The sequence below is a fragment of the Drosophila erecta genome, unplaced genomic scaffold (genome assembly GCF_003286155.1).
Source record: "Drosophila erecta strain 14021-0224.00,06,07 unplaced genomic scaffold, DereRS2 tig00000055-arrow-pilon, whole genome shotgun sequence".
Lineage (NCBI taxonomy): Eukaryota > Metazoa > Arthropoda > Insecta > Diptera > Drosophilidae > Drosophila > Drosophila erecta.
This window is the reverse complement of record NW_020825200.1, coordinates 6,534,637-6,654,314: the sequence shown is the minus strand read 5'-3', so window position 1 is coordinate 6,654,314 and position 119,678 is coordinate 6,534,637. Positions and strand designations below refer to the sequence as shown.

The window sequence follows — 119,678 nt, the reverse complement described above, 5'->3', positions numbered from 1 at the left end:
GGGTCGCCCTTTCTTCTGCCTCTGTCTCTTGGGCAATTGGGTCAACTATTGGAAAAGCATTTTGCATCGCAAAAAGCATTTCGCAAAAAGTTCATTCTCATGGCCCGCAGAAATGTGTCAAGTCGCTGGCGCCTGGGGGTCTTTTAAAAGTATTTCCATTTTTTTTTCTTATTTTTGTTTTTTTTTTCTTTCATTTTTCATTTTCAGTTCGCCATGCAAATTAAACTTAATACGACGTACTAAGACTCGGCAATGCAACCAGTTTCTTGAGGAAAACCACTTGAGTTTGCTCAGAACGCACTGGTCAGGTGAAAAAGGGGGCAACGACGTCATGTTCCTGGCCCGGAATCATTTACACCTGTTGCCGGTGCGATAGTTTGAGAGTTGGAAGCGTTGGCAAACCTTATCCCAAAGCAGGGATTAGTATTCATTTGAAGTCTTAATCGCAAGTCAGATTTCCATGGCCCCTCCATAAATGGCACATGGTCCATTTTACGGACTTGCCTTTGCCAGTCGGATTTTGACTATCGTGGGAAGTGAAATAATGACCTATATTTTGGCTCTAAAAATATACAATAACTATATATATATTTAAATTTACAGAGATGGAAGGTATAGGAAAACTCTAGTTTATATGTATGAATGAGTCTCTCGACTTTCGTCAAAATGTTTGGAATTTTCCCAAGTGACTCTAAACGACGAAGTTCATTGGTAATTGCAAATCTACTGGCACATAAACAGATTCAAGACAAGTCATCGAAATGGATGTAAATAAATCAATGCGTAAAAAACACTTCTTCGGATTCGGCTTTCAGCCTTTCTCTTGAAACTTCTCCGCGTGGATCCTTTCATGGCTTTTGAATCGCCATTAAGTTAAAATTTATCCCTTCCTTCAGATATCAGATCCCGTGGCCTACGGTGAATGATCTCGGTTGAGGCCTTTTCCCAGCCCCCATACTACACACTTGGATCTGGCTCGGGCCTGTGATTAGACTAGTTTTTAATTTTTATGCTGTGTTTAAATATTTTGTGCCACACCTATGCCAGCGACACGAGCAGAGAAGCACTTGTTTCGAGTCCAGGTAAAAGCAGCTGGAAGCCAAATTTAACGATGACATAAATACTGAAGATAACGAGCAGCAGGTGAGCCCGAGTTTCCCTCAAATGGTCCGGCGAAAAAATCTAAAATGTAAAATCCCGAATGGTCCCCCCCTTTTAAGTTGGGCATGGCTCGGGTGAAGTACGTTTGCGGCAATGTAAATTTAATTAAGTGCTCGAATGTCTACGATTTTGATTGCAGCTGGGTGTGGCGGTGAACTGGGGCACATTTTTAAAATAAGTGCGGATAAACTTCGCAAATCAAGACAAGACATTTAACATTTCAGAGGAACTTTAGTTTCGAATCAACTTGTTAGTAGCTTCAGCTTAAGAGTTGTGAGCCTGCCAGGTTACACATAAAATGTAAATTTATTTCTATCAACTGGATGAACGGTATTACTAATGTATAATACGATGCAAGTATGTTTTAAAATAAATATAATTGCACTCAAACATCAACCTTAAACTAAATAAGTAACGTTTGATCCATATCCAAACAGTTCATACTACTTCACTTTGTACTTAGTTGTAAGCCAGGCTTGCATTACGCATTTCATATTTTTTGCAGTACCTAAGTATTATGATTGTGAATATCTTATGAGTAACTGCTGTGCTTTTTGCATCCTAGAAGCGATCTGCCCAGCTGCACCTTCTTGTTGCTTTTGCACACGCCCAATCCATGGGCCTTACTTGTAGCATGCCGCAGTTTGTTGCACATAAAGTTGCTAGGCCGCCGTCCCAGAAGCCGTTCTTCATGCTCATGCTCATGCTGTTGCCGTTGTTGTCGTTGAGCTGATAACTGGAGCAATAATCATGCAAAGCACAGTTAAATGAAGTCGCGCTTGAAATGCCGCAGCATAGAAAAAATCACAATGAAAGCAAGAAAATATATATATATATAGTGCAAAAAGAAAACAAATTGAACAAGAGAAACGTAGTAATTGGCAGTCAGGCCGGAGGAAAGAAAGAATTTCTTTGCAAATTATATTTAACAATTTCAGTGAAAATGGCCAAGAATTAAGAGTTTGGGGCCTGCCCCGTTTTAATCATCGGTTGCATGCAACACAGCCAGGGAACAAGCTGCTGCTGTTGCTGTTGCACACACGACTGGACGCAGTTGATCGAGATTCGCATATCCCATACCACATTGGTATCCATTGGGTGGTTTTCTGGGTGTTGTCTTGTCATTATCTTGCACCACGGCATTAATCAGCCAGCCAGCCATCCGTCGATTCCATTCGAGTAAACCTATTTAATTAGAATAGATTCCGATTTCGATTCCTTTGCCCACCGACTTTAACCTGAAACAAATTTGAACGTCGCACCGAGTTAACGAGATTTTGATTTATTACATTTCTATAATTTGAAATAGCAAGGGAGAGAACCGCGCGGTTGTAATGAAATTCGTATTTTTTTTATTTCGCACTGTCGCCGGCAGTCAACAATGTTCTATGAAGATTTATGGCAACCAATTGACCCAAGTTTCGCCAAGGTGCTTGGCCCAAGAAGCTGTCAATTGGCCGCGGAGGGAGTTGGCAGCAAATTGAAATTGAGTTTCGAACGGCAGAAGAAAGGCCTCGCCATTCAGCGAATTGCGGCATTGAATGGGCGTTTTTTGATGAATTGTTATTGCTAAAAATTTATTTGGCTATCAGTATCCGTGGGACTTTATATGCGAAGCTGTCTGAATAGTAATTTCACTAATAGCTTTGACTCAGAATAAATAGATAAATATTAATTTAAGTTACTTAGGTAACAAATAGTTTGTTTCCAATTGCTTGATTGCAGCGGCTGTAGACTAGACTAGATTAATTATGCCTAAAATTTCACTTGCTGAACAATCTTGCCCACAATCTAATTACACCCCAGCCAGCAGCACACAAATCGCACCACGTCTCAGCCTAAATTCGAAACAAATTTGATTAATTTCACTTGAATTTCACTTGCTCGCCCAGCGCACCCAGGCGGCATCTTTCAAAAACCTCACAGAAAGGGATCGGAGATGATCAAGAGGCATCGCATCGACGGCCAAGAGATTTGGGGGTAATTAGAGTAGAGCGGCTTAGTGTTGCAGTGTTTTGTAGCCCCAACTGCAGTTGCTGCACATTTTCACCGGGCAATTAAGGCGGCAATGAGTGCATACAGGGGAGGCAGATAGCCACACTGCGAGAAAACTAGAAGCCTCCCAATGGTGTTTGCTTGAGTCATTACATCTGTGCCTCATTGCTAAAAGTTTCCTATAGCTAGATTTCCCCATCAAGGAATCGAAGCCTATTGCATTAGTTCACCTTTAATATAAGGTATACATTTTGCCTCAATTTGAAACATTTCTCGACACTGTTCGGTATACACTTTGCCTCAATTTGAAACATTTCTCGACACTGTTCCGTATACATTTTCCCCCATTTGAAACATTTCTTGACACTTTTAGGCATAACATTTTTACCAAACTGAAACTTTGATTGACTCTTTTCGCTCAGTGCAGCCCAGAGTGAACAGTAGACTTTCGTGCAGCACTGTAGCCGAATTGGCCGAGGCTGCACCCGCCCGCTTCTAACGAGCGAAAGTGTTGTAAAATATTTTGTTCGCTTTTTGCTCCATCTGGCTCGGTTCATGTTTATGCTTTGAGCACATATATATTTCTCTGGTGATTTTATTGTTTTCCCATTTCGATTTTTTAATTGCATTTTAGTTGTTTAGTTGTTTGTTGTGGGCTTGGTCGCGCTCCAATTTGTTGACAAACAATTTTTGTTCACGATGCGTCACAGTTGATTGAGTGACTCGCAGGTGATAGGAAAACGAAAAGGAAAAAATGGTGAGGGGGGTTTGGGGGAAAAGCCGCTTTCGTGTTGCTTATGTATTTAATTAATTTCAATTTCTTTCGTTCACTTTTGAAGTGTGGAAATGTGCAGGCCAATGCAATCTCTCGAAACTTGTTGAAAATCGTTTTGTCCACCGTCTGTGGCAACAGAAATGCAATCACAAGAAAAACTTACCTACAATTACTTTCATTTTCACAATGAGAAACGAGCAAAATCGTTGCACGCGAAAATGCACATTGTCTTTGACGGAGCGTTGAGGTTTCTTTTATAAAAATGACATTACTAGGGCCTTTTTTCGAACAGAAATGATTGCCTTATAATTATGGGTGGTTTGGCAAAAAAAGTTAATTGTTTGAGGACTTTCAACCAGAAGAATTCATCCCAACAATAATGAAACTACATAATTAAAGTGATACATGATGCATGTGCAAATAAAACCATTTGCTTTTACTGTGAATCCTATTTGCATAAAAAAACAAAAGTTTATTTATATTAAATTGTACTGTTTACGAGGAAAAAGAGATAGGAACACTGTTATAGAACACCTCGCCTATCAGATACCCTTTACTCAGGAGATGCAGTTGCATATTTGGTTTTTAACCTTTTTATGGTCCGAACTGCTTGTTGACCTCCTACATATTTTAGCTGGCTGAGATTTAACGTGTAGATAGACGCAAATTAGTTAACGCTTGAGCTAAAATATTCGCGAAACTAATTGAAATCATGAGCACACTCGTGGCATGTTCTATCCCAGTTGATCCATCACGTTTGCAGAGTTCTGTGACATTTGCCACTGTGGCCGGGGCTGAAAACACATCGAATTGCCAATTCACAACACGATCAGGCGCAAAGACCTCGGATAACAACGGCCCCAATGGCAATTTGTTGGCCCATTACAAGAGCATTAAGGCTAAAAAACCAAACAGTGGGGGGAAAATAATGGAATAAAATTGACAACCACCGAGCCCAGCTTGCAGCTCTTTTAATAGACTGAAACTGAGGCGCGGCAAGCTCTTAACGCCCCCCTTTCCTCAGAAAAAACTTCACTACGCACTGGCATGTGGCCAAAACCAAAAGCAAAACCAAAACTCAAACCCAATACCAATTCCAAAACCAAACGCAAGAGCCAACTTCTCGTTCGCTCTCACTCATATACGCATCGAAAATTGGGTGCGTTTATGCAGAAAAGTGACAAGTCGACGTGGTTGCGACCAGCCCCCCGTTTTCCCCGACCAAAAACACCCCTTTGCGCCGCCCCTGCTGAGTACTCATATATATTTATATATCTGTAGGTGAAATCGCTTGGCGCACGCCTCAGGCATATTTTCATGCGTTTATTATAGCTGCGTTCGCTTTTTTGGACGCCGACACCGCCGAATCGTTTCCAGCCATCAGTCCGTCCATCTGTCCCACTGTCCATCTATCCATCCATCCATCTGTCCATCCGTCCATCCGTCCATCCGTACTCCTGTCAGCTTTTCCACCGCCGACTGCATTTGAAACATGCTTAAAATTTATGATTAACACACGTGCATTCAAATCGTTCCCTCATCGGTTTTTAATTCTATGCAGCCACGCCAAAGATTTCTATTTGCCTATGTGAATAATTTTTATGTGCATATTGTGTTTATTTATAGTTCTTAATGGTGTGGGAGAACTGTGCATTAAACATTTGTTAGTGTAAGAAATTTGTAAATCGCAAGACATAATTCATGTATTATAATGACTAACGTATGTTGTTAATAGCCATATAAATATTTCCTGTTGATTGCTTAAAACACAATAAATACGATTCCCAACTCTTGCCTTGATTATAATAGAATAGTAATAGTAATAGAAAGCATCCGATCAAATATTGATTGTGCGACCAAGCTGATTTTTATTATCGCTATCAACTTTTGAAGATCTATAAACATCAAATTAGAATATGCAGCCCGAAAATCCAAGGCCATAAAGTGCTTGATGTAAAACATGAACATTTGGGTAGCGCTTAGAGCTGGGAATATGAATACTTATGAGTGCCTAAGCTCGACTGGGTGTGGCCTTTTTATGACTCCCTGACAAGTGTCGACGGATTGGCTGAATGCGTTGAGCTGGTGGCTAATCTACAAGCTGCGATCAGATTGTAAACCATATGCCGTGCATTTCGAACAGCATTTCACGTTTTCCCATTCAAGTGTTGACAAGCGGGGCTCAAAAGTTTTCCTTTTTCTTTTTTGCCCAGGTGTTTTTGTGTGCAGCTAATTAAGGAGCACACTCACTCCCATCAATGTCCAACTGTGGACGTCATCAACGTCGTCAACGTCGCCACCATCGAAATTTCACCCAACCAATCCGACGAATGTCCATCAAACATAAATTGTAACTTGCTCTTGCTGCAAATTTTTGAAAAATATTTTTTTTTGTTATGACAGGTTGCGGCCGTTACACTGTCAAAAGCGAATCGCCGCATGAAAACGAATGCAAATATCGCGGAGGGGCGGACCACTCTCCCCATCGGAATATTCATGTGGCACAGGCCACATTTCCAATTTTGATTAAATTATAGCAAAATGCGATTTCTGCTTTTGCCGACATTTTTTGGCGTACATCAGCCAGCGAAAATCCAGTGGCAGCAAGAAGCCAAAGGCAACCACAAAGACAGCGGCTACTGCTACTTACACTTCTTCAGTTTACACTACTCCACTTCCACTTGACTCCCACTCGAGCAACTGGCGGAAATACCATGGGTGCGGCTACCTTTTTCGTGGCCAAAAATATTGCCCTAAACAGAGAATTAAAAGCCAGGCAATTTGTACTGCAGTTATCAAGGAAATGTATCAATCAACGGGAATTTAGTTAGTTGTATTGAGAAGTTAAATATAAATTATACAAAAATGTTCAATCATTTAATTTGATTACAAATTGATGGTACTGTTCATAAGTCAAGACAAGAAAGTGCTGTTTGTTTACCCACTGTCCATGCACGGCGTTTATTTTTTGCCACCTCATTCCGTCAACCAGTCATTCATACATTTGGCACGTTGTTATTCGCCACAAAGGGGTTTGACTGTAAGTGGGGGCGAAGTACAGTGGTAAGGCCAGCAGCAGTGCATTCATCATTTAATCGAATATTCATATTCATGTGGTGTTCTAATTTGATTGCCGTTTGCCATTTGCAGTCGTGTGAAATGTCCCCTGACACTTGTATTTTCTTTTCGCTTTAGACAGGTGAAATGGTCTAGCCATCAAGCTTGAATTTTCTCTTTTATTAAATTGTGGCTCGCGCTGACTTTTTGCAGTCTGTATTAGCAGTTGGCCATGATGCTTTTGGCACGCCAACGACAAAAACGTCAAGAACCAATTTCAAAGTCAAAGCTACGTTTCATCAATCAATGCCAAGAGCCTGCCTGAGAAGGAAATGCCTCCGAAAAGCAATTAGAATTATTAAAATCAAATCAAGTAATCAAAGTCGCCTTTCAGCTGCCAACTCCATTACAATTTTAGAGACAAGGTCAAGCTTTTGGATATCCGAACTCAAAAAGGAAGCTCAGCTTTGGAAAAACATTTTAATCAGATAAAATGCACATCTAAAAGTGCCTTTTCGTAATGAAGCTGACAGGCTATGACAATTTAAAAGCTTTAACATTAAGTTTAGGGTTCAGAACTTGAAGACCAGAGAATTCCAATGACCCCTGCCACAAGCCAGGTCTAAAAAGAGTTTTCCTTCAGTTTGTGGTTTCTGTTTGTTACTTTGAACTTCACGGGGTTTCTGCTGACGTCGTTTGTGTTGTTCTGCCTGTAGTTTGCTTGTTTTTGGTCTCTTTGTGGTTGGCACGCGATTAAGTCGTAATTTGTAAATCTTTTTAAAGTGATACTTTCGGACTTGATGAGGTGTTTGGGTCAAGTTGACGACGGACTAATGGATAAAACAATTTTCAAACACTTAAGTGTTTCTGTTTCTGCTTGATGCGGGTTTGTTTGCTGCGCTTGTAAATGCAACATAATTAGTGTTTTCTACAAAAAAAAAAAAAAACGTAACCTAACGAAATAATATAAGTAAATAATTTCAAGAGACAAGCGCCGTTTTGCCAACTTAAGCATGTCTAATGTCTGATGTCTAATGGGGCCGGACCCCTCAGAAAAGTTTCCACATGCTCATGCATCATTTTGATTTTACATTTTCAACCATAACTTTGTTTCCCTGCCCTCCCAATTGTAATTGGTTGCATTTGGTGTTTTTTCCCCCAGCTTTTGTAACACTCCCAAGCAATCAATTGTCCTATTAAGTTGGGTTTTTGTCTACCTCTCTGGATGCCCATGCCTGCCCTTTTGCCACTTGTTTCGCAATCGAAAATGAGTTGTTCGAGTCGAAATTACCATGGCCAGCAAACAGCAACTGCAACAGCAACACACGTGTTGTCCGCTGGCCAATGCACTTTATCGATGGATTTTGAAGGGAGGGGGTTGGGGGGTAGCCTCATGCTGAAAATGATGTAAAAGTGAAAATCATAAACTGCTAATTGTATTCAAAATGCAACTTGCATTCGGCTTATGTAAGATAGAAAACGAGATATATCCAACAGGAGGCTTGGGTTCGGTAAATGGCAAAAGTTGGAGTTATTAGTTGGATTAGTTGGATGGCAGGGGGCTCCAAAGTTCATTGGGATTACAATGGGGCGAAAACGCCTTTACAAACAGCAATTGGTGACGGTAAAATGTTTCAATTAAATACGCACATCAAATGAGTGTTTATGGCCTAGACTTTTACTTTGCCTTTCAGTTTCGGTTTTGAAATCGTCTAGAGCATAATTTAATTTGTTTTATAACTTGAAGTTTATCGATATCTTGTGCAATTTTATGGCGGCTTTCAATTTGTTTTAGCTCCTTCCTCAGCATCCGTGACTCAGCAGCAAAGTAAACACCACATCGCGAATATCTTTGCATGCAAGTGGAAAAAACTCGTCATCGAATCAAATCTTGAAGTCTCTTGCGGCCATCCTACCCAGAGTAGTGATATCCTGCTGTGTTCTGTTTATTATATGATTTATCTGCATACTACTCTGGGCCCCGATGCTGCGCTTGGCCGAGATGCACTTCACTTTGAGTTAAAAAGAGAGTGGGTCAAGTGCAGTCAAAAGTGAAATTAATATTTGCTCGCCCTTGCTGAAGCGAGATACGCTTGGGCACATATCGTTTAAGCTGGGTCCTAATCCATGCAGAAGCCTCTAAAATACTCTAAATCACTGGCGAATTATATGGAGAAATATCTAAATGTTGCTAGCTGAAATCTATATTTAATTCTTAACGAAAGCTTAGAAATAGGTATAAAATGATTTTGTATAACTGATTATATGAATGATATATATATGATGAGTAATTGAAATTGCTGTAGTAATACTCCTTAATTTTTGGCTGTGCCAATCGAACTGAGTCATAATTGATTTCTGTTTTCCTACTTTTACATGCTCATGTGCTTCTGTGCTTTAATACCCATTCCACGCCGAGTAAATGGATGTACTAGGTTCGTAGTACAGTATGTAAGAGGAAGAAAAATCGTTTTCGACCCTGAAACCTATATATATTGCTTTTATATGAGCCATTTCCTTACCAATTTTTCCCACCAGCTGAGTAACGGGTACCTGATAGTCGAGCAAATCGACTACAGCGTTCTCTCTGGTTTTTAATTGTGTTTTTGCTTTATTTATTTGATGTCTGGTCAGCAGGTGCACAAAATTGGTGCTGAAACCCACGTTTGCGGATTCATAGTGTACTGGGCGTCGAAATTGCGTGTTTGGTCTGCATCTGGATGCTTTTGCGATTGCACAGCAAACACAGCAAGAATACTTCAAAAAATAGATAGAAAAAAAAAATAATTGAAAATAAAATTCATTAAAAATGCTGTATTGACAAATAAATCATTGTTCGTTTGGCTGTCATGTCAAATAAATCATAGGACACGACAAAACTGAGCGACCAACTGGAAAAGTTCGGAAAATGGAAAATTCCTCGCACCAGCGTTTCGTTACTTTGCGTGCCGAGTTGATGAAGAGTTAACGATAAATTATGTTGTCGCGGTCACCCGCAAGAAAAGCAACCAACATTATGAAAAGTAAAATAAAAATTATATTTCCTTCTGCTTTTCCAAAAAAGCACACAAACGAAAGGTATCAAAAGGAAAACGAGTAAAAAAACGTACAGAAATAAAACAACTTGACTAGATAAGTTTGGCAGCCGCAACAAGTATACGCAGGGTTGGACGGCGGGCTTGCAACGCTTTTCCTTGCCACTCGACTCACGTCACGGCTGCGTCGCTTTTCCCCCTTCCCCTCCCCATCCCCTTCCCAATTTTCAATTTTCCTTTTTCCATGTTAATGAAACGCGATTTCCTAGCAGCCTGCCACTGACGTCTGTGGTTGCAACAACCGCCGTTGCTGGTAGTTATTATTCACGCGCTTAAAGTCAATTATCAAACCCGACAAAAATGCTGGCTATCGAACCAGGCCTGCACTTGCAGGATATTTATTTGTATGTTTTCAAAATAAAACCCAATCTTTGGCAGTGGGACTGAAAAAAAGTTAGCAGCGAAAACTCAAGGCCAAGGCTGAAGAGTATTCGCTGCAGTCCAAACACATGAAACTCCTTTTGCCCAAAAGAGCAACATATTAAGGAGGGACAGTCAGATCCGTGTTAGAACTAAAATTATTCGCAATAAGAAGTCAGGGCGACCAAATGAGGTATATAACTTCATTAAGGATTGACCAATGGAACCACTTCCAAGGAACCAAAGGCAATCCCTAGCAATATCAGCACCATCTGGTAGTAAAGATATCAGAGAATCCGTCTAGTTATGTAGCTATAGATGATAGATGACAATCCACTAAGTCCTTCTAAGGCTCCAGCAGGCCATAAGTTCCGTCAGCGGAACTCCGCCTTGAATGCAAAATATATTAGTATATTAAAACATTTTAGTTACCTTGATGAAAATTCATTTTCTCCCAAAAGCCGAGTTTTACTGCTTGCGAGGAGTGGGACTAGCAAATTAAAAGTACAGGAAACCCAACTGCCAGTCGGCTGGCAGACACACCGACACTCGCAAAACTCTGCCGCGTATTTTGCGAAAAATTTCACTTTCACAAAAAGGTCTATGGACGTTTGGCGGCGCCCCCTTCCCCCCAATTTTTCCCCAGCCGCGTCTTTCAGCCCCCTTTCCCCGTATCCACACCCTGGAATTGGCGTGAGTCCGCGAATCGCTGCCAAATTGGTACCAGTACCAGCCAAAGACTGTCAGACGTCGATTTGCGGCATTTTTCGTTTGGCTTTTCTTCGTTTGCTGCTGCCGAATGAAAATTGTTCGCAGGTGGTTTCCGTTAGTTGGGGCCTTGGATCGGTTTCGTTATAGGTTTTAGTTTGCTTCGGTCAGTTATGGGGGCTTTTTGACGCCCAAAACCATAGCTGCATGTAAAAACATTTGCGTATTTTCAGCCGCAAACTTGTTGTACTCGTATATAGGAAATGGTTTTTATTTCTTTTAAAGGGAAATGAGTAGCTGGAGAAAAAAGCACAGGCCTTGCCTGGTGGAAAAACTAGAAAATTATATTTCTTCTTGAGAAAAAGAGTTGGATTCTGTGAGAATCATGTCATGATTATACCTATGAAACACAAATCATTCGCCTCCAAAAATAACAACTATAAATACTATGCATGCCATAAATGTCTAGCTCGAATGCCTTCATAAATAGGCCATATATCTAGTTCTATTTCCGACTCATCCCACTTTATCTATCCATAACTTATCTTTGAGTTAAGTCTGGACTTGCAGCTTGATTGGAATTTGGTGGCAAGTTGAACATAAATCATTGTCATTATGGAAAAAATGTATAGTAGTTTTTGGACTTTTTTTTGAAACTACACATAGGTTTTTCCTTGGACACTCGAACTTTTTATAATTAGTGAAACATAGTTCAAGAATTTTCAATAATTTTGTGATTTTTGTACACGAAATACAATGATCCTTTTTCCTATCTTTTCTAAATACATTGTTATCGTTCAATATTTGTTATCGTTCAGCTGAAAAGACTTTTTAAAAATCCCAAAAAGATTTCGTTCAATGTTTTGGGAAAATTAGCATAGGAAAAAGTGAAAGTGTTGCAGCTGCAAAGTACTTAATATGGAGCAGCACCAACAACCCAGCCAGTCTTCATGTGCAGCATTTAAACCTCGCCCTCTTCTCTCCAAATTGCCCATGAATCGAGACTCGCCTGCTGTCAAAAGGGCGCAAAATTGTTCAAATTTTAAAGGCTGTTTTTTATTTTGGGAAAATGCCTCAGACACCGCCGATATGGAAAGTGCCGGCCCACGCGCAGATATCGAAAAAAAACGCTGAAACCAACGGGGGCGCTTAGATTGCCTCAAGTTCAGTGCTTTGATTTTCAATTCGGTTCACGATTTGCATGGCTAGACGAGATACTTATTAAGCCAAGTGCTCCGACAAGAAGCGTGATCCAAGTTTTTGGTCACACACCCCGAAGGCGGGATCGGTTGCACTTGTTGTTGCTCCTGCCCCATGTTGCATGTTGTTACTGGTTGCCAGCCCCATGGGCAAGTCCGTCGCACTAATTGCCGTTGGATCAGTTAATGATACATGAAATTTAATGTTTGGGAAACATTTGCTGGACCAGACTCAACCTTAATGGGCTTGAAATACTTTCAAAAAGCGAAAAACCAATATTGTTTGCCTAGGAGATTTTAGTTTAACTGATTCCAACATTACTTCCAAAAACTGATGAAGTCATTTTGGGTATTTTTGAAAGGCGCAGAATTTTAGCGACGCGACGTGTGCGGCAAGGACTATGGAAATATTTGGGGAAATAGGTTTTTCCTCTTCATTGTTTGTCTGCCGCATTACTTTAAATTCATTTGCAGTTGCAGGGGGAGCACAGAGAGGGGGTGCAGGGGGCGTTAAAAGGGGACAACTCAACTCGTGACTCGATTGACATTTGAATGAGAGTGGAAAATGTGCAAAACGAGTGGCGGTGGCTACCAAAAATAAAACGAACAAAAACAAAAAAATAACACTCGCACACAAAGTGTGTCCCCCATCCAAGTCGAAATCAATATTCGGTAATGCATTTTTCGGCTATGCAGGTATTACCACAACAACAACCATAACAACAATAACAACTGGGAGCACAACAATGGACCCGAAAAAGAAGCCATTATCATGCAACGTTTTGTGGCAAGGCAGCTGCCAATGCAATCGAAGCATTTTCGGCAATTGCACAACAGCCGGCCAAATCGGAATCAAATTTCAAATCAACTAATTACCGTAAATGCCAGACCCAGAAGCGAATTGGTCAATGAACTCCACTGGCTGCCAATAATGATTATCACGTATCAGCCGAGTAAACATTTAGCCCCATAAACAGTTCCTTCTAAATGTTATATTGGACTTAGTATACAAGTAGTTAAACTGCCATAGAAACTTTATCTAATGTTACTTTGTTTCCGAAACAACTTTAAAATCACCTAAGGATTCAATTTAGGCTTATATGAGAGATATATAAGTAGATATATACATACAACATACAAAAATAACCGAACTTTATATTGATTGTATATGCAATCTACCCTTTTTTAGTTTATAGTTATTTTTTGAGTTTAATAATTATTATTTTATTGTATATCTTTGATCACCTAAGTGAATGATGTTGGGACCTGCGTCGCTTCTGCAGTTTACCTTTATTCCCAAGGGCCCCTCCTTAATTCTTTGGGGGCAGCGCCAGACATTAGTCTCCCCGTTCCGAGACCCCGCAGCCAGACTTTTCCCCTCCCCATTACACATAGCCCCATTTGGTTGGTAGGTAGGTGGCAGTCAAAATATTTGATCGAGGGCCGACTCCTTTCTGCCTCATTCCCTGCGGCCTTTGCCCCTCCCCGCCAGCCCCTCGGATGCCAGAACCCTTGACAAGCGCAATTAATCAATTTTTGTTCTACACTGAGAAAAACAGGCTTATAAGAATTATATTATTAGAGTTCTTGTTACTATTGTTAATTCACAAGTAAAGAGTATTTAAACATGAACAATGGGAATCCAAAATTCATGGTGAAAAATTAACAACGGTAATCAAAAATGCATGGTAAATATATTACATTTTTTTAATCAAAGTAAACCCAATTTCCGGTTTATTATCAGAAATTTTAAAAGACAAAAAAAAACAATTTGTCCGAGTGCAAGATTGGACATTGAAAAGGTAAATACTTTTTTGGGCAGTGCAGTTCCTTACTTATATACTTTTTGGTGCTTGAGAAGGGTTTATCTCTATTGTCCTCTCCCTCTGTTCTGCATCGCACTTGAAAATTTGTTGACCGAGGTTGTTAATGAAGTGTGCAGTTAATTGTTATTGTTATTGGTGCCGCTTGCTCTTGTTGTTGCATTGGCCTTTTCTGGGGAGATCTGTAAACAAATTGTCTGTGGCATGAAATGATTGCCGTTGCCGGCTTTGATTTTTCCACCAGCATAATTCATTTTTCCAGTTCGAGAGTCAAAAAACTCATCAATTACAAGACGGAAGTGTGGCAACATTCGGTTGGCATGCTTAGCAGCATGTTGCTAAGGAAAAAGTAAGCTCCCAAAGTATTAAAATATGTATATATTAAATATTTAAACATTAGCACAAAATACTTCATTTTTAAACTTTTTAATGCTCTTGTCGTAGATTCAGTAAACTTTTTACTAGCCGTAATGGAAGTTATTTATTATTTTGTGTCAAAATCGCCAGCAACATTATTGCTCAAGCTTGTGACATGGAGCAACAAGTGCATGAGTCTAGCAACACTATTATAGGAATTTAACTGTGAGCGCAAAACTAACAGTGCTCGCTTAGAGATTCAACCGGTTAACATCAACCGATTCGGATTACATTTGCAGAGAGAAAATTATACCCTTTCAGTAAGGTTACTGAGGTATAAATAGATGTTTGCATATAACTTCTAAGATGCATTAATTATTGTGGACTTCATTTCTGAAGAACAGGTGTGGCAAAGGCAAATACTATAAATAGCCCACCCAAACACGTGAATGCGACATTTCATTAAAAATATAAGTAGCTGATAATTTATTGTAAAAAATATTTTTGTATTATATATATATTATATTAAAATTTTTATATTAACATTAACAATAATAATAATTTATTATTACAATATTACATTATATATATTATTTTTTAATGTAAAGAGTATATAGACATCGACTTGACGCATACGACTTAAAACCGTTTCTTGTTTGCGGTATTTTTCGTTGTTTCTGCATGTTTCGGTATTTCTCTTCGGTATTTTTCGGCTGAATCGGTGCGTTTGCTCATTCCGTTTTGAGCAGCGTGCGCGAACGGTGCTTCAAAAAAGAGCGCGCTTTCTGCGCGAGAATAACACAAATAATACCGGGTCGACGAAAATACAACTAAAGAATAACAACAGCTCCATAGCGAAAAATACGAGTAATACGAAAGAAAAAAAAAAACAAAACAAAAGGCGGCGAAGAAGGCCAAAGAAGATAAAGCCCAAAACTTCTGCCCCGGTTCTCTGCGTGCGCGAGTGTATGTGTATTTGTTGGGCTTACGCGGGCGTCCGTGTGTGTTTTTGTGCGTAATTGTGTGCATGTGTGCCAAAGCCAAGAATCAAAGTGCAAAGCGAAATTGAATAATTTCCCCATCTCTCTATTTGGCTCTCTCTCACTGAGCGTGTAACCAAATACCCGAAAATATCAGAAGTTTATCAAAGCTGAGAAAGGCTGGCCATTAGAGCCAAAACAAAAACAAGCCAATGTTGTGGTTAACGTAACAACGCGTCCTTGCAAAAAGAAAACGAAAAACAAAAGCAAATTGAGTTTCAAATAGTAGCCATGCCATTTCTGCAAAATCTTTAAAAGTACCACCATTTCCGCACTCTCTTTCTCCTCTGCAAGTTTCCCCACTCTTTTTTTTGATTTTTTTGTTCAACCGACGCAGCAGCACTGGCGAAATGTCAACCACGACAATAACAACAACGGTGCCTGCCGCCCCCTCCAAATCGGCACCACCCACTCCAACAGCAACAACAACAGCAGCAGGCGCGGCAGGAGCAACAACAAACACACGCACCGCCGACTGCCGCAAGTTCAGCCCAAACATTTTCAACAAGAGCAAGTGCAGCCACTGCTTTCGCCAGCGGGAGGAGCACTCGGCCGCCGCCTTGGAATGCAATAGGGTGAGTCTCCGATTTTCCACTTTTTGGCCAAGTTTAGATAGGTAAACTTATGGGAAACACATCTATATAACCTTGTCTATAACCGTGGCAAATTCAAAGTGCTGTTATTGTACAGCTTTTCTGTTAGGATTTTTCTGTAACTAAAGTGCATTACGTTTCTTAAGTAGCTGAAAGTCAATGCACAGTATTCACTGTACTTGGAGTTGAGGGAAGTCAGCAACGAAAAACCATAGGATAAATTTAGTTTTGTGTGTGCTGAATAAATCTTTATTTAGTTTCCAATTCTGTGCGGGCTTTTGGTTGTTTTTCTTTTGTTCCGAAAATTATAGTTCCATTTGGTTTTAAATCTCATCTCAGACTTCTTGTGCATCTTGCAGCGATTTTAGAAGACATTCGGGATTTGAAAGAAAATTTATTGCCAATATATATTGTTGGGATTAACTTAATGACATTTTATAGATATCTTTATGGTTTCAGCATTTTGCAGTTTGGCAGCAAGAAAGTTCGAAATGCAGAACATATCAGTTTAGAAATATTAATGAGCTGTGGCTGGAGATATCATCATTAATTTTAATTAAAACATTTTGAAATGAGACAGCATAAACCGATCGGTAAACATGGTCGAAGCTGACACAATTAAGTTGGATTGCAACGACTTTTTCTAAGAAAGGCAAGAAAATAAAGCTTTTGACCAAGATTAATTCATTAATTTGACCTAAGGCGTCGTTCCCCCAGGGCAAAAACAGCTTCTAATCTTGAAACTTTCCGTTCAATCAAGTTACAAAAATCGCCAGAAGACAAACATTCATTTCGTCATTTAAACAACAAACACAATTGCGGCGCGACAAAGGAAAACTCTCGCTTTCTCGTTTCACTGGAGTCGTGTGGTCTTAGAATTCGGGATAGAAAATAACGATACGAAATAAAATGCCACCGAAAACTAATTAAAATAACAAAAACTAATCAAAGCATAGAAAACATAAAAAAAACCCACCTAGACTGAGTGAGAAGCCGAAGGAAAAAGTGAAAATCGTTTATTATGTTTTACCTGCGTTTGGGGCTGGGTTACCAAAAATTTACGACAATACAACGCCCCAAACTAAAACACCATGCCCACCATGCCATATTGAAGTCAGAGCTGAAAGGCCAACCTGCTTTCTTATAAGCCGCATGATAACTTTTGGAATTTGTATTTAATAAACATAAAACGCTGTCGTAAAACATCGAAGAAAACTGAGCCGCCTGTGTGAAAAATAAAACCAGAAGTGTAGTTTACCATTGGGAAAGTTTGGATCTTTCGTTGAACTATGCAAATGAAGGTGGCAGAAGAACAGCGGGAAAGATATGTCAACTGCTTCCAAACACTTGTCGAAAGATTAAATCCAAGATTAAGCATCATTTTGGCCGACAATATCTAATCTCGCTTCTTTTGGAGATTAAGATAATGCTTAGAATGAACGAGTTGAGATAGAGAATAAAAAGAAGCGCTGCTGCACCAAGATTTTATTTAAAATATGCTGACTCGAAATGAGCAAGTTTATAAAAATATGTTAAATAAAATTATAAAAACTTAAATACATTTTATACATAGGTATGTAGGTAGCTAGGTACCGTTCTATTTTCAACCTGCTCTGTTTCATTTCCCCCTTATAAATTGATTTATTAAGTTTTACAATTTTTGTGCTCGTTTCGTAATAATTATGTGAAAATGTATTTTTACACAACTGACCCTAATCAATTCTGATCTGGTTATTCTGTAAATGCTGTTCTCGTTCTCAATTCTCGCGACAGGGAATTTGAGCAGTTTTATAGGTCGCCAAATGTTTTATTATTCTGTTTAGTGTTTTTTCTGCTATATTACATTGACGGCCACAAGTGCCTGGTTTTTCGAGCAGCCTGCGAAAATAAATTATGCGATTGTCAAAAGCAATTTCAAGCTAGCTGCTTGTCTGCTTGCCAAATTGGAATGGCTCTTTTTTTAATTGATCACCCAAAAATGATTCGGATACGCGAGAGATTTCTAGCGCAGCTTGGCCTCAGGCGAAAATTGCTTTTTGTAGGCTAAGAGCAGCGCATAGAAATCAAACTTTTGTTTTCCAAATGTGCTTCAAATGTGTCCGTGAGCCGGGGGACTTCAACTGCGTGACTGATCTTATAAACAGAGTGCCAGAATGACCCCCATGAAATTAGCACAAAACAAAACGCTCACACACCGACACCGACTGTATTGTATTGTTAACCATTTATTGAGGAAGTCTCACATAGCCGAAAGACAACGAGAACCCATAGAGAAATGCCCTCTGAAAAGGCCGGAGGCCAATAGCACTTGACAGCCGTGAAAAATGTCGCCTTTAGGAGAGAATTCATCTAGAATTGTGGAGTGTGGTGTGCAGGGGGTATGCAAATGATCCATAAACTGGAGAACTAGTTGATCGATTTGTTGGCTTAGCTGTTCCTGGCAGCATTTCCTAATTTATAAATAGCTCGAGTTACAATATTGAATTACCCGACCTGAGCGAAGCGTTGCAGTTGAGTGTTCACAAAGATGAAAATAAATAAACTTTACTATTTGAGTGTGAAAGTCATTTGAGTCAATAGAGCCAGTGGGTAGAACAACTGTGTCAACAAGTCGATGGATATGGCGGGGATCGGGAAGTGTTGAAGAGGAAGTGGAGCACAGCCCAGGGGTAAGTTTTCCATAAGTGGGCAGATCTAAGGTTAAACACCCTACTACCAAACCATTCAGCTGCTTCCTATAACACGCTGAGGTGTGGGCTTATTGTAAAATAAGTTTAGGAAACCACGACATAACCAGTTTTCGTAACTTCAATTTTACTAAAAACCTTTGGCATTAATTGAAAACAACGCCTCTACTTTGAATGCAAAGTCATAGAAACTATTTTTAAATCATTGGGGCATCGGTACGATTGTCATTAAAGAAACCCCACCGCCTGCAGATATTTTAAAGTCAAATCTGGGAACCGTGTTCTCCACACTCCTTCGGTTCAGTGTGTTCCACATTTGGCTCCCCCTTCCTGTGGATGCAGTTGCTCCGCAGCTAATATGTATATGTATGTAAAAATAGAACTCAACTCTTGGCTTCCGCTCGTCGAGCGGCAATTAGAAGGCGTCGGCAGCAGTCAGTCCCCCCAAAGACCGCCCCAAGTTGCCCCTCAAGATGCCCCTCCAGCGGCATCCCCTTTTGCGGTTACTCAACCGACAGACCTCACAGGCTTCGTCCCCCGGGTTGGCCCACAGATGTTCTACTTGGCAGTCGTTCTAAATTTAGCAACACTTTTGCTTTTGTTTTGCTTTGCTCCCGAGAAGAGTGTCCATGTTCGCCTGTCTTCTGCTTTTGGTTTTGACTAGTGCATAAATGCTGGGCCATAATTGTTGCATTGTCTGTCGCCGAACTGAAGGCTAATGAAGCCGGCAAAAGCGTCCCTAACACGGCTCTCGGATTACCTGGCCATGGGATCGAATGGGACGAGAGAATGGGCCTGGCATAGGACCACCTATCGTTAGGTGGTTCCCTTTGTAGTTGGCGGTACACAGACTGGAAAATGCGCACAACAGCAAACACAAAGGCCAAGAAAAAGCGACGAGGTGCAAAACGGATGTCAGAATGCATTGTCAAGTCAATGGAGCGGAACGGAACATTGCAGTTATCACTGGGACCATCCACTTCAGAACCCATTATATTTGCGAAGATGAAGCTCGTGTTTTTTAGGGGGCTGTGCCACGTTGACAGGTCAGGTCAAAGGCTTTGCAGCCTTTCAGGTTCTGGTGGCCCACAACGCAAGAAAGCAGCCCATAACCTCCAGAAAATCTCATCTTGCTGGCCTTTTTATTCGTTTTTGGACCGGGCGCGTGACTGGGCACCCCACTACGACTTTGACTAAACCAAAGCTGAGGAACCACCAAGAGGTCTAACCTATTGGCAGTAATTGTGGACTTTTTGCTGCTTTTGGCGGCCGTCTATTTGTCTGGCAAAACAATTGGCATGGGACACCGTGGGTTAAGGAACCTAGAAAAATCTAAACACTGAACAAGTCAATTTAAGGGTAACAAAAATGAATTATAAATAAGAAATATATACACCATTGCCTTACAAATAATAAATGCCTAACAAGTTATTAACAACTTGAAAACAATGCCTTCACTTGAAATAATCAAATATGCAAATATAACTTTGGCCTTATATAGATTTAGATAATAATATTTCACAGTTTTGCCGGTCTAAAAATATCTCTCACCTCCTTGAGCATAATGTTTAATGACAAAAGTGCTTCAAATCAATTGAATCAACCATTTCTACTCACTGTTAGGCCTCGGGTGTCATTTTCGAGCTCTGTGCCCCCGTTGAGTATTTGTGTGTGATTCGCCCTTTTCGCCTGCATCTCACCCTCTCTGCTTCACTGTTTGTCTTAGACGGTTGGCCATCGGTGTCCTAGGTGCCTGGCTATCCCACCAAAAAGATCTCAATTGGTCCCCGGGGTGTTATTGAGCTATTGGCAGCATGCCATGGAAGAGGAGACGAGGCCCGTACTGGGAGTCCCATACCATCCTGTATACCATTCCGTATCCAGGTCTCCAGTGGAGTAGCTGCAGACCTCATTCACTCGGCCTCTCGGTCTCGCGTGTTCCCCTTTGGCCCTTTGAGGATAGTTGCTTCTCAGTTTCTGCCAGTGCCTTCGCCTGGGCCTCGGCCAAGTTCTTGGGTTGTTTGTCAGAGAAGTATACACATAATAAATATTACTTTTGCACACCCATCCTGTACTTGCATCCCCGCACCTATAGCATATACCTACATGTACATACCTTCGTGTATCCTCGTTTCCAGTCTTAACGTGCTCAAGTGGCCAACAACCAACGTTGATTGATTGTTTGGCTTAGAAATTGTTCCCAGCTCTCGGGCCCCCCTTCTATGTACCATAGGTATGTGAAGTGGGTGTGTTGCAGAAATTTGCATTTTTCTAGGTTAATTAGTTGTGTATATGCCACACAGCGAAGTCAAGTGCATTGAACCCATCCACTCGTCAGTCACCTGGCATCATCCACGATAGCTTTTGGGGTCATCTCGTTGCTATCTAAATCTATAGTTGGTTAGTTGCATTGTTAAACATCAAGGTAACACTTTAAAGCGATAAGGCCAATGCACATTGTTGTGCAAGTGTGAAAACAAAAGAACTGGCTAAATACTTGATAAATAAAGGAAACTAACACGTATCTCGAAGATACACTCAGCTGCAGTAGACAGTCTGCAAGATACTGAGAAGTTGGCAGTTGCGCATTCTAGGCACCGTCAACCAGATAAGAGAAGTCAACTCTTTTGCTGTGAAGTCAAAATCCTTGACCACGTTGTCTACTGGAGTTTGTTATTCGAATGGCATTCGTTCTAATCTATTCCATAAGGTGCTCTGCCATGTTCCATGCCATTGTCGTTGTATTATCATCTTGTTATATGATATTGCAACAAAATTTTCTTTCGAAATGTAGTTAAAAAAGTGCAACAAATTATTATCGCATTTGCGTGTACTTGTGTTTGAGAAAACACCTAGAAGATTATTCAAGCTATTCATGTAGCAGAAGAGCATCTAAAGATCACCCTATAAGTTAAGAATTCAGGCAACTCGGCGGTGGAGCTTATCTATCTAACTTTGTTGCTGCTATTTGTACTTTATTGTCTGTCTGGAGTTGCCTGTCTGTGGTTGCAATTAGCAGGGGGCATCGTCTGAATATTCTTCAGCCACTCTGCACTTTGGATCTCGATTCTGCGCTGTCTTTCTTTTTTGCATGGGGCCGTGTCACAATTATCAGCACGAACTTCTCTGTCGCTCAAAAACATGAGCAGAGGTAACCGAAGACAATGCCCAGAAAGTTGACTGCTTCTTCTCCAATCTGTGGCGCTCGTTTTGCCTTTGTTCGGCTATGGGGGCAAACAACAAATGGGCCCACCAACCAACCTTATCGCGATACACAGCCAACAAATCATCAATCATTCCATTCCACCAGCCACATCTACGGCAGCGGCAAAACCAAATCGACTTCTTAACGCCAACAGCTTCATCTCTGCGGCTGCTTTAGATTCAGCTTCATCTCTAGCCCTAGCTATTAGATTTCCTCATAAAAACAAGCTGAAGTCGGCCAAAGTCTAAAACTAAGATGTGGAGAAGAGAGTCCCATCCGCGGATTTGTTTGAGCTCAAGGGTTTAGTTTATAAACTACCGGCGACATCTTCTGCTGCGGCGTCATTTTACTTATTTATTTCTTTTTTTCGTCTACCCATTCTATCTGCGAGCTATGCCTTAATTAAGTCGGCTTTTCAGGTCTTCGAAAACAGTGGGATAAGATAAGGGGAAAACGCTGGTATCGGTTTTCACCGCACTCGAAAATATCGCGTAAATTGCTACCCTTTCATATGCAAATTTTTATCAGTATTTCAACCGTTGATTAAAAGCAAACCTAACTTAATACATTTAATGTCGTATTATTAAATACTTATATTTGTTATTTCAAATACTTGAAGTATGTCTATTTGCAACGCATTAAGTGCTTAATTTTTAAAGAATATTGTTTGTGGATCTGCCACTTGATTAATTTTCGCAAATCTTAGGCTAACCACTGTGGCAAGCCCCAAACGCACAATCTATCACCGTAGCCCTGCTTCCTGCTGCTGCTCAAATTGAAAGCTAATTCTGTTCAGTAGCCGCGGCAGTTCCAAGCCATGCCATCCATCCAGTCATCCATCTACTGCTACTTCCCGCTGTCTCGGCATTTGGCTAAGAAAGAAGTCCAGGTAGATCGCCAACCTGCACACTCACTTGTTGCCTCACTGCAACGATTTTGCCACTTCATACATCAGCCATCATCATCGTCAGCCGGAGGGAGGAGAGATCGAGGAAAAGGGGCAGTGATACACTGATACACTGCCTCCGCTCATTGTTCCCTTCGCCAGCCGTCCCATGTGACATTTTGCTGCATAATTGAATTCTTATTCTCTTTGCCCGGCTCACTCAATCAAGGCACAATACTAACATAGGCTAACCAACTCCAACTCCGGGCTGGAGCCCAAGTTCCAGTTCAAATGGCGCGCTGCGAAATCTTCTGAGTTATGGCATCTTTACACCTGCCCCTGGGCACGGCTCTTTGCTTTGAAAGAGATAGAGTTGGAATAATAAGACCCGGTCGAGGAGAGGGTAACAGGGTAGCAGGGTAACATGGGGCAAACACCATTAGATTGCCGGCGATAAAGTCGGTGGCCGTGGAGATTCAGGGGATCCAGAAGATGGGGTTCAGGGTATGGGGCATCGCGGCTTGGCATTTTCCTGAAATAATGACGTGTTGAGAAGGGCATCTTGATTTCAAATTAGTTTATAATTATGATTTTGCACCACGACTGCAACCTGTATTTTGCCATTCCACTCTTTCTCTTCCTCGGCCATTGAAATTGCTGTTTAATTGGAAAGTAATTTGCACGATATCGGAAGCTTGGCAGAGCTCGGTAGGAATCGTTAGTTTAGGCCAGTCGCGGTCCAAACTGCATGCCATAATTCCACTTTTCCACACCTCCCGTACCCACAATTATTGTAAATTGCCTGGCCAAATATTCATTGTTGCGCATATTTCAGCACCGAAGCGGGCTAACCAAAAAAAAATATATATCTACCGATTTTTACCAAAAATATCTGCCCCTCCGGCGTTTGTAATTAACTATCAAATGCTAATTTCCTGTATAACTAACACAGAGTTTCGTATTAAACCGAAATAAATAAATATTTATGTATGCGTTAGTCAAGTTTTTTGAGGGTTACTGAATGTGAAAAATGCCTGTGCTTCATGAATAAACATAAGACAGCTCGTATAAATCAAAAACTCACCTGTCAAAATGTGTACAAATAGCAATCAGCCATGAGCTAGAAGATTTTTATTGCGTCTAAAGTGTTGATTAATGAGTTATTATTATGGAATGATATTAGGGAAACTCTAAAAGCGAATCTTATATTATTTTATGCATCTTACATATGAAATGAAAAAGTACTTTCAATGATTAAAAGTAATTTGAATAAGCAGATTAGAATTCGAAAGCCTATGAAAGTATTAAGTGCAAGATTCTATACATAGCAAAAAGTTCGTGAATAGAAGGCTAATATAGATTGATTTTCTTATTAATTCCAAGATGCTTATGCATATCAGTAAATCTATTGTTAGTATCGCCCATTTCACCTTTACAACTTTAATGATTATGATTATCTTCGATGCATTCATGGATTTTCTTAGGCTTTTCCAAGCGTAAATTCGCCTTGCCAAATTCTTTTTATTGCCTTGATCGCCGTACTTCTTTGAGCTTAGCTCGTTTTTTAAGATTCTTCGGGTTTTGGGGCCGTGGCAAATGGCGATATGTAAATTTTTTCTCTCTCTCGATCTCTCAGTATCTGTGTTTTTTTTTTGTGTTTTGGTGTGCGGTCAAGGTGATCAAGCCGCTTGGAGTTGAAGTCGAGTCAAGTCGAAATTCAATAGGAATCCACGGGCAGGTGAGGAAGCGAACCGGGTGCGGCCTATAAAGCTCAGCTCTAACACTTCCAGGTAGAAGTTTCAATTTTATGCTCTCCTCAGCTTGTTGTGTTGTGTGGTTGCCTCGCGTCTAGATAAATCATCTAAAATACATTCCATTTATTTGGCAGTTTAGAATTTTGTCTGCTCTCTGGTGATTTTTTGTGCGTAAAATTATTTGGCAGGGGTTTTTTCGTGAGTTTCTTGGAAACGTCGTTTTTGGAAACAATGGAAGTTTGAAGATCTTTTGGTATGATTTCAGATCTGCCCAGACAGTCCCAAAATATAAAAAGAAAAATTGATACGAGCAGTTGCTTCATATAGGGGAGCATGGGCAAAAACAATAAGCCCGAAAAATTGGCAGTAACAGACCCAAAAATAGACAAAATGAACAAGGCTCAGACTCCGTTGCCGACGACAATGGCAAAAGCATTTATTTATAACCAATAATTTTAGCAATTGCAACAACGGCAAACAACACCAACAACACATACTAAATTACGTAGGTGGACATGATAATTTCGCTTAGCTGCAGACACCCTGAGCACACAGCCCCCTATGAAGAAAAAATCCAAACTTCAAGCCGCGCCCTGAAAAAAAAGAAATACAAAATTGCAAACAACGCCGCCATTGCCCTCGGGGGAATTTCATTTAAATAAAATAAATTTGTTATCTTTGCTGCCCAAAAAGAGCGATTTCAGTCTGCAATTACTGGAAATATGTGGCGGCTACAATGCAAATGATGAGTGATCGGAACTCGGTGGAAAAAAGGCTTAAAGTCGGCAAGAAAGGCGTTTAAATAGAGCTGCCAACTGCCAAAGATTCATGCTGTTTTCAATGGGAGAAATTGAAACGTTGGCTGACAATAAGAAGCGAAAGGGGAGGTGCGCTTTATTCAATGTGATCTTAATTAAAAGAGCTGAAAATATTACTGAAATTTCACCATCACTTATTTGTTGAATAATATTTTATATAACTATTCTGTCAGCGACTTTGCCACATGATATCGAGTGACTTAAAACTACACATAAATCAACCATCTCATGTTTACCAATTAGAACTCATATATCAACCAATATGCTCACATCCTATTGTGCACACAGATAATAAATATGCAAAACAGACTGTGATAAATAGATCTTTGTTTTGCGCTTCAAGAAATTGTCAAAACTCGTGTCCAATTTTCGCAGCTCCAGTATTTAACATAGCTGCAGGCAGGGAAATAAAAAGCAGCCAAGACAACTGCATTTTAAACAAAAAGATTTGGATTCCGCATGCTGTGACGATGTCAACGGGTGGGTGTACTGGTATACTTGGTAGTCCCCCAAACCACCGAATCCATTGAACCACCCAATTCCCCGATAAGCCCTGCTCCACCATGGCAGTCACCCACCATGTGCAATGTTTATGTTTTGTCTTCGATTTGTTTCTAGCCTCCCACAGTACGTGGGTCGTAGTGGGATTGTTGATTTGGCTTAAGCTTTCGGTATCTGTATCTTTTGGGCTTTAAATGGGCGAGCTTCGCCTGCAGATATCATGTACAGAACAGACCGCAGATATGTACATATGTATGTACGGAAATGTTTTGTTTGCGGGTGTCTGAGGCTTGTGGCATTTTTCTTTTTGGCTCGGCGATATGCGTGCAATTTATCAACTCATGAAATATTTAGGTGTTTGCCATATTTGAGCACGTCTTGCATAATTCGTACGTTTGTACTTTTAATTAAAGATATTTTAGATATATTTCTTGTTTGGCCATATTTGGACAGCTAGATTGCGAGTGCGATTGTTGTGATGTGGGGCATGCCGCAACCAAAAACTCGGAGAAGCAAAAAAAAAAAAAAAAATAGCAAAATTAACTACCACTCGGCTGCCTAAATGTTGACTTGCAAATTGCGGCCCTAATTTGTCTTTTACCCCTTATCCGAAACCATTTATCATGGTGGCCATTAATAGGCATTTTCGGGGCATAATTAGTTGTTGTTGAAGTTTTAAATAACAATATTTTTCGAAAGCAAATATTTGACCCCAAAAAACGCAAAACAAAAGGAAGCAACACGTTTTGCTTTCTGCACAATTATGAATCATTTAAGATAAGAACCTATGGCTTTGTCTCTACGGGTTTACCTGTAGATGATGCTACTGATGATGCTGATGATGTGTTTAGCGTTATATGGTGATTAGCCAGTTCTTTCCCTCCCGCAGAAATATTTAACCGAGGGGCTTTCAAACACGTTTACTAAGTTTTCACGTCTCCTTACTAAATTATTTTTACGTTTCTCTTCTTGTTCTCGTTTCAGGTATGTACGAAAACGAAGTCATACAATATAATACGCTTATCCGAGAACCCTGTAAAAAATTATGTTGTAAACAAAGGTATTTTTAGCTTTCTGCTAATTGCTTGTTCATAATAAATGAAAGCATTGTTCAGTCAAACATTTTAAAGTTATTTACAATAGTCATCCTCGATGGTATCGAGCTGTTAGATTTAACAGATCGTATAAGGTATAGTTGACATAAAAAGCAAAATTTGCACATCACGTTGATGTTAAATTTTACAACCGTTTTGGATTACTAAGATTTTTCATTTAATGTAAAGCGTTACAATTCAATTTTCAATAAAGCAGTAAAAATGCAATAAAGTGTAAAATTTAGTACAACTATTTTCAGCCAACTAAATTTACATTCTTTTAAATCGAGAATCAAGTGAACAGATTCATTAACTACCAGTCAATCTTTTTAAGAATCTGATTTATTTCATGAAATGAATTCCAAAAAGCTGAGCTCATAGCGTTTTTGGAATTCATTTCATTTAAGGCCATGTTTAGTCTAGGCATCCGTATAAAAATAATTTAATTTGGAGATGCTTCAACATGAAAATACATAAATAATAGGTTCATAAGAAGACGATTTCGAGCAAAATGAAATGAATATGCTTATTCACTCGCCGGAAATTAATTGTCCAATAAAATCAAGTTCTTAACGCGATTTTCTTTTTATTTTACTGTTTCACCATTTTGCCCGCAAAGTTGCACGTTCATTTTTAGCATGTTTACATTTCGCAGCGTTATCAGTTATTAACCCACTTCCGTCAAAAGAAAAGAAGAGAAATTAATTTTTCGCTGCTGCCAAAGCGGTCAAAATGAAGAAATAGAAGCAGCAAAATAATTTACAGAACCTAGAAAAAATCTAATAAATCATCAAAGCGAATTGGGCTAATGTCGTCGCTTCATCAGCTGAGCTGAATTTCGTGTGAAAGTCAGACACTTTCCATATACACTTCGTATATTTCTTCACACAAATTAAGTAATTTTAATTTAATTAATCAAATTATTTTGCATTTAACATGATTATTTCTTGGCTCGACAATGACAGACCTAATTGAGGTTGAGTCTGACACAGAAATTCCAATTCCAACTCACTTTTGAGGCGTTAGGTGGGCTTGGCCTTTGACTTGATGCGGTTGTACATAAAACAAGCCTGCAAATATACAAATATACGAGTATACTCACACACTCGATACATTTCATTGCGTTTCATTCATTTTCATTTAAGTTGACAAATGTGGCAGTGTGCCGTGTGTGTGTGGCCCACTTTATTTCCATTCAATTCGTTTAGATTATGGCCCGAGTGGCTTGTTCGAGCAATAGGAGAAGTAGCAAAAACAACAAAATAAAAATCCACTAACAAGATGAAAAAGTAGCACTTTTGTTAAATGGAAACTTGAGATACACTGAAAAGGTGTACAACTAAATTGAAAGACTAGAATTTGACGCTGACAGTGTAAACGATTTTTCTGATGTATGATGTAGAAATTGAAGAAATTAAAAAATGTCCCAAATCTGAAGTTCCAAACTCCATAACTCAACTTATTTTGATCGGATTTTCAAGTGGCATACCTCTAAATGTTTCTGGCGCAATTCTCTACAAATCTGCATTCAAATTTAGAAATTCATTTTTTTTCAATTTTTTTTTCATTTTTCTGATGTATGATGTAGAAATTGAGAAAAATTAAAAAATGCCCCAAGGCTGAAGTTCTAAACTTCATAACTCAACTTATTTTGATCGGATTTTCAAGTGGCATACCTCTAAATGTTTCTGGCGCAATTCTCTACAAATCTGCATTAAAATTTAGAAATTCATTTTTTTTCAATTTTTTTGTCATTTTTCTGATGTATGATGTTGTAGAAATTGAGATAAATTAAAAAATGCCCCAAGGCTGAAGTTCTAAACTCCATTACTCAACTTATTTTGATCGGATTTTCAAGTGGCATACCTCTAAATGTTTCTGGCGCAATTCTCTACAAATCTGCATTAAAATTTAGAAATTCATTTTTTTTCAATTTTTTTTCATTTTTCTGATGTATGATGTTGTAGAAATTGAGAAAAATTAAAAAATGGCCCAAGGCTGAAGTTCTAAACTCCGTAACTCAACTTAGCTTAATCTGATTTTGAAGTGGCATACCTCTAAATGTTTCTGGCGCAATTCTCTAAAAAACTGCAATCAAATTTATAAATTTTTTTTTTTTAATTTTTTTGTAATTTTTTCTGATGTTCTATGTTGTAGAAATTGAAGAAATTAAAAAACGTCCCTAGGCTGAAGTTCTAAACTTCATAACTCAACTTAGCTTAATCGGATTTTGAAGTGGCATACCTCTAAATGTTTCTGGCGCAATTCTCTAAAATACTGCATTCAAATTTATAAATTTTTTTTTTTTGATTTTTTTGTAATTTTTTCTGATGTTCTATGTTGTAGAAATTGAAGAAATTAAAAAAAGTCCCTAGGCTGAAGTTCTAAACTCCATAACTCAACTTAGCTTAATCGGATTTTGAAGTGGCATACCTCTAAATGTTTCTGGCGCAATTCTCTACAAATCTGCATTCAAATTTAGAAATTCATTTTTTTTCAATTTTTTTTTCATTTTTCTGATGTATGATGTAGAAATTGAGAAAAATTAAAAAATGCCCCAAGGCTGAAGTTCTAAACTTCATAACTCAACTTATTTTGATCGGATTTTCAAGTGGCATACCTCTAAATGTTTCTGGCGCAATTCTCTACAAATCTGCATTAAAATTTAGAAATTCATTTTTTTTCAATTTTTTTGTCATTTTTCTGATGTATGATGTTGTAGAAATTGAGATAAATTAAAAAATGCCCCAAGGCTGAAGTTCTAAACTCCATAACTCAACTTATTTTGATCGGATTTTCAAGTGGCATACCTCTAAATGTTTCTGGCGCAATTCTCTACAAATCTGCATTAAAATTTAGAAATTCATTTTTTTTCAATTTTTTTGTCATTTTTCTGATGTATGATGTTGTAGAAATTGAGATAAATTAAAAAATGCCCCAAGGCTGAAGTTCTAAACTCCATTACTCAACTTATTTTGATCGGATTTTCAAGTGGCATACCTCTAAATGTTTCTGGCGCAATTCTCTACAAATCTGCATTAAAATTTAGAAATTCATTTTTTTTCAATTTTTTTTCATTTTTCTGATGTATGATGTTGTAGAAATTGAGAAAAATTAAAAAATGGCCCAAGGCTGAAGTTCTAAACTCCGTAACTCAACTTAGCTTAATCTGATTTTGAAGTGGCATACCTCTAAATGTTTCTGGCGCAATTCTCTAAAAAACTGCAATCAAATTTATAAATTTTTTTTTTTTAATTTTTTTGTAATTTTTTCTGATGTTCTATGTTGTAGAAATTGAAGAAATTAAAAAACGTCCCTAGGCTGAAGTTCTAAACTCCATAACTCAACTTAGCTTAATCGGATTTTGAAGTGGCATACCTCTAAATGTTTCTGGCGCAATTCTCTAAAATACTGCATTCAAATTTATAAATTTTTTTTTTTTGATTTTTTTGTAATTTTTTCGGATGTTCTATGTTGTAGAAATTGAAGAAATTAAAAAAAGTCCCTAGGCTGAAGTTCTAAACTCCATAACTCAACTTAGCTTAATCGGATTTTGAAGTGGCATACCTCTAAATGTTTCTGGCGCAATTCTCTACAAATCTGCATTCAAATTTAGAAATTCATTTTTTTTCAATTTTTTTTTTCATTTTTCTGATGTATGATGTAGAAATTGAGAAAAATTAAAAAATGCCCCAAGGCTGAAGTTCTAAACTTCATAACTCAACTTATTTTGATCGGATTTTCAAGTGGCATACCTCTAAATGTTTCTGGCGCAATTCTCTACAAATCTGCATTAAAATTTAGAAATTCATTTTTTTTCAATTTTTTTGTCATTTTTCTGATGTATGATGTTGTAGAAATTGAGATAAATTAAAAAATGCCCCAAGGCTGAAGTTCTAAACTCCATTACTCAACTTATTTTGATCGGATTTTCAAGTGGCATACCTCTAAATGTTTCTGGCGCAATTCTCTAAAAATCTGCATTTTTTCCCCAATTTCTACCGATATTCCAGAAAGTGTTGAAATTTGTCGTTTACACTTCCACTAGCTGAGTAACGGGTATCTGATAGTCGGGGAACTCGACTATAGCATTTTATCTTGTTTTACGTTCCATTTGAACCGCGCACTGGAGAAGTTTGGCTTTTGAATTTGCGATCGCTCTTTTTTACCGAACCCGCTGACAAGGTCTAGGTGCAGCCCGTTTGTCAGTCGAGATGGAGAAGTTGGACGACTGATTTGAATACGAATACACATACATAGATACATGTGTATATATTGTCAGTCATTTTCGATTTCTTGCACGCGCCAATCGGCGGACAAAAAGTCATTGGAAATGTGATTGAAGTGAGTGCGAATGAGTGTGAATGAGTACTCATGAATCGGTTCATGGCGCAATCATCGTCAAATGCAAATGACTGACAACCTAGGGCAAGGCAATCCAAGAGCTAATGTCTGTGTATCTGATAGTGAACACGGCTTCCGCACTTTTCACAAATAGAAAGTACGCACCCAGCAGACTGAAGGTAAATAAAAGGTAAACATGATTTTAACCAACTAAATCGGTAAAAGAACAAACGCGATGCAGCTATCAACTTCCGTTTGGAAATCTTTTTTCTCATGTTTACTAGGTAATTGTTGCCCCATCCATCCCATTCATATATCAATATCATGCTGGAAAGTGAGTTGGGAAAAAACAATTATATTGATTTGATTTGTGAAATTTTCAAGATTCTCTTCGAGGTACCGTTTCGTTGTTGTTGTGGTTTCTGTTGGCGCCCTTTTGTGGGCAATTTTCGCCCAGTCTTCTCCTCATTTGTCTTCTTCTTCCTGCACTTCTTGAGTTTCTTGTGATTCTTCCCGATGATCATCATCGATGTGGATGTAGATGTGGATGTTGATGTGGATGTGGATGCCCTGAATGCGTGGTGTGAGTGAAGTAATCGCCCCATTGGGCTCTCCCCCACCCAATTGATCTTTCTCCTTCTCTCTTTCTACACAGAGAGACAATAGATAGGGCTAATCACAAATTTAAATTAATTCAAATTGGTTACCTATGCTAACAACAGTTTGAAGAAGAAGAAGGACCTGGGAAGGGGGTTTTAAAATAATCTCTTTTTTTAATGTGATTAAAATGGAATCCTATGAAGAAATCTTAAAAAAATTCGTCAGAAAAAATATAAAAGTATATGACTTAATCAATATATAAAATCTTCTCATCTACACATGTGGCCACAGTATTTATGGAAATATTTTTTTTTACCAAATAAATGCTGTTTATAATCATTAGTCACCTGGTTTTTTCGGTGTACTGTCTCTGTGTGGTTTGTGTGTGATTTTCTTCGCAGGCTCCTTCAGAGAAAAAGGTTGTTGAACTGGTCCGCGTGTGTGTCTCGTGTGTTTGTGTGTTCTGTTGTTGTTATTATTATTGTTGTGTTCCCTCAATCAGTTGCTGCTGTGCTCGTTTGTTCTCTATCCATCTCCTTCACTCGCCACATTGAGTTCTATTATAGAAAATTATATTATTATTATGTACTCCACTCGCTTTTTTTCCATGTTTTCTTTGGGTCTTGTGTTGTTCTTATTTCAGGCATTTTTACTGTTATTACACACAGCCTTTATTTTCCTTATGCAAATTTTTATGATTACTCCAGGTGATGATGGTATTCGTTCATAAGGTTTCTTCCTACTTCGGTTCTCATGCCAAAATATGCGAAATTCTTGAAAAATTGCTCTGAAGAACATGAAAACCAGATTGTGTTCTGCAGTTGGTAGGTGTTTTCATAAACGAGCATTTTTTGGTAATTTTTCTTGATTGCTTGCTGGCCCAAAGGTGCAGGCCAAAATATTGATTTTAAGGCTTGCATTACGATCAGAAAATTAGGGGTTAGGAAAATTAATTTTAAAGGGAATTCGACCACATGAAAATCTTTTTACAGGTCATTCATTCCCCATTACCTTTGAAATTCCACCGCTTTATCATCCGTTTATCAAAACCTTGAACTTCCAAACATACGAACTTGCATCAACCGAACATTTCAAATATAATCACTGATTGACAGGTTGTAATTGACCCTCCACCAAAGCCCCGTTATCTGTGTTGACACTTAGGAAACTAATTTCTTGTTTCCCTCTTCAAATTGTAGTCACTTGTGTGCTCTATTTATTTTCCCAGCACATCTGGACGAGCTTATCGGATCTGGCTCTTCAATTAGCGCCCGAAAATGGCCCATCTAAATGAACCATAAAATCCAAATTAATTCAATTGAATTCAAATAGCCGCACAGACCTCTGAAACTCTGAAAACGACGACATCGTGCTCTTATCAGCTGATCCCTCGTCTATTAAATGACCTTTCCACAGGCATCTGAGAATTATCAACGGAATCAAAAAAGTTGTTGCCGCTATAAAACTTGTATATGTATATGTATATAGGTACATAGAAATGCTTGAATTTTCTTGGCGTTGGCGTTCAAGTTGTTTTTGTTTTGGTTTTTCGTTTGCTGTCTCTTTTTGGGTCAATAAAAAGTGCTGACCTTTTTTGTTTGTTGCCGTTTCAGGGCTCAAAAAGCCGGCCAGAGCGGCGCTAACAGGTTTTTTCCGTACATGTGAAGCAATTAATTTTAATACGAGCTGCGCTCTAAGAATAGAACTGTGGGGAATTTCCTCTGTTTTAGTGTTACTAGAAAGTGTTGATTCGGGAAGAAAATAAATGATATGTTTTAGTGGTTCTACCATAGTATCTCTTGCAGCTGAACAAAAGAACGAAAAATTGTTGACATAAAAGTGACATTTGAGGCACAATAAAATCACTCGAGAATAAATGGTTTTCTATCCGTTCACTGCATTAGGCCCCCATTGAATTTATGTCTTTGCCAGAGTCTGGCCTCTCACCCCCTGGCCAATCGATGGAAGTCGGTTTTTGAACCTACTCTAATCAATACATCAAAATTTACAAGCTCTCCGGTTCCTGGACCTCATGACTAACAAAATCGCCCAGCTGGTCTCATTTTCGGGGTTTCCAGTGTCCGAGCGATCTATCCGCAGTAGACCGCCAATTGACACAACAAAACGACGAAATATTTCAACACACAAGCCGCAGAAAGAGAGGGTCCCAAAAAAAAAAATAAGTAAATAAAATAAATAAATAAAAAAAACCAAACTCATTTCATGCAGAAAATATCAACGGAAAGGTTCCCACAGTGTCCATATGGACAGACACTTATGACATTTTGCTTTTTAGCAATAAATAATTTATGCATTTTATATATTGGCCACCTATAAAAGTGGGAAAAATGTATGTGCGAGTATACTTTTGCAGGCGAAATACAAAAGATAAAAAGTGTATTCAAAACATTCATGCAACGCCAAGCAAATTAACAGCAATTGACGGTTGCAATTTGATTTATTGGCTTTGGCTGGGCAGCAGGCGCAAACAGAGAGAAGGACGGCAGTCGAAATGAGAAAGAGAGGGAAGACGAAAAATTGGTGATTTATTGGCACGATCAGTAAAACGTGTCGAAAGGAGGGGCATGTAGCAAGTGATTTTGGAGCCAGGGGCCTTCTATTCTCCCCCAGCCAGCAGCACACGTGGTCAAAATGGAGCTGGAGTTCTGACCCATTCCCATTTCGAATTTTTTAAGAAATTATAATGGAAAAAATAAACACATTTAACTGTAAAACTCATTGAGAGCCCGCAAAGCACTCTTCCAATCTTCCAGTCTTCCCTCAATTTCGTTACCTATTTCCGTCCCGTTTCGGTTTGTCCATGACAGTTAGACTCGCCGTGGCAAAGCGTCAAGCAATAAAAGCGTTTGAAGAAAGCTGAGAACTGAAGAGTCTACCTCGTTTCTATATGCCTTGCCCCATTCCGTTGCGTGTTCTGAATGATCAGCGAAACGCCACCCAACTTGCAGCAGTACCAGAAATGCGCCCAAAACTTCTAGTCTAATTCTAATGAATTCTATCTTTAGCTTAACAAAAATAATTACTATACTGCAGTAAGATATTATATTTAATCTATTAAAAAGGTTTCCAAATGCCTTAAAATAATCTTCAAGTGTTGCTTTTATTTGCTTAAGAAAGAAAGGCTTGACCCTTTCTTATTCAAAGCCCAATGTTAATTTCACACCATTTTTCAACGAAAAAAAAGTCTTATTGTTTGGCAGAAAAAGTACACGAAATGTCTTTGTTACAGCGCCGGAGGAGTTCACTTTCTTGCTCAGCAAATCGAAACGAGTTAACAAGTGTAACATTGGCAATTTGTTAGGTAATTTGCCAGAACAACCAGGCGACCCCCAACCTTGCCCCCCATCTCCACCCACCGAAAACTCAGTGACCAGGGTGAAAAAACAATGGAATATTTGCTGGAAGCCCTAATGACAGAAGAAGTCAGTTATGCAACGTTTGGAAAACTGTCATCGCCTATTGTCTCTGTATGTTTTCGAAGCTAATTTCATTTTCCGTCAGCCTTGTCGGCAAGCAGTGTGGAAAACTAGGCTGCCTTACTCGGCTTTCCTCCCCCTGCTTTCCGTAAATTATGCGATTTTGTTTATTTTCCACTTCATTAATTCGCGCGATGACTTTTGCCTTGCCCAACAATCGAGCGCGGCTGCTTCGAAATGCTCATGCCTAATGTTATGTAATTTCCTCAAAACTGTAACTACTCTATTTTGTATTCGAATGTTTTCTTTTGGCCTCTTTATTTTCCTTTTATATCAGCATTTGTTTATCATTCGACATTTGCCCGCCTGCCTTTGCCAAGCTTACGAGTGCGTTTTGCCTTGGATTCAGCTGAAATCGGGTTTTATTTGGTATGTGTCTCTTTGTCGATGTTGTTTGGCTTTGCCATTACTTGGGCTTCATTATTCAATCAAATGCATTGTGTTTGCGACTGCCTGGCCCGGTGCGTCTCCATCGACATTTTCGAAAGCCCAGGTCTTGGGCATTGTAATGATTTTGGTTCCTACTTTTTTTCTTCCTTTTTTTCTGTTCATTCACTTTTGTGGCTTGTCATTATGCAGCTACATTCAGCGAGATACGGACGTTCTCAGAGGGGTAAGAAAATCCAGAAAATCTAGAATAATCGAAAATAGTTCAATGGAAATAGGAACTATTATATGGTTGCCATCAAATGACGTTAAAACTAGATTATGACTTGGAAAATTGGAGTATTAATCTATTTGGCTTAAGCCCTACTCCCCTCTCGAGATAAACAAAGAAGCAATCAAATGCACTTTCCTTGCACCAGTTTCATGCATTCGCTGCGGCTTACTTTCCCATCAAAACTATTTATTTAGAACATCACATCAATGCCCTATTAGATCTCATCATTCCACTTCGTTCAGCCTCTTTTACGCTATCACAGATACAGATCTTGCTGCTCTCTTTTTCAATTATCATTGAATCAATCAATCATTTCATTTCGTTTTCAATTCAAGTTTTATCAAACAAAAGCTGTGCTCCCATTTCACGATCTCTTGGCACGATCGAAAGTGTGTCATGGCGGGTGTAATGAGGAGCCCCCAACTAACCAATTATTGTTCACAGGCATGGATATAAAGGGGGGAGAAGGGATATAGCCATATAGCCATGACCCATTTGTTGAGGAACACCCACTGATCAATGATCTCTTTTAAATGCGTCTTAAAACTTTGAGATTGTGTTGAGTTTTTTTTTTCTGGGAATTTAAGCTTTTACTTTTGATTTCAATGCGGCACAAATATGGCCAGGAAAATGGGAAAATAATAAGGTATTCAGTTACCATTTTCAATTTTCCACTTCCCGATTCACCATGTTTGGGCTCACCAATGCATTACTAATTAGATTTTCGGAACCGAGCCTTTCGCCAAAATGTTTCTGCCGCTGCACTTTCACGTGTGTGCAATATACGAGTACAATATACAATATACAATGTGCAATTGAATTATTGACTTTATTGTCTCAAGTGGCAATAATAAATAATCGTTGGATGTTAAACAACATTCACCATTGTTGGCATATACTCTTTTGGCCATATTTGGAGCGGCGAAACCGCCGTTAAACATGCAAATCGTGTAGGACTTTCCTCAGTGGAAGCAACCTTCGTACGCGTATCTGGCATTTCAAACTCATGCCATATAGCATTATCATTAGCCGTAATAAAAAAAAACTGAATATACTGACAACTGAATACCACATATCGGGCCACCTCTCGGCGCATTCGTAGCAACTCATGCAATCGGAACGAAAACCTCAAACCGCGCTGGGTAAACATTTTTACAACAATTCTATTAAATTATATGTCTGTAGCCCGTACATCTGTACTTACGTATCTGCCCATTATCCGGCGATTGTAATCAAAATCAGGGGCTTCCTCCTCTCTCGCTCGCCCAGTCTTAAACATCTGCCATGTGTTTGTAATTGCTGATCCACCGGAGAAATGATTTATAAACGGAGCCACAGATTGGGGCTCAGGCGGACTGTATTGCATTGCAAAAAAAAAAAAATAAGGGGGGCTCTTATTATTATGGCAGGCCGGGCAGCAAAAAAGGTTGAAACGTTTTGCCGACGAAGGTTAAATACCCTAATTAGGTCAGTTTTTACAAAACTGTTTACAGGTTCATTGAGATGTCAGAGATAAATACCTTATACTACATTAAAATCGAGTCCTATTGAGTAATTGGTTACTCTTAGTCTTTGTTTAAAAAACTCACCTGAAACAGGTGAAATCTAACATTAATATAAATTAAAAGAGTATGTGCAATGTAAAATACAAACCCCACCGATTATCCAGATTTGCATATATCACATTTGATGTTATATTTTCCTTTATGATCTTTGCGTTCAAGTCCAGTCAAGTTGATTACAATACGTTCGGGTCTATAATTCGATACAATTTTCGAATGCTTCAATACACCTGACAGACTGACATAGTGACAAACTGACGGGTTGACTTGGCTGACTGACTGAGCGACTGACAAACGGACAAAGTCGATCACACAATGAAAAACACTACGAAAACCGGCTGACGAGTCAAGTTCGGATGAGTGACTGGCGCAAGATCATTATCAATGGGATCTGCTTAAAAAAAATCGAAATTATAGCATTGAACAAATAAGAAAATGAAAATGAGAAATAAACGAAAAACAGGTGAAGTGGTGATGATCGGGCCGCAGCTCTTTGTTATTACTTTTCATTGTAAGGCCGGCACTTTTTTTTACCCAACTAAACTGTAACAAGTTTTTATATATTAAAAATGTACAGAGAAACCCATAACTTTGTAATGTGTATTATCGTATTATTATTTTCTTTCTATTTTTAACTGAAAAATTACTTCATTTTTTCACTTCCCGCGAAACACTGTTTGATTCGATATTGAAACAACTTTCACTTCATTGCCGCAGCACGTTCCCACTTCAAATAATTGACAAAAAGAAAAGTCTTTCCCCGCCGCCCCTTTTAAATGCCACTCCTCTAATTTGAAATCGAAAAGCGAAAAAATCAAGCTCAAAGCGATTTAATTAATTACGAATGCATAGACTGACTTAAACCTTTTTTTTTCATTTTGGACAGTCTTTTGTCGGCTCGTTTTCTACTCCTGCAGGTGAATGGCTATAAAAATTAAATTTTAATTAATTTAAATCTTTATCTAGACGCCCAATAGAGTTTTTCCAAAAAGGAAAAAACAAACCTGAAACCGAATGGAACTTTGTCTGCCTTCTCTTAGTCTTGGCGGCTTTGCCTCGCGAGCTTAAAAATATTTTAATTAGAAATTATGCAAATTACCTTTTATGGTGGCTTTTGGCGATGCTTAAGTTACTTGGCTGCAGGCTGGGTAAGATAGATTCCAGCAGCTTGGGTTACTCCCCCATGCAGGTGGCGAGGGGCGTTTAAGAAGTTTGCCTGTGCACATAAAACAATTATGGATTATGATGAAAAAGAACAAAAATTTAATGCTATATGTTTAGTAGCTATAAAGATTTAAAAATTTACTTATTTCCTTTTATTTAATGAAGTACTGAGCCACAATTTGTATTTGTATTTTGTATTGTATCTGATTTGACTTGAGCAGGAGTTCAGTTGGTTAGCAACATAATATTCAGACCACCCTCGATTGTAGGGCCCCCCACTATTTAACTCTGTAGACAAGCTGTCTGAAAATTTTGTCATATTAGCCTGTTTAAAACGTTTCTGTATCTTTTCATTCCATTTTTCTTCTTTTCAACATGCCAAGACCGCCTCTTGGAGTTCACATAAGATACGAGTATAAGTTGCACCGCCATCGTCGTAGGTTGGCTGGGTTCGGTTCGGTTGGGTTCAGTTTGGTTTGGGTTCAGTTGGGTTTGGTGGGGGCTTCAGGGGGCGCCAAAATGCTTATGCAACAATAGGTAAAGCTCTCTTGACACACAAGTTTCTCACATTAGGAAACAATAACAATAAAAATAACAACAACAACAACTGCAATTGCAAGAGTCTATGAGAAAAATCACACATTATCTGCTTGGAAAATCAATAAATCAGGGAACTGCAACAACACCAAAACAAAGACCCTCGAGTCTGTCGCTATTGTTGTTGTAATTTTTATTCGTTTAATCTATCGCAGAAATCTGAAATATTTTGCCATGAAAATCTCGACAAAATATCATTGAAACTCACATAAAATAGTAAGTAAATAAAACTCAAGATACCCCTCAGTTGCAACTTGCAACTTTACCAGCTGCACAAGTGAAATGTCAAATATGCCGTAAGAAGTGCACAGAAAAACGAAAAAACAAAACTTTAGCCACTGGTGGGGCTTGTAAAATTTTATCGTTGCTTAGCAGTTTACATTGTTATTGGCATTTTTTGCTACCTTTTGCAAATTGTATAATAACAACAATTACAAGCCGCAAAAACATGCAGAAAACAATTTTAAAAGTTTTCTGCCAAGAAGACAAACAAGAGACAAAAACGAGCAGAAAAAACCACAACATCTCACCCACCTCATTGGGTCGCAGACTCTTTTCGAGGTTGTTGTTATTAGCCCCAACGACTAAATGTTCATACCCAGATTCGACCTCACTTGACTTCTTTTTCACATTGAAATTAACAAGATTTGCGGCCAAAATACAAAATGCAGCCAGACAAGACGGCCAGAGCAGACAAAAAACAAAAAAAATACAAAGCCAACTCAATAAATAAGAAAGCCTCACATGCAGCAGCAAATATTTACAAAATGTTAACCCTCGGAGTCTGGAGTTTTTCAGTTGCTGCTGCAATTGCAATTTCGGCTTTTTGTGCTGGGCAGCGAATTGTGTAATCGCGATGAGCTTTCAGCGATAACCGACATTAAAACGTGGCAAGTAATACAAACTGGTTGTCTTTTTTTCGCACAGAAAACGCTATAATCATTTCGTAGGGAACAAATTATAGGCTGACAGCAAGTAAGAAAGGCAAATTGTTAACAGAATAATCTTCTGCACTTTCGATTGCTGAAAGTGTAAGACTTATGCCTTTGGTGTTACAACATTTTGTACATAGTTAAACTGTTACGATTTTTTTCAATTGTATATTTAATTTTCTTCTACGCTTAGTTAAAACCTAGCTTCCAGATTACAGCTCACTGCTAATACTTTTCCAGCCAGTTCTTTTTGCCTGCTGAACATTTGAGAAATCAAATATCAAATATATATCAATGGGTGGGTTTGGTCCGCTAGCGAATTTGAACATTTTGTCATTTAGTTTTGGTGAGAGGAGCTGCTTCTCGGAACATTTTTATGGCAGTCATAAAAAGCGAGAGAAAGAGGCTGTGGAAGAAAAGCCGTTGTGGCATAAATCGCAGTTGGCAAATCATTTGCACATTTATCTCCCGAGCCGAACCGAACCGAACCACTTCACTTTACTCCACTCCACTCCACTAAAGTCCGCGCCAGTTCACTCACTCAGTGGCCTATAGATAACGAGCCCACAATTTATGAATGACAATAATTATGCCACCAAATAAGAAAATCCCAAGCGAAAATACCGAAAGGCAGCCGAGGAGGCCGTCACGTCGCATGCGAAAATCAATTAGGCGCAGTCCGTACTCGAAATGTATCTTGTGGACAATCCGGGGATCGAGGATGGTGGATCGTGGCCGGCTATCTGGTCTTTTATCTGCTCCAGGAGAGGCACAGAGCTCTGCTCCGGCTGCCCCAAGACAACAGGTTGAAAACTTATCGCGATCGCTGTCGCTTACGGTAAATATCCAAAGTTATTACTAAAAGCTGACAAATTACGACTCGAGCTTGGTCATGGAACTGGCCAGAGTTTCGGTTACGCGACTCGCGACTCGCGACTCCGTACACTCGATTACTTTGTATTGCATCTGGTTGCGGAAATGCAAACTTAAACTAACATACAGATCTGATCTGGCCCGGAGGAGTCATAGAGTCATAGGCATCCCGAGGTCTTGCTGCTCTAACGCGCTTCAGAGAAGCGTTAAATTAAAAGTCGCTAATCATATCAATGTCCAAGGCGTAGCGGTTACCTGTCAATTGATCGGCGGAGACTACAGTTCTTCTGGCTCTCCGTTTTCCTGGCGGAAAAGTAAGAAAAACAAAACAGCTAAAAACTGGAACTGCCACCGGGCCAAGTGGCCACAAAAGCGACACGATCATGAGGTGGAGTAACTGGCTTTCATAGCCGCTTAACTTAGCGCCAAGTTACGACATTGTCGGATTGTCTTTTGACTAGCCAAAAGGAATGCCTTAACCCACTGCTGGGCGAGAACTTGTTGGCCCAAATGCATTTTCGGCCAGTTTTAATTAAAATGCATATGGGACAAACGACTTCCTAGGATGCCTAAGAATTCGAGTTTCAAGGTGAAGTGAATCAACGATTCAATCCATACAGTTTTTCTCTAACTCTGAATTTTTTTTACATTTTTCTAACAAAAAATATTATTTTTTAGGGAATACATAGCTCTTATTTTATTGCACATTTTTTATGCGATTGAATATACTTTGTAAATATAATTTGCTGACTGCAGCGATTAATCTTGATGTTCCACTTCATTTGTCATGTTATGAGGGCTTCTCAAAAATGGAATTCAATTTTAAGGATGTTTCCACAAGACACAAGGGTTAATTGGGCCGCTCAGAGGCCGCCGTCGGATCCCATAAAGACAGACGGACAGATGAATGTCGACAATGGGTCTACTTTGGCCAGGGCCCAACCCATTGGCCATTGGCAATTGGCCATTGCATTGAGTTGGCCAGCTTTTGGCTTCGGCAGCCGAGGAGGAGGTTACCACCAGACACAACTTGATATCTTGCATCAAAAAGTGTTTCGCTTTTGCTTGGTATACATATATACGAGTATATATATTTTTTCTGCTGAATCGACTGTTTTCTGAGTGAGCACTGAATTTGTTTATTTATTTCTTCTGCGGTTTTTGTGTCGTTTAATTCTTTGGCTTTTGCCTTCTTTCTGCCGAATTTGGCAAATTTTGCGAAAAATAACGCTGGCTGGTGGTAATTTTGATAAAGTTGCGCATCTTATTTTGATATTTTCATTTCTGTAACCTGCAGCTTTCAGTTTGTCCTCTCCATCGTTGTCTGCTGGCTGACATTTTAATATGCACTTTGCGCCCATTTCACAATAAGAAGGAGAATTGTAAAAATAAACATTATGCCTTGCTGCTGCTGGCTGCTGCTGGCTTCAACTGCCAAAATAATTAACATCAATGTGCATTTTTTTCCTCGTCTTTCGCTTTTTGTTTGGTTTTGTGTGGACGAGCTGTTTATTTTTATTGGGCAGACATTTTGCAGTTGGGTAAATTTCTTGCGCACGATTCTGGTGCCAAAAGTTTTTAGCCCCATCATTCCGGATGACACAGATTTCAGATTTTTGGTCGGTGAAATGCATTTATGCGTATATGCTAATTAACCCAAAATTAAAGAACCAAAATGAGGCTAAAGAGGCGGATGACGAGTCATTTACTAAATCCCTTGGACATCGAGCCATTAATCATATTTAGGTTCGCTTGATCAGTGGCGGAAACATATTTTTCTTAATTTAAAATGTTCTGATCATTTTCTGAATGGCAGGGCACTTTTCAACTTGTTGGTTTTAGACTTCGTAATTGAACGTAGTGGCTTCAATATTTAATAAGTAAGCTATCTTTCCTAACATTTTTTTTTAACTTGCCGCATGCAAACTTTTAAAGAGCACCTCATCTTCTTTTTGGTCGCTGCTGGTAAAGTTTTTGTAATATTTTTCCCGCAGCATTGTTGTCTTACGAAATTTCGAGTGCGTCTAAGTAAAGTCTGGCACACCCACTTGGCAGGCCGACTAGTTTCTTTTTTCTTTTTCGGCTGGGAAAGAAGAGGGGTCGACAGTCAGCTGCATCTGTCAGTTTGGTACCCCTTTCTGCCTCCGACTTTTGACAACTAACTGAAAACAAAAGAGCCCAAAAACAAACCCCCTCATTCCCGATTTCCGATCCCCAAACTGCGATCCGCAGACGAGAAGACAGCTCGTCTGCTTTGTCTTCGGTCTGCCTTTAGACGAAAGTCAAATTGCAGAAAAAGTGCATTCATTGCAGACGCAGACGATGCGTCATCTGTTTTCATATACTCGCACATATGTATGCACATATATATGTGATACATATATACACGGGTATAAATGGTGCAATTGCAATTGCAATTGCTGATCGGGCAGTTCACACCCCGTCGACGGTTCCCTTCGGAGAAGTCCATAACTTAAATGGCCACCATGCATCAAGTTGGTCATAAATTATTTGCTTGTTGCTCTGCCTTTTTTGTTTTTGTTTCTGTTTTTTTGTTGCCGTGGCTGCTGCTGCCGCTTGCGATTTTATAACGTTGACCCCGCGGATCAGCGGATCTTTGCCCATATGTCTCTTGGACAAACTTGAAATTTTTATTGTGCCTTGGTCGTGTGTTAAAGTTCAAATGTGCCAGTGCCCCATGCCACCATGCCACATGCGTCGTTGCAATCCGTGTGTTGTGTCCCTAAATATATACAAGTTTATATGCGCGAAGGTATCTCAATCTCTTTGGGTTTTCCATACCCATGCCATATAGTATGTGTATTCGGTATTTATAGCGAATGCGGCGGGGACCTCTGTACTTTTACTTTTGTTTGCCTTTTGCCTTTGGCTCGGCGAATGTTATAAATTATATGGTTGGGGGATTAAATGCATTTTTATTGGTCTTTGACTCGACCTGCAATATTTAATCCGGCTTATTGCGGCGAATTTATCGTAAGTCGGAGGATGAGTTCCAAGAGAAAGGATTAAAAACTGAATGCGGTTGAGTTACATAAATTCAATCATATATGTTAAAATGTGTTTAAGTACACTATTTACTTTACATCTTTAGAAGAACTGCATATGTTTTATACAATCAATTCGCAAATTTAGATTTAGTTCATATGCAAAATATAGCTTAGAATATTTTACAAGTGCAAAAGCTTGTAGCTAAGTTTTCCAATCTGAGAGGCATTCGCTCTTGATTTAAATTGATTGCCAAACTCATTTATTTTCGCTTTTTCTTTGAGTTTCGGTTGAGGGAACTCTTGCGCCGCACTAATCTCTTTATCGTGATCGTAAATCATTTCGCAGTGATTGGACGCATCTGCAGTACAATTTGGCCCTTCTGTCGGAGACCCCAAACAAAATCGCAAACTTTCCGCTACGAGGAGAAATACCAAAAATAGTTCACTTAGAACAAGACACGAATCCAAAGTCTTTGGCATTGCCTCGACATTGGGTTCTTGGTTCTTGGCCCTCGTCGTCGTTCAGTCATTTAAAGTCCTTCGTACAATATGGTGTGCGGAATTTCCATTTAAACCAAATTAGGCAAAGGAATAATTTTTTCGCTTAAGGCCAAGCTAAAATGCCACAACTACGCTAGGCTCTTCAACTGTTAGTTGGGAGGACCTGGGCACTAGACACTCAATACTCGATACTGGATGCGGGATACTGCGATCCATCGATGGACTGTGGAGAGCTCAGCCTGAGCCTGAGCCAGCTTAGATATCATCATCTTCGTAGTAGTCGTCTTCGTGGTCTTCGCAACTCCATTGGCATCCAGATTGTCTGCGGATTTTGCGCAAAAGTCAATCGCTTGATTGACAAGTCGGTGCAGTCCATTGCCAGTCCCCCATTCTCTTTGTTTTCTTTTTTGATAATGCCAGCCCAGAAAAGTGATCTTGTCTCCGTTTGATTCCTGCATCTTTACTTCCTGCTCCGACGGTTTAGAATTCCTCGATAGTCCAGTCCAGGCATTTGAAGTCATTAGGTTCGAGTGCGAGAAAGTTTTTCTTCTGCTTCTTTCTGGAATACTTTTCATTTATGTGAGCCCCGTTCTGCATTTTTTCGTTTTATTTTTGATAGTGTGACTGACCCAGTTGGCCTTTTGGGATTCGACACAAAACACATTTGTCCACACGACAACGCCCCCGAATCTCAACCCATTTACGAGCTGTTTTTTTTCCTCGGACTCGGTAACAGTTCAAAGCATTGTTTCCATTGAACAAAGAGTTCTGGTGAAAACCGCAGTTAGCTGATGTCTGCTGTTAGGCGGTGAGAGTGGGATTTATAAGGTGGTGGGGACAGACCCACCGATGCATGTGTGCAGTGATCTATGCAATAACCCACAACTGGCCAACTTATTTCTACATTTCCAGATCCAAAAGCCAGATTGCAAGTCTACACGTGTTTACAAGTAATTTTGAATGGTTCGAAAATTTAAAATGTTTCCAAATATTTGTGAATATGTAGTTTTCTGTACAGACAATTTCTTTATATCTATTCATTTTTCATATATGTAGCACATCTCTAATTCATTTGGTAGTAAAATCCTATTCCGTTTTATTTATTATTATTTGGTTTCAATGGCTTTTGTTTTATTTTCCACTGGGCCACAATGCCCATTGTATTACCCTTGTTACTGCTTGGCGCTCACCCCATTTAAGGCCTAAAACAATTTACAATACAAATATTTGTTATGGTTTTCAAATGCATTTAAAGCATTCCAACGAATCAAAAACAAAACAAACTAAAAGCAACACAAAAATAGATAAAAAAAAATAAATAAGCGCCGTCTGTGCTTAATTTTTCTTTTGATTAATTTCCGAGTGTGAAAATGGAAAGTGTGAAAGTTGCCAGAAGCCGTGGTAAATGCAGCAGCATCAACAGAAGCCAGATGTCGACTAATTAGCTTTGATATATTACATTCAAGTTTGGCCACGACAAATAGAACTTGAAATTCGTCTAATTTGATGAATTTCACAACAAAATTCAGCGAATTATTAGTTTGTCTTAGATTTCCATGGTAGTTTATGATGCCAGCATGTCGTATACATTGGCTAGTCTACGCTCATAAATATTTACAAACCACCAATTGCAATAGCAACAAGTAGTCAAGTGTAAACTTGTTTTAAGTAATTCCACCTGCGTTAACTTGTCGGTAGAAACGGGCTAAAAGCTCGACTGAGCTTAGATCGTAATTAGAGTCGAAGTGGGTACTGTGGAATGGATGGCTCAGGGCATTGCCGCGCTTTACCAACTTTCCGGCACTACCCAATCCGATGCTCAACTTAAACCAGTCATCTAGCTAGCAAAACTGCTGGCAAAAACAATTCTATCTCGCAAGTAGTCTTCCAAATGCCACGCAAAGAATATTTCAGACTTGATGAACGTGCAGTGGATACTGCAGCAGCTTTACTGGATGCTGCTGCAACTTCTACTGCGGCAGCAACTGCAACTGCTGCAACTGCCTCAACAGCAGCCACTACTTTTGACCTAAATTTCAAGTTAAATGCATTTTAAATTCATTGGATCGATCTACGGGCAGCAACTACAGCACTTTGCTCAGGCAGCCCCCAGTGTTTTTTGTACAATTTAAAATTAAAAATCAGTCGCACAAAAAATAGCAGAATCGAGTAGGAATAGATAGGCGGCCGACTAATTACACAAGTTTGAAGGAAATCAATTACACTTACAGCAAAAATAAAGCAAGCAAATTTTGTATATAATATCTGATCAATTCTACAATCTAAGCAGCTTTATATAAAGCATATAGTATTTTCGAAACACCAAGCTTAAGACTTAATTATTAAATGCAAGTATGCAATTTGTCAATACTTTTGTTTATCAAAAACATTTTGTGTTTAAAGTGTTTAAAGAACTCATCAAAAATAAAGTGTATCTGAATATGTTTTTTTGTATACATTTTCCAAAGTGATTTTTGTCCCTATTTCTAAGCGAAGCAAACTGCATTGTTAGACGGCAGAACCCGATTTTCAAACAAGTGTATACAATAGAGGAGAAATAGAAAAAATAAATAAATTATACAACTTGCAATTGCCAAGTTGTGGCCGCTGTTGTTGTTGCTTACGCGCTACGTTGGTGTTGCCGTTTGTTTGGGACAACAATGCTGGCTGGAAATGCCGTCACCAACGAGCCAAGAGACTTCGATTGGTAAGACGCCGGTCTGTGAGGCGGACGAGCTCCGAATGTACGTCAGCATCATCTAAGTTGGCTTGTTTGGCTTTGTTTGTGCGATTGCTGCTGTGTTGCTGCTGGGTTGCTGCTGCTGCTGCCACTGCACACACAAATTGAGCAATTCCAGTCAACAACTCCTACTTCTAGTTGAAAAGTAGCCAAGTTGCTGCTGCTTCTCTCCTTAAACCGCCGCAGAAAGAGAAAAACATTTAATAGAAAAAGCAGCCTGCAGACCATTAGGCAATATCAAATACGGTCATAAGTCTTGGTAGCAGGTTCTAAGCTTGGTTTGGTAATTTATACTTGAATTTTCTTCTTCCACCTCGACTTCTTGGCCAAGTGACGGCGATAAGTAGCACGCAGTGCCAGCCAACAGCACCAACAACCAATTCTCCCCGATTGGTAATGGTTTTTATTTTTTTTTTATTTTTTTAGCCACTGTGCGGGTTGTGGGACACATTGCACTTGGGATGGTGCTAATGTGCATATTTTCACTGAACTTGCAGATCTGGCAAACGAAGGTTGATAGTAAATAAACTTTGAAATAGAACTTCACTATATATTTGGACATATTTCAATATATTTACTATACTCTAGAGATAAAGAATTCCTCATAAGACACTTTATCTCTACCATACCACTACAAATAAATTATAATGTATTCAAATGCACATTTACTCTTCAAGAATGCTGTTTCTCATACGTTAGACTTGAATAATAACATTTCCCATTTTTTAAATATAATCCCATTGAAGTCTATGCCCAGTCATTCCTTATTTTCTAAGTTCCCATCATATTTAAAGTTCATCCAGTATTTTTCTGCCACTTCGTCTGCGCTGTCACTGGCTTGATGATGAATTTGCGTTGCTTTGACATTTGGCCAATTGGCATTGGGACACGGCAAAAGCAGCGTTCCTTGGAACCAGGCAATTTCGCACCGGCATTGGCATTGGCATGGCCGGGTGCAGGAGCAGGAGCAGGAGCAGGGCCATCGCAACCGGTTCTTCCAACGCTTCCAAATGATCATCATCATCATCAGCAGCAGCATCAGCATCAGCATCAGCATAAAAATAAATTTCAATATTGTACCATTTAACGGTTCCCGAAGAAGAGTGCCCGAGACGAGATGCCGGGAATGGAGTCCCAAGTCTCCAAGTTTCTGGTGCCGCTGCTGGCTCAGCGATATGTTCTTTTAACGTTGCACGTAGTCAGAAGATGACTCCGGCTCTTCTGACTGGCGGACTGGCTGGCACTCATCACACATTTTCCTCCAGAGATTCCTCGTTCGTCGTTGATTTTTTTTTATTTAAAAAATTTTTTTTTTTTTTGACTCTTTTGCCGAGACACACTCACACACGAGAGACAGTGGTAAATTCACTGGGATATCAAATACAGAAATCAACTGTCATGTTGTATGTCAATGACGGAAGTCATGCGAATTTGTTGCCTGGCCCCATCGTCTTGGCTTCTTGGCTCCTTTTTGCGATTCTTCTTGACGGTTTGAAATTGTTTTGGCGCGCGCAAAACTTCATTCTAGCGGTACTTGACCAGCTCCCAAGCCTTCAGCGTCTGCCGTCTCCCTCTAATCTTTATGGCATCGAAGATTCGAAAATTAGTGGGGGGGTCGTAAATAACAGCGAAAGTATAAGACCACTTCGCCCACATTCCAAAATTTTATTTCTCCTCGGCCTGATGCATTCGACACTCAGAAATCCATAGCAAAGTAAAATTGGCTTTTATGTAACTGGACGTCGACGTGGGGTTTATTGCATCGACTCAAGCCGAACCAAAAGTCCATAAAGGCAATACAAGCTGCAGCAGTTGGGTTTATTACACTTTGTCCCCCTGACACACAAACATTCCGAAAAAACACACAACTGCCTAGGCAACAATGAGACACACTCCTAACATAGCGAAGTGAATTGAGGCCCAAAGTCCCAATTGGCATTCTCGCGAAAAGGGTTAGTAAGTTCCAACTTAGAATGAGGAATGCCCTAGCTCAAAAAGTCATAATATTTCCTTGTTGCTTAAGAAGTTGTTGCCTTAATCATTTTATGTTATACCTCTGAATATAGCTAAAAACATTATCATATAAAATCATATTAATGTCTTACTAAATCTTTTATTGAGCTCCAAATCTAAAGATGATTCTTAATGTTATCATTATAGTAATAAAAGTAACTGGATAATTTTATGCGCACTTAAACCAAATTTTGTTAATGTACGTGGCAATTAAAATACATTTTTTTAATCACCACCCACTTTAATATCTGAATATTTGCAATATCTGAAATGCAAACCTGAAACATCTCTTACAAGTGAGCTCAAAACTCTGCCAGCTATACAGACCTTGCCGTAAAAGTAATAACGCTTGCAACGGCATGACCAAATTATGTTAAATAGCTTAGAAACTGACGACCTCTTCTCCTAACTCGACCGTTCAACGTGGCGTATGCGCAATGGCATTTAAACGTTTTTACGCTGGCACTTAAGTGACTTCTTCTTTTGAATTTGGTTCGCTTGCTGGTTGTTTGTCTCGCTGGTTTATCTGCCTTAACAATAATGTGACAATAAGGTGGAGGAGTGAAAAAAGGCAAAAAGGAAGTTGCAACGCCGACGCTGTTATGTCCCACTTTTTCGATTCTCGCTAATTGAGCAACTGATTTTCCACTGAATGAAATGTGAAACCGGCCAAAGTCTATATGGGAGTAGACGTGGTAGAGCCGTGCATTGCCTATCCATAAATAGACAAACGCCGAACACCGTTTCTGGCCACTGTTTTCATTCATAAAAATCATCAGAACGGCCGGTGGGTTGAGGGGGGTAGCCGGGAAACTCTCTCTACCGCTTGCCGAACCAATTTTGTAATTACAACAACCGCATGGCGTCCGGATCGGCCCCAAAACCATATAAGATAGCCCAACCTTTTTGGTTTGTGTGTGTTCATTGTTTTGTTGAATTACCGACTCTAATAAAGACATTTGTGCTAGTTTTTCCCTCAATGCACCACTCAATGAATGTTGGCTGTGGTTCCGCACAAATCGTTGTACTTGTATTTATCATACCTCAACCAACCGAACTAATTTTTCCACCTTATTCCTTATCTCATTGCAGGTAAGCACACATAACCAGCACACCCGAGCGATAAAGCCATTTCCAATGCTAATCTATGTCGGTCAAAAATGAAAAACATACGTAAGCTTGTTGATAATTAAAAATTTGAGATAAAATTCTTGTTTGGTAAGGGTTTAAAAAACGTTGTGGCAGTTTCTAAATATACGTTAGAGGTCATTTAGTATGTGATTACCAAAATAATATATATAAAGATAATATCCCTTAGATTTAAAAGTTTTGTCAAGGATATACATATAAACCTAGTTGCAAAGCTTTATAGGAAATTAGATTACTATTAATCTACTTCTCCAAAAATGTTTATCAATTTTTTGCACGAACTGCCAATAACAATTTAGTGATTTAGCTATGACCCCCCGGTTTTAGCTGAGCCCAATATATATTTCCCTAATGGCTTATTTAGCCTGCATAATTTTCTCGAAAAGTTTTCCCTCTAAGTCGTTCAGTCCACATTCCTATACTTTACGGCGATTTTTTATGGTTTGCTATACACAAGCACATGGGAGAGAAAAGAAAAACCCGCAGCATTAGTTTACGATCGCATAACTTAACATTTGCTTATCTAATCTCCCCAAGTGCAATCAAAACTGGCCGAAAACTAAAAAAGAAACCAAATTGTAAGATACAACATCAATTTGGCGGAAAAGGAGGGTTTGCATACAACCAGAAATTGAATTGCAGCTGCAGATAAGACATTAAAGACCGTCCCCCCACCACCGCCGCTTGTCATATTTCACTTTTCACCTTTTTTTTCTTGGCCAAAATCGAACGCAAATTGCTGGCAATGGACAACGGGCACACACAAACAGACAGACACATTAGGAAAATGCAGAGAAAATTTTATTGGATTTCATCTAAGCCGCCCAGTTGCGTATCCCGGAACAATGTTAAATGTCAAACATTTCTAATTGGATGAATGGGGGGAAAATGCAGAGCTGTTGTGGCCAAAAAGGAAACCTAAGATCAAACGGAGTCGATCATGAATGACGGCGATCATGACGTGGCCCCATCAAGTTCACTTTCACTTAGTGTCAACAGCAGCAGCGGCAACAAGCTGCAACAAGCGGCAAAGCAGCCGATGACGATGACAATCATCGATCTTCATCGGCAGTACCCTATACAGCCCCTTTTCCCTCAGTTTTCCTCGGCTTTTCCTCACTTTTCCCCGCCAGCTGCGATGGCCACACGAAATTTATGTGCAAAGGCAAAACTTGGCTGCGGTCTGTCGAAGGTTCGTTGCCATTTGACGGCGATCGACGATCAACGATCTCTTGAATATACACACAACCGCAAAGCGCTTTTCCTCCTTCAGTACCCAACTTTTTTATAGTTGTTTTTTTATTTTTTTTTTTTTAAATTAAAAACGAAAGTAGCTGTGAGTCGGTCTGTCCGGACGTCTTTTGGCCTGCGAAAATTTATGCAGTCGCGCAATTATTTCGTTTTTTCTCCTGCTGCAAGTTTTCTCGCGTTGCAAGACGCCTTGTTATGGGCCTGTTTTATATACATATATATATATATATTTATATATAAATGTATAGGAGTATATCTTTAAGGAAACTGCATGTAAGGAAGCGGAATATTGCTGTCAAGGTTAGTAGAACTGATAAGGGCTTAATGACTTGCAGGTGAACTTAAAACGCTGTAATACATATGGTCCGGGGAATTATACTAACCAAAACAAAGGGAAGGAATTACTTATTATTAAAGTATTTAGTACTCTTTTTTTCGCCTAGGAAGTAAAATATAATTTAATACATTTTCCAAAATGCATTTACTCATTTATGTTTTATTTGATAAGAATACTATTCCACCATTAACATACATATATACTATACACTTAAGTGCAGAGTAACCGCAAATCGAACTCCTACTATTTATCCTAGCCCTGTCAAGTTTTCCGCCTTTGTTTTGCTCCGTTTAGGCGCCCTGTGGCTCTCCTTGTTAAGTTACTCAATTGGCAACGAGTTGTTAACCTTTTTGGCTGCACCTTCTCCGATTCACCCCCTCAGTTCGATCTCGTATTGGTTTGGCTTGGCTTTTTGGCTTGGTTTGGTTTTCTGGCGAGAGTTTCGCATGAGGTCCCCCGAAGCGTTGACATTTAATGATGAATTTGACACACAAGGGCACGACAACGAGTCATTTGCTGTTGGTCATCTGTCAGCCCCCCTTTTTCCCAAAATGCCCTTCATCGCGTAGTTTCCTTGAAATCGGACAGATGATTAATTTGGGATACCCAAAGACAATCAATCCAGGTGGTCCTTCTGGTACCCTTTATTTTGGGTCTTGCATTTTTTCCATGTTTTCTTACAGATCATCGTTGTGCAACTCTCATAAATAACGATGATTGCTGTTGATTGGGAATGTAACCAGCGGCAAGTGTTGGGGAAATCTTGATTGTCCTGTGCATAACTAAATAAGCTGGCCACACTGCAATTGCATGTAATTGCATATATTTCGAAAGGTTGGGAAATCTGTTAGCGGCATTTTAGTGTGAGATTAAATTGCTGTGCTGGGTCTTTAAAACTGGGTATTTCAAAACATATACTCATAGTTGTTCTTTTAAATTTCTCAAGAAATGTTGGATAGTTAGTATTTAGCACGACTAATAAGCTGCCTTTGAGAAAATAAGAAAAGCGTGCACAGTAACATCAATATTAATAAGTTGAATTAAAAAATTCAAGAACTTGTAAAGTAATTCGGTTTTCATTTACTTAATGTTAATTTAATGTGTGTGGAGGGTGTAGAGGGTGTTTTTGAAAAATAATATAAAAAAAGGTTATTACGAGCAAGTCTTTCCAGTTTTCCTGCACATATCATGCATACAGTTGCTATGATCACACTGCGAAAACTTGGCGAAAACTTTCCATTTCATTTCGGCATTCTTTTCGCTTTCATTTTCATTTGCCAACACTCACACTCGCACTCCCCGCCGCTGCCAAGGCTATTTTATGTATTTTTAAATGCATTTCTAAATGAATTGTAATACCTAATACCGTCTGCCCCTTCGTCGAACTGCAAACCTGAAGTCAGATTGCCAGACACGACCTGTGCCAGTGGAGTGAGTGTATGTGCGATGTCTATCGCCCAAAAGTCGAAAAAGAGTGGAGTTGAGTCTGAGTTTGAGTCCCCGGCAACTTGCAAACTCATGTGCGGCAATAAAAATAAAAATAAAAATGAAAATAAAAATAAGAAATACATACAACGAAACACAATCAAATGCAAACATATGCTGCTGTGGCGCACAAGAAGCCGAAAACGTTGAAGGTGATTTTTACTTTTACTTACTGAAATTCATGTGCACGATTTTCCACCATCGGACGTCGATTTCAAATGCCGAGCTTTCAAATGAAGAGGCAACCACCTAGCAGCAGCTTCCACATCCATCCACATCCACGCAGTGGTCTCTCCAAATCCAGATGCGAAAGATGATGAAGCTACCAATAAAAGCCACCACCTAGCCCTTCCTCACCTCCTCAACCCGGTCCATTGAAAGTGAAATGTTGCCTTTAAACTATTGTTTTGTACTTTTTTTTTTTGGTTTTTTTTTTTCGTGGCTGCCGCGTGCGTTGTTTTCCTATTTGGAAATCAATTTCTGACAGTTTTTCTATTGTAATTTCATAGACAACGGCGCATCACAAAAGTAAAAGGATTGCGTTTTCCGCCTTAGTGTGTGGCCACCGTCTGTATGATTTTTATAGCATTTATTTTATTTACTTCATTATGACTTGTTTGATTTGACTTTTACCTGGGGTACCTGGCGTACCTGGCGTTTTAATTAGTTTGGTCTGGTCGAGGTTTCCTTTTCAGCAATTGTAATCTTGGGTATAATTGTTGCCTTATGGGCTTGTAATGTGAATTTGCGGTTATTCGTTAATTGTGGTTGCCATAATGCGTAAATCGTCGGAAATGGCAATTGGATAAATTACAAAAAGATCTAAAGGGCGCATTGATTGTCTTTAATAGATGTTATGTTTGTTTTTCAAAAGGGAAAACGCTGGTTCCCTACAATCGGGTAATAAAGCCAGTTCTATGTTAAAAAAATACAAAGAAGGGGAAACAATATTACATATACATTTTCCTGTACTAAGCTGCATATCCAATTTCTCCACTCATAATGGAAACTAATTACCGGTACTAAACGATGTCACCCATGCAGGTGATCTCATCCAATCCGCCTCCATGCCCGCGCAGCATGATGCACACATGCAGTTCCCACCGAGCGGGGAATACGAAAGTGAAACTGGAAAATGAAAGACGAGAGGTGTAGGAAATCGAAATTTCCAATATTTCTTTTTGTCTTTCTTAAATATTACACAATGGAGCCGAACGCCCATCCAAGTCAATATTATGTTATGTTAATAACTCTGATGCCGCCGATGGGGCTGCAACAATGTTGGGTCCCAAACTTTCCCACTCTAGCTGGGCGATGCAACGGATGCAACCGATGCAGTCGAAATTCTTGGCATGCAATGCAGAACTGGTCGGATGTTGGGGATACGTTGACTCGACTCGACTCAACTCGCCTCGCATCGGATTCGATCGCTGCCAGCGGTTCCGGATCGGATCGGATGGGTTGGGATCGTATGGGATCGGTTGGCGGACAAACAGACATACTGTCTGCCTGCCCCTCAGTATCCCCAATGCGATGGTTGTACCCCTTTGGCCCTCGCTTTGATTCGCTTTTTTTTTTCGTAAATGGAGCTTGAAGCGCGACCGCGCACCGCAGGCGATGAATCGAGCGATTGCACTGAGGAAAATTACGAAAGTCGAATTGTATAGCATATTTATATATATTAAGAAAGAGCAGATGGGTAAATTTAACTTACTCACAGTAAGTAAGTATTGGTATGACTGAAATTATGTTTTTTTTTTAATAAATTTTTAAAATTTAAATTTGTTTCTACGGTGCAGTAAGCCGTCGACACACAACCGCTAAATCGACGACATTCGCTTTCATTTCCAACTGCAGTTGCCTCTCAGCTGCTGGTCAGTCACACTTGCTACCCAGTGCCATAGCACACCATATTTTCATGGCATGCCGTGCCATGCACTTGCCACTCGGACCTCCCCCCGCTGCCCCAGCTGCTAGCCCCTCTTCCGCCGAGGATCTGCCCCTTCTCAGCGCGACGGTTCATCGGTTTGTTGCACTTGATGTTCGGCCTCTCTGTTTCTGTTCAAGTTTCGTTTGTGTTGCACAGTTGCGCAGTTTCGCTTTCGATTTCTTTCGTACTTTCGATTTTCCATACCCTTGAATAAGTTGTCAAAGGTGCTTTAGAAGTTTGGCATTGTTGAAAATATTATTATTGACATATATAGATAGATATAGAACCTGGATATAACTTAAAATTAAACAATATTCTTAATTTCTTGATGGCTTATTTCTAACCAATTATGTTTTATACGATGTATTTAATAAGCCTTATAAATGGCATATTTTCCCATTCTGTTTACTTTGAAACTACACCGATACTAGTAGCGCTTGTAGCCACAGACATTTATATAAATATGCTGATGGCATTAACCCTTGAAGTCAATCAACCTGTGTCTTCGCTGATCGCAAACTACTTTCTTCTGCCAGCTCGTTGCCTCTTGCTTTTTGATCAGGGTCTGGGGGACTTAATAATCGTGCGAAACTTATTAATCATATTTCATGTCGGAGACGCTTCCATGCATGGTATATATATATGTACATATATATATATGGTTAAGTTATGAATGAGAAGAGATTAGCCGTCATTGACTTAATCGGGCCTAAGATCGGCGACGGCCCTTTTGGCCAACAAATCGCGGGCCACTTTCATTTTTATTTCGGGAGCAGTCTGTGTCGGATTCCGAACCACTGAGGCGCTTCGATTCATGGTCAGCGAAGAAAGTTGTTCTCACACATTAATTATGCTCCTCCGAAACCTCCCTATCGATTGATTGATACGATTTATAACCGGAAAAAAGACTGTTTCTGGCCAACATTGTTTTCATTCATTGATGGCGATGGCCAAGCAATTCCAATTGTCTCACTCAATCTTGCTTTTCTCGATCGTTGGCCCACTTTACGTTGGAGGTATGAACTGTATGACAAAAGCCCAGACTTCGCTGGACTTCATTCACTTTGCAATTTGATGGTTCAATTATAAGAATTGATGGCCTGTAATTTTCATGTCCCATACATAAGTATTACGCCGAAGAAATTCAAAAAATGCCGCATTGGTTTCGCTTTCTGTGGAATCTTTTTACAGGGAAATATTTATATATTTAATTTTAACTTTGGGAATTATCCAGTGAGTTTTGTGAATATTTTATTTTTTTGTTACCGTCTTTTTTTCGTGGAATTCACTTAATTAGCATTCGTGTTAGAGTTCTACAGAAATGATTGAAAATTCCAAAAGTCTAATTAAAGATTCCGCAATTCCAAGAGATGATTTTCAATAGCTACAAAACAAAAAATAATTCTTTACTTAAAGGCCTTTTCGAATATTTTAATCAAAGAACATTAATCATGTGACTTATATTGATGAATTATTTGTAGTGTGCGCGTATTTTAATTTAATGGCTTCATTGAATGGGAAATCAAATTCAAAACACTATTCGATAACTTCAGCAGAAACCGTTTATGGCATGAGGGGTTGTTTGAGAAACCTGTTGCCATGCCATCTCTTTGCCAACTGGATGGATGTGGCTAATGATGATTTAGTCAGTGGTTGCCGTTGTTGTTGTTGTTGTTGTTGATGTTGTTGCTGTGCTTGAGGATGTTGGTTGTTGTGGCTTGCCTATTAAGCCGCAACTTAGAAACTCGAAGCGAAACAACAACTGCAATAGCAAGATTTAAAATACACATGTATGTATAAATAAACAAAAAAATAAATAAACAAACAAAGCTAGGCAGCTAAAGCAGGCTGAAATTGAGTTAAAAGCCCAAGAGATTCGACGAGATTCAAGAGATTGAAGCTGCAAACAACTTTCCACTCCAACTCGCAGTCGGAGCGGGTTTGGGACTTGACTTGGTTTGACTTTGACTTGGACTTGGATATGGATATGATCCACGTGTGCGTGCGGCTCACTAACTACTTACACTAACACGCTATATACTTACATAGTATATGTACATAGGTACATATGTGCAGATAGATGTACGAGTATGTGATATGTGGGGAGGGGATGGCACAAATTGTTTATTTGTCAATCGGTTTTTGGCTTATTAGCCAGCCGCTGCGGCAGCAAAAGTGAAATTTTTCCACAACTCTACAAGTGGAGCTCAGCCGGCAGCCGATTTATGGCCAGCAGCGGTACGATTCAGTTAATAGCCCCGACTGCTGCCAATAAATCAGCTAGCTTGGCGGTGAGTGAAAAACGTGACTTTTGATTTGACATTTCACAGTCATAAGTATGCGATGACTATGGACGACGACCCCTCTCGTCCCCGGTTTCTTATCAAATTAAATCGAAAACAAGTCGCTCTCATGCTATTTAAATTCATTTGGCCGCCGCTACATCGGGGGGTAACTTGGTAACTTGGGGCTCGGCCTCATCGCGAACGTCTTGAATGTCATCTCAAATGTGGCTAAATGTCAAAATGCATCAGCCTCTCATCTGAGCCATCTGAGCCATCTGCCCCGCTGCTAATTGAGTCATTTCGTTCATCTTCACCCCTTCTCTTTTGCAATAACTATTTAATTCACCAACTAACCGAATGCATTCTCTATTCGTATCTTGCACGCTTGCGCAATAGCGAACCTCGTCGAATCTGACAGAACCAGTAAGTATAAGACTGCAGTTGTTGCGGATAAGTATGATCTAAGATCGCCTGTAGTTTTCTTACCTGTGTCTCTCATACATAATTGCGTTTGCATGACTTCATATCGAGTGTTTTCTGTGTGTGATTCCTTTATAAATAAGTTTTTGAGTTTTACAGGAATTTATTGAACTTCACATTTCTTTGGGTTTCAGAACACATCACACATATTTAAATTACCTGTTAAAATATTGAATATTATTATTATTACTATATATTACTGCTTTAGATAACCATCATCTTAAACTTGAAAAAATACAACCATTACAGGTTGTATATAAAGAACCTTTTCAAAACTTTAGTTTGCTCCACCATAGGCGGACTAATCCATTAGATTGGTAATGGTTTTCAATTAAAAGTTTTTTGGAAACAAGTTAAATTACCTTGAAGCCGAATACATGCGCGATTCTCAACAGTCACAACCTTTTGATTTGTCATTAGCATTCGTATTTGTGGCTGAGTTACTCACTCGGAGCGATCAATCAGTTGGGCTGTGGTTTTATTTCTGTCTGGGTCGGTCCACATTTGCACGGCGCACTTTGCTTCATTAGCCAGCGCCTGGGGGCGTTGCCACGCCCACCATTCCAGCGGCTCACTCAAAATTCTGCACGCGCAGCCCCAAAAGCCCCCCTGCTCCCCGTAGTGTGCCCCATTTCATTTGAAAATCTCACATTTGTGTGTCAGCAGCGACATGCGCGATGCATAAATATTCAGCATGGCTTGGTGGCATGGTGGCTTGGCTTTGATTTGAAATACCCTTAAACCATCTGGTTGGGTTGGGTTAGGGCTTTTAAGTCGGCTTCTTAAAGCCAAGAAATTACTAAGGAACGGGTAGCCAGAACTTAAAAATATAACACTTTAGCATTTACAAGACAATAAGCATTTTCCTTCACTAATTTTGGCCAAACGTATCACAATTTAAGTCTTCTTCCCATATTGCTGTCTTATTGTTCTTTTAAGTAAATAACTTGTTGCCAATTCAGTTAGCAATTTTTTTTATTTGCAGCTGAGCCTCTTAATCATAGTGCATGCTTGACCTCATGAGCAGCAATTGTTTTCCCACAACTATCAATGTCGAACAATTATTAAAAACTATTTACTGAGGGTATACTCGCATCCATATATACAAAGTCTTTTCATATGTTTGATCAATTCTTTTGGGCACACCGAAAATGGAAAACAGTTCGCACAATTTAGAAGACAATTGTGACTCATTTAGTCACGAATTTTGCCAATTTTTTTCGCCTGTAGTTTTTGTAAAATTTTTTCTATTTTCCAAACAAGCAAAACAGCGACCAGGCTGGCATTGATAATTTATGTTTGAATGGCTGAATGTCTGAATGTCTGCCGGTGCCAGTGGAGTTGGTTTTTTGGACTACGTGGTCGGTCGGTCGGTCGGGTATTACGAGTAGCCAACGGTATTTCTGTGGAACCCCCCTGTCCATCGGATCCATGGGATCCATCGGAGTCGCCACACGTCGCACAGTTTAGCAGTGGCCGTAATGTGACAAAAAGTAGATCGCAATTTGGTGATCGTGTGAGAGCCGGCGATTGAAAAAAACGGGTCGTTACTTAGAAGGTGCTACCTACCCGCTAAACCTGAACCTATTTCTGTCACTTAACTTTTCGGACCCATTGAAATTTATGTGGAAAACGTGTCGACTGACTTAGCCTGATGAAAGCCTGACAGCAGCTGCAAGCTGCAACTGCAACTGCAACTGCAACTTGCGATTGCAACTGCAGCTACTGTTGCAGCAACAGCTACAAGTCTCTCACTCATTCGCTCTCCCCCAGTTATTTGAATACAAACGTGCGACTTTTCACATAAATCAATGTTAATGGCGCATTTAAACGACCCACCACCGACTACAACAGCACCAATCACAGAGAATATCATAAAATGCAAAAAAAAGAAGCAAAAAAAAAAGAAAAAATCCAAGTCAGATAAATAAAATTAGCCAGCGTAATTGCAAACCAGACAGCCGGAGACCCCAACCAAAAAAAAAAAAACTGAAAAAATGTATATAGAGTACCCCGATTAGACCTCCGTGGCAGAGGAGTGGGAGTCATTTTTTCTCTTTTGACCAACTTTGTTAAGTTGCTGGATGGTTTTGGAGGCGAGTGAGTGGCCGGGAACTACCGTATTACACATTTCGTTTTTGGGCTTTGATTTTCGTTTTTGCTATTTTATTGTTTTGTAAACATTTTATGGTGTCAGCTTACAAGACATGATCGGGGTCGGCCGGGATCGAGTCCTAGGCGATACTTAAAGTCGTTTGGCCAATGGCAAAAGGTGACTTAATTGGTGAGCGTTTTCAAAAGTATCTGGTGTGGGAATGGAAACTGCAAGGGTTTGAAATAGATTGGTTCCTTTTTTTAATAGGTTTCGTTCTGTAGTAAAATTTGAACACATTCTAAAAACAAAATGTAAAATATAAAACATTTTTCTTTAATGTTAGAATTATATAAGTTTAATTCATATGAGCTTACACGTTTCATAAAATTTAGCCAAACGCGCTGGGTGTTAATATTATTGCTTAGATTCAAAGATTGCCTCACTTTCTTTAATTAGCAGCTGATTGGCGACCTTAAGCCGCCGTCACAGTTGCCTCAAATTAAACGCCAGTTCAGCTGGGTTCAATTGGTGGGAGCATTGGGAGCCTTTGGAGCATTGTGCTATCCCCCATTTGGCACTCTCATTTGCAGCTTTGTCAAATCGAGAATATGTATATATGTACACAGTATACAAAGTATACACCCACCCAAACCAGACCAAAACAATCCCAAGCTAGAGACCGACGGCAGCCTAATGGCGGGCGCGACTAACGACTGAAATCCACTTTAAATGCGGCCCAATTGTCGCTTATTGTTCGCCTGCTTTAGACCAGAGGTGTGCAAAGGCCAAGACCCCCTGAAACCCCACCAATGTGTGCCAGCCAAGTGGTCTGGTTTTCGTAGTAGTTTCTACTTGTAATTTATTTTATTTGCTCTAAAATAAGAAAAAAAAAAAAACAAAAATACCACGCGGACAGTTGAATTGGCGCACGTCATTAACATTAGTCATGGCTTAGACGAATAGTTGGGGTAAAAACTATGCAAGTGTGTGTGGCAAGGTGGCTAACGTAACACGTGCGCGATAAGCAGACAACGTAAAAGCCAATCACAAATGGGGGCAACGAAAAAATTTGGCGTTTTTTAATTAAAAATACACATAAAATTTGTTTTCTTTACGGTTGGAAGATAAGCAAGATTTGATAACTCTGTTCCTTTTCTTTTTCGATTATTTTTCGCCAATGATGTATCCGAATAAATTTGTTTTGCTAATAAAGATTAAATAGTTTTCGTAATTTATTGATCATTTGTTATCAAATAGCTAGAAAATATTTTCATAATTCACTAGACATTCAAGCCAAAATTATATAATTTATATTCCAACACCAATCAGCATTGAAATGTGTTTATTAGGTTTATATGCCTTATACACTTTTGTTTATCACAAATATTAACATAACCATTTTTTGTCTATTTCAACATCTTTAGGCATCGCGAAAGGTCTCCAAATGCGGATATCTGTTTGTGGCGCCAGACTGGGACTTTAGCAATCCATTGTACAGAACAAAGGTGAGTTCCAACGATTATAATAATATCTTTAAAAATGACAACGAGATTTGTTCATTAAAATGCCATTCAATGCTGTAATAAATTGAATTAAATTGATTGGGGACCAAACAATACAGATACCCTGAGTCTAACAGACTAGTTCTATTAGAATTTTATGATACCCATTTAAAGCAGGAAATAGATTAATATCCAATACATTGCGAACTTAGTGACCGCTGCAAGTGTAGCACATCATCTTCATGGTTCTCCAGTCAACTGACTTAGAGAGATCCTCATCCCAAGAGTTCCGCACTTGGTGCCGAACCAGTTTGTTTGGGGGCACACGAACGGAAAAATCACACCTTGAATGCATTAAGGCTAACCAAATTTCCGATGTCCACTTTCCCAAAAATGCCAAACCACCTATCCTCACTACAAGTAAATCCCATAAAGCAAATTGCCAGCCTTGTCCACCCAGGTTGGGTATTGGGTGTTGGAGGTAGGGGATAGGGGGAGTACATGGGAGTCATGGGTGTCCACTTGGTGGTGGGGGCTTTGACGACGGGATGGTGTGAAAAGCAGAAACACTTGAGCAAATATTTGACAGCATCTGGCGGGACAGAGGCGACGCACCACAGCCACCGATTTGTTTTTGGACGGTTGGCAAAGAAAGTGAAGCTGGTTGTTGGCCAAGAGAAAGGAGACACGGGGTGGGTACGGTAAGGTAATGATGACAGTTTGGCACTTGATGCACTGCAAAAAATCTATTTCACTTCTTACTTTCATTGCTAATAGTTGGAATAGAACAAATAAAACGATAAAATAAGTATGGTACTCTTGAAGCTAGGAGCAAACTATAAATGTTGTATAATACGTACAAGCAGGCATAAAACAATAGGCCATACTGAAGCAAATGGTTAGACCTTGCTAGATACTAGACCTTTTAGCCAGATTTTGGTTGCAGTGCACGTACTGCTAGCAGCACCCGCAGTTGCAACAGCTGATGGCCAACTTCCACATCCTCATCCTCTTCCTGGGCTTGGACTTGGACTTGGACGTGGACTTGGCTTTGGTTCGGTTTGGTTTGGCTTGGCTTTTGGGGGCTTCGACGTCGTCACTTCACTCTCTCGTGGCGATTTGTATCTCGACCAATTAGCGAATGACGTAGCGACGTGGCGACAGCAGCGCATCGTTAAAACCGCAACGCAAACGTTCGGCGACATATGCAAATGGCTGCAAACAGTTACAGGTGGTTTGGGGGGCTGCACAGGTAAAATGGCCAAGTGGTGGCCACACTGCCTCCTCTGATTTGTGCTGAGCGACGGCCAACTCCGACAAACTCTGGCAAAAGACAGCGATGCTGATGATAATAATAAAAGTGTGCGCATGCGCAGACCGCACTTCCTTGTTAACAACATAAATTTACGTATGTTTTTTAATAGATGGACAGGTATTTAATTAACATTTGTGCAGAAGCAGTCGCAATCTCCAGCTCGCAAACCGGATGTTGTTTCTGCCATCAGCTGCTGTGTCGTGTTGTGCTAGCTCACTGGAAAAGCACTCAGATTCAGCGATCGGGAGAGGCAAACATCAAGTGTCTCGAATCGAGGGCGTGGCTAATTGTGGTGCTGGAATGGGCAGGAAATAAATTTAAGCCAACTAGCCAGTGTTTAGCAGAGACTTTCTTTTGGCGAATGTGTGTACTCGTGTGTGATTGAATTAATTAACAAAATTTACTGACCTTTGTCTGGCCCAAAAAATTTTAATTACTTTTAAACCCTATGATATTTGCCACGTTTTTGCAATTCATATTCAAGCTTGGATTATACATGGCACTTAATACTATAGCAAGCAATAATCTTGCTGCTTAAGAAGTATCCTATTCGCTACTCAATTTCCATTTCACTCAAGTCCTGGTATCATGTTGTCTAACTTTCCCGACTGCTTGCAAAATATCTCCCTCGGCCATCAGTTCTCTATCTCCGCTGAGCAGTCATCAAGTGGTTCCCCTTTCCTGGCCTCCAGCAAATCCACAGCTCTGGGCTCTGGGTTACCCACAAAGAACCGAGCCTGCTCCCTTTCCTGCCGCCACAATATAACCATAATGTATCTCTAGCTGCAGTGTGGCAATTACGTGCTCTGCAGTCCCAGATACCAACTCCCCAGATTTCCGAACCCACAAACAGTGCAGGTGCAGTCAATTTCTTATTGTCTCGACTCTTTGCATGGCCACTTTTTATTTGGAACGTTATTAGGATGGCTTTTTGTCTTGGGTCCGTTGGGCATGCACCTGAACTTGATTGTGAGGCCTGAAGGTGTTGTGCTAGACATGATTTTCCATAGTATTTTGATTAGATATCCGAGCTAATTAAAGCTTACACTTGTATCATTACCAAGGGAAAATTAATCATTTCCCTCTACTTGAGTAGTCTATTGAATCTTAGTATACGCACACAAAGTAGCTCTTGTAAGTGACTTAAAAACATGGATACAACGCAAAACCATTGTATTATAATCGCTAATAAACAAATCAATTTGCTTGCCTTAACTCGTTCAACGTGGCCCTCAGATCACTTTTATAAGCCTAAAGACAAATCGACAGTTAAGTTAAGCATCTGGAGTTCCGAAAGTAATTTCACCGCGTCTGCCGCGCTGAAACCCTTTTTAGCATAATTTCCGATAATTTCTTTTGACAAGTTAAATGGTGCAATTTGGTATCCGATAATTTATCATATAACTTAATATTGATTACGATTATGAGAGGGCCAGACCAAAGGGGGCTCCTTTACCTTTTTTCCCTCTCAGCTATCTTTCTCTGCCGCCCGTCGAGCATCTTTTTCCCCTGCGCCCGAATGCTAGGAAACGGCAATAAACTTACGGCTCGGAATTATGCAGATTTTTATCGCCTCGCCAACTTTTCTGCATACAAAGTGCATAATTTCCAGAAAGGAAAACCTGCTCTGCTCTGCTCTGCTCCAAAGCCATTGGACAGACGGACACGTGGGCAACATAAGCGCTGGCTGAGCAGCAGCCGATAAGCTTTTTGCCTCAGATGCTGGGTAGCGGGGAAATATTTTCATAATGACGACTTTTGCGTGTGGAGGCCTTGTGGCCTTAAGGGGGGAGGGAGTTCAATGGACCTGCTCCAAACCCCGCTCCCCACCAAAACGGAAGTGTTTGCCTCGGGTTGATCTCCAGCCTGGGCCTGATAATGAAATTGATAATCACAATCATCACGGTCATGGCTCTGGCCACCGCTTCTTAAAGGAAAATCAGAATGTTGTTGATTGACAAGTTGGCCAGGAGTCGGACTCGGACTCGGACTTGGCCGGTGTCCGCTCGCAGGGGCTTTATTAATTAAACCAGGAAGCATTTTTGGCCTGCCTCCGCAGGCAGTCTCGCAACGGCCTTACTTAGCAGCCCAGCTGCTGCAGCTGGGGATCTTGAAAATATTTATTAAAAATTATGCACGCATTGGCTGGCCGGCGGTCGGTCTCCCTGGGCTTTATTAAGGAAGTGTTTTGGCTCGGTGGGCGAATTACACGAAATGCTGCATATTAATTTAGTTTCTCTAGCGGTAATGGCTGCGATTTGCGGTCAGGCTTGGAGACCCAGACTCGCTTTATGGCATTTTGATAGCCGAGAGAATCCGCTATAAAAATAAGCATCAAACGTTTTACGACCTGGCCCGTTCTCATCTCACACATCTCTCTCTACAGCTTCGTAGTGATTCGAAACCATTTGGTTTAGTGATTTCGATTTTTCCGCTTTACGCCCCCAGTGCGCGTAGTCGTTTGTAATTTCCTTTCGAAACTAATTACGATACGGCCCAGTGGGGAAAACAAATTAGAATATTAACTGAAAATTGTCTACACGCAAGCAAATTCATTAGTCGCAATCAACGGATGATAGGAATGGTGTCTATCGATTAAGTTCTCTGCGATTGCAGCCATGCGATTGTGGGCGAACCGATCGAAAATGGATTGCAGGTGGAAATGAATTCAGATGAATAGGCGAGAGATATGTGATCTCGAACAAGTGAGTACCCCTGAACGAATCCATCACGATGCTATAGCCCCGAATAGATTGTTACGAATTTATGTAGTTGTTAATTGTGTGTTAATGCTGGAGATTGAGAGAAGAAATCACGAAGACCTAACATTACAAATTCTATTTTCGAGGTGTCAATAAACAAAGGTGTGATAAACCAAAACTAAACAGCAAACACTTTCCAAAACATGTAATAAACTTTATTTTGTATTTGTAAATCTATAACGTCTTTTTTATCAGGCATTGAAATATTTATTTTTGACATTTTGCAAATACGCTGTTGTTTTGTTATTTCTTAATGGCGAACAATTCTGAGCACACGGCATACAAGTGGGTTAAGCACATGCATGAAAACCAAGCCAAACAAACTAATTTGCACACTTGACGGCCTGCCAACTTGAGAATGGCTGCATGAACGATTGAATGGAATGACTAACTGAATGACTGACTGTCAGACAGCGAGGCAGCTGCTCTGCCGTCTCCCACCGCTAATAAATAGCAATTAGAATAACATGCCAATAAATCTTGGCCGGCTAAACTCTTTCCCATAAACTGCAATCTGCTGTTGTCGATGCTGCGGAGCTGCTGCAGTTGAACGGAACTGAAATCGACCTTGGCTTGGATATGAGTACGAGATGCATATTGCAGATTTGCACACTCGCAGAAAAAGTTTGCCCCACACATCAGCTACTCCGCTCACCAAATATAAGTTCAAAATGGCAGTTCATATTTTATTATTCCCTTGATTTATCGCAAATATTTTATTTTTAGAGGAAGCTTTGCCATTTAAGCAATAATATGAAAATATTTGTAATTTGGAAATTCCTATTTATACGTTGCATTCAAATACTTTTTTCCCGGTGCACTGGAAACTCTCCCTCTCCCTGCCAGCCTCCTCCTCCTCCTCCACCTCCACGACCTCTTTGTCTCTGTCAGTTTCATTCATAAATAAATACAAAAGTGCAACACCTCTAAATTTATATGTTAATTAGTTGGGCTGCAAGCTGAAACCGCAAATTAGCCCACGACTCGCGACCGACTGATGCATTTGCAACTGTCAACGGCGGAGTGCAGCGGATGGAGTTCTCGACGTGGGTGCTCACTGCCTCCTCCTCCTCCTTCTCCGCCCACTGTTTAACCCACCCGGAGGTGTGTTAATTGATTGCTCGGGTCTTGCAGGGCCCACAATTGCCAACGGTAAATGCAGCAGATTGTGGCCAACACCACCACATGAACTCAATGGCAAAAAAGGCCAAAACGGAGGAAAAGCCCACGTGAAGAAGTCAAACTCATCTCTGGGGTCCATTCCATCCTGTCAGTCAGCAGCAACGAATTACTTGTGCTCATCGTTTAAGGTCATATTTTACAATGATCATCTTTTATGCCCTTTATAGGTAATTGATAGTATAAGATATGATATGACAACCAGATGAATGTATTAGCTGGTATAACAAAATGTCATAGGATATGTGAAATATCTCAGTTGAATTCTTTTTACAATGGGCATAACCGCATAACTAACTGAAACGTCTCGAAAGCTCAGCCAAGATCATCTTAAAATATTTAAAACTATTTAAATTGATACCAACCTCTTATTTAATAATCACATCTCAAAACACCGATTCCCCATTACTCCAATGGGCAGGTAATGTCGATTACTTGAGCCTCGAGAGAGTGTTAGACTTCGATGCACTTTCAATCAGTCTTATTTGGAGTGCCGTACGCGATGCCATGTGGTCAATGGAATATGGCCAGCTTTGGTCTCCTTCGCCTTCGGAGTTTTTCTCGCTTTCCCGCTTCTGCCATTACATAAAACACTGAGTTGAGACAAGGCGAGGCTTACGTAGACCGAGCGTCTAACGGCGATGACGTTGACTTGGAGAGATCGCGTATTGGATTTCCACGCCGTCATTGTCGTTGAATGGAGCCGCCATGAACGCTGGGCGGTGGTGCAGTGGTGCGGTGGTGCAGTGAGGCGCCGGGGGGCGTGATGGCAGCTCATGTGTGGTTGCATTGACGAACTGTCTGACGGCGGAAAGGGGGCAATATTTCTAACTGTGGTGTGGTTTTACTGTGCTCACCAAGCCTAGCGGGCCAGCCCTAATAAAAAATGTGCATTTCTCATATCTGGACAGTGAATACCCTGTATAGTTATAAAAACAGCACAAGCAATAAATCCCTCTTAGGCGTTAAGTTAAGTCCGGAATATGGGAATAATACTTACAAATATGTATTATATAGAATAATTAATTAAGGAGCATTTATGTTTAGTTAAAATAGCGCAAACTTAGTTAGCTTGGAACCGAAACATATATTACTTGAAATAATCATACGATCATAATCATAATAATAATAATCATAATCTTAATAATAATAATAATCATAATATCATACGACCATCTAGTGTATGTGGTTCCTAAAGATCATGCAATACAAGGCATGATTTAAAGATCATTTATATAAAGAAGCTTGCTTCCGGCATATCCCAAACCTAGCGTATCTCAGCAATCGAAACGCGTATGAGATCGCTACTCATCTTTCTGTGACCCTCCCTCCCCCCGCACACCCCCTGTAGGGTATTATTTAACTTTTTTCATTTGCCGCTGGCTCGCTGATGCTTTATGCAAGTTCGTCTATCGTTTCTGCCGGCATTTGTGCTTTTCGTTTTTTATTCGCTGCCGCAGTTTGTTTTTGTCATCTAAGCCAATGTGCAATATTGTGCAGCCGAACAAAAAGAGCTGGCGGAGGGGGGAAAACTGTGGGGGGGGATGGTGGAAAGCGCTGGAAATGGTCGCACTAAAGTTTTCATCATAACGGTAACGACTTTTGCAAAATCACCAGGGAGATGTTAGATGTTTGATTTCCGCGTAATTACCTTTTTTGTGTTGCCCCTGTGTGTCTGGGTATTGTTTTTCCAGCTCTGTTTGGAGAGTGTCTTGTTCGCACTAATTACGAAAAAACGCCTCCTGCAGCTGCAGATTTGTGGGCGTGTCCAGCGATGTTGCAATTGGTTTTTTATGTTTTTTGTTTTTTTTTTATGCATTTGCTGCTTGCTGCCCGTTTAACACGTATCGCATTAAGGCGCATTTAATAAGCCAATTGCCGCTCTCCCAGTCGCCGGCAGTTAGCCCATTCCCCCATAAAAGAAAATAACTACTAGTGAACGATTTCCGCTCGCGACCGTCATTTGACACGTTTAACGAAATGAAAATGATTGACGACTTGGTGACTGACGACTTGCCAACTCTGGATTCCCCAAGCCCCAGTTTACATACGTACATACTCGTATGTACATGTACGAAATACGTATGTATTCATTTCGCGCAATGGTTGCCACTTGCAAAATGGCCAACAAGTGTGCTGTGGGGCCCACTGACAAGTTAATAGTCAACTCTATTAACTTTTTATGAGCACAGCCAGTGCTCTCTTGTCGCCCCAAAGGAAGTTGCATTCACTCGAGAACAGCAACAATGCAATAATCAATTTACAAATATTGAAAATGAGAGCTTCGAGCTGTTTGGTAATGATTAAACCCATAATTGACTTCCTGCGGTGCTTTGGCAATCGGATTTGATCATTATGGCATTGATTAGTTTTCAGTTTGTTTTGCAATTTGCGGTGAGAATTGTGTTTGATTGGTTATTGAGTATTAGTTCAACTTTTAATTGCCAATGAGTTTTTTTTACTGTCTCGCATGTTGCACAAGCAATCAAACCGATTTAAAGACTTAAATTAAGACTTCATTAAAATAATATTAATGCTTCTTCGAGACACAACAAATATTGCGCTTATCTAACATTGCATTTATTGCAAAAAATTTAAAAAAAATTAAAGATAATCTGAAACTAATGTAAATCATTTATGTAACATTGCATTTATTGCAAAAACATTAAAAAAATTTAAGAAAATCTTAAACTAATGCAAATCATTTGTAATCGTCGTAACATCTTTTTCGGCAATAAGAAAACCAACAAAAAAATATTTTATTCTTCGGTTGATACATAAAACCGATAAGTATTGAGTTTTTAGTACACTCAGCGACTATTTCTATCGTTCATATCAGCTATAAATAAATGAACGAATGCTGTTCCAACTCAGTTTCCAATCATTATTCAAGCATATCAAACTCTTTCGTAAGCATTGCAATCGAACACAAATCGAATCACAAAGGCATTTCCCAATAGCCATTCAGACTGGGTGTGTTGACAAGGCTAACCAATAGACGCCCCCGCAGATCTTTCCATCTTCTGTTTCCCGGCTCAAAAACAAGCTCAATTTATGAGCCCAGCTTGTGGCATCCATCATCGTGCAACTTGTCTTGTCCCCTAAAAGTGCCGAGTCTTTTGGAAGCTGTACACTGTATACTGAATACTGTACTATATGGTATATGTATGGGCTTAGGTATTTCTTAATGCAAACGAGAACGCCACATAGCAAACGCGAAAAAGCGAGCCGAAAAAGGGTAAGGAACGCCGTTTCGAGCTGTCCGTGTTATAAATGATGGGTCCCAACTCCAACTCCAAGTCGAGATTCGAGCTGGAGCCAGAGTTGAAGCCTCTTTCTCTACGAGGCCTTTTACTCTAGCGCCACATGCCACGGCAAAAGATCTAAGACCATGTTGCACATCACAAGATCGTCTGTATGTCTCAGAGTCTGTCTAAATGTTGGCGGCCCACGCATTTGCCGGCTAAAAGATATCCCAGCGAGAGCAGAGCAGGTAACCTGCTGCATCATTTTTCACTCGAAGATTGCATAATGATTGACAATTCATTATGCCAGCCAGCTCTTTGCTGGGATCTCTTGGTCATCAAGGAGTTAATAGCACGCAAAACAATATGCAGTTAGTTCCTGAGATATTTTCGGGCACTCAAAGATTTTGTTTGGGAAATTCTTGAATGCAAGCATTTGATGAAGTGTTATTACAAATATTATTATTAGAAACTTTAATGCAGTTCACATTTTCAATGCTAGCCGAAAATTATATTTTTCTCTGAGTGTATGTGAGGGTTTCTTGGGCTTTTAATGGCCAGATTAGGCATCTACCCGTAGGCAATAAGGAAGTGTGTTTGTTCTCCTTAAATCCGTGTTCTTGCATTTAATAGCTGACTAATGAATATTTTCAAATATTCTCTTTTTTTTCAGGTGAGTGAAGATCGAATACAGAATAAATCGAGATACCAGATTGAAGCGTGTAAGCATAAACTCAATTGCGAGGCAAGAAGTATCAAGGTCGACTGATCGTTTAATTGAAAAATCCACAAAGGTGTGACCGCAAAAAGCAAAACAACAGAAATATCGTGAACTTTTGAAAACAATAGTGAGATCCGAGTACTTGGCCCCAACCGAGAGACTGACTGCAATTGAGCTCCATTGATATTGCACAACTTTGTCGGTCGTTTTGCACACCTGTTGCTGTATGCTGCCTTCAAAAGCCCCAGTCGATGTCTAATTGAAGCAATTAGTGAACCCATTATGGCATTTTTCTTCGATTTTTTCTCTCTGTTTCTGTTTTGGTTATATACTTTTCGATACTCTGGCCGATTCAATTAGTTTGTTTTTGTACAACTGGGGGGCTGGCACGGCTCTGAGTCTCGTAATTAGCCAATGCTTATCTGTGCTTCGGGGAACCTCAACCAATCCATCTATCCATCCATCCATCCATTTGTGTTGTGGCTATGACAACACACCATAATAAACAACATAGAAACACTGACAAAAGACAATTGACCTTCGTTAGTCAAAAGTTCATTTGCATCAATTTATTATGGAATATTACGCTATATCCATTACGTACAACATTTGAACATAGCACAGGAAAATAAGTTTAAAACAACAAATTAAGAAATTTCTTTTAATTGTTCCAAAAATGATTGCAACGAGTTTTTACGTGTGTTGTACGACATTTGGGTCCAAGTGTAATTTCATTATTTGCGTCCAAAGCAAGGAGTATCCAAAGTAAAATAAAATATTTTAATATTCCACCCGGCTTGCGCTCCATTGTATTATTCCTACTAACTTGAGATTCAAAACGTTACTGACTGCGGCATGTCATTTCGATAGACACAAGGCTCCAGCAAAAAAAAAAAAATGTGCAATCAATCTATTTAGTAACCCTAGATAACCCTAGATCTTATGCGTACTTGCTCCCAATAATAAAATCTGAGCTTTATGAGAGCTTGAACGAGAAAAGACATAATTTATTATTATTATAGGTTGACATCGCTAGTAGCTGCAATAGAAGCACTAACCTAATAATAAATCAAACTAGTAAGGTGCTTGGTAGAAAAACTTTGCGAATTGGCTGCTCACTGGCTTAAAAAATGTTGATATGGTTGCTAAAGTGGAACTGCCTAAAATTCCAAACTCCCAACTGCCCACTTTGTTTCCACAAAGGAAAAACATTTGCATAATTTCATAAATCAAACGTGGAAGTCTCGACGTCAAATGAATGTGAGCAAAGACCTTCAACCTTTGGCACTTTGCATAAGCTTCATTATCGTGCGAAATACCTGGCCGAATGGCCACGTGCATGCATATCTCTATGACTCTATCTTAATTCAACCCATCTTCCTTCACAAGTGCGCTTCTGCCATGGTCACAATTCACACAAAGCTGTCAGATGGCTGCCAGAAAATTGGGGGTACACTTCACTTGACATTTAATGTCGTGTCATTGCTAAAACAAAAAGAAACCGAATCTGTAAATGAGTTCACTGAACGCGCGACAAACCAAACGGGCCAGCACAATCAACGTCAATCAATGGTCAGCTGACTTATGTATGTACGATGTGGTACTACGGTTCCGCGCTCCCCTCAAATGCATTTCATTTATGCATTTTCCACTCTTGCAACCAAAGTCACTTTTGGAGTTTGTTCACCCATCCACGCGGACTGGGAACGGGGCGCCATTTCCAAATATCCATACAAATATTTTTGCCGCGCTTGCTGCTGTTGCCTGTTTTTCGTTTTTTTTTTTTGTTTGTTTTTTTCGGCTGCAACCTGCTTGGGTAATATCATATTTTAGCAAAACTTGTTGAAAATTCCAAGACACCAATACAAAGGCACAGCACACACGCTGCTGCTGCTGCTGACCAAGCTCTAATAACTAATGGCCAAGAGCGGAGCGGGCCAGTTTGCGGCTTTGGCGCAATTTGAGACTCGATTTCTTGCACCTAGATACAAGGCAGCCCAGGTAGGAAGGCAAACACAAACCGCATTTTCTGAGCACCGAAACCAGAAAGGATCGCTGGCTGCAAAGGAACGATGGATACCCTTTCCTCTGTAGCAATCTTAGTTTATTTAGCATCGGTAGCATAACATAATTAAGTTTATAGTTGGGTACGACAATTAATTATTCAATAATCCTTAGCTCTTCTTTGACATATTACAGCTTTCTTCAAGGGTATATGTACATATGCGACATTGTTAAATATTATGTCTTCAGACTGAGTTCGAATTTTGAGCGCCTTATTACGTTAATGTTGCTATTATTGTCCATGTGAATCTCAACATTCCTAATCAACCGAATAAAGATTCATATGTTCACCATAAATGTATGGTAACTGAAATAGGCATATCATTTCATATCAGCATTTCTAACATATCCTCGTAACATTTTAGAAGCATTTTTGAGTGTGCATCAGAAAATGCGCGGTGAAAGGCTTTCCACTGTTCTGTATGCCAATCTGTTCTTTTTTCTCTTTTTGCTGCGGCGACTTCCACAAAGTTTCAGTTCTTAGTCAGCTGCACATACTCTCCGTGCCGCATGTGCCACTCCCCTTGCTATTCATCTAACTAATCGCAGTGCTTACACTTAAGAAAACTGTGCGCCCCACCTGTTGATTCTTTCTTCAAAGATTAGCCTTTAAAAGACTTCACTTTATGCTGTTATTGGGGACACTAACGTTAGCTAGTTAAAACTAGTTAGGTAAAAGAATTAAAAATATAGTTATTACATTGTAAATGGCGCGATTTTTTCTGGGTGCAGCTCCAAATGATGCAAGGCAGCAAAATGTTGCGAGAAATTGTTGCGGCAGCCTTTTCTCCTGGCCAGCTTTTCTGTGGGTAACAGCAACACAAGTTGCAGCAGCAACAACAAAGACGTTCTGAATGTTACGTTATATTATTGCATGTTTCTATTGTTGCTGTTGCTGCTGCAGTTGCAGTTGCAGCAACTCTTCTACAGATGCGCCTCGAATTAGGTCTCTTTGCTCTGGGCGCTGCTGCAGTAGCATTTGTTGCTGCTGCTTTGTGGTTGTGCTTTTATTGTGTAATCAGCAGATAACGGCATTTAATGGCTGAATGAGTTTTCCGGAGAGGAAAACTCAAAGAATATGGCATAGACCAAAACGCATTCCGCACGAGTCCGTTTACAACTGAACATTTTCCTTATTGTCGATAACTTAATTTTTTTTCCGACTCTGCAGCTTTTTTTTTGTTTTTAACGTTTTTTAACTTTTTGCTGGCCAGCTGAAGCGTGGCGCTAATCGATTTCTATTGCCGCAATTTTGGCTTGCCATCAATTTTGAAATTGCCGAATTATTTCACAATTCGTTGCTTTTCCGTTAGTTTCCCATTTCGCAGGTCTTCGTGGGGCAGCTCAAATTGCATTCGAGATACTTGTTGTTTAGATAGAGTTGTTGATTGGATTGTTCAGCAAGAGTGGTTTCGATTTCATTTTCTGCTCATTAAAGTGTCATAATTAACTGTAGGGCAGTGCAAGAGAAACTGGTTAGTTTCAATATTTTCTATGTCTTATTAACTGTATACAAAAATGGTAAATTTCGATTCGAATCACTCATACAAGACAACAATGTTGAACAATATCTGATCACCTTTTCCCTCATATATGCACGAGTATGTATATTGTTACCCGTTGCTTATCCATTTTATGGCCTCAGGCTTTTTTCCTAATAAAAAAACGAAGAGCACACCATATTGGGAACGATCAAAATGCAATGTTCCAGCCAGCAACTAATAACAGTAAACGCTGAACTACTGGCCAAGATTGATTCAGCGATTGCCTCACATCATCGTCGTCATCATCATCTTGCCAATCAATGCCCCCAATGCACCCAGTTCCTCGACTTGGCCTCCCAAAGGGAGAAGGGAGCTCAAGTTCGAGCTCGGGCTCGGGCTCGGTCTCGCAATGCAATTCCCCCGACAACTCGGCAGATAGTTGAGAACCCAGCTCAACTTCCCGGCCATCTTCTCGGCTGCCTGAGCGACTGTCTCCACTGACTGGCCGGATCACTCGCATCCACATCCACATCCACATCGGCTGCGGCAACAGCAACAAGCTGGGCAAAATCAACAGCGACAGCAGCAGCATCAGCATCAGCATCAGCTACGTCGACGATGACGGCGACACATGCTATGGGTACATAGCATAAAAATTACTTCCTGATTGTGTTACATGCACCCAGGACCGGTCCCGAGCCCCCCCTTTCAGTCAGCACCCTTTGCGACTCCCCCCCTGAGAATATTACTTATTTGTACACTGCAAAAACGAAAGGGGAAGCAACCGTTGCTAAAAGAAATCGTGGCTTTTCATAGGACTAGCAGCTGAAATAGGAAGCGAATAGATTGTAATTTAGTAAATGGTCTGGGATTTTTCTTTTGGATTTCTAATCAGCCCAATGGGACGGCCCTGTTCTTGCAGTGCATCGACATCATTTCACATTCGTCTCTTGTACATACAAAGTGGTTGCTGCCTCAAGGCTGAAATGGGTATCACGAGAGTGCAGCTCAGGGAGGGGGCTGAACTGGGAGGGGGGTAGGAACTTTGCGTGGGCCAATATGCTGGCTAGGTGGCCCTCCCGGTTAAACAGGGTGACCCTCTGGATCAGAGCCGAGATCGAGAGCAGTGAGATCTGTATCATTCAGAGTGTCAATGGACGCAAATTTACAAAACGCTTGCTGTTTGTACTGCAGCGCCATTGTTATGGACATTTGGACCATTCCCATTGTCGCCCGGCACGTGTCGGAATCCCAGATCGTCGGCTCGAATTCCGCTCCACTCCCGAAGGGGGGGGAGGGGTGGTATGGTGGTCCATGGGGGACCAATGGTGCTATATTTGGAGTGGGGCGGATGAGGTGGAAGCGACGACCCCCGGAGGGCAAGTAACGTTTTTGCCTGTCATTTTTCTTCATGTTTATTTTTCGCTTACTGCATTTTTTTTTTGTTTTTTTTTTTTTTTGGCATTTAAGCCCCGCTCAGATCTATCTGTCTTTTTTTGCTTTTTTGGGCCACCAGTTGGCCAAGTTGGAGTTTGCCTTTACAGCCGGCTGTTTGATTTTCTGTGTCAGCCTCAAACCCGGAGCACTTGTCGTGATTAGTTTAGAAAAATGTTGGCTATTAATTTGCTGCCTTGAGTAACACTTGTTATTTGGCTTCGCATTTCGCATATAATCTTGTCTGACCGCCTGGTGCCATGTGCGGCCATAGATAATCTTTATGCGCCGCTCCGAGCTCCGCATCGGTGTCTCAGTCAAAATCGGAATCTCGGTCCCCGAGTTATATAGTTTCAGGCCCGAGACAACGGGTCGGCCATACAAATGGGACTTGGCTTACAGAGCTTCAAAGTTTGAGAGCGGGTTTGGCGGGCAAGGGGTATTTGCTCCCATATCTAACATGTGTTCAAGTGTTTCTTGTCTGCCACACTGCCGCATGTCTTATAAACCGAGTCGAGACTGGTGAACTCTGCCCGAGGCGAACTAGATCAGAGCATCAGCATTCAAGCTATAGAGCAAATCACATAACATATTCTAGGACCCCTTGTAACATTTTTCATGTAGTGCCTTAAGATAATGGCATATCATGAAACTCCAAACTATTTTGTATACCATTTAATTACATTTCCTTTATCTCTTAAATAGAAAATGGACATCAGATTCCATATATGCCATCCTTTGTTTTTACACTCGAAATCGGTTGCTTAATTACTGTAATACCATTGATTTTGCAGTCAGTAATGAAGGCTATTAGGTTCCATAATGAGTGCATTATCAGTGTTGGCTAAAACTGCCATCAGATCAGAGCTTCATTATCTCACAACGCCCATGCACAGACAACAGCAGCGATCCATGCAGTTGCATAATCACTATCTTCTTCGGCGGTGGCGTGCATCCGTCAGGTTAATTAGTAAAATACCTGGTGACCAGGCACGTATTGCCATTTAAAAAGCATCAGTAATTTTTCCTCCATTTTTCCGCAAATTTTGTTGTTGATTAATCTCCACCTACTGCCGGCAACCGGTCGGTCGCATGTTTTGGTTCGATCTATAGTGTTGTGGTAAATACTAGAACTAGTCGAAGCCTAGATACTCTTTATATGAATAGGTGCGTCCAAAAATAATTTGTAGTAATTTAACTCAACTTACCATTTACGAGTACACCTACAACAAATTAATGTGCAGATGTTAGCTCTTTGAAAATGGACAAACAAAAAATGATCGAGTCAAAGATAATTGTGTGATTGGTCAATTATGGGCCGAGAATATTTATTATTCCAGCAATGTATCTTGTATCGTAATTTTCAATATTTTCCGGCATTTCCTTTAGGCTAACCTGCCCCAACATTTTTGCGATTGCACCGCCTCTCCCATTTTGGCTATTGTGCCCTAGCCAATCGATTACTTCCTGCATTTTTAAATGTCCTCCCCCCTTTGCCGCCCGGCAGCTGACCAAATTAATCAAGCGTGTGCCAAAAAAAAAAAACAAAAAACAAAAAAAAATGGAAAATGAAAAAGGAAAAGGGGAGGAAACCAGCAAAAATTAAACGAAAAAAGGAGTTATAAATGAAAAATGCTGGACAATTGCATGGTTCGCTTACAGTGACTAATCGATTTTTGGAATTAAGTTGCGCCATGGAAAGGAAAGCAAACTTGCAACGGCAGCAGATGGCAGGGAGTGGGTACTCTGGAAAAATGCTTTGATATGGCCTGGCCAGATTCCACTCCATGCGATTCCGTTGGTTCCATTCCGCTGCGTTGGGTCCTCAATGTCCGATGGTATGGTGGCTCTTTTTGGTCTGCTGGCTATTGATTTTTTACGAACCGAGTGGCCCCGACTAGAAGGAAGACAACGCACTCGAATTGGAAGTATGCCAAGGCGGCGTGGCCACAACTCACCCCACCATATAGCTGGTATATGGCTACACCCTGAGAAAAAGAAGAAACCCAGACAATAGCAGAAGTAGATACATTTTCTTGTTCATAGATTCAACAAGAAAATATTCAAGACATTTTCAGATTGAACTTTTCACAGCTGAGCTGAAAGCTTTTCCAGCTAGGGCTCTTGCGTTGGATTAGTACCGAAAATAGCTAAATTAAGGTGTACGTACACTTTATGCACTTTTTCTTCTGGTGTATCTGTAGGCTCGCAGTGCCAATATTCCTGGGCAATGTGTCGGCAGATTTGTTTGTTTTCGCATTCGATTCTCGGTCGTCCGATTGGATTTCCTATGGCTGACTGGCTGACTGTGCGTTTGGAAATGTGCCAAAGTTCAATGCACGGCATTGCTCTAGCGAAATTTCGACATGCATTCGCATAGTTGAGATGCACTAGAGACGGTCTAGAAATCTGCACGGCAGACAACGAATATTGATGGTGTAAAAGCCTTGGGTAGTTGGACTTGACTTTGCACTTACAATTTAGATCAAAGGTTGAAAGAAAGCACATAAACGATTGATGTATAAAATCAGTATAGTATTACCACAACACGGAATCATATAGAACACCAACATCATAATTAAACACATCTAATTATAGCTCCCGTCAAAATTCGCTGCATACTTTTGGGCACGCCGAATTTGTCATTATTGTTTCACACCCCATAGATGACCCATATCTATTATAATAGAAAAATGAATTGCCTACTTTTTGCGTAGAGCATTATTTTATTTGATTCGAATTTAATCTTGGTCGTCTTCATCATTGCTCTGCATATAGTGCAAGAACTGGTCGGCCATGTGCCAGTACCAGTGCAACTTGACCAACTCCAGTCCACCCTTATCCGCAATCCATATCTGACCATTCTCAGATCTCTCGATGGCATTGACAATATTCTGACCGCAAACCGAAGTCGATTGGCAGGGAGCTCGTCTCAGGCGGTCGGCAAAGGATTGTCCGTATTCCAAAAAGGCTTTTAGTTCCCGGTCCACAAAGACCCTTGTGGGACCACAACAAACCGCCATGACAGCCACCCCGTTTTGGGAATAGTAAAGGGGATCCTGAATAATGTATTAGTTAAAAAATGTATAGGCATAAGATTGCATGCAACCCACCGCTAGACTTCTGGTAAAGCCAATCACACCGAACTTGGATGCACTATAGGCGCAGAAAACCGGCGAGGGGTCCAATCCAATGACCGAGGTAACGTTCACAATAAGCCCACCAGATCCTCCCATTTTTCTGTCCATATGGGGTAACACCGTGGCCACAGTGTTCATCATGCCAGTTAGATTTGTGTTGATGGTGGCATCGATGTTGTTCTCATCGCACAACGTGGCTCCATTGATCAGGACATCGATGTAGTCCATTTGGACCATCACCTCATCAAAGTACTTTTTCATTTCTTCCCTTGCCATGGTCACGTCGTAGGTCCAGAAAAATATCTGGGTGCTCGGCTTTATCGACTGCAGCTGTGCGATGGCTTGAGGATTTTCCACACTCTGTAAAATGGCCAGTTTCTAAAGGGCAAAACTGTTAAAAATGGTTTGGCCTATGGTAAATAGCAACTCCCCCGTGTCTCTAAATTTCCAGATAAAGAATATAAATATTTACACAGTTGCTTATCTGGCTCTTAGAAATAGACTTCATTGGTGGTTTAATAACGAATCTTCTATGAAAGCACAAGATAAGTTATCATTTTAGAACAACTATGACCACCCAAGTTAATAGAATAATTTATGATTTTGTTATGCTCTTCCCTAAACATCATTGCAACGATGTTTCGCCCTGGCGAGCGAAAGTGCAAAGTCCTTGAACGAGATCTAAGCGAAACAAAAACATAAACTTAATTGTTGCACAGCGCGAAACAAACATGAAAAACTCATTAACTTAATTAGTTTCGACAGCGACTAGTGGCTGGACTAGTTTTGAGTTCGATCTGGGCAGAAACCGAACCCCAAAGCCACCAGCTTCCCGCTCACTCACCGCTATGTTCTTGGTCATGAGAACCTTGCTGGTCTCCAGTGCGATTCCTCCGCAATCCGCCACATAGCAGACATGCTTGCCCGTCAAATCGAACATTCTTTCTATCCGCTTTCCACGACTTCTGTTTTACGACTGATTGGCGGGAGGAACTGGGCTAGCTCCGCCATTCCTGCCGTTCCAGCCACTCCCATTTATCTATTTTAATTAAGTAGAGGGCTTATCAAATACTCGGATTTCTCAATTTTCATATAGTTTTTCCATACTTCTCATGGAGAGCTTTATTATCGTATTAGGGGAAGAATGTGAGTGTGCTTCGAATCAGCCTTATTGCCTTGCGTGAATATCTCTTGGTTCGCAGAACCCTATGAACTAATGCTATGTGCTTCTTGGGTGTATCACTTCTTTAGATGCCGGAGTCCCAGTGCTTGCTCCATTGGATGGCCTCCAGGGTGCCCAGGTCCAGTTTCCAGATGGCACCGTTCTCGTTCAGCTCGATGGCCTTGACAAAGTTCTCGGCGCAGGACAACGAGGTCTGGGTGGGATGAGCCAGGAGCTTCTCGGCCACCTGGGGCTCAACATCCAGCCAGGAGTTGAACTTGTGCACCAGGGTGGTGCGGGTGATGCCGGGGTTCACGGTATAAGCGGTCACGCCGGTGATGGGGGCCAGTTTCTAGAGGTGTCATTGAGGAAATTAGCTCGTTTACTTTGCTGTTTCAGTCATTTAGTCGTTTTAACTTACCGCCAGGGAGCTGGTGAAGTTGACCACGGCAGCCTTGGTGCCAGAGTAGACGGGCACCTGGTAGATGGCATTGAATCCAGTCACGGATCCAATGTTGCAGATAATGCCACCGGGACCGCCCTTGCGCTTGTCCCAGAAGTCCAGAATGGCCGTCGTGGTGTTGACCAGGCCAGTGTAGTTGACGGCAATGGTGCGCTCGATCTGGTAATCGTCCAGGATACCAGCTCCGTTGATCAGGACATCGACGGTCGTCAGCTTGGCGAAGATGGTCTTCAGCAGCTTGCTGGTCTCGGCAATGGGCACGGTCACATCATAGGGATAGAAGGTGACGGTCACCTTTGGATTGATTGCCTTCAGCTCGGCAATGGCGGCCGGGTTCTCAATGCGGTCGAGGATCACCAGGTTCTAGGATGGATAACACGAATTTAACCTCAATCCAATGGATGCATGTGCGCACATCGCCTACTTACCTTCAGATCACGCTTGACCAGCTCCTTGCTGGTGTCCAGGCCAATGCCTCCCAGACCGGCCACGAAAATGACGTTCTTGTTGGTCAAGGTGAATGCCATGTTGTTTTAGCAGGCTCTTTCGATCTGTTTCAATGGGAAGAGGGCTCCGTTAGTTGTTTGTTTCCAGTTCGTGTCGGCCCGTATTTATAGGAAGATCTATCCCCCAGAAGCTTCGGTTACGTAGAGCTTTTCTTTATCTATCATTACGCGATCTCGGCTATGTACGCCGCAAGCTTCACAGCCGGCAACGACGGCAGCGCTGCTAAGTTTATGGTTTATTTTTATTTTTTGGCACTCTCGGTTTGTTTTTGTTTGGGATTTTGTGGCGGCAAGCTTTTTCTATATTAGTATTCAGTTTGTATGTTTATAATTTATGCCCAACTATGCCTGATGCTTGGAAAATTACTGCTCGTCTGCACGCGCTCGCTTTTGAGATAGCTAACGAAGGCACGCCGCCGTATAACAGGGGTGGTTTATGTTAAAATTCCTATTTTTAGCGGTTGAATAACAGGTGATTTTCCAAGTCAAATATTCGGCACGGCACAGGCCTCCAAATTTTAATTTGTTACTAGGTTTGACACTGCTTGTGCCGCTTTGAATTCATTTTGATTGAATACAATTGATTTTATTATGCTGCGCTGTCTAACACTGGTTCTTTACCATTCGCACTTGCATAATAAGTGCCCTTTCCTACTTACTTGATCAATTAGGTAAATTTGAAGAGATGCAAGTACTCGCTAGCCGGTCTGCTGAACTGCAACTGACAACTGCACTGAGACAATAATCGGCGCCTTGGACTTGCACAGCTCCTTAAATACCGTTTTGTCGTGGGGGCGAGTGCAGTTGACGTCGACAGCGGCTGCGGCAGCGGCAGCGACGTCCATAAATTTGTAATGTGTAAAATGCTATAATAAATTGCAAGCAAGTGATCTGCAAACAAACGCCGGGTACGGGTCCAATAGAAAATGGAACACCAGGAAGTGCACTGAGAAAAAATTGAGTCCAATTTTAATCATAATCAGCCCATAAAATATATGAAAATATTGCTTAATATATAGATGCATGTACATATATATTATATACTTAAATTATTACTATTATAAATTTCTCTGACGAATTCTTCGTAAGCCCTTCTGACATTATACCGTTTTTCGAACGATCTTTAAAATTAGGGATATTTTAAAAATGCATAATGTAATTTCGTACAGTGTAGGACCCCGAGTCAGAACGCCAAGAGCTTTGACCTTGTGAATGTCAAGCACAGCGGGCAGAAGTGTAGAAAGATCCGAGCTCGCGTTGTTGCTGCGGTCGCAATTGAACTTCGGCTTAATTTGCATACGTGTAATACTGAAACTGGGGCCCAGCGGGAGGGGATGGGGGGCTGGGGGTGCCTGCTGGGGGCAGCGTAGTAGAATCAATCTAGAAATGTTGGAAAGCTAGCTCAACACGCCCCCTAAAAGCAGCTCATTAGCAATCTCACTTGTCCGCAAAAGCGACCAAGCCCACATTTGCGGACGAGCCAGAGTAGCGGTTTCAAATGCAGCTCGACTTAACCCATGTTCGCATAGCAGATTCACATTTACTAAAATATTTTATTTTAAATTGTTCTTTATTTCTTAGTTCTTAATTATTACAAATTTTAATATATCTTTATAGAAAATAGAAGTGTTAGCAAAAATTAAAAGTCACAAAAAGTTCTCGAGTTTAGTTTTAGTGCTGATATGAACTAAATACAATAATGTTTTACCACCTATCTTTACATTTCTACTAAATTTAAATAGATGAGAAACGCCTTAGAAACTAATTGGCAAAAAACAAATTTTCTTTCAAATATTTTCTCGTACATCTTGTGTATTTAGGGCGTTAAATATAATGTGGGAGGAGGCTACTGCAAGGGCAATAGCACATATGATGAGAAGGAAAGAGATAAGCGTGCGGAAAAAAAGAAGCTTTCAATTTGCATAAAACTTAAACCTGTTCTTTGATATAAAACCGTATATGTATGTATACGAATTGTTTCACCTAATTGGAAAATATATGGACTAAAATCTCTGGAGATATTGGGTCTTATGTGGCCAAATTCTCTGAAAGCTTTGGGGACGATTAAAAATTCATAAAAGTTAAATCTATTATTAATTTATTCATATTAGGTTTTTTTTTTGATAATCTTGGTGGTCGCACTGAGCGTTATCACTAGTCCAAATATGGTATACGGTCACTTGGGGAGTGCATGATTGGAAATTTTCGGTACTGATTAAGAATTTCAGCGCAACATTTTCCCCCAATCAATAACTCATTTTCCGATTTGACCCACTAATCGAACGGGTTGCTCTTCTGCCTTGGCAACTGACCGCAAAGTAATATAAACAACATCGTATGACTGTTCGCGCTTCCAGACGTTAATTTAATATGGTCTGGCCTAGTCTGGGCTACAGTTTTCCTTATCAGCAAACGTGCCTAACGTCTTCTTGCTGCTTGGGGGAACCAAAACCGTTTTTATTGGAGGTGCACTGCTCAAAATGATGGCGTTCATGCATGCAAATATAATGAAATTAGCATATAAGAAAATAAATTCAAGTTCGTTTTCCTATTTGTTTCTTGTTTGCTTCGCACCTACGTCAAAAGAATTTATTTATAGATTTCTCTGTATTTTCTGTAGTTGCGAAAGCTTTTGGTGATAATGTTCCCGAATTAATGTTCTGTTTTGGTGAAGAAATTTACACTCAAGTTCATGTCATGCTTAAAAGAATTTTAATTGACAGCGTCTTAACTTGCTGGCAAGTGTGTTCAGCCTACGCACCAATTATCTTGAACAATATTGGTGCTTGCTACAGTTTTTAAACGTGTGCCCTGTGCAGTGGAAAGTGTGCGCCTTATCGGCTTGGCCCCCAAGTCATGCTGCCGGTGACATTCAACCTCTGGGGGGTAATGACGCCAGCGGCGTACCTGCCAAAACCGATTTGCACCAGCTGCCGCACCATTGCACCAACGCACACCCATGCCCATGCCCATAGATACAAGATACAAGATAGATACTCGCCAGCATTGAGATGTCTTCTCCCCGGCGGATTGGGGCGGTGGCATTGTCTTCCCGCTGCGAGTGTCTGCCTGGTGAAACGAAACTGGGGCTTCTAAACGCCGGGGTCTAAGCAGCTTACCGCTAATGTACTAGAGAACAATGTGGGAAATGCGACGTGTAGAGAAGCGGAAAAGCGGAAGAATGGAAAAATGGCAAAACGGGCGGTGAAAGGGTTCCCAGTGGGCGGGAAGGGGGGACCCTAGCGCACGTTCCATTTATTTGGGGCGCGGCTTGCACTGCATCTCGATGCAAACATAATCTAATTTACTATTCCACTGCCTGACCCATTTGACCCATTTGGCAATCTCTCGACAGCGCAAAGGAGGAAATCAACCTGGTTTGACGTAATTGAGTGCAGAGAATCTTTCCCGCGATCTGATCAGGTTTCCTCCACGCTCGACTTGCTTTGGGGTTTTGGGAAACCGCAAAGCGGCTATCTCATATGATTTTCTGTTGCAAGCGAAAACAATTATATACTTAATTCAAATGTAGTTCATTTCGTTTTATTGCAGATATTTGATTATTGCTTTTGATCACCCAAATATTGTTACCTCTCACTTCGTTAGTTGCTACGTTCTTGCGGGCTCAAACACTCCATGGATTTGATTGCATATGTATGAATTCAATCGCCAAATAGCGAAAATAGTGAAAAAAATAACAAAACATATAAAGAACTGGGCTATAAACTAAAAATTGGTACTGAGGCTTGATTATTCGCGTGCGAGCTGCCTTCTTCTAGGCCTTATAAATAATACGCTTGACACACCTCAGCACTCCACTCACTCCTCAGATGAGGAGAAATCAACTGCAGGAAGGTGCAACTTGCAACTTGCAACTTGCAACTAGCAACCAGCAACTTGCAACGCAATGGGGCAACAGAATTGAACGTCATCTTCGCTGAAGGTTGAGCTTAATTTGCTTTGACTTTTAACAATTTGCATAAATATCAGACACACGTTGAGTCCTATGCCCTTGTGGCTGTTGCACGTTTGTTATGATTCTGGCAACCAACAATAACAATGAGAATCAGATCCAGATCCAGATTCCGATTCAGATTCAGATACAGATACAGATCCACAACGAATCAGTGCCAATGGAAAGGCGAAGGCGTTGGGGCTCGGTTGCCTTTCATGGGAATGACAACGCCTGAAAATTTATGAAAGAACGAATTATAAAGGAATTATGATTTCTGTCGGGGGCGTTGAACATTATTTACCGCCGATCTTGTCTTTCCCCCCATTTCTCGTCCCACCTTTCATATTGCAAATTGCAAGCGACAATGCAAATTTGTTTTAGCGTTGATCACTCTCATCGACCAATCGCCGTAAACTTGGAATTACAACCGAGTGTAGATCACATAATAGAAACTTGTGAATAGTTGGATGTTTGAGAACTCCGCATATTAGTGCTTTTAATAATATTTTTCTTATTTTTCAATTGCAGCGCTGGCAAAGAAGATGGTTTGTGCTCTATGACGATGGCGAGTTGACGTACTCGGTTGATGATTATGTAAGTAATTGGCTAGCATATATAATTTAAACAGTTTTCGTATAATAAAATTAGACGAACATTTGCATTTGGTAAATTATTATACCAAGCATAAGAATAGTTAAGTTTCCTGTTTTAAATGCCGCCTCGTTTGTTCTGCAGTGATAACAAATAATAAAAAGATAATACCACTTTCTGTTGTGGGGTGGTAAGATAACGGAGCTCGTAAAATATTATACAATCCCAAAAGAACTTATAATTATGGTGATAAAGCATTACTGAGCGTTATCGGTAGAAGCAGAAAGTGTGCTGGCGGACACAAGCAACCATAAATGTACATTCCCTTAACCAGCCGATTATTTATGAAGTGGTGGAATTAAAGTGGCTTCCTAATTGCCAGATTCATTTATTTTTAGTGTCGTACTAAGCTACTCAATAAATTAAAAAACGGTTTATTTTACTACCGATTAATTATAGGCACAAGTTTGCTCCTAATTTTAATGCATATTAAATCTTAAAAATACAACATGCCCACCTAATAACTAACATATCTTTCCTACAGCCGGAAACCATTCCGCAGGCGTGCGTGGACATGACCAAAGTGCTGGAGGTCACCGGCGCCGTGGAGGTGACAGGTCACCCCAACTCCATCGCCATAACCGCACCCGAGCGCGTGACCTTTGTGAAGGGCACCAGTTCGGAGGAGTCCCAGTGGTGGCTCAACATCCTGGCCGCCTTTCCCAAGTCGAAGGGTCGCCACAAGAGAAGCGCCACCCTGCCCGGTGGCCAGGTGGTGGGCAGTCTGCGCCAATCGAGCAACGGCGACCTAACGCTCTCCACTAAGCTGGGCAACCGGCACAGCTCCTATCACAAGGACACCCTAACGTCCTCCCAGTCGGCAGGCAACCTGTTGACCAGCCTTGATCTGGGTCCCAGCTCCACGAAGACCGCTGCTCCGCCTCTGACCACCACCCAAACAGCTCTCGCCGATGATGAGGAGGACGACGGGGTGGAAACGGGCGAGGATGTCGACGAGGACGAGGAGGAGGATACGGCGGTGCCCAGGAAGTCAAAGACTGCCGGCATGGGGGGCCAGGACGAGAACAATCGCAATGCCGGCAACGAGATCACCAATCGCGGTAAGTTCATTCATCGCAATTTTAATCGAGCATAAAATATCTGTTTTAACGCTTAAGTAACTAACTTTGTGTATGCAAATCCCAAAAGCTGATCGATCGGATCACTTGGAACTTAGCAGAAACACAAACCCTATAAGTGCAGAAAGCTTAAAAATGTAGCAGTGCATTTAAATTATTAAAATATATACACGTATGCATACCCAGAGATAACCTCTCGTTAGAATAATGTTACAAAATGGGATCTATCTATCAATGGGAAACTTTGACAAGTAGTAGTAATAACTCAAGTCATTTAACAGTCAGCTGTATAATAGGCGGTTGTAGGGCCAAAACAGCATTTATCTTTATGCAATACAGTTGATGAATCTGACTTTTACTTTTTAATGAAAATGCCTGCAAGCTTAGCTATCTTTTGCTCTGTATTTCGAACCCTTTTCGCGAATTGTGTTCCGCTTGCCTTTTCGTGGATGTAGAAGGTTGAGCTCGTATCGGCTGCTATAATTTTTATGATCATTTATGGCTTGCAGCAATCAAAATTATCAACCTGGGCCCAGACGGACAGCGAACTGGAGAGACTCCGCTGAGGGATTGCAGGAATATTCTATATTCGGGGCAAGGAAGTTGGGGTTGGAGTTGGAGATGGGGGCAGTGCGTGCAGCTAGTTAAAGCCGCAGCCACGAAATTAACCTTGAATTCACACACAAAGACAGGGACAATCGTGAAGCAGGGCTGACTTGCTAGCTGGCTGGCTGGCTGGCTGGCTGGAGAGGAATCCTCCACTACTTAAGATCGTATAATGGTAGGCTTCATAAATTTTCTTTAGATCCCAGCCAGGCTCTCGAGCGGAGCTGGTCCGCTGTGAGGATCGCTTGGTTTGGTGGGTCGGTAATTGCAGTTACTGTGAATGTTCTCACATACATTGCTGCAGGATACTTGTTCATGGAAAAATGATATTCACGCTTAAATTATAGTGTGTCTGCCCTCAGATCCGTTGTTGTGCCATCACGGATGGCTCCAAAGGGGGTGGTGGTGGTGACTGTGGTTGCAAATTCAAGGCTCAGCATCCACATCAAATGGCATTATTCCGTTGATAAATCGCCAGTTAAAGACGTGAACCAGTTCGAATTGCAGAGCCCACGAAATGGAAAGCGAAAATTTACCAGGCAACTTGACGGATTCAAGGGTTTATTGCGTTGGGAACCTAGGGTTCACCATTGGGAATATTTAAATACATAATTTATATTTTATGTATAATAGCAAGAAATGACAAAGGCAGCCTAAGAAGCATTAATGGGGCTTAGCAAAGTGAAACGAATGCAACTCAACAGCTCTCCAAGTTTGCAAGTTAGCTCTGTACTGAATCCCTCCAACTATTAATTTCATTTATCCACACAATTCGTAATAGTAATAGTTGCGAAGAATGCATTTCATTATGGCACTTACCTGCGGAAAGTACCGCTTCTGGGCCATTCCAATGGCCAGTTTTCACACTCGCATTTGCCACCTTTTTCGATTAGCGATGCACCGTTGGCTAGTAATGGGCCTGGAAGTCTGTCGAGGCCAAGATCAGTTACCAGGTAGGACTCTAGGGCATTTCGCTTACTCTCTTCGTGGAGCTTGGGTGCTGACACAGACTAATTACATTCCATCAATAAGCAAAATTGTGCGGCAAATGAGGCAATTCATTGGACGCTTGGCTGGCGAGCGACCACTTTCTGAATGGGTGTTAGGATGCTGGATGGAGGATACTGGATGGCGGATGGCGGAAAAAAGCTCTTAAAATGCACAACGACAAAGATTATAAACTGTCTACACCTAATAGCCGTCGGCCAGGCCAATGTCAGGCCGTGGCCAGTTGAAATATTTTCCAAGTCAGCGCTACATGATAGCCCCTCTGGACATGAGTGCTCCACCATGTGGCTTCTCTAGCCATGTGGCCATGTGGCCAGGTCTCTCTGTAGGGACTTGTAATGGGCAAAGTTCCATGGCAAAGTGAATAATTACAGTGCAAATAAATCTCTGGGCTCTGGTGTGGAAAGGCTCCGCTCTGTGGATTAGTTTTGAAATTTCAGCACACTCTTGCTAGAGGTGACGAAATTCAGCTGCACAGCTAACCGGCGATTAAACGCCCCAAAAGTAAGAAACTAAACCCCTACACAAAAACCCAGGCCAACAATCAAATCATCAACCTAGGGCCCAATGCAACCGAACAAGTTTCTGCAGAAGTTTGCGTTTCACAGGAATTAAGTGCAAGATTGTATTACAATGACAAATTGTAAGAGACCAGCCGACGAGCAGAAGTAACTACTTATGATTGCAACAAAGTAGCTGCGCATTCGATAAATCCAATGCACTGAAAGAATGCTTTTTAAAGCAAACAAATCGATAATACGATTTATGTCTTGCTTTATATTCCTGAAGTTTCTGGAGCACAGTCTTTTTGCACAGTGTGCTTGTGACATAGAACTCGCATTTGAACTATCTGCCAAGCGGTGCTATCGGTGGCTAACCTTCATACTATATCAATCGCTAATTACAGCCCTTTGCAACTTTGTAAAGGACTCGACGAAGCCGGGAGGGAGATGAAGAGAGTTCCATTAGTTGTACCGCGAATTCATTATCTTTCTATTGAGCAGCCCCATGCCCCATGCCCCATGCCGCATGCCGCATGCCCCATTATGAGCCACACAGAAAAAGCATGTTAACAAACGTGGTTAGGTGGACGGAGCCCGGGCTTCAATGAGGCCGGGACAACTTCTGTGCAAATGCAAAATGACAGCGACAGCAGTGGATGCTCCAGGATGGGCGTCTCGGCAGCTAACGATGCAGGTTGTGCGATTTACGAGACTGCGGAGCTCCAGAACTGGGCAAACTTTGAAACTGGAAAGGAGAACCGCCGGCAGTGGAAGCCACCATCACCTATAACCAATCAATATTCATAAGTGTAACGACTCGAGAGCAAAATTTATGCAACAACCTGGGGTCCGGTCTGGCAGGGTTTTTGTTCCCCCATAGGGAGCGGGGCCTGTACGGGCAGTTAGAAATTTCTCAAAGTCATCGTGTGAGGGGGCCCTGGGGCGGTGGGGCTGGACTCCAATCCAAAGGCAATTTTCGCTTTCGTTCGCCCAAAAGGCCGAGTCGGCCAGCTAAATCAACTTGCAATTTGATTATTTATTACGTCTGAGGCGGAGTTTCGTTGGCAAAGTAAGGGGTATATCGGGGATCGGGGTGTTCGGGGCGTTCGGGAGTTATTTGCAGGAAGCCCGTCCATGATTGAGTGGGTTGTTCTGAGTGCGCGTAATTGTGGCCATAATTAATCAAATGCTGTTAATTAAAGAAATGCATAAAAAGTCGCCAACAGAAACAATTCCGAAAATCTCAATCCCTCTGCCCGCTCATATTGTCCCATCCCTTGAGTTGCCCAACTGCCAATGCCAGGCACCATAATCATAGGCCTTGGTGCATCAACAGCGCCATCAGGCCACTGGCCAGCCAGCCCATGTATCTGCGAACACTGTTTTTATCAACTTAATTACACTTAGCACCTTACGCGCCTTCATTCCGTGCGCCCCACTGGGGTCTGAGTTCTCAGATTTGATCTTGAACTTGAAAGCGCGTAGTAAAAGCCACAATAAATATTAAATGGTGCAAAACACATCAAGGGCAGGCCACGAAAGCGAAACAAAGAGCCCCAGATAATAAAGCAGCATGTGGGGATGGTTTTATGGCCAGTTCGGCGGGCGATCGAGAAACGAATGACGGATGACCTGTAAGCCTGCATAGAGGCCCAATAAATTTTAAGAAAGTAATTTCTATTTTTGCTACTCCCCAGGGGTCTCTTCATAAACTTTATAGTTTCCAGTGCCTCCTTGAGACTGTAAATTCGATTTATTGCACACGAACTGCTCAATCTGGCAAAGTTTTTTCTTCTTTTTGTTCTTATATTTGTTCTGTTATAATAGAACCGCATAGAATGATTACAGGCGTTGGTCTTCTAATTACTGATCAATAAAATTCTTAGAGGCCTCTTGGCATCTTGAGCTTGATTCGTTCCTATATGCCCGAGAATCGCTGAAAGCAGCGTAGCAAGCATAATGAACCTCATTCAGGGAGTAAAGTACTATTGTCCTCTGTCCATTTCTCGGATATGTGTAATATCATAAGCATTATAAATTCCATTGCTGACATAGTCCCGGCCCAAACCCTAATCGATGTAGAGTCGCCAGGGCCACTTTGGCCAGCCCTTTGCCTTTGCGCGATGGGCCGACAAGTCGACCAATTAAAGGCATACCCATGCCCCGTGACCATCGTCATCACCATCGCCATTGCTCCGTAACCCGTAACCTCCCCTTGGCGCTGTTAGCACACTAACCTTGAACCTGCTCGGTGAGTCAGTCAGTCAGTGGCCAGTGGCCAGTGGCTCTGGTTCTGTCAGATCCCCAGTACCCATCCCGAACTGGGGACTGGAGCCTCGGCTGCGGCATCCGTATCTGCAGCTGGAGTTCAGAGGCTGCTGGTCCACCTCCTTTCGCTTTTCGCAACAGCTCAATAATCAAGATAAACGCCGCTGGAGCAGCCGAAAAGCGACCAACCTGTTCGACTGACCGAATTGATGCGCATCCAAAGAGCTGTATCTTTGAGGTTCAGCTTCAGGTTCGCATTCGCGTTCGGGTTCAGTCAGTCCAGTGGTCAGACGCTCGACTTTATGGGCAGTCGGAAATTTGTATCATAATCATAATAAACCTAAATGTGGCGGCTGGCTGGAACAGGTCTAAATATATATTTTGTAATCACATATTTTATGGGACAACTCGGTGCTGGCCTCTCGTTCGTCTGGTTCGTACTTGATGGCTCGTCCTCCTCGACTTGTTTGGGTGTTAATAAAATTATGGCACTCTGCAGCGCTCACGGGATCTCTTTCTGGCCAGGCTTATCGCGATCCCTCGTATCCCCTTACAATGCACCGTGTGCCCGTTTTAATAATTTTATTATATTTGCCCGCACATAACTTGGCTCTCTCGCCGCTTTTTACGGCCCTATGCTGCACATAAATATTGTTAGGGGTGGAGTGCAGCTCCGAATCCTCGGTGCTCCAACCTCAGTCCTCAATCCCCAGTCCTCAGTCTTCAATCCACACGATCCTGTGTCTAAGCTAATTTCAGTCAATGGCATTGATATGGTTTGCTTAGCCAAGAGAGATAGCGCACGACAGCCAGCCAAATGAAATTACCAACATGCTCATATTTCAAAGTATTTAATGAAGACGCTGAGCCAATTATGAGAAAAGAATGCGTAGATTGCTGGTTAGCTTTGTTTTTGGCTATGGCCAATGGACAATTTATGTTCCTTGATCGCCGCCAAGCTCGTTTGCCCATAATTGCCTGGTTATCTGCGGCAACGATCTTTCCTTTATTCCTTTGATGGTGGTTAATGGTGATTTTGGTTCATTGAATTAATAATCTTTGGTCATAATATGAAGGGGACTAATTACTTCTCCCTCCACATATTTTCAGTTTCCCAGCCCACGACCTGCTTGCTGATCGAGGATATACGACGTGATGAAAAGACGATCAAGGACATTGCCAACACCATAACGAATCTGAGTCAGCAGCAGAACAAACGGTGGTCCACGGCGGTGAACAATGCGTTGAACAACCAGCATCACTTCGGCCATCACAGCCAGTACCAAGTGACATCCAGGGATGAGACGGACTTCCAGGTGTCCTCCAATCACAGCAGCAGCAGCGGCAACAAATCCCAAAATGCAGCCAGCGAGCGACCGAAATCCCTGCCCCTGGCATCCAACTCCACGCCCGCGATTGTTTCGGCCATAGTCAAGAAGATTCCAACGGTTATGGAGCAGGGTGACAAGGCAAAACCCACTGCCAGGCTGCAATTGCACCTGAAGTCACCGAAACATTACCAGCACGAGAGGGGCGATCCCGATGGCGGATGCAATCTGGACGAGCTGTGTGTTAACTACATGGCCAAAACCGATGAGCTGCGATCGGTGGGCAAGGCAAACAGTAAGTCATCGTCTGGTCAAGGCAAGCCGCCGGTTAAGGAGGAATCGCTGAATGCCAAGAAGGGTTGGCTTATGAAACAGGACAATCGCACCGGTGAGTGGTCCAAGCACTGGTTCACCCTGAGTGGTGCGGCTCTCTTCTACTACAGGGATCCCCTGTGCGAGGAACGAGGTGTCCTCGACGGCGTCCTGGATGTTAATAGTCTAACCAGCGTTATAGCCGAACCTGCCGCAAGCAAACAGCATGCTTTTCAACTGACCACGTGGGACAAACAGCGCCTGGTTTTGGCCAGCTTGTCGCCCAGTTCGCGAAATAGCTGGCTGGCGGTACTGAGAAGTGCAGCCGGCTTGCCCCAACTAGACACACCTCCCAAACAGACAGATATAGAGCAGGACTTCATAAAGGCTCAGCTGCAACAGCCATCGTCGAGTCCTGTCACGCCAGGCACCCCGGCAGGTCCACATTTCTCCTCGGATGAGGAGTACAGGACGGCTTCGGAAGGCGGCAGACGGGATAGCCTGGACTGGGGATCACCGTTGTCACCCTCACCACCTGTTTTAAGAAGTTGCCTGCGAAACCGGAGCTTGGCCAGTTTGCACAAAAGGAGTCGCAGCTCGCCACCCAGTTCACGGCGCAGCACGGTGGACAGTGTGGCCAGTGATGAGTTGCCCCTCTTAGTTGTGCCCGAGGAAATGCAGCCAACCGATAGCAGGGAACTGAAGCAGCAATGCGACACCCTGCGGGCAGAGGCTTCACTGCGGGAGGCCCGCATGTCCGAGCTACTGGCGACCCTCCAAAGAACCGAACAGCAGTTGACTGCCCGGCTGCAGGAGCAGCAACAGCAGCTGAATAGCGAACTCACCCAGGCCAAACAGAGTGCCTCCGATCTGATGCACAATCTGGGACTGCAGCTCACCGAGAGTCAGTGCCAAATCAAGCAGTTGGAGGACCGTCTGGCGCAGGGAATCGAGGAGAACGAAGGACTTTACAAGCGTCTGAGAGAGCTGCAGGCTCAGGATCACAGTGGTGGTGGCGGCACACTCAGCAACCTGCAGCGTCACAAAATCAAGCGCATGGACTCACTGAGCGATCTAACCACCATCAGCGATATTGATCCCTACTGCCTGCAACGCGATTCCCTGGCCGAGGAGTACAACGAGCTGAGGTCCCGCTTCGAGAAGGCCGTTAACGAAATCCGAGCCATGAAGCGGGAACTGAAGCAGTCGCAAAATCAATACGATGCCTTGGAGCTGGCACAAGCTGCACTGCAGCAGAAGCTGGAGAGGCGGCAGCACGAGGATGGAGCTCAGCTGCAGCTGATGGCAGCCCGTATTCAGGACCTGACCCTGAAGTACAGCAGTTCGGAGCGTCAGGTGCGGGCTCTTAAGCAGAAGTTGGCCAAATCGGAGAGGAGACGTTCGTTGTCCTTGAAGGGGAAGGAGCAGCTGGAACTGAAACTAAGCGAGTTGCAAAGGGAAACGGTGGAGAGACAGGAGGGCACGCCACCCGAATCCTCCAGCAGTGAATCCAGTGGCCAGTCACCACTGAATGCACACCTATTGCAGCGATTGCACAGCCTGGAGCACGTGCTCCTCGGCAGTAAGGAGCGCCTGGAGCAGAGTCTCACCCAATTGCAGCAAATTCGTGCCGGCCAAAGGACCCGTCGCTCCGTTTCGCCCATGAACGATCGCAAAGATGGCCTACGCCAGCTGGAAAGAGCGCTGGCCGAGACCTGTGTGATGGTCAGTGAGCAGATGGAGCTGACTTGCCTGCAGGATTCCTGCCACAAGTGCTGCGATCTGCGCCAGCGTGTGGAAAAGCTATCCGCCCTGCAGCAGCAAACCGAAACGGACTTGCAAAGGAGTGAGCAGCTGCTGGAGCAGCGAGAAAGCGACCTGGCCCAAGCTCTGGAAAAGTGCGCCAGCCAGGAGCAGGAGCAGGAGCTGCTCCTGCAGCAGCGCCAGGAGCTGAGCGAGGAACTGGGCAGGCAGCAGGAGCGTTGTCGGCGACTGGAAAAGCGGCTGGAGCTCCTCGAACGGGAACATGGCAAGCAACTGGAGTGCCTGAGGGAGGTCTACCACACCGAACACGCCAACGCAGCGGATGAGCAGAGCTTCCGAAAGCGGTACCAAACCGAGATCGAACAGCTGAGGGTGAGTGCAATACAAATATATATGAATACGAACTTAATTCGTCTTTATAACGCTCTTCAATACTGCACATTTCAGACCCTCTGCGAGAAAGGATTGAGTGCCATGGAAACTTCGCACAAGCGGCTTACTTTGGATCTGGAGCAGAAGCACAAGATGGAGATTGAGCGCCTGCTGGCCGAGAAGGAAACCGCCCTGGCCGAGGAAACTCAGGTAAAACTCATAGCCAGACAACCCCCCTCATGGTTTCTTAACATCTTTGGACACTTCTTCTTCGCCTTTAGGCCACGTTGGCTGCCCTGGATGCGATGAGAAAGGCACACCAGAGCGAGGTTCAGCGGGAGGTGGCTCGATTCAAGCAGGAGTTCCTGCGACAGGTCCAAAGAGGCGAACAAATGCGAGGAGATGGCGCCAAACTGAAGGAGTAAGTATAGATTTTATTCTTAATTCAATAAAACCTAAGACTCATGCCAAACACATATCATATCCTTGGGCACAATTCGATAAAAACTAAACCGAACTTTGTTTACTATCTAGGGAGGATCTCGGGGAGCTGCGAATGGAAATACTCGCGTTTTCCGAAAAGTATTCCATCAAGTGTGTGGAAAACGCGGCCTTGGAGGAAAAGCTGCATATGGCCAACAGCAAGCTGAGGCACTTTCAACAGATGCAGCAGCTTGAGCTGAGGTACGCTAATTTATATCAAATTATATGCCAGCTTCACATGAAAAACATTTTGTAGAAACAAACAATTTCGAGCTCACTTGGCCTCCGATGATCCATCAAATGATGTTCACTTCGTGCAGGGCCTGACCTCCGACGCTCGAGAAGATGCCGATTGTGAAGATAGCGAGGTAAGAAATTGCAGGGATATCACTAGAACCCCTTGATTAACCCTAGATCAATTAGTATTAATTGTGACTAACACTAATCACTACAACAGCAGACAACAACTAATCCACTTTGTTACCATCTTCCACTATCCCCAAAAAAAATAAAAAAATTCAAAAAATATAAAAACACAACACAAACAACACACCACAACTACAACCAAACACCCAAGCCTGCACCTCAAATATGGGGCGCCACAGCAACAAGAACCACTGCCACTGCCACTGCCACAACCACAACTACAACCACAGCAACAACAACCACGTCAGCGGCCCCGAGCGACACTAGGTCCAATCCCGATTCCGATACAGAAACAGAAACCGCCGATTCATCGCGGGCGCCAACCGAGAAAATGGAGCAAAGTCTCTTCGTGATACCCTCCCATATGCTAAACAGTTCCCCCGTGCCTGCCGCAAACGCTTCTGATCAGAGCCAGAGATCCCAACTCTATCGAGATCTCGATGGGCCCGAGGATGGTTACGAGCCATGCTACAGGCCCTTCGATATATTTGCCATCTATCAGAATCGTTTGAGCTACCAAGGTAAAAACGCAAAAACGCAAAAACGCCATTCTCGATCCACTCTATTCCCTCCTGGGACAGCGCACTCTTCTATCTACACTCTGTACACGTAATCATCACGGCTGTCTCTGCTTTCTGTCTTCTGTCTTTCCGTAAATCTCTCCTGACCCTTTCCCAGTCCTCCCGTTGATATGAACACACATTTGTATAACTGTCTTCCTACAAAAATCGAAAGAGAACTAATTTTGGACACGTTTCCTTCTTTTTTTGGGAATCCTTGCAGGTCTGAGGGGCAGTTCCACGTTTGGGAAGAGTTTGAGGAAATCCGCTGCACAGACATCACCAGCATCATCAGAACTAACAACAACAGCACCAACAACCGATCCAAAAAAGCCCAGTCACAAGCAAATGTTTAAAACGGCTGCCGTCATTAACATTCAGCAACAGGTAGCCCAGGATGAAAAAGCACAATGAACAAATCGAACAGATAATATCGAAAATGAAATGCAATAACCAAGAGCAAGAAAACAACAAACAGAACCAGTGGAACAACCAAAGAATAATTAGTGCTAATAATAACTAAATAATTATAATTATTTAAAATATATTAATTAAACCAAGCAACCAAATGCAACACAAAATCGAACGGCACAGCATCCATGATGTATGTACATAAATCGAATAACATTTCTCTAACAGAGCGCGCAAAACTGGTTGAAGATCATAACTAAGATGATGATGATGATGTTGGTGATGTTGGTGATGTAGCAGTCAAGTGAAATATATACACACATATATGAGGAGCTTCAGATTTCGAATGGAGTTTAGCTAACAACGACTGCTCACCCCCCTCCAATGCAAAAAGTGGAAGGGACGTCGAGCAATGGAAAAGTAACCCCCACAAAAGTAACAACAGCAGCATACACTGCGTCATCAACAGCTACAAAAACCACAACAATTTTGGGCCAAATTTATGTATTTATCATCTATTCTATCATTGTAACTGTATGTTATTCTATTGTACGTTTATCCAATTCTCTATGTCCACAAAATGTGTCATTTATTTATGTTTATGTAGTTCATAGGTCAACTTTGAAGCGAGCAACAAGCATCAAGCTTGGTTGCTTCTTTTTTCGTTTGTATTAAATATATCGAAATTGTTTTTCAGCTTACATACATACATGTAAATGCATTATACATAAAGAAAATACAAACAATACATCGTCTAATTTTATTTTTGTTTTGTTAACCATTGGTATTAATCAATATATTTTACCTTAATTAAAGCAATTTTAATCTTACTAAATAAGCGGGGCAAAACAACAAATGTTAATATTATTTACCCATAAGTCGTTATTTGTGCAACAAAAATAAAAACTATAAGCAAAGTTTATAATTTGAAACAAAAAATTTCTTTTCTCTTGGGCTCGTCCGGGATTTGAACCCGGGACCTCCCGCACCCTAAGCGGAAATCATACCCCTAGACCAACGAGCCAGTTGGCGCATGTTTGTCAAAATGCCTTCTCATCTTACAGCACGAACAGAGCAGGTTTCTTTCATGGTCAAGTGAAAGCTCCAGCCTTGAAGTAGCTATGAAACTAGTTTCTTATTCATTTTTAAAATGTTTAATCGCATATGTAAGCATGACCAACTATTAGTGCGCAAAATTGGTCTGATTTTGTGAGCCGCGACGATCACTTGGCTCGTTGGTCTAGGGGTATGATTTCCGCTTAGGGTGCGGGAGGTCCCGGGTTCAAATCCCGGACGAGCCCAAGATGGTTAACTTTTTTCCAAGGGTGATCTTTTACTTATAGTGGACTTACAAGATTGTAAATTGAAAAAGCACGCTTACAAAAAACATTTATAAAATCCTTGTTAGATTTTAACTTTAAAATTTTATTATTGTGCCTTGCAGGTAAAATGATGAATAAATTTCTAACTAACTATTCGTTTAAGTGCTCTGAAAATAAATGTTCCGTAATCGAACTTTTTTAAAGATTGTTTTTTTAATTTATATGAATCCACAGCAGTTTGGATTTTTTATTTCAAGTTATACGTTATATTATGCATACGTATTATATATATAGAGGTGAAGTTTAATTTATATGAAGCGATTGAGATTGCCGAAGACGAATTTTAGTCTTGCTTTCGCTACTTATGTCTGTAATTGCAGACTAGCAATTTTAATGCTTCACCTTCTTGGGAGGTTGAAGAAATTAAAAAAACAAAATTATAGGACAGTGAGAGTAGAGTTAAAAAAAAAACTACTTCTTCTTGGGCTCGTCCGGGATTTGAACCCGGGACCTCCCGCACCCTAAGCGGAAATCATACCCCTAGACCAACGAGCCAGTTACTCAGCGTTCGCTTAAAATCCGTTTTGTTATGGCGGCCACTCCATGCACAAGTGCAAATGGAGCTTTGGCGGTGTCTAAATTTGGCGCAAGCTTTCCAGGAAAACTGAAGACGCAGGCAAAAAACGAAAGGGCAACGAGAACTCGACTCATTACATGCCATTTCGAGTAATTCCTGCTGCAGCCAGCAAAAACAGAAACTACTGAATAAATAAGCGTGTTCAGACGTCGATGGTTCCAAGCAGTCTGCCGCATCGAATGGAGTTCAGTAAACTAAGAAAGAAAATCAACTTGGCAAAAGCGTAGCCAACATTTTCAACCGAAAAGGGTTTTTCCTTTCAATCATTCAAAACGATCTATGTGGTTTATAATAAGAACACATCACAAACTTAAAAATCTTTAGTTTTTCTTATAGCAGCCCCCTGGAATACAGAAATTCAGGGGCACATTTCCAAACTGACTACGCCCATGGTCAATCAATGGAATACTTCTGTATTCTGTCCCATTCCATAAACGTTGGCTAACGTTCCCTTGGGAAGTGCGACTGGTGATGGACTAAAAAACCCTTTGGTCAGTTTAAAATGCAGATAGCGTTTGCTGTTATGGAGTTTTTCGCGAGAACTCTGGAAAATCTGCTTTGGACACTCGCCTTGCGTTTTCCTTGTGGATCGGATCGATTGCCTTTTTGGGCAGCAGAACGATTGTGACGTCACTTTAAATGAGTCGCAATTGATTTGAACTTTTGGCAATTGGAATTGTGCGATTCATTCGCCCGTTCGCCATTAATTCGCATAATTGTTTAGCTACTTGGGAAGCAATTCGACAAAATGTTGACGACGGGAAAGACGAGAAAAGCAAGCCAATTCAAGACGATGGAAAACCAAAACGTGTAGAAATTAGCGAAAATTACAGGCCGCTGTTTGACTTTGGAATCACGATTTGTACTTCATTGGCAAGCCATCGATACAATTCGTTTGCTTTTCCCCTCACTCTGACCGACTTTTCATTGAGTCTGTCCCTGACCCTTGTGGCGACACTCAGGAAAGCAAACAATCCAGAGTGGCGCTTTTCTTTCAACTTGGAAACCCGGCTAACAATGCATTTTATTCGATTATCTCCTCAGCTGCCGTCGCGTGGATTGCCGACTGACGTGACGGAATCGAAATTACTTAATTCAAGCGATTGGCAGGCCAACTTCAGTGGCATCGACAAGCGGGGTTAAGCGCAGGCAGGTGATTCCACCGCTGGTCATTGAACCCTCATTTTCCCAGTTTCAGACAAGTTTGCTATTTATACCCGTTACTCGTAGAGCAAAAGGCTATACCAGATTCGTTGAAAAGTATGTAACAGGCAGAAGGAAGCGTTCCCGACCATATCCTTGATATATGTAAATATTCTTGATCAGAATCAATAGCCGAGTCGATCCGTATGAAAGCCTCGATCTCAGGAGCTACAAAAGCTAGAATGTTGAGATTAAGCATGCAGCTTCCAGAGACAGAGACGCCCACAAACCGCACAAAACTGTAATATTTTTTTACATTTTTATTAGTCTTGTAAATTTCTATTCATTGGCCGAAAAACTTTGTGTGACAATTTTGTAGAAACTCAAAAAATTAAATAATTTCCCAAGGCTGAAGTTCTAAACTCCATAACTCAACTTATCTTAATCGGATTTTGAAGTGGCATACCTCTAAATGTTTCTGGCGCAATTCTCTAAAAAACTGCATTCAAATTTAAAAATTTATTTTTTTAAAAAAATTTTGTAATTTTTTTGATGTATAATGTAGAAATTCAAAACAATTAAAAAACGTCCCATGGCTGAAGTTCTAAACTCCATAACTCAACTTATCTTAATCGGATTTTGAAGTGGCATACCTCTAAATGTTTCTGGCGCAATTCTCTAAAAAACTGCATTCAAATTAAAAAATTAATTTTTTTTTAATTTTTTTGTAATTTTTTTGATGTATGATGTTGTAGACAATTAAAAAATGTCCCAAGGCTGAAGTTCTTAACTCCATAACTCAACTTATCTTAATCGGATTTTGAAGTGGCATACCTTTAAATGTTTCTGGCGCAATTCTCTAAAAAACTGCATTCAAATTTAGAAATTTATTTTTTTTAAATTTTTTTGTATTTTTTTTGATGTATGATGGTCTAGTGGCATAAAACAATAAAAAAATGTCCCGAGGCTGAAGTTCTAAACTCCATAACTCAACTTATCTTAATCGGATTTTGAAGTGGCATACCTCTAAATGTTTCTGGCGTAATTCTCTAACAAACTGCATTCAAATTAAAAAAATAATTTTTTTAAAATTTTTTTGTAATTTTTTTGATGTATGATGTTGTAGACAATTAAAAAATGTCCCAAGGCTGAAGTTCTAAACTCCATAACTCAACTTATCTTAATCGGATTTTGAAGTGGCATACCTCTAAATGTTTCTGGTGCAATTCTCTAAAAAACTGCATTCAAATTAAAAAATTTATTTTTTTTAAATTTTTTTGTAATTTTTTTGATGTATAATGTAGAAATTCAAAACAATTAAAAAATGTCCCGAGGCTGAAGTTCTAAACTCCATAACTCAACTTATCTTAATCGGATTTTGAAGTGGCATACCTCTAAATGTTTCTGGCGCAATTCTCTAAAAAACTGCATTCAAATTAAAAAATTAATTTTTTTAAAATTTTTTTGTAATTTTTTTGATGTATGATGTTGTAGACAATTAAAAAATGTCCCATGGCTGATGTTCTAAACTCCATAACTCAACTTATCTTAATCGGATTTTGAAGTGGCATACCTCTAAATGTTTCTGGCGCAATTCTCTATAAAACTGCATTCAAATTAAGAAATTTATTTTTTTTTAATTTTTTTGTAATTTTTTTTATGTATAATGTAATGTAAAAAATTAAAAAATGTCCCAAGGCTCGGATTTTTAAATGGCATAACTGGTGGTCGGGGAACCCGACTGTAGCATTTTATCTTGTTTTTCATTTATTTTTTAGGCTCTTTAGTAGAAGTTATGGCTAGGAATATGTACAAATATCTTGACCAGAATTTGGGTCACCTATGAGCAGCGATCTGATCATTGGCAGCCATAACAAGTCCCAAGTAATGACCATGGTCAAGTGGAAGTCGCCCGCCTCTTCCCAACGCAATTCCCAATCATCCCCCAATTGGGGCCTCCATTTCCACCCAATACCAGGCCGCTGGCCAAAGTCGTCATTACCATGTTGCACACCTGCAATTACCATCTAGTTGTCCATGCAATTTTCCAACCTGAAACTGAGAAGTCTCCGCATATATGTAGGTATGTATAATGCTAGTACGAGCTCTGATTAGCCTGTGATACGCAACTGGAAACAAGAACATGGGCATGGAACCAGTAATATAGCTAGAAAGAATCCCGAATTTGCTTAGCATTCTAATATATTCGTACTTGAAAGAAAAACTGCAGGGTTCCTTAGTACTTATTTTGTAATGTATATTCCACATTACATGGAAATGAAGCAAGGTGACTGAAAGTTTTTTCTCAGCTGGCTATCATTTCCATTAATCCAGTTAATAAACTACAATTTAAGACGGCGAAAAATTGGACTAACCACTCACGTACCCTCGACTAATTAAGCTCGGGCAGTAAACTTTTACGATACACCATAATAGATACGACACTAAATCGTTGGCCAACTTCAAAAGATTTCGCCTGGCTCTTTCACTTCGGCTGCTGTTAACAAGCGCCAAAAACAAAATCACCGCAAATTAGAACAATCCCATCACGATCGATTACATTAAATAATGCTACGCCTGGGCCCATGTGCAATTTTTTGTTTCTTATTGCGGCTCCTTGCAACAGATTCTAACAAACTGCGACAACATCAAAGGCCCAGCCACGACCCAATTGGCCTTCTTCTCACAGGGCAGGGGGATTGGCTCCCCGTCCCAGATATCTACAACTCCAACTCCAACTCCAACTCCAACTCTGACTTCATTGAGGCATAACGTCTGCCTCGGATTCTTTTGGCCTGTTATAACGGCCACGAAATCGCGCGCCCCAAAACAATGCCGCAACCACAAAATCAGAAGCAGCAGTAACATCTGCAACTTGCAACAGCCACATCAGCGACTTGCAACAGTGGCAGAAACGGTAGCTGGCGTTGATGTTGGTGAAAAGGGAAAATTGTTTCGTTTCGTTTCGTTTTCGCTCTGCTTGCAGCTTTACTCTCGGGGGATATTATGTTTGGTTGCTGTTAACATAAATTTATACTGCCTTTAAACTAATTGACGATGACAACTTCTGTGCCGCCGAGCCGCTGCAGCAGCAGAACAGCCACAATCCGAGTCCAAAAGGCTGCTGGCATACTTTTCTAGTCATCCCTGTTGCGGATTGTCTTTGGGATCGCATTGTGGGCTGGTCGGCGATTTACGAGTGCCGCGATCTTGAAATGCCTCCGCGAGCATCCACCAAATGTGTGTGGCAGTGCCACATTTTATTCAATAACTGAGCTAATTGGATGCCAGCCAACACTTGAGAGAATTCAAGTTCAAAATTGTGGAATTTTTCCATAAGATTACAGAACCTGTGCAAAATAATGCATTGCTTCCTTGACATATCCCAATGCTTAGGAAGACACAACGACTCCTGCATAGCTTTTGAAAATTACATTTTAAACATATTGAACTTAAAAAACAGTTTAGAAAATATAAAAAGAAAGTAATGTAGGTAAGTAGCTTTAATACCTAAACTATAAAAATATCCACACACCTACCTTCCTCAAAAATTTTTCAATAAACATTAAATGCATGTGTTTTAAGGCCATTGATTGATTTGGTCCTTAGCTTGGCTCACATGAGGAAATTCGGTTTCATTAGGTTTTCCATTTCCATTTTCATAGACGTTTACGATCATCAATTGTCATTAGTGAAATTAAAAGCCGACGAAGATAAAGTGCCGACTGTCAAAGTGGCCAAGGAAAGTTTAGGCTTGGGACCGTGTTTCCACCGAGCAAACTTCTGTGCGCCAACTGGAGATCAAGATAGTGTGGCAATTGATGAATTCGCGGAGGCGAAGGGGGAACGAGTAACCAACACCATCAGGAGGCCACTGGGGAAGTCGACAACAAGTTGTAAGAACAAATAAACAATTGGTAATTGTTTCGAATTGGGAATGGAAATGGAAATGGCAGATGCTGTGCCAGTGGATTGGGAATCGGAGTTGCATCTAAAGCTGGAGGATTGCCAGCCCACCAGGAGGAGTAGGAGGAAGAGACACAGAGACCCGGTGACACACATTTCCATCCATTTTCCAGGCACACACCATATACTACATGGATCGTGGATCGTACACGAGCTTGGAAACCGAAAGTCACACAAACCGAGATAATCATCAAACTCAAGAGTTACCCGGCTCAGTTTTGGTTCCTCTTTGGGCCATCGTGTGAAACATAAATGCGCCCAAATTGATTTTTAAATGCTCCTGGGGACCTCTGGCGAGGATTGACCCAGCTCAACCCTCTGGGAATCGGCTGGCTAGAATCGAATTCAGACTCTTGCTGTCGCTGCCGTAATACGCAGAGCCCGTTTTTGGCCATGGCTGGTATGAACGACAAAATCTGTTTACTATTTAAGGCAGTAACAATTTGTTCGGCTCACGTTTTTGGCTCGCACATATTTGGCTGGGCTGCGCTTCTCCCAGAATAAGCAGCGCATACAATGTGGGGAAAGATGCAACGGAGATGGCACTGAAATACCCGCAGTCTTGGGGGAAAAGGGAGCTGATCCCAGATCCCAGATCCCAGATCCAACGCCCACAATGAAAGGCGATGGCGATGGCGATTTCGATGGCGATGGCCAAGGCGTTGCCGCTACAAATTCCCAGCTGGCCGATATGAAATCACAAAAACATTGCATAAACATCGGTGCATCGGTGGACAATGGGCCACCTAAATGAACCGATCGTAAATTGCGCGGTAGTTGGGCACACAGTCAAAAGATCCCCTCCTGGTATCTGCATCTCCGACCGCGGTTAACTGTGAAGTCATAAACTTGTCGACCATTTCTCGTTTCTCGTTCCTGCCGCTTAACGGAGCGCGCAGTGCGTGTCTTTTTCGGCTTGTAGCCAAGTTAACGTAACAGGGCACACTCCCCCGAGGGAATTAACATGGTCAAGATCGTCGCCAATCATAAGGCCTCAGGAGCGAAACGAAGTGGGGTCCCTCAAGGGGTAGATGTTACAGGAAAAGAAGAGCTTTTCGAATATACAGAGCGATAGGTTGAAGTATCGCAAATTGTTTGCTTAACAAAAGAATTACATTTCAATAACTCGATGTTGTATCTTTTATCTTGAAGGATCTTGAAGCTGCGCTTGTTCTTATTTTAGTTCAAATACATCCATTAAGCCATAAAACCTAGCTGTTTTTCTTGACGAGCAGTGATAATTCAGGGTTCAGCTGGATAAACACACTTTCGGATACTTTCGGTCGTTGATCGGTAGCCAAGGCAATCGAGCAAACTATTGGTTAAAGGGGCTTAAGGGGTCGATCGCAGATCTGCCATCGAAAATGTTCTCCAACCCCGGGGGCGAGGGCAGGCGGAAGAACCCCAAATCAAATTGCATGAGGAAATGTTCGGCCGAAAAGTCTAATAAGCAGTAGTAGCCCAGGCTCAGCCTTAATATTTTTAATTGAATTTTTAGGCCTGACCGCCTGAGCGAGCGGCCGAAAAGCAGGAGGCACAGGCAAAACAGCCAATTGTGGTTGGGTGTGGTTTCGTGGGGTTTCGTGGGGCTTGGAAATTCTCCGGGCCAAGGCAAATGTCGAAACATAAATTAATATGCAGGCCGTTGTGTTGGCTGGCGGACAACAAACGGCAATAGGCGGAACCGACCGAGGCAAGGCCAGTAGCCGGCCAGGTTTTATTGATCTTGCTGGAGAAACTACAAGTACGGCATGTGGCAGTGCGGCAGCAGCTACATGTGCAACATGCTTGCCGAAAACATTTGCTCGGACAATTTTCTAATACCGATCATGCATGCATATAAATCTTGCGGCAAGTGTGCCCATGCGTTTCCTGCCACCGCAGCGCGCTACCCTAGAAAAGCAGGGTTTCTGCGGATGCTAATCCTCTTTGGCTGCGTCCAGCTGATAAAATATGGAATCAATTTTATGGCAGATTCAACAATTTAACTAAGCCTGATGTGGGCTTCCATGGGCACTTAGTCTATGGAGTACCGAAATACTTTCAAGGCGTTTTACTGAAATAACGAAAGTAATTGTATTTAAAGCAGATAATAACAAGTTGGGCGGCTGTAGTCTTTAAGCTGGCCATAGTCCTTAACCATAATTTATTTTTCCAGCAGTTTGGAATATTCTGCTGCATCAGGAGTGTATAAATCTCTCACACATTCGGCCGCAATATATTTTAATGATAATCTTCACTCTGTGTGTGTGTTTTTTGGCTGGGTGGTGCTGCAAAATTGAACATGAACAGCAGCAACACGGACATGCATCAGCAACAAATTCAATTCGCGTTTCCCATTGATGCTGGCGAAGTCTATTTAAATTGTTTCGCCAGTGCCAATCGAGTGGATTCTCCAGCTCCGTTTAATGGGCAGTTGGTTGCCTGCTGCCTGCTGCCTGTTTGGATGTTTGGATGCTTGGATGCTTGCTTGTTCTTGGGGCAGTTGCTGCAGATGTTGCTGCTGCTGTTATTAGATGTTGCTGCGGCGCAGTGATGGTGCAGTGCAGCGCTGCCTGGGCGTTTAACCATTATTATATATTGGCCTCATGCTAGTCATTCGTTTGATTTTGTGTTTTCCCCCGGCTTTTTGTTTCGCTGCTGGCTGAGTAGGCCGCAGCCTCTGCAATTTATTCAGCAGTCCAAGTCTTGGTCTTGTGGGTAGCTCTACTGTGTTTGCTCTACGCTGGCTGCTCTGGTTGCCGAGACATTGATCTAATAAATGTGGCCGTTGGAGGTCCATGCTTTTTGTTTTATGTCGTTTCGGTCTGCAACTCAAATTGCCTTTTGCGTAGTCGCTGTGGGTTTGATCCACTAAACCAATAATGCCACACAGCTGACCCAGTTTCCCCGGTTGCTACCCCCATTGCGAACTATTCGTTTTTTGTTTGTTGTTCTCTATCGTTTATCGTCGTTGCAGCAGCTTGTTATGCGATTTCTGTGGTAATTATAGGAATGGAGAGATGCTAACCGAAATAAAAAGTTGTCCAAAACCTACACACAAGCAATTTGCAACGAAATGTTGAACTTTCGTTGGCTTTTCGCCTCAAAATGGCAAATTGAAGAGCGTGGTGGAGCGTATAGCTTTTTATAGCGTAGGATAATTGGCGAGATTTGGGTTAGTTTGCTGAAACTTCCACTTCCCACATAAAAGTCAATCAAGGCCTAGATGGTAAGTGTATTAAAGTCGGGATATGGCTGAGATTATCGTGTTATTGGGCATATTTCCGTTGCAATATGGAGAATTGCCGATGGTATGTCATTACTTAACACCGAGCTAGAAGAGCAGCAACTACTGCATTCAGATCAATGGATGGACTTTTTCTTTTTCCCGCCACCCATACAGAAGTTTAGGAATCTTTAAATTATGAGTGCCCGCAGCGACTACGGTAGCTGCAGATCTTCCAGCGTTAACTGCCGATTTATGGCCCAACTTAGCACGGCGAACTGGCCAGAAAGAGTTAAGGAAACACTAACTGGGTACGTACACGTAAGTTAAGTATGCCAAGCTGGCGATCTATTAGAAGATATGCTAAAAGCCCGCGCCAAGCCGAAGACCAAAGTGAGTGGCTGCCAATCGACCGCCTGGCAAACACTTCTGTTAATGACACTCGTCTTGCGGCTCCTTGGCCAGTGTTAATTTGCGGTCATTAGCCAGAATCTGCCGCTTGGGCTCCAGCTGGACTGGAATCTTTTGCTGCGACTCCTTCGCGACTCATTCAATTTGCGGACTCAGTCTGCGCGTATTCTTTGCTCTGTGGCTGCTTTTCTCTGCGGGTAAAAGGCTTTCCACGCACAATGGGTTGTTAGCCACAATGGGCTTTTGTTAACGGTTAAATTACACTTGATGCCGCCGCTTAGGCTAATGATGCGCTTGGGAATCGGGCGAATACAAATGCTAATTCATTTGCACTTTGCACCCGCCAGCCGAGCAGCGAGCGACTGATTCGGCTGATTTATTTATGCAAAAATGAAGCCGTCCGAGGTGCAGGCAACACAATAAATTACGGCCACAAAAGTGAATGTTAACAATGGCGAAATGGGTCAGAGTCGATCGGTTACGCTCGCGCTGCCCGGGAATTTCGCAGGTGCCTGCTGCGGCGACTTAATCGGCAAATTAAAGCCCGCCGATGATATATTAAGTGGCTCTTTAGGACCTGCTAAAATGCCCCAGCCCGCCCCCCGAAAAGTTGGCATTGCTAACCCAATTTCCCGCCGCTGGTAAGGGAAGCTGCGTGCGATTCGAATTTCCATTTCCTTTAGTCGCCATTGGCCAGCTCACACACAGGCACACACGCACACCTGCCGAGCGGGCCAACAAATTTCACTTATTGCCAATTTGCTGGCAATGAAATAAAATACTTTTCTTCCGCGACGCGCCTGTTTGTTGCCGATAGCCAAAAACCTGACCACGGACGCTGGACTCCGCGAGTTGGAGTGCAGCAGGGGAATCCCCATCCCCATCCTCCATCACCATCCTCCATCACCATCCAAATTGAACGGCAGCCAGCGCGGCTCTGCAATAAATAAATTGCGAAATTTATTTGGCGGCACTTACGCGTCGCTTTTTTCATCGACTGCATTTTCCATAGTGATTTATTTGCATCGATTGGCGGGCGCGGGGCATCGGGCAGATGATCCAGCCGCGGTAAATAGATGGCTAGAAAATATCAATAAAAAACTAAAATATTCTAGGTTATGGCCAGTGCCAGAGATGCGAATGCGAATGCAAGTGCTTATGCAGTGACTGCAGTTAGTGACAGCAACTTGAGTGCTGCTTACTTTAAATAAATGAGAGATTACTGTAATTGTATTTATACGTGAATGTAATATGTGAAATTAAATGGTTAAATCTATATGAGCCACTAACTTTTGCCTTTACAGCATATGAAGCAGCGCACTTGCCGAGTCAAAATATTAGGAGCTGCCAAAAAAAGAGCTTGGCTTAGGCCAAGTTACTTTAAATGAACTGCTGCTTAATGCCTGTCCCACATAAGCAGTTGACTTGGCCAAGTGCTGGAGGGGGCAGCATCTCCGATTCCACTCGGAACAGCTTCCAGCTGCTTTTCCGCGAATCTCTCTCGACTGGTGTGTGTCCGTCTGGCTTACGGGTCCCGCCAAGATGCGTCGGCCTTTCAGGCATTTTCAATTGATTTTCAAATTTATCAAACAGGAAGCATCTCTGGCTACGCCAGAACTGCGAGCGAGAACTCGCAGCAGGCTGGGGCTCATAGCCTGGCTCTGGATTTGGCATTAGCTCGTTCTGCAGATGCGGCTCGCGCTGCGTGTCCATTTAACGGCATCTTGTGGCGCAGAATTGGCCAGCTCATCGTATCGGCCAGATGGCTAAGGCCAACTGAGCAAGCCAAGCCAGCCAAGCCAGCCAAGCATCCAACAAGCCAAAGTGTTTCTGTCGCCGCTGATAGATGCGGCGGTTCCGATTCGAATGGGATCAATTCTGCTTGTGTGGATGGAGAGCTGGCTGACAATTTGTCAATTACTCGCCCAGCTTTGCTTTGCTAATTTAACTGCTGTTTTAATTAGTCACCGCGCCTCCGGAGCAACAGCCTTAAGTGGCTGGCTTTGGGTTTCGGTAGGGGTCTGCGCGTTATTAATGGCCGGCTTTTAGTAGACGATTCGTTGGCCGAGTGGCAGGTGACAGGTAGCAGCATTAAGTCCCCTTGCGTTTCTGGTGACTTTCTGTGTCACAAATCACCTACCAGCATCTATCATTTGAAAGCGTTCCGAAAATTGTACTTACATTCCTAGTATTTATACTACCATAAAATACTTATTCATTTCCATTACTTGAAATATTAAATATTTGAAAATGACAAAAGCTTACTTGAAAACTACACATATTTCATAGCCTACGGCTCACTCTGTTGTGAAACTCAATATTTCCCTCTGCTATGACTAAAAATTATATTTTTAAGTTAGTAATCCCTTTCTCCTTTATTTTTTTTAGGAAGCATTAATTTAATTAACAAGTTAACTTCCGCAAACATTTCCGTTAACAGAAGTTGAACAGCTCTGTCTGTTGTACAGGTGTCGCCGCTACTTCGTTAAGTTCATTAAGCCAATGCACCAACCAATGTAGTTCGAAACTATGCTATACGTAAGTGTACATAAGTAAAAACATTTGTAGTCTACATGTAAAATTAGTATATATTAATTTCCTGCTGCCAATTGCCGTTAGGTGGCGTCGTATTTTGTATTGAAAACATTTTTACAAGTTTTAGAATATAATGGAAGATTTTTCGAACACTAAAAACTTAGGAAAATATGTATGTAGTTTGTTATCTTTTATAACAACTAACTTTTGAAGGGTATATATTTTTTTTTTATTAAAAGCTCGTTGTTTAAGAAGGAAAAACTAATAATTTTGATAAATTTTTAATATTTAGCTGAGTAAGGGGTATCTGATAGTCGGGGAACTGGACTATAGCATTCTCTCTTGTTTCGTTTTCAATTTTCAAAATTTAAAAAATTTGTTAAGTTTGGTAAATTATGAAATAATAGTTAATTGATATATATGGTATACTATCATAAAAACTCCCAATACAAATGTGTAATAGTTCAAGGGAGTGCGTTATTCTTGATTACAGCATTTCTTGGGAAGCATTGTCTGCTGTCTAATAAGTCCGCTGTGAAAGCGATAAGAAGCTGCTCTAGGGTATAAAAAGCGTTGAGCTCTGCAGTAAATTCATACTTGTAATTAAAATCTCGAAAGATGAAGTTCTTGGTGAGTTTAACAGATTGACAAGTTGTAATGATTTTATTTGACTCAAACTAAATTTCACCAGGCTGTTTTCTCCGCCGTTTTGGCCGTTGTCCTGATGACTGCCGTTCCAGTTTTCGGTATTTCGGTGCCGCAGTGCGATCCCACAACCGTCGACGCCGCTCAAGGCGGTAGCTACCCCATCATACAATTGGGGAATAATTTAAAATTTCCTTTTGGAGGATTTATCACGAAAACATAATAATTAACTTCAAATGAAAATAATAAAGCGCTTCTCAGAAAAAACTGTACCTTTTTTTTATATTCTAAGAAGAAATGCACAAATCAAAACCCAAGGGCGGTGACATCTCGGGAAGTGTGAAAGCTACAAAGTTAATGTTAAGCATAACATTAATAGCTATGTAATAGGTATATGGTAGTCGAGAAACTCAGCTGAGCGTTCACGCTTGTTTTTTTATACATATTAATGGTATTGCTGATGCTCGTTCTTTGTCTCTATGGGTGAACTATTGGCGAACTACATGTAATAACATGCAGTTGGTTAAAAAATATGCCCATTTGAACTTTAACTTTTCAGTTTTCCTGAGGTAGCAGCAGCTATTAAGTCCCTTTACGTTTCTGGTGACATTCCGTGGCACAAGTCACCTACCGTCAAAGCAATCTGAAAATTGTAATTATATTCTTTATATTTATACTACCATAAAATTATATTTCATCAACATTTCCATTGCTAGTATTTTTCGGTCGCATAAATCTTTGAAAATAGAAAATAGCTTTCCTGAAAAATGTATAGCTTCAGGTTTACTCTTTCTGAGAGTAGTCAAAGTCCTTCGAAACTGCGTCTTTTCCTCTGCTTTGGTTAAAAATATTTTAATAAGTAATTAGTCGCTTTCTCCCTTAAATTTCGTTAAGAAGCACCACTTTAGTTAATAAGTTCATTTCCGCAAAAACATAGCAAAAGTTGAACGTTTCGGTAAGTTTTACAGGTGACGCTGCTACTTCGTTCATTAGGCGAGCATACCAACCAATGTAGTTCGAAACCTTGCTAAATGTGAATGTTACATTTGTAGTCTACATGTAACATTAATATATAATAATTCCCTGCTGCCAATTGCCGCTAGGTGGAGCCGTATTTTGTATTGAAAACATTTTTACAAGTTTTTGACTATAATGGTAGATTTTCTAACCCTAAAAGGTTAGACAAAAAAATAGTTTGCTATTTTTTAAAACACATACCTTTTACGGGGTAGGTCATATTTTTGATTGAAAGCTCGTCGTTTACAAGGAAAAATCATTACGACTTAGGATATCTTCAGTTTATAAAAACTAAAAATATAACACAGAGGCGATCTTTTTGTTTTCAACTTCGTTTCGCCGACGGCAACAATAAATAAATTCTCACATATTAAATATAAGCGGCAGGCTTGCGTTGGCATGATATTAAGAAATCCGCCCTTTATTAAGAAATTTGTTAAGTTTGGTAAATTATGAAATAATAGTTAATTGATATACGTATATCAATAAGCGGCAAATGTGTAACTGTCTAATAGTTCAAGGGAATGCGGTGTTCTTGATTACAGCATTTCTTGGGAAGCATTGATTATGTTTTTTCCACAGAGGAACAAGATGATCCAGCTAACAATTATCGCAGATTTAGCGTGTAATAAGTCTGCTGTGAAAGCGATAAGAAGCTGCTCTAGGGTATAAAAAGCGTTGAGCTCTGCAGTAAATTCATACTTGTAATTGAAATCTCGAAAGATGAAGTTCTTGGTGAGTTTAACATATAGACTGTGACATATTAAATGATTTCATTTAACGCAAACCACATTTCACCAGGCTGTTCTATCCGCCGTTTTGGCCGTTGTCCTGATGACTGCCGTTCCAGTTTTTGGTACTTCGGTGCCGCAGTGCGAACCCACAGCCGTCGACGCCGCTCAAGGCGGTAGCTACCCAATCATACAGCTGGGGAATAAGGTACACTATCCTCCTGGAAGAAGAATGAGGATCTGATCACGAAAACAAAATAATTAACTTCAAGTGAAAATAATAAAGTGCTTCTCAGAAAAAACTGTAGTTATTTTTTATTTGGTAAAAAGCAGTGCGAAAGCCACAAAGTTGACGTTAAGCATACAATTTAAAGTTGTAGTCCTTCGCTTCTCTCGAGCTGAGTAATAGGCATCTGTTAGTCGAGAAACTCAACTGAGCGTTCACGCTTGTATTTTGTTATACATATTTATGGTTTTGCTGATGCTCGTTCTTTGTCTCCATTGGCGATCAACTATGTCGCTTCAACAAATAGGCCCATTTGAACCTTAGCTTTTCAGTTTTCCCGAATCCATGTAAGCTACAATTTTCCCTGAAGCCCGCATGGCAAGAGCACAAATTGCGGATAGGATCCTGCTGACTGGAATAGACGACAGGCATGGTAGAATAGACACGCATCCTAATCTGAGCCGCGCGTGTAAAACATCATCTGGCACCGCGAGCTGACATGCAAATTAAAAAGCATATGCTTTGACTCCTAATCACAAAGCACTTTCATTCAGTGACTGCTCCACCCCGCCTCGTCCTTTTCTGCCCAGCTCGCTTGATGGGTGACTCTTTTCTTCCGCCTGTCAGACGTTGCTGCCGTCGCCTTGTCCGCGCTCACATCCGCGCACACATCCGCGCTCCGCGTCCTGCTCCGCCGCCTGACGTTGACATTGATGTTGGCTGTTAGCTGTTGGCTCTGTTGCTGTTGCTGTTGCTGTTGCCTCTTTGAATGTGTTGCCTGGCTGGTTGCCTGTGCTGGGTGGTGGCTGATGCGAGTGGCTGCCATTTGGGCGCGTGATGGATTTCTGCAGCACTCCGAGTCGAAATCCAGCGACTCCGACAGCTCGGCGCACAGCTACGCCCGAAATGGCGCAAAAAGCGAAATCCCCCCAAATGATTAATGACTTTTCAAGTGACTGGCAACAAAACCAAGTCACCAGTCACATAACGAGCCTCAGCAAGGATCAAAAAATTGTGGCTGCACTGTGGGAAATCCAGCTCCAAGTAATCCGAAAGCATAATGCATGATGCATTGACATTTAAATCAGTTTGTAAGTAGACATCTATTACGCTGAATTTAAGCAAATCGAAAATAAAACATTTTTAGTGCAATGAGAATGAGAAAGAATATGAAATTTATCAAAATATTACGTTTCACATATCTCATTCGTTTCTCAAAGTGTATTGGCGCGCATAGTGGGCGTCTCAGAAGAGAGCCACAAATTAGTCTCAGCAAACGAGGACGCGACTCCTAGACTCCGACTCTGACCCCAGATCCGTCTCAGAGGATGCTCCCCCTGCTCCTGACACATCCCACTTCCACTACCACTGCCACTTCCACATCCAGAGACCTCCTCCGCTGCTCCGGGCTGCTCGTCTATCTTTGACATCACTCTGGCTGAGTGATGGCGCTGCGTGTGTGGGGTCCTTGTCATTGGGATTAATGATTTAAATGCGGGGGAGGGGTCTCCTCTTCGCTGGCTGACTCGCACTGTTGTCGTGTCATTAACCAACACTCTGCTTGCCATTTTCACCTGCAGCTGCAGTAATTTTTCAACACTGAGCCAGTGGGATGGCATCGTTAATTGCAGGCAAACGTCAAAAGTCGTCTGTCAGTCCCGAAACCCCCAGTCCTGCGACCTCCTGGAGTCTCCCCGCATCGAGCATCAAGCATCAAGCATCAAGCATCAAACATGAAGCTGAAGCCTGGCTTCTCGTCCACGTCCACATCCACGTCAGAAGCTGTCAGGCTCACAAAAGTATACATCACGGGCAAAAGTCCCAGTTCCCGGTTACCAGTTCCCGGTTACCAATCTCAATCCCCCTGCTTTCAGACGGAGTCCAGGCCTGGTCATGGTCGATAGTTGGCTGTTGCTGTTGCAAAAGATTGATGTGTGCTGTACGACGTCGGCAGGCAAAACGGAAAATAAATGATGTTGGTGATTATTTTTCTTCATTGAGCGGCAGTCACTGCTGCCTGTTCGCTTTGCCGTTGTTTCAACAGCCATTTTGGCCATCAATCTCGTAGAAGCATCGGGCGGACCGACCCAGCGGGCGTATTCGAGGTGGCCATCAGCTGGCGGACAGGGGTTTGCTTGGCAGAAGGGGCTGCACTCGCACTCGCACTCGCACTCGCTTATTCATTCATTCATTCATTCATACGCAGCACATTTAGACAATCTATCAAGTTGGCCCGACTCGAACTGGCTCAAATGGGTGGTAAGTGGGAGGCGGACAGGAACAAGAGAACCTGGCGTCGGGCACCGAGGATCGGTGTTTATTACAATGCACCAATTACATATTTCGGCTCTTCTTGCAATTAAATAAAACAAATTGAATTCTAAACCACTGTGGCCTGCTAATATGCCTACTACTCCGTTTATGCCAATAGCACCAGCATTTATTTCCCAAACATCCATGAGTACATACATATCTCCATCCATTACGCTGTCACTCTTCCCAGCCAGGACATTACCACAATAACGCCCACAACTCTCGGAGCAGCTGCAGCTCTCCTTCTGGAACGAGCTGGGATAAAAAGTGCAATATCATCAATTACTCGACAAATTTAGTGCCAGAAGACCAAGTCGCTGGTCGGTTGGCGAGGCTGCGGGGCTGCGGGGCGAAATGGGCGAAATGGGCGAGCAGTCAGAGGGCAGAGGTCGGGAAAACGAAATGTCCGGATGCAAACAATAAAATACATTTTCCGGTTACTTGTCACCCACTTTTCTATCGGGGCCGCCTTCGTCTTGACCCGCCGGAGAGGAAAATCCCTTTCTGGGTCTGAAAAGAAGTTGACACATGCTGCCGCCATCGCTCCACTTCCACTTTCCTTTCCCGGCAGCTCCTGCACAGCTGCAAGTTCTCCGACTTGCTCCGGGAAACTCCTCGGCAATTGCCAACAAAGCATTTCACTTTTTCGGTGGGAAAGCACTCCTCTGCTGTTGTTGTCGTCCAAAGTCATGTCGACAATAGCTTTAGCTTTGCTTTTGACACTTGGTAAATGGCGCCCGCCCGCTGAGCGACTGCAGCTTACATTTTGCCCAGCTTCCAGCTTCCTTGTTCCTTATTCCTCCACTGCCTTCGACTGCCGACATCCTGCGGCCTCCTTGTGGGCGCCCGGTGGGCGTGGCCGGGTCACTTGTTTACCGCTCCACTTACGCGTCGCTCTCGAGAAATGCTGGACTCTCTTCCGGCCACTCCTCATCCCTCTTGCTGGAGGTTGTCCGTCCTAGATGCACTGAACACAAATGTCGCATGCCTGAATTCTGCGAAACTCTGCGATCAATACTAAGAAAATCTATCATACAAAGAAAATATATATTGCACTCAGATTAACTCACTTGTGAAGCGACATCCCTCCTCTTTGCGATTACAATTATGGAGATTACTTTCTTCAATTTGAATCAACGTTATATTTCAAGATTGATATTTTTATTTTGTGTTGTGTTAAAAGTACTGACCAATTGGTTGCCTCCAGTTCGAGAGATCATCACTGAGAGATGGGTTCAGTTCCAATTTCCGGTTGCGATTGCACTTCCGTTGTTTTCTGTGCATGACACTGCTCTAGATCGCACTGCAAACACCCCCTGCATTTTAAATATAAATTGTGCCAAAGTGCAAAGTGCAGGGCACTGAGGGCGCCGCTGTGAACTCTGGGGGGCGCCCGCCCATTCTCCACCACTAACTTCATTGCCCTTCATCACCCAGACTGCAGATAATAATTTATCAAGTGCGTGTCGGGATGCCTGACACAAGATTTGTTGCTGTTGCTCTGGGATATGTCAAGTCGGGATGCCAATCGACGACAGTGCGAGTGACAGACGGGAGTGAAGTATTGGATCAGGTTGTCGGCAGTCGATAGGACAATCAGGGAAAGGACATTCGCAGGGATCCAAAGCCAAGCGGAAATTGATATTACAGGCGCTGCAGCAAGGAAATTTGTATTACAAAAAATGTCTATCCTAAAACACAAGTTACTAAGTCTTACCATAATAGAATAATTGCAAATCACTGGGTGTGTAACATGGACGAGCATGTCACTGCTCGAAATCTTATAAAAACCATAACATAATTATGTGCACATGTACAATATAATTTACGATATCATTTCGTCGCTTCCAAAGGTTCGAAAGTTTCTCTTTCCGTCGTGCTCCCATTTCGAAGGGAAAAGCGAAAATATTGGCCAGCATAAATCTTGACGGCCAAGTAGTAAATTTTCATTTTCACACCTTTCAACACTTTTCACGCTAACACGACCAGAAGGAACATTTTGCTGTCAAAAATAAAAGGCAGACAAGCAAAGAGGCAAAGAGATTCGACCTCTGATCCCCCCCTTCCACAATCTCCTTCCCCCTGACAAGCTACACAAATACTGTCATATACAGCGGGAAAGGACCTGGAGAAAGTAGTGGACGAGCAGCAGAGAGCAGTCCGAGCAAGGAGCATCCGAGGAGTTTGGCCAGGAAGAGCGGAGCAGACAAAGTGCCTCTGAGCGTAAATAAATTGGAAATGTCCTTTGCCCTGGCAGTGCCCCCATCAGCTACGAAGAGGGGGGAGTTCGAAAGTGCACTGCAAAAAGGATTACTTCATTCACTGAAAAGATCATTTTTAAAAAATTAAAAATATCTGCAGAATCCTTTTCTTTTAAAACCAGTTAAATAATTTCTGTATATATGATTTAATTCCAATGATTTAAGTTCCAACTAGAGACTGTCTGCAAAATGGGAATGCCCCTTTTTTAGAGTGTGTGCCTCCAAACGAAGGTCCTTGCTGGCATTGCAATGCGTCGGACATTGGGCGAAGGCGATGCTTCCATTTTAATATTAATTTTACCCCAAAGCAGCAGACGGGGCCCGGACACAGAAAAGTTATTGCCAGCGCCGAGACAGAGGCAGAGGCAGTAATCATGGGGCAAGGTCCTGGGCACGGCAGTATCCGTCCTGCAGGTCTCGCCCCCACGCTCCTCTTGGCGCTCCTCCGCTCCTCCGCTCCTCTGGCGTTGTCAGTTGAAGCAATTTATGTCAGTGCATATCCGACAGCCTGGCAGTTGCAAGCCATGTGCGGATCCCGGGGCCCCAGTCGCCATCCTCTGCCTCCCCCCGTCGCCTTGCTCCTCCTTGAGGACAACCCGAAGTGTCCTTGTTGGCAGCAGCACAACAACAGCAAGAGAAGTAACAACAACGGTGGCACCAACAATGCAGCCAGCACCTATCAAGTTATCAAGCAGCCAAAGGCTTCCCACTGCTGATCCCTTTGGCGATGTCAGCGTGCCACGAAGCGCATTTTATATACAGAAAATAAAAAGTGTATGCCGTTTACCTTCCACTTTGAATTATTAGGAACAAGTTAATAAAATATGTGGCATTCATAGTTATCAGAAAATTATTCAAATATCCGACTTGATCGCAAACGATCTGAGTTAGTTGTTGGATTATTGTTCTATTTAACAAATTTTCAGACTTGTTCATAGATTTATTTTCAACAGAAGATGTTCAGCTTAAGATCAGAGATCTGCGAATTGTTGAGTTTGAATCAAAGGCCATAGGAATGCATTATTGATTAAACATATTTCACCTAGCCGGCACGACTCACGCTGCCATCTCTAGATGCATTTCACCAGCAATACTCATCGTTCTTGTTGTTATCCTGGCAACGACATCGAGCAGGCTAAAGTTTAGTGCAACCTTTGATTTATATATTTCTGCCCAGCCCCCCTTACCACTCTCCAAAGTGCTTTCCCCCGCCCCGCCCCATGGCCCCATGGCTCCACAGTACTTTGCAGATGCCAAAGAAATTGCTCCATTTTTCCAGGCACAGGAATCCATGTCCTTTGGAGCGAGCACATTGCTCAGAGCCTGTAGCGCCGGAAGGCGAAAGCAAAATATTTATTAGTTTGTTAAATTGTGAATTGGCCAAGGAGTCCCAGACGTTTTCCCTCTTCGATTCGTGTTGGCTGGCCATAGCATTTCGTTTTAATTTTTTAGCCAGTCGTTAGATTGGCTCCCATTCTGGCTTCGAGTCGGTCCTTTCATGCCATTCATTGTTTGTTTTGCAATGACTCCTGTCTGACTCTTGGCCTGCCTTTCGAGTGCCTGCCTTTCGTTCCATTATTATTTCCATTTTCCATTGGAATGCCCTTTGACACCCAATCTTGTAGATTAAAATGTCCTTCAAGCACACAAACCCGGTGTAAAGTGCTGGCGGGAATTATGTTCATAGTTTGGGTTCTTAATTGACTGCTCTTGCCTGTTTATAAAACTTACAAATTGCTCTATAATGGGTAACCACGGCAAAAGCCAGACACTTTGCGGCATTAACCATCGACACATGTTTTGGGTTAAGCGCCCCCTGGCGGCCGGCAGCCGGCACCCGGCATCCGATCATCGGGGACCCGTTTTGATATATAATATTTTAATTAAAATGTAAATCGAAATGATTAAGTGCTTCCAATTTATACACAATATTTCATAAGCCCAGCAG

General features: G+C 41.5%; 4 protein-coding genes and 3 non-coding genes across 8 annotated transcripts; 3 read left to right on the top strand and 4 right to left on the bottom strand.

The window, feature by feature from the left end:
- Positions 1-15,237: 15,237 nt before the first annotated feature.
- On the top strand, positions 15,238-98,036 carry LOC6540582 (protein outspread). Of its 2 annotated transcripts, XM_001968860.3 has the most exons (11): positions 15,238-16,145; positions 62,037-62,117; positions 86,073-86,138; positions 86,680-87,256; positions 92,770-95,435; positions 95,511-95,645; positions 95,717-95,856; positions 95,970-96,119; positions 96,175-96,286; positions 96,496-96,865; positions 97,128-98,036. In XM_001968860.3, the coding sequence occupies exons 1-11, from the start codon at positions 15,921-15,923 to the stop codon at positions 97,316-97,318; spliced, it is 4,713 nt and encodes a 1,570-aa protein (XP_001968896.2). In that variant the 5' UTR covers positions 15,238-15,920; the 3' UTR covers positions 97,319-98,036. The 2 variants fall into 2 exon arrangements, with proteins under 2 accessions (XP_001968896.2, XP_015015091.1); XM_015159605.2 differs by lacking the exon at positions 96,496-96,865 and having other exon boundaries at positions 97,128-97,207.
- On the bottom strand, positions 79,024-82,335 carry LOC6540580 (alcohol dehydrogenase-related 31 kDa protein). The gene is made up of 6 exons (XM_001968862.3): positions 82,249-82,335; positions 81,512-81,634; positions 81,042-81,446; positions 80,303-80,972; positions 79,432-79,836; positions 79,024-79,377 (listed from the first exon to the last, which is right to left on the bottom strand). Exons 4-6 carry the CDS (start codon positions 80,396-80,398, stop codon positions 79,060-79,062), a joined length of 819 nt encoding a protein of 272 aa, XP_001968898.1. The 5' UTR covers positions 80,399-80,972; positions 81,042-81,446; positions 81,512-81,634; positions 82,249-82,335; the 3' UTR covers positions 79,024-79,059.
- On the bottom strand, positions 80,552-82,335 carry LOC6540581 (alcohol dehydrogenase). The gene is made up of 4 exons (XM_001968861.3): positions 82,249-82,335; positions 81,512-81,634; positions 81,042-81,446; positions 80,552-80,972 (listed from the first exon to the last, which is right to left on the bottom strand). Exons 2-4 carry the CDS (start codon positions 81,608-81,610, stop codon positions 80,706-80,708), a joined length of 771 nt encoding a protein of 256 aa, XP_001968897.1. The 5' UTR covers positions 81,611-81,634; positions 82,249-82,335; the 3' UTR covers positions 80,552-80,705.
- A 231-nt stretch (positions 98,037-98,267) lies between the features above and the next one.
- On the bottom strand, positions 98,268-98,339 carry Trnap-agg. Its single transcript has one exon. It is a non-coding gene; the product is annotated as a tRNA-Pro (tRNA).
- Positions 98,340-98,544: 205 nt separating this feature from the next.
- Trnap-agg lies at positions 98,545-98,616 on the top strand. The gene has a single exon. It is a non-coding gene; the product is annotated as a tRNA-Pro (tRNA).
- Positions 98,617-99,120: 504 nt separating this feature from the next.
- Positions 99,121-99,192, bottom strand: Trnap-agg. Its single transcript has one exon. It is a non-coding gene; the product is annotated as a tRNA-Pro (tRNA).
- A 13,705-nt stretch (positions 99,193-112,897) lies between these two features.
- On the top strand, positions 112,898-113,174 carry LOC113564057. Its single transcript, XM_026978441.1, has 2 exons — positions 112,898-112,934; positions 113,001-113,174. Exons 1-2 carry the CDS (start codon positions 112,923-112,925, stop codon positions 113,172-113,174), a joined length of 186 nt encoding a protein of 61 aa, XP_026834242.1. The 5' UTR covers positions 112,898-112,922.
- The last annotated feature ends 6,504 nt before the right edge of the window (positions 113,175-119,678 follow it).

Bases quoted from the DNA above. Each gene is read 5' to 3' on its own strand.
- LOC6540581 (XM_001968861.3), bottom strand. From the start codon at position 81,610: ATGGCATTCACCTTGACCAACAAGAACGTCATTTTCGTGGCCGGTCTG. The intron at 81,447-81,511 runs GTAAGTAGGCGA...TATCCATCCTAG, and splicing joins TGGTCAAGCGTGATCTGAAG to AACCTGGTGATCCTCGACCG. The intron at 80,973-81,041 runs GTAAGTTAAAAC...TGACACCTCTAG, and splicing joins ACTTCACCAGCTCCCTGGCG to AAACTGGCCCCCATCACCGG.
- LOC6540582 (XM_001968860.3), top strand. From the start codon at position 15,921: ATGTCAACCACGACAATAACAACAACGGTGCCTGCCGCCCCCTCCAAA. The intron at 62,118-86,072 runs GTGAGTTCCAAC...TTTCAATTGCAG, and splicing joins ATCCATTGTACAGAACAAAG to CGCTGGCAAAGAAGATGGTT. The intron at 95,436-95,510 runs GTGAGTGCAATA...TGCACATTTCAG, and splicing joins CCGAGATCGAACAGCTGAGG to ACCCTCTGCGAGAAAGGATT.
- LOC6540580 (XM_001968862.3), bottom strand. From the start codon at position 80,398: ATGTTCGATTTGACGGGCAAGCATGTCTGCTATGTGGCGGATTGCGGA. The intron at 79,837-80,302 runs GTGAGTGAGCGG...TTTGCCCTTTAG, and splicing joins TCATGACCAAGAACATAGCG to AAACTGGCCATTTTACAGAG. The intron at 79,378-79,431 runs GTGGGTTGCATG...TACATTATTCAG, and splicing joins GCTTTACCAGAAGTCTAGCG to GATCCCCTTTACTATTCCCA.